The 143,337-nt window shown below is 48.9% G+C and overlaps 1 protein-coding gene and 2 long non-coding RNA genes across 5 annotated transcripts; 2 read left to right on the forward strand and 1 right to left on the reverse strand.

Annotated features, from left to right (window-relative positions):
- Nucleotides 1–18,643: 18,643 nt before the first annotated feature.
- FAM78B (family with sequence similarity 78 member B) lies at nucleotides 18,644–106,954 on the reverse strand. Of its 3 annotated transcripts, none has more exons than XM_072814768.1 (3): nucleotides 106,642–106,954; nucleotides 30,860–31,790; nucleotides 18,644–21,771 (listed from the first exon to the last, which is right to left on the reverse strand). In XM_072814768.1, the coding sequence occupies exons 1-2, from the start codon at nucleotides 106,902–106,904 to the stop codon at nucleotides 31,268–31,270; spliced, it is 786 nt and encodes a 261-aa protein (XP_072670869.1). In that variant the 5' UTR covers nucleotides 106,905–106,954; the 3' UTR covers nucleotides 18,644–21,771; nucleotides 30,860–31,267. The 3 variants fall into 3 exon arrangements, with proteins under 3 accessions (XP_072670869.1, XP_072670870.1, XP_072670871.1); XM_072814769.1 differs by having other exon boundaries at nucleotides 30,856–31,790; XM_072814770.1 differs by lacking the exon at nucleotides 106,642–106,954 and adding an exon at nucleotides 54,107–54,288.
- LOC140626904 (uncharacterized) lies at nucleotides 69,275–87,848 on the forward strand. The gene is made up of 3 exons (XR_012025882.1): nucleotides 69,275–69,765; nucleotides 77,430–77,638; nucleotides 80,367–87,848. It is a non-coding gene; the product is annotated as an uncharacterized lncRNA (long non-coding RNA).
- On the forward strand, nucleotides 96,150–104,792 carry LOC140626905 (uncharacterized). Its single transcript, XR_012025883.1, has 3 exons — nucleotides 96,150–100,534; nucleotides 101,190–101,399; nucleotides 101,519–104,792. It is a non-coding gene; the product is annotated as an uncharacterized lncRNA (long non-coding RNA).
- Nucleotides 106,955–143,337: the final 36,383 nt, after the last annotated feature.

The following is a 143,337-nucleotide window of genomic DNA, read 5'->3' on the forward strand; positions in this document are numbered from 1 at the left end:
AATGAATTACAAAGGCAGTGAAAACTGCTTCTAATTTATTTATCGTCCATATCTGAGGACAAGGCATCAATCTGTACTTGGGCAGGACTGCCAGACCGCTGGGCCTGCTTGTAAACTAAGACGTCTGCCTGCAGATCAGTGATTTTTAACCTTTCTGAGGACACATTCCCTTTCAAGAATCTGCTGAAAGCAATGAACCCTTTCCCCCAAGAAAATGTAGACCCAGCATGCTTTGCGTTCTAGGGATGGGTCCCTGGGAGCCCAGAGTCAAGGTTGAGGCCTCTGGAGTCGAGCCACATATCTGATTCCAAAAGTGGTTCCCCGAAGCTTGCTTTAGAGCAAGGAGATGGAGATGGAACCTGTATGCATACGAGGGACTTCGGAAAGGGATGAATGCTTGGGGTGTGTTTGGGCATCTGTCTGCTGTGGTTCTGGGGCACGTTAGGAGTCCCTCAGGATGGGTGGCAGCCCTGGACCCAGGCAGTATGCAGGAAAACTTTCTCACTGTGTTTACTATGTTGCAGCTGGACGTTCTCTGCGGGAGCACAGAGATCCAGAACTAAAGCCCACAGAGGCCTCTTCATGTGCTTTGAGGTGGATGCTGGTTGGTTAAGGCTGGGGATGAGCATCACCTGGGTTGGGGTTGGGCTGCGGAGGCCAACAGCCATGGCCCTGGCTTCTGTCCTCTGGGTGGTCTCTCCTGTAACTCTCTTGCTCCTCACTCCAAGGGGAGGGAGGAGGACAGCATCTTCCTGTCGTTGTCAACAGAAATCTTTCTGTCTCTGTGAATCATGACCCATCCCTCCCGAGGAGCCAAGCAGTTTCCTTGGTGGGCTGAGCTAGAAGCTCAGGTGAGGGGCTCTCCATTCACCTGACTCCACGTCACCACAGGCTCCTTCTCAGTGGCATTAGGGAGTGTGGGGACCCATTTCCCCGAGATCCCCGTGGAGGAGGAGTGCCTCAGGAGGATGTGGGTGTCGGTTGCTGTCTCAGGCAAACCACCCAAGGCCTGGCTGGCCCACCCCTCTTCCAGGACAGACACGGCAGGCATGCCAGGCATGGGTCGGAGGTGCACAGGCCTGTCAGTGTTTATTAAAAATCCTGATTGCTCAGTGCCTGTTTGGGTCTGAGCCCTCCTGATGTCCTTCTGCTTCCGAAATCCCTAGGAGTTTTCAAGGATGACATGAAATGCATGGAAGCTTCGGTGACATGCTGCTCCTGGCAGACACTCTGACACTTCACTCCAGGTGGGGGGACCTCAGGCCAGGGCTGGCGAAGAGCTGTTAACAGCTGGAGGTGCTGAGGTCACGGCCTGTGAGCATGCCCAGCTGGACTATGACGCTCTAGGCTTCTACCTCACAGTTCACTAATTTTGCTTCCCAGGGTTTGACAAAACCCAGCTTTGCCACCACCGGTGTTGCATGAAGCTGGCTGTTTAAAATATATTAGCAGCTGCTGTTATATCCAGCTGGCAGGGTGCCAGGGAAGGAAATTAAACTTTGCATCTCCCCAGCCCTCCCTCCCCACTTCCTACTAACCCATCGATTCTGTTCAGAGTGTGCCCAGGAGTGCCAGCTCTTGCCATGTGCCAAGACCATGGCACTTGGATTTCTCAGTGAATTCAGATATACATTTAGCCTCTGCCAACCAATTGACGGGCTCTGAAGATTCTAATGTTATTCTAGAGAAGGGTCCTCGCCTGCCCAGTGTCTGACCCTGAAGTGGGTATAGCCTGTGGGGAGACAGGTGGATGGTTGCCAACATCTCAATTTGGCTTTTCTTTTCTTTTTTTTAAAAAATATTATTTATTTATTCATTCATGAGAGACACAGAGAAAGAGAGGCACAGACACAAGCAGAGGGAGAAGCAGGCTCCATGCAGGGACCCTGACGTGGGACTCGATCCCAGGTCTCTAGGATCACACCCAGCAGCGCTAAACCGCTGAGCCACCCGGGCTGCCCATCAATTTGGCTTTTCAATAACGGAGAGGAAATATAATTTACGAAAGTCAGAAAAGCCATATATGTCAACAGTTTAAGAAATCAGCATGTGAATAATAAATATGGTTCTATTTGTTCTATGGCAATAAACAGTAATCTTTCACTGAGAGAGAACACAACAAATGGACAGAGTGTCTTCTTATGGAGACACTTACCACCACGGTGCCCAAGGAAGCTCTGTCTCTCTTCCCGAGCCATTTTATCCAGACTGCCTCTTGGCTCATGTCTAGGGCCAAGGTGGAGCCACAGAAATGTGGAAGGTCTCTCCTCCTGGCCCCTGGGGAACTCACAACCCACTAGGGGAGATAGGAGGCCTGCTCCTCATCCCTGTAACACAGGCTGTGACGAACACTCGTGTTAAGAGAAAAAGCCTCTACAGTGAACACGGTGCACAGCTCACACCTAGTCCTTCATTCAGCAAACACTGAGCTCCTCCCATGCTCCATCCAGAATGCTTCTTGTGGTTGAGATTAAAGGACTAAAAAGTATTTCTATCTCTGAGGAATTCGCAATGAGTAGACAGGGAAAGATATGACTTTTGTAGAGAGAAGACAGGTTCAAGTGTTGGTTCCACTCTGAGCCTCTGTTTCTTCTTCAAGAAAATAAAGGAGGTTGAGAACAGCCTCAAAGGGATGGTGAGGCTATTGGAAATGAGATAAGGCATGAGGAGGTTTTTTTTCCAGGAGGCGGTAAAGCTCTAAATGGGAGTTTTTCTGAGACACCCTGGTGGGTTGAGAGGGGGTACATTGATTGGGGCCCCCTGGTGAACCTCTCTCCACAAGGCCTGACTGTTCCCCCTGCTGGTGGTCCTCCAGATCTTGCCACCTCAGGACTCCCCATCTCGGTTTCTCTGCTTATAGGACTGGCCTATGAGCAGTGGGGTACTGGACTGGGGGTGAGTCCTTCTATCTGTAGAGCTTCCCCACCTCTCCTCCCAACTGGGCATCTGGAACCCTGAGGCGGGAGGGGTGGGGGTGCTACCAAGGTGTGGTGAAAGCTTTGCCCGTTAGTTGTTAAATAATATCTCAGACATATACAAACACAAAGAAAATAGTATAATGAACCCTGTGTACTCAGTCCTCAAGGTCAACAATTATCAGTACAGGGATGCCTGAGTGGTTCAGTGGTTGAGCATCTGCCTTGGGCTTAGGGCATGTTGTCAGGATCCAGGATCAAGTCCCACATCAGGCTCCCTATGGGGAGCTTGCTTCCCCCTCTGCCTGTGTCTCTGCCTCTCTTTCTGTGTCTCTCATGAATAAATGAATAAATCTTAAAAAAAACACAATTATCAATACATATCCAATCTTGTTTCATTCATAACTCTATCTATGCCTCCAGTCCCCTGGATTATTTTAAAGGAAAGCACTTCACACACACACATACACACAATCACAAGATCACTATCACACCTAAAAATGTAAAGATTGTTCCTTACTATTATCAAACATCTAGTTGGAATTCACCTTTCCCCCAATTGTCCCACAAATGTTTTTGTGGAATAGATTTCTTCAAATCAGGATCTGAACCAGATCCATACCATGTATCATGTCCTGGTATTTTGGCACGTGTTGTGTGCTCCCTTAAGTAGGGAGGGCAAAATTGGTTTTGCAGGAAAGGGAGAGAATGATTTCAGGACCAAGGTGCTCCAGTGCACACAAAGTCCAGAGCACAAGTAGAGAAGTTGACTTTGGAGAGGTGTGGAGATGCTTTCTCTCTTGGGATGGCTGGCTGGACTCTGGTAGGCTACCAGGAAGGTGTGTCCCTGGGGATTGTTACTGATATTTCCACAGTGGCTTTGACGGGTGAGTCTGGATATTGCGTTGCATGATTGAAACCCAAGAGTTTGGTCAAGGAGGAGACTCATAATTACAGAATTTCAGACTTAAAGAGGTGCCCCTAAGATCCATGCTCATTGCAAAATATTCCCCAGAGCACCTTATAATCCTTTAGTAAGAGGTTGTTGAGCCAGTGCAACCTGGGACAGAGGCAGAGGGAGAGAGAGAATCTTAAGCAGGCTCCATGCCCAGTGTAGAGCCGGACATGAGGCTCAATTTTATGGCCCTGAGATCATGACCTGAGCCAAAACCAAGAGTCACACTCTTAACTGATTGAGCAACCCAGGTGCCTCTCAGCTCCTCAGCCACTTTTGGATCACACGCAGTGACTGGGTGCTCACCACCTCTCAAGCAGTGTACACTACTGTGGGACATGTCTAATGGCAAGAAAACATCAGGCTAATGTGGGGTTGAAATCTGCCTCTGTACAATTTCTACCCACTGAGTCTAATTCTGCCTCTGGAGCTGTACAGTTAGACTCATCTCCCTCCTTCGTGACAGCCTTTCAATTACTTGGAGCTTCCTCCCAGGTCCCCCTGCTGAGAAGTGACACTGCTTCTGAACCTCAAGTAGTAGAGTTCTCCTCAGAACAGCAGCCTCACCCCAAAGCTTGGAGGACCAGATTCTCTTGATAGCTCAATTTCTGTTGCTTTTTCTGGCAGATGTCAGGAAGTTAACTCTGCTGCTGACCCCATTTTCTATTTCTTAAAAATGCTTTCTCTTTTCATTTCAGTGACCTGGGACTCCAATATAAGCTCTCTAGTACACCCCACTTGTCTTGCCCATACCTTGCACATACCACAGACACATACCTGCTTGCTCTTCCTTCCTCTGTTAGAGGGCAAGGTCCAGGGCACCAAGCCTCAATCAGGGGGGGCTCCTCTGCTGATTCACTGACAGGTTACCAATAGGAAGTCTTTGTCAGGGAAGGTGGGGATACTTCTCAGTGTGGCAGACACACAAGTGGAATCTTGTCTGGATTCCCTACACTGACCCCTCACTCTTCAAGTTCTTCTCACACATCAGGGTTCACCCTTGGACCTGTCTCCTCTGTGAAATCTTCCCAAACAACTCTAACCCGTGCTAACTTCCTCTTGCTCAGGGATCTTCATCTTCACAGCAGTGGCATATGGGTAGGAGCCATTTTTACCTCTGGGGAGGAATAATTTATGACAGCTATTGTTTAGAGTTACAGCAATGATGATAGCAACAAGCAGATCTTCTTTTCGTCCATCTACTGTTTGTAAATCCTCTGTGCACAATATATCGCCTCATCACTTGCCCAGGCATGGGTGCCCCAACGCACCCATGGCTTATTGGTTCCTCGTGGCTTGCCATATGTTTCTCTGATTGTTGCGTGAGCCTTTGTTTTCTCCCCCAACCCAAGCATGAGCCGTTGATGGCTGAGAGGAGTCTTAACTAATCTTTAGCTAGCCCTGCTGAGCCTGGGCACATAGTCATGGCTTAAGAAGTAACTGCCTGATTTCGCAAGCGAATTATTGGAGTGGTTCCCCATTCTCAGCATCCAAAGCAGTGCACTGCGGTTCTAATCTCCCTTGAAGTCATCCCTTCTGACTGGCCTCAAGGAGGAGAGAGACCAGAGTGAGTGGGCATTTGTGTGTGTGAAGGAAGAAGGAAGCACCAGGGGAGAACCCTGCATGCCCCCCACCCCCCGGCTGTGGAAGAAGGCAGAACTGGAATGCTCTCTGGATGGCTGGTCCACACCTACCCAGAATCCCCCCAATCTAATCAGGGGCAGGAATCCTACTTCTGCTCCTCTTCTCTCATCCTTTCTCTTCCTCACTCCCACCTTCCTTTTGTAATTACTCTGATGGGATTTCAAAGACTAGAGCATCTTTTCCTGACCTCAGCAGTCCATATGATTTCATTTTGATTATGCTTTGGCTGAGCCCTTGACCTGTTGTAATTATTTTCCCAAAGTGCCTGCAGTCCCCAGTGCACACGGCTAATTATCTGCAGAGCATGCACAAAGTGATCTCTCGGCTTCTGATGGATCCGGGGCTCTGCAGCCCTAGCCTGTTGGTTAAGGACCAGGAGCTCTGGCTGGACAGCTTTGAACTTTTCATTCAGGGCTTTGGCATGTGGGAGGTTCAGCAAGGGCCCCATTCCTTCCGGAGGCTGGCTGTCAATGAGCAACACCCAGTAATCAACAGTACGCTTTTCCTGGATATTCATTCCAACCACATGGTGGCTAGCCTGCTTTCTGGGAATGAGGCCACCATGGGAAATAATTTCATTCAATTACTCATTCAATTCATTCCTTCATCTATTCAACATCTTTTGAGACCCTACTACATGGTAGACATTATGCCAGGTGCTATGTATCTGATGAATGAATAAGACATGGCCTTTGCTTTCAAGAATCTTGGTCTAGTCAAGGAAATGACAAGCACATAAGAGAGTCTTATGTGCTATGAGGGAGGCACAGATCAAATGCTGTAGGAGTTCATATGACAGGAGGGGGAAAACACTTAAATGAGGGGACAGGGAGGTCTTCTGGGTTAAGGACATGGTTAAGCTGGACTTAGAAGATAGCTTTAATTTGGATGTTGGGAGGCAGAAAGTGGAAGAAGCCCATTGTGTGGGTGAATCTGTAGGACTTTCTCCTAAGGGCCAATCAGGGATCCCAGCTTCTTTGAGGCCAGCGGCAAAGTCTCTACAGAAGCCTTGCTAGCCCCAGTCCTCACTCCCTCCCAACCTGAGCAGTGATCCTCTGGAGACTGATGCTCAAGGTCATGTTCTTGAAGTGTCATAGGCTTACAGCTCCACCATCTTCTTTTTGGCCCATCTCACAGATGCTGAGGAACTTCTCCACTTCCAACTCCTGCCACCTCCTTGCTTCCCATCATACCCTCTCCAGGGTCTGGATAAATCACTCTAAGTGCCAAAGATGATAGCACCATAGACTAAAGACCCAAGAAGCATACCTGCCATGCTCCTGGACCTGCCACGCTCCGATACTTTCTCACCTTTGTTCCTTTGCTTAAGCTGATCTTCCCTCCTTTTCACTCCTCCCAGGGCTGACTCCTTATGTCCATCTAGACTCAGCTCCAGTGCTGCCTCTCCCTTGGGACCCCTTCCCCCCAGCCCAGGCTGTGTTATGTGTCTCTTTTGGAGTTCCCATAAATGCCACCATTGCCCAGAACTGTTTGTTTTTGAACCTATGTACTCTTGCTTCTTTGAGGTCAGGAACTCTGTGTTTTTTCATCCCCAGCGCATACATATTAAGTGCTTAATTGGTGTTTGTTGGATCAAGAAATGCAGGCAGGGTGCTCTATCAAGCAGATGCCTCTGCAATAAATGTGGATTGAAGAAAAGGACTTTGCACATTTTTCTTAAAACTGTCATGATATTTAAATTATGTCACTACTGTGGCCACGTTCTGACAAGTCTTCCTGGCTTCCTGGTGGTCTACATGGCCTATAGACCTGGCTGCTGGGAGACCTTCTGGGTCTTACCCAGATGCATGTTTTAAATAATCTTCAGGAGATCACTTTTCTCAAAGTGGAGTTCTCAGACTCCATTAGTGTCACCTGGGGACTGGTTGAAATATAGATTCTCAGACCTCCCTTGAGTGTAACTGGATCAGAAACTCTGAGGGTGGGGCTCAGCCACCTGTGTTTTAACAAATTGTATGCTGAAGTCTGACAACCTCTGGCCTAGCTTAGCGCTCCTTAAACTGCACTCTGTGTAAAAATCACTTGGGGGAACTTAGAATGAAGGTCCCTAGACCCCATTCCAGAAGCTGTGATTCTGAAAGTCAGGGAAGCCCAGGAGTGTGTACCCTGGGAGATTTAGGATCCATCTCCAGATCATATTTCAGTTCATCCACATGGCAGGAGATGATCGCTGAGGTCCCCGCCACAGCGACTGGCCTCTGGTTCTGGTCGGCAGGGAACTGTTGATACAGTGAGTGGCAGAAGGTGGGCCTGGGAAGCAGTTGACGGGGAGAGGCCCTCAGGGGGAAACCGTGATGACTGTGACCGCCCTGTGGGACAGGACCCAGAAAGGAAAGTGGCTCTGTGCCTGAAGTGGGACAGTCTTTCCCCAAAATAGCCTAGAGTGGTACTAGGGGGAGGGCGTAGCTCTTCTGCCCCTTTAAACACCCTTGTAATTTGCATTTAAAAATAGAAAGAAGCTCATGAATAATTTGTGAGTCATGAGCAAGCCCCTTCAAAATACAGTCATGAATAAAATATCCTGCTTTCCCTCCTCTAATGGCATCGGCCTTTGATGTTTTATTGATGGCTTGCCTGCCCTGAGTGCTGCCAGGCTCTGGGATTAATTCATACACTTGGGCCCTCGACCCTCCCAGGTTGGTGGGTTTGCCCTTGCTTGCTTGCTGGCTTGCTTACACATAAATATACCACGCTGTTTTAGACAGTTGGAAAGGGCTGCCTCAGATCCCTTTGGAACAAGAAGCATAATTACAGGACTTGTGGGAACCCCTGCCCTGGCCCACTGAGAGGGTGAGACCTAAATCACCGGGAGCCATTGTTTATGGCAAGGTGAACATTTAGAGCAGGTGTAAGTGTGTCTCCCATTTTATTGCTTCCTAGGAAGCCAGGCATGGAAAGCAGACATTAAGGAATTGTAAATAATAATCCCCCAAAGCCTGAAGGAAGAGGTGCCCTGGAGGCATGTGCCCCATCTAAACAGATGTTCTGTTTTCCCTGGAGGGGTAGGGTGGGGTGTGTGTGTGAGAGAGAAACAAAGGGGGAAGCCCCAGTGAAGGAGTTGGAGGTGGGGCTTGGCTTTATATCCTACCTAGGGAGTCTAGACACCTGCCAAGGACCCTATCTCCAGGCAAGTCCAAAGGACTTCCTGGGTTATGTTGCTATCTACACAGACATAGGAAAAAGTAGGGGAGGGTCGAGGAGGGCCTTTTTAAAGTAAAACTAAACAAACCAACCTTATCAGGAGAAAAGCACTTCATGGGTGAAGAGGATGCTGGTAATGAATTTCCAGACACTGGATGTTCTGATGAAGAGGAGACCCCAGCTTTCCCAAGGATGACCTGGATGGTCTGGGAATTCACCCTGGGACAACAGAGAGTAGAGGTGCTTTGGATCTGTCCTGGGATGGATTGATTGGAGGTGGGACAGTTTTGGGGTGGGAATGTGGGGACCCTACCAATGTCTTTGATTTAGGTCTTGGGCCATGTCCCAAGTTTGCTGAGAGAGCCCATTGGAAGAGTAGAGAGAGTTGTAACAGGTGAGGGCAGAGCCCTTCAGAGCCTCAGCCCTGTCTGAGTGGACAACTGCGGTCATCCAACCATGGATCCAAGTCTGGTGGTGATGAGAAGAGCCAGGGACACTGGGGACATTGCAGAAGCAGCTGAAGGCATTCAGGCTGGGGAGTGGGAGCGCCTTGACAGCCAGAGACTATGGTGGTCAACGAGGAGACAGTGTGAGCTCCCTTGGATCTGACTGCTCTCCCCGACCCCTTCTCCCCTTCCTGTGACTGGGCTGGAGTCCCCGAGCTAGTCTCCTGTGAAGAGTAGGACACTGGTCCCATCAAGATGCAGAAAGAGGGACGCCTGGGTATCTCAGTCGGTTAAGCGTCTGACTTCTGATTTCAGCTCAGGTCATGATCTTAGGGTCATGGGATCGAGCTCTGCGTTGGGCTCCACTGGGCATGGAGCCTGCTTGAGATTCTCTGTCTCCCTCTGCCCCCCACCCCCGCCGTGTGCGCATGTGTGTGCTCACAACAACCATGAGGGAGCACAAGCCCTGGTGGAAAGAAGTAGACCAGGGCAGACAAGGTTCACGATACCTGCTCCCCTTCCAGTGAGTCAAGGCAGTGAGGTGGTCTGGATAAAGTGGGATCTGTCCTGGTGGTGGTGGTGGTGACACTAGTCCTAGACATTTGCCTGCTATCTGCCAGAAAACTGTCACAAAAATATAAAAAATCCCTGAGGATTCTAATATAAACGGCACCCTTAGAGTCGTGTAGTGTACAGCATACAGCAGCCCTAGGGGAGGTGGGGATGGGGCTCCTTCACCACTACCCCAGGCTGCCCTTCCAGGGGCCAGTGTATTGTAATAGGATCAAAGCCTCATGCAAAAGGAAGTCATGGCTTTGCCCACTGGGGGTAGGGAATAGGCATTTTTTTAGGGGGGTGTCTCAGTCTGCTTGGGTTGCTCTAACAAATTACCATAGGCTGGGTGGCTTATAAATGACAGTATTCTTTTCTCATAGGAGGCTGGAAAGTCCAAGATCAGGGTGCTGGTAGATTTGGAGTCTGATAAGGGCTGATTCCTGCCATCAGGAACAGCCATCTTGCCATGTCCCCCAGAGTGGAAGGGTCCAAGGAGCTCTGTGGGGCCTCTTTCATAAGAGGACACATTCCACTCATGAGGCTCCACCCTTGTGATCCTTGTGACCTAATTACCTCCCAAAGGCCTTACTTCTTCTTTTTTTAATGATTTATTTATTTGAGAGAGAGAGAGAGACCATGAGTGGGAGGGGCAGAAGGAGAAGGAGAGAGAATCTCAAGCAGACTTTGTGTTGAGCATAGGGCCGGACCCGGGGCTCGATCTCACCACCCTGAGACCATGATCTGAGTCAAAACCAAGCTATGAGGGGCCGCTCTGGCACCCTTCTGGTACCAGGGCTTGTGCCTGAGCCTCTCTTTGCAGCCACTAGGCAGCTGTTTAACTGCCTTGGAGCCCTCTCCAAATGGAAATGATAAAGTTTTTTTGCAGAAGAGAGAGAGAGAGAGAGAGAGAGAGAGAGACTTGAGCACCAAGGAGCTCATTGGAGGTGAGAATAGCTAGTTGCTGTCTTGTCCACACAGTCTGGGAGACAACCAGAACTATTTTCAGGTCAGAGGCGGGAGGAGATCGTCCATTTCCTCATCTTGCCTCTCAGCCAGCATTCAACGGAGCACCTATGCTCCATAGCCTTCTCGGCCATTCTTCGGGATGCATATAGCAGGCAAGCTGGTAGCCTAGCCCACCCCTGCTGTCAGGTGGCTGGGAGCGCAGCATCGAGCTCCCACTTACCATGTGCTCTGGGGTACCATGTCCTCAGTGCCAGTGAGCCCCAACTTCATCATGTAGAGCATCATGCCATGACTTGGCAGGGTTGTTGTGAAGGCGGAATAAGGGGTGTCTCGGCGCTCGGCACTTGATAAGTCTGATAAGTATATTTTTCAATGCTTCTTGAAAAGGAAATACATAGCAATGGGGTGACTATCAGTGCAAAATGTGGGAAGGTCTATATATATTAAATATGATGAGGAAAAAACTTTTTGAAGAGATTATGCACACAAACAAATCAAATATGGTTAAAGGATATTATGCAAAAATAGATTCCCTTCTTCACTTCTTCTTGGTTCCTTCTCTGCCTCTTCTTTGTTCCTTCTCCCATGAGATGATCATGGGTTTTTTTGGTTGTTTTTTTGTTTTTGCTTTTATTTATTATTTGAGAGACTAAACGAGCAAGCATGAGCAGGAGGAGGGGCAGAGGAAGAGGGAGAAGCAGGGGAGCCCAACTCGGGTCTCGATCCCAGGACCCTAGGATCATGACCTGAGCTGAAGGCCACATTGGCACCCTAGAGATGATCAAGTTTCGCTCTCTGTTGAGACGGCTGTGTTTTGGATTCCCCTTACTTCCCTCTTAGGCTTAACTCATCTCGACTTCCAAGATTTTCTATGCAGCTTTGCTTGTCTGGGAGCCAGTTTTGAAGAAAACATGATTTGAAATGTCTTAACACATGAATAAGTGTTCTCCACATTTGTTCTACAAAGGATTTGTTTCCTCAAACCCCGGTGCCCCAGACAGATACATCTGCCTCGCTGGCACCGTGACCGGCCGCTGGTGTGTTTGTGCACGGTGGCCGTGAGGCCGGAGCCGGGGCGTGAGGTGTGAACAGCAAGCGCCTCGTGGGAGTGGGCTGGCGGGAAGCTGTGGCTGCACCTGCACCCTGGCCACCGCCCCTTCTCTCTGCATCGTGACCTGCACTGGTAATCAATGGGCTCCTGTGAAGCAGCCTGTGGTGATGGGGGTAAACTCATGGTGATTCATGAGTAAACCCTGAGCTCTTGAAGCAGCAAATGCCATGGCTAAAGTCTCACTTTGGCAAAGATAGGCAAGCAAAGCCAGTGACAATTACCTCTTTCCCTCTGGGCCCCTAAAAATGGCATTGATGTAGAGTCCTGCTTGGGTTACGCACTTGGCACCAGTCATGGGACCCCCTGCAGCCCCCAAATGCTTGATCCTGTCCCCACCAGGGAAGGGCCAAGCCATGTGACTCCCTCTGGGGCCTCATGAAGACTGGGAGCTGGGCTGTGTTCAGGAACTCCAGCTCTGGGGAGACTCAGCCCTCACCCCAGGGATCTCCAGGCCCCCGCTGATGGGGAGTGGGACTGACTGGTTCCCCTCATGCAGGCCCGTATGCCAGCTCACAGATGCAATAGGAGAGTTTCTCTGCACAGGAACTGTTTTGCTCCAGTGTAGATGCTCCCTCCATGAGGCTGCAGTAACTGCCCTCAGAGCCCTTGGTTCTAAGGAAAGCAAAGATCCTAGAATCTCATATTCATCCACCCAGGGACCATCTCTTCTGAGGTCCTGGGATTATGGTATTGCTCCTGACCTCAAGAAACTCACAGTAGGGGATCCCTGGGTGGCGCAGGGGTTTGGCGCCTGCCTTTGGCCCAGGGCGCGATCCTGGAGACCCGGGATCGAGTCCCGCATCGGGCTCCCAGTGCATGGAGCCTGCTTCTCCCTCTGCCTGTGTCTCTGCCTCTCTCTCTCTCTGTAACTGTCATAAAAAAAAAAATTAAAAAAAAAAGAAACTCACAGTAGGCCAACTGCAGAGCACCCAATGTGAGCATAGGGGTGCATGCCAGTAGCTAGGATGACTGAGCAGGTGCAGGAGAGGGGGCAGGGGAGGATGGGCATTCGCACAGGGGCAGTTGGTACAGAGCTGCCAAGGAAATAGCATGACCTGTTCATAGCCCTGGTTAGACGTCCATGGTCTTTCCATGACCCCATGTGTCCTATACCTGCTTCTCCTTATTATTTCCTTCCTTCTTTTTCCCAGTACGAACTCACCTCCGTCAAAGACCTGCGAACTACTGAAGAATTTCCACGGGGAAATTGGCTACCCAGCCAGGACATGCTCACCTCTGATGAAGACCAGTGGACAGGGCCAGTTCAGACTCCGTAGGGCGCTCAAATGAGCTCCTGGCAAGCTGGATGTGAAAGACAAGGCTCATTCCACTCTAACCCCACTGGGCTTCTGTAGTTCCTCAATCATGTCCACACCCGGCTCCAGCCTCAGGGCCTTTTCACTGCTGGTTTCCTCTTCCTAATAAGCAACTTCTCTAGGTTTCCCCCTGACACCCATTTCTTTCAAGCCTATGTTTATTTTTTTTCAAGCCTATATTTAAATGCTACCTTCTCCGTGGACCTTCCCTGACCATCCTCTTTTAAACCCATCAATCTTTATTTTCCTTTCCTGCCATATTCTCCTCCAGAGCGTTTATCACGAACATAGCCTCTGTTTTGCCTGCTGATTTTATCATCTATCACTCCCCAGCCACCAACTAGAATGTAAGCTCCGGAAGGCAGAGTTTTGCCTGCCTGGTTCACTACTGGGTCTCCCACACCCTAAACGGTGCCTGGCACAGAGCAGGTGTGCCCGACATGTTTGTTGAATAAGTAGCGAAGAAATGGGTATTTCTGCGGACTGAGTAATTGGACCGAAGGGAGGTTCCTCTTGCACCTCCGCTGGGGGGTGTTGCATGGTGGTTGCAGACTGCTGGAGAAATCGCTGGGAAACTCCTCTGCTTGGTTTCCAAGCCCCTGATCCCTTGACTCCGGCCTCTGTCTTCTTTCAGAGAGGACCCAGTAGGGAGAGCCGTCCCTAGAGGGGAAGGAGGCAGTATGGACTTGGGGTCCCTGGTCAGCTTTGTTGCTGTTTCTCCCACAGCTTTGGTGGTAGCCTCCCTGCCCCTGGGACCCCAGGCTGTGTGGTTACTGAGCGACTCAGCATCCCAGAGCCCCCCCCCCCCATTCCCAAGCTCTATATCCTACTAAGGGGCACTGATCGTGGGTGTGGGATTTGGGGGATTTGTCTTTATAGATATCAGTTTAATACGTTGGAATTCAGAAGAAATAGCCCAAGTCAACTCAGAAATGCCTGGGGACAAACTTGCCAGCCTGCTGTGTTCGCTGCTGCCGTATGGTCCTCTCTATATGGCGTGGGAGAGGGGTGTTAGGAAGGGAAGAACTGGTTCCCCACCAAAGACCATTTTTCACTCTCTCAGAATCTTAGCAAAAGGTCCCTGCAGCTCCGGTTGGAGCCCATTTCTCTCTGTCTTTCCTCAGTGATAGGAACATAATTGGTTCCCATCATCCTCAATGTAGATAATCTCTCTAGAGTGAACAATTGCTCCGCCTCAGAAGATGCTGCTGGGTGGAGACACAGACAAATTCCAGAACTATGCGGATAGATTCTATTTAAACTATTTTGTGTCTTTGTCGGGCTATGGGCATCATGATTCTAGCATCTCCCACATGCTTCCTGCTTATTCTGGGATTGGTTCCACCTTCTGTTGTGTTCATTCACTACCCTTCCCAACAGAAATGAGACTTGCTCGTGTCCTTCATCATGACCCTGGGCTTATCAAGTGTCTTTGTGTTTTGGGTGGTTTTGTCCAGCTTCCCTTGGCAACTTGATGGCGAGGAGCCACAGAAGCAGGGAAAGGACACTTCTGTGCCTCCTCCAAGCTGGGAGGACAGGTGAAGAGGCTACTTACAGTCTTCCCTTGTTGTTCTAAAGTCTCTCACCCAGCCCGTGGGAAGGGAAGGGCAGGCAACATCTGGCGACTCCACGAACCATTTCAGAAGAGAATGTGCCTCTTGCCTTCCCCGTTTGGACGGCTGTAAGAACACCATACATTGGATTGCTTAACCAACAACGGTCTATTTCTCAGTCTGGAGGCTGGGAGTTCAAGATCAGTGTGGCAGCATGGTGAGGTTCTAGTGAGGGAGTCCTTCCTGGTTTCCTCCCATGGAGGAGAAAGAGGGAGAGAGAGAGAGAGAGAGAGAGAGAGAGCGAGCCCGTGCAAGAGAGCACATGCAAAGGAGTGAGGTGGGGTCTTTTCATCCCTTTATAAGGGCATCTTGCTGTCAAGGAGGCTCCTTTCCCATGACCTCATCCAAACCTGATCACCTCCCCAAGACTAAAATACCCCCAAACCTCATTACCTCCCAGTCTCCAAATACCATCAACTTTGGGGATTAACCCTTCAACCTACACATGTTGGAGGACCCACTCAGTGCATGGCAGCTTCCTGCCCTTAGTTTTTATCTTCTAAGCTTTCCCAGAAGCTGAATTCAGTCTTCCTTCCTATCTTAGACTGATGGGCTCAGTACCAGCTACCTTTCAGGCCAGTGTGACACTTTCTTTCTGCTCCATGGTGGGCATTCTCCAACGGCCGGCGCAACAGAGGGAGACCAGAGGCCTGAATGGGACAATAAATCCAACTGGTTGTTCATGGCCACACCCACAGCCCTGGTATCCGTCACACAAATGTCCTTTTCTCCACACACAGTGCTCAGAAGCTCCGGACACAGACCACGTCCCAGGGCTTCTTTAACTCATGTAGTGCGGTCATCTGTGTGCTTTCTAGAATACCTTCAAGTGGGCTTGCTTTGAATCCAATTGGAATCAGATAATTAGTTTACAGACAGAAAATATATACTGTTTTAATTTTTCCAACTTGAGTAAAGATTGCTTTGGGAGTTGTGTGCAGAATGCTATAAAAATAACTCCTTTTAATTATATTTATTTACTTAATGAATCACACAGATAGTAGCTAAATGGAGTGTTGAGGCAGCCTGCAGAGTTGCCCAAAAGCGTCATTGGTACCATGCCTCTTGATTTATAGTGTAATTTCACATCCAGTCACATCTTCTGTTTGCAGGGAACTTTTTGAGGTTTCATACACCTAGTAAGAGGCAATGCTGGGTCTCAGTTTTGGATCTTCTGGCTTCATGTCTTGTGCTCTTTACAAGTGCATCAGGAAAATTATACAATGGAGTCACAAGGGCGTCCTTAGAGTCCTCACTGTGACACTTAGCAGCCATGTGGCTCTTGGGGTCACTTCACCTTTCTAAGCAGCAGTAAACGAAGGCTTCATGCATTGCTTAAGATAGGAGACAATCAACCTGAGACTGCCTTGGAATGTGTGAAGTGTAGATCTCAAGCCTTCCATGGCCCAGGACGCCTCCTGATGCAGAGGTTAAATGGGAGAGGCCATAATTACTATTGTCATTATTAGTAAATGCAATCGACAGCTGCTTCTTCATATATGGCCCAGACCAAAAAGCACCTGGAAGCTGATCTTCCTGAACCCTTTCCCCTCCCATTGACCCTCTTGCCACATAACGTATCATTTCCTTATTCATTATGTCCATTGTCTATCTCTCCCTCCACTACAATGGCAGTTCCAGAAGGGATGGGTGTTTGTGTGGTCCTGAGAAATGCTCGGCATCTAGAATAGTGTCTGGTACATGAAATAATACATCTCCTGCTCTGCAGATCTCTCCAGTGGTCTCCTTAGTTATGCACATGGGCGCTTCAGGGAGGGAGCACAGCAGAGGAACCAGGGCCTTTCTGTAAGACAGGGAATGAGAGCAAATTCCTCTCCGCAGGGATGCCTGTGGGGCACTCCAGGGGACCCACACCTGGGCTTAGAGCAGGAAGCATGGTAAGGTCACTGACCTGGAGAGGACAGGGTTGTAGGTTGTTAAACTGAGTGTAACATAGAGGTTTAGAAATTTGTTGAAGGTGGTGTCAGCACAACATGGGATGGATTTTAGAAAGGCTTCCAGTCCCAGCACCGTTGGCATCGCTGTTCATTGAGAACAGTGACTGAGCAAAGTATGGTGTCCAAGGCTGTACCAAGGTAACAGCTTGTGTCCTGGGCGTCCTGGCAGCAGGGAATTGGCATCCTCTGCGGGAATGGATTAATATGACCCTGTTCTTTCTGTCTGGTGTTTCAGCTCTCTTTGGGATGGGTTCAGGACACAGGGTTCCTGACGAATTGGGGGTGGGTGGGCTGTGGGACCTCAAAAGGGACTATCATACTCTCTGCTAACAGGGACTTCTTAGGAAAATTCATGTAATTAATTTGAAAAATAAAAGAAATGTGACCATATTTTTCCCCTAAGTTGATAAGGCAGGTTGTTCCATTTTTTCATGTAGGTAACAATAAATATGTAGTTTCGATTTGAATATTCTGTATTTGTTCCCCCACATTTCTTCTTTAAGAGTGTGTGTGTGTGTATATATATATATATTTTTTTTAAATCACATACATCATTGTTTCCTTTTCCAAACCATCACAGAGTTTAACATAGAATTTTATGGTTCCTTTTAGTGAGAAAGAAATGCCACTTATTTTCAAGTTTGCTTTAACTGTCACTATGTTCCCAACCCTCATTCATCCACTTGAGCTTTTTACATGTACACACACATGTTCAGCCATCACCAGCACATTGTTAATTTCTTAAATTAATTAGGAAAAATGTGCCAATTGCCACAACAGTGTGTACCTCAGATGATGCTTTTTAATGGATAAGCTAGAGGAATCCCTTTTCTGAAATGTGCCTGTAAGGCTGCTGCCCATAGAATTACGAATGTGCTGCTCAGCTCACTTGGTAAGGGAGGGGGGTGTCCTTGTTATAAATCCGTCTGTTGACAAATGAACCCTCCTTGCCCCATGAGTTGCATGATAGACAAATATTTTTTTTCCAATAGTGGAAACCACTCTAAGTATCTGAGTCTCCTTCTTGATTTTCCTCTTTTGAACGGTCTGTGTGTGTGTGTGTGTGTGTGTCCGTGTCCGAGAAAGAAAGAGAGAATGAATATGCATTTTTAACTCCAGCCTTCTTAAAACTGCTGACCTCTCAGAAGAGTGGCAGGAGAGCTTGTGGCAAATAGCCATGATGGCTCTGAATAAAAGGTCCAGGAGAGAGAACAGCTGTGGCCGGCTGACACCCTGCGCTTGCCAGCCAGGTGCTCCTTCAGGCTGGAAAGTGGGGTGAGGAGGAGGCGAGAGAGGCAGGGGGGCTGGGGGAGGGCCAGGGCTGGACAGCTGTGTCCCTCACTTCCTTCCCACCCGCAGAGTGTTCAGAATCCACGTGCACGTCAAGATCTCCATCCCAACTACGCTGCCCACCGTTGCTAAGAACTGACCATTAAAATATGTGGGATGCCTGGGTGGCTCAGTGGTTGAACATCTGCCTTCTGCCCAGGGCGTGATCCCCACAGGGAGCCTGCTTCTCCCTCTGCCTGTGTGTCTGGCCCTCTCTCTGTGTCTGTCATGAATGAATGGATAAAACCTTAAAAAAGAAAATCCTTTTTGAAAAAAAAAATGCACCTTGAGGGAGAGCAGGCAATACCCCAGAAGCCTTAACTACCTTCGAGTATGCAGACTCTTCACATGATCTTGTTTTAGTAGAATCCTAAGTGGCAAGTGTTGAGCTACAGGGATATCATTTAGCGGAAGCAAAGCAGAAACTGGCCAAAGGGTGCTCTGGAGAGGAGGAGTGATGGGGAGTGGGTGAAGGGTAAGGTTTGCCCTCTGTGTTTCTAGAATGTTCTCCTTTCCCCAGTTTTGCAGCGCTAAGTTGGCCTTGTCCTTAGTGGGCAGGATCCTTGCATGTGCCCTCTGTACGTCCCCGAGATGCTTGCTCTGGAGCCTCCCCCAGGCTTTTTAGGAAACCAGCCACTGCATCTTTAATGACGGAATTAAAGAGAAAAGATACTTTGTTGTTGTTGAATACATACTGTATTTAACTTTTTTTAATCCCAGAGAAGTGAAATGCAACATCTGTTTGAGTTTATGTAACATCCAAAGACTGACGACTCAGAATTTCCTAATTAAAGTCATTTTTAAGGCACTCTGCAGAGCCAGCTTTCGTCTCTTCCTCCAGTGGCTTTTTTTTTTTCCAAACTGCAGCAGAATACCTGGTTTCTCTTTCTTCCAAGCGATACACACATGCTCATGCTTTTAACCTGTTCTTTGTCCAGACAACACCGAAAAACAGCGCAATTCCAAATGGGAAACAGTGAAGGAAGGAAATATATTTGTCAGAGGTGGGGGTGGGTACAGAGAGGATGCTTTTGAGTAAATTAACTGATGGGGTGGTAGCAGAAAAGAGAAGGAGCAGAAGGTAAATGGACCAGGGTGGGGTGGGCCAGATGGCTGGCGGCCAGTGAAAAATAGGCTACATTTCCCAGTGAGGTTTAAATTAATTTAGCTGTTCCTTCCTTTTCTTTTTCATCTTCTTCTCTCTCTCTCTCTCTCTTTTTTTTTCATTTGTAAAGTTTAGGCCAATATAAGGGAGGTGTCTCAAAATCCTGGAAAGTGTATGTAGGTAAGTGTGCTTGCTTGTGCTCATGTACTTAGGAAGGCTTGATCTTAGAGATAGGTATGGTTTGGGGAGGCCCTAAGAAGCTCCCCGATAAAAAATAATCTCCCTTACTGGCCCAAGGCTGTGCCTGAGATACCCACCATTAGAGCCACTCCTTCGGATTAAGGCATTATCTGTAGCCCCAATTAAAACATAAATGTCACCTGGGAGGGGTAACACTCAACTCTTTAGCACCCACTGACTGAACCGTCTGTCACCTATCAGAGAGTAGGACCCTGAGAGATGGGACATGGGGTAGGGACATTCTAACTAATGGGGAAAGAAGGCTTGGTGGCATGGGATGCGGGAGGGGACAGGCTGGCAGCAGAGGTGTGTGTGAACTAGCACTTGCCCCAGGAAATTACTCAGATGAGGGAAGTCAAATACTAAAAAAACCTCTTGTGTGTTTGACAGTTTGTGTATATTATAACCTTCTTGTGTGTATATCTAATATGGAATTCACCAGGCCCCATTATAAACATGGTACATCTCTATGGATCTCGGTGGTTTGTATGCAGCATATGGACACCACACACATACACACATTCACACACGTGTTTGCTCACACTCAGCTCTGGAGCTCTCATAAGTGTAAAGGGGGAGATGTCTCTTCTCAGCCATTTGGGATTTGGATGCTGTGCAATTGTTGGGAAAAGAACTGGCTTGGGGCAATGAGACTCCTTCTGTTCCCAGTCGACCCCCATTCAATTCAGGTGGCTCTGCAGAAATAGCCAAGGCTTGGGTTATCAAGACTCAGCCTGGGCCTTCCCATCAGGATTGGGATTTGGAGACATAAATGTCACCAAGTGCCCTTTAAACCTTTGGAGTTGGGGAGTCTAGGGCAGATGCAGAGAGCATCTGGCAAGGAGTAGGTTTCTGTTGCTAGAAAAGCTGGACACCATTTGAGAGCCCCTGGGCTGGGTGCAGACATCAGCCTCAGGGTGCAAATGGTGGGACCTGCCAACTCTCCAGGGATCTGCTCAGGTTGGTTGACCTGATGGGTAAGGTTCAGTGAGGAGGAGGAGCTGGAGAAATGGGAAGAGAGTTCTCATTCCCCAGTGGCTTCTCCCATTCTTGGCAGAAAGCTCAGGAAGTAGAGAGGATAAAGGATGTGGGTGGGTGGATGGGTGGGCAGGACGAAGGGAAAAACCACTAGAAGTGCTTCTCAACCCTAGTCTCACATTAGGATCATCCAGGGTACTTTTAAAAACACCAGTGCCCAGGCTCTATCCCCGGATTCTGCTGTAATGAGCTAAGGGGGGCAGGTACTGGGTCTGGATGGTTTTTAAGCTCCTCGGGTGTCTAATGTGCATGTAGCCTTCAGAAGGCGGTACCAGAGCAGAAGGAGAAGTCTGGTTCTGCGGTGGCCAGGCTGTAGCTGACTGCCCGCCGCGCCCCCCTCCCTGCCCCTGCCCCACCAGCACACAGAGCAGGAGGGGAGGTGGAGGGGGTGCTGCTGGGAGGGGGAAGGGAGGGCCGGATGCTGGAAGCTTCCATTTGGGCAGTTGAACCTCTGCTGATTTGTGTGGCTTTATCCCCTCACTGTAGCTGGTGGTTTCTAACCCCATTTCTGGCTGAAAATCTGATTGGGGTGGAAGTATTTGGGCACAGAGGGAATTTCCACCCTCTGTTTTCTGTGGCTTCAGAGAGGAGTAACTCACTGTGCTCTTTGGGGCCAAGAAGATAAATTCTGGGGCTGGGTGCCTCAAAGGTGGGAGTGGGTTTTCTGCTGTATAATAAATACATATTTCATAAATGAATCAACTGGTGAGCAAGCCAATCAATAAACCAAAATAAAACATTACACACCATTTTTGCCCTCTTAGGGTGGCTCTCCCCTCACCCCACTGATCCTGCTGACATACACTTTGCCCTTGGTCACCTGAAGACACCTAGTATGGTCATGCTGGAGAAGTGGGACTGCTCTGGCCCTGGCTCCAAGGATCAGAGAAATCGCGAGAAACTATCAACACTGGCTACCCACGTGGAGAAAGGAGGTAAAGGATAGATACGCATTCCCTCTGTTTCCCACCCACAAGTGTAGGGAAGGGAAGGCAGAGTTTGGGAACCAAGGCTGGGCAATTTTAGGTGTCTCAAGTCCAGGCTGACCAGCTCCTTCTCCCTGGGCGGCTTCACTTAGAGGGTTGGGGATGGACTTGAGATCTGGATGGATGGGCCCAATCTTTCCACACAAAAAGCTACAGCAGGCATAGCTCCCACTTCAGCGCAGCCCACCGAGAGCCAAACAGCCAGCCCAGCCAGTCCATGGGGGGTGCTGCGTGACACATGGTGGGGCAGGAGGGGGTGCACATCACAGGATGGGAGGATGTGAGGAGACAGGTATAATGGCACTCGTTTTAATGGGAAATCAGCTGTCCAGGTCTTCAGCTTCTAGAGCCACCAGCCATGGCTCGTTTCCTCCTCTTTAGTCTCTGCCATGTGGTTCTGCTTGCTGGACGTGCCTTGTCCTACTAGGTGACCTGTATGTGGACATGGAAACATGTAAACAAAATGGGCATTAAGACAGTGGCCAACGCATGTCATTCCTTAGAAGCAGATGTTTATAATCTGGGCTTCATAAAGACTTCAAGGGGACAACGACCCTGACATTTTATGCAGAGTTACTGGGACTTGTTTACATATGCATTTCTCTGCAAAGATGGTCTATAGCATGTATGCAGGTCTTTAAAAAAATTACCAAAACTAACAATATTAAGGGATCCCCGATCATCAATAGGTGTAACCCACCAGCAAGGCTTAAAGGGATCTTAAGAAACAGGTGGGAATTCCAGATGCCCACCCCCCACCCCACAGCCTTGTGTCCCAGCAGCTGAAGACACAAGGAGATGTGCAACAATCGCTGATGGACCAGAACCCTGTGGCTTACCCCACTTTCCTGTGCAAGTGTGCACACTCCAACTGCACTAGGATTCCTTGAGTGTGGGTCTACACTACTCAACGGGAAGTTGTCAGTCAGTTTTTCTTTTTAAAAACTTGCTGCCCCTATTTCATTGTGGGGGTGCTGGGGATAGATATCTGTATATATGGCTTTATGTAAAAGTTATGGTCCTAAATAAGGGGGCAAACTGAATCTTTCAAATGAAAAGAATATTTTTGAATGCATGGAAGGACGGAAGGAGTGCTCTGAGGTAAAGCCCAAGCACCAGGCATCCTCCTCCTTCTTCCCTGATCATTTTTTTTTTTTCATTTTGTGCCTTTGGGTTTTCAAGATACTGGCTTTGCTCATGGGGGTGCACTGCCATTATGGCAGAACAAGTTTCTATGCTAACAAACGAACACCGTTGCATTTTCAGATTTTTATGCGTGGTTTCAATTTCAGGAAGAAAACAAATCTCAAATTCTTACATAGATTATCAAATAAGCTTGTTCCAGTTGTTTGCAGTGTGCAAACAACCTCATTATACATACAAATGGGGACTTAATAGCCTAAAAGCCATTCCAGAAATGGTTCCTCCATCCACCCTATACTCTGGATTAGCTGCCATGCTCCAGGGTCAACGAATGTCTGTTCCCTGTCATGCAGTGAGTGGTCAGAGGCACTGAAGATGCCAGGCTCTGGGAGCCCTTGTTACCTTGCATGGCACAGAATGACAGACAAGGTGGTTGATGGGGGAGGATGGGGCACGGTGTGGGCACATGTCTGCAGAAGCCTTGGGACAAGCCCAGATCTGTCTGTTGCTCATGGACCATACTGGAGAGAAGCCTGTGTGCAAAAGTCACATCATCATGACGATTGCTTTATAGGACCCCTATATTCATTATTATAATAATCATATTCTGTTAATGGCATTAAACTTACTATACAGTTAGGGGTGCCTTTGGGTTAGCATAATTTTTGCACAGGAAATCTTTGAACTGCGTGCTTGAGTTCTGTCTCTCTGTTTCCCCAAGGCAGCTCTGTCGGTGCATTGTTACAAGCTTAGAAACGTTGAGGGGGTGATTATGGCACCGAGAACAGGCCTACCTCCCATTTCACAGATGGAGAAGTGAAGAGACCTCTTGCACAAGAGACCTGCATAATAATGCCAATTCTAAAGCAGGCTCGGGGAGGGGGGCCTCCGGTCTCCTGGTTCCTGCCACCACCCTGAGCATTTGAAAGAGGGAGCTGGCTTAGGACGTGCCTACTGCTTTCCTGAAGAGGAAAAGACAAGATCTGTCCTGCAAAAAGTCTGGAATCCAGCTGAGTTTAGAGCTGCTTATTCTCTCGCAACAAAGGCCCTACTTCCTTTCTGATGAATGTGCCCAGAGAAGGAAGGCATTTCCCTTTGATTTTGTGAGTGACTCTGAGGAGCAGGTGTTTTTTTTTTTTTTTGCTGTTTTCAGAAGACCCATGAAATTCTTCAGGTGAGACAGCAGATGAGCCTCAGTCCCTGAGGCGTGTGTGTGTGTGTGTGTGTGTGTGTGTGTGTCTGTGTGTGTGCGTGTGTGCACTGCCCACGAACAGCTAAGTGGTGTAGCTCCTCAGTCCCTGTTCATCTGATATGCATATGCAGGGCCCTTCTTTCTTTCCTAATTAATTAGAAGTAATAGCTTTCTATAGTTTCTGGTACGTGAGGGAGTGAAGTGGGAAATAATTTAATTGGCTGTCTTGCTTTCAAAGCCCAGTTTAATGAAATAGTTCTCAGCCTGAAGTGCATGTATTATCTTTCCTGTTATTTTTCCAATTAACATTTCATTGGATCATGTCTGTGTGGAATATTCTAATTGGCTTGAAGGGTGGGGGTGACGGGACAAGAGCAGATGGAGAGATAAGCAGCTGTTTCTCCGGTCTCCAGTGCCCGCGTCTGTAGGGATGAGGCTGTGAGTCCTCCCAAGTGCCTTTGCTCGGAAGAGATCAAACAACGTGACACAATGTTGCCTGTCACCTCACCCGTCCTCATCGAGTCCTCAGGCCAGAAAGGCAACTTCCCTTCACAGGCTGACTGGGGGAACACTTGCTAAACTTCTGGGGCTCCTTGTGATGTGTGGCACCGAAGGGAAACGTGAGTGGTGCCCAGAGCTTCCTGTGAGCCTCGTCTCCCTCTGGGCAGGGCCTCTGTTTAGTTCGGCTCACAGGAGATGCTGGAAGAATGGGCGTCCCAAGGGACTTCCTGGGACCCACCTCCACCCACCCTTGCTGTGAAGAAAGCAGCGCTGCGTAGACGGTGGCGCAGAGCAGGGCTGGGAGCAGGGTGAGGGAAGCAGGTGTCCCGGGCAGACACCGCAGGGCGTTCACTCTCAGCAGGTGTGGAGTCGGCCTTTGTACAAACCCGCATCAAGGGCCTTCTGAGATTCGGTACCCTGGGCACCTTGGCTGGTTCACCCTCACCCCGGCCCTGGCCTGAGGCAAAGTAGTCCGGCCTCCTGCCTATAATGCTAATGTCTATTCTCCATTCTCCTGGACACTTCTGACGCAGCACTCTGTGGCTGTAAGGGTTGAGCCACATCTTCTGGGTAGCTAAGGACTCCTGGGAGCCTGGCTGCCAGGACAGGCTCCTGTGTGTGGCCGGGACAGGCTCCTGTGTGTGGCCATGTGGCCTGCTGCCCAGAGGCCTGGCTTAATTTTTATCCTGGTGAGAAGAGTGGGTGGCTTCTCTTCTGGACCACTCCCCGGGGCGGCAGGGGAGCGGTGGTGCAAGATGACCTCTCTCTTCAGGGGGCCTGTACTGCTGGGCCCAGCTGGGAGAGAGGCGCAGTGGCATGTGGGGCCAGGGGCCTTGGGAAGCAGACCTGAGGCAAGCTGTGTGGCTGGTCCACGTGCGGCCACAGCAGGCAGGGTGGGCAGAGAGAGAAGGGCCATTACAAACATGCCTGCCACGTGGTGGGACAGCCTGGGGGGGCGGAACATTTGGAGAAGTATAACCTTTTTTTATGTGTACTGTCAGGGCCAAATCTGTAATGCAACCTCCAAACTGTGGAGTCCTAGCCAAGATCTGGGGCATCGGAGACCGTGTAGACAGGCCAGTGGCCAGTGTGTGTTGATCCCCCCCAGCTCCAACACACACACTATATACATAATTACTTTCTGCCTCTGTATCAGTGCAACTCACAAAAGAGGTGTGCGTGTGTGTGTAAAATTATTATTCTCATTTTCTGCCTTTGTCTCTTGCCTGAGCTCACAACAGGAAAAATGCCACTGCCCCTGGCTGGCTTCTCCAGGAGACTTAAACCAGGCAAAGTGTGCTGGGATTTCAAGTCTGGCCCAGATCTGATGTTCAGCATCCTTTCCTTGCCAAAAGGCTTCTTGGAGTTGTAGCTACAAATCCTGCCCGGAGCTCTTTTCTGCAGGGCTACCTAGTGGTCTCCTTTCTTTTTCTGACTGCCAGGGTCCAGGCCTCTCTAGCAAAGTGTTTGGGGGCAGGGGGAGCTCAAAGCCCATCACCCTCCAGTGAGGTCAGGCTTACTTGGCAGGAAGAGTGGGTTTCCTGAAAATGGTTTTGGGCTTCCCAGTAGATGAAACTTGAGATCGTGCAGCTAGCTCTGGGCTGTGTGATTCTGCCGATGTGACAATACCTTACAACAGGCATCAGGTTAGAAATTTTGGGAGTGTTTCCAGATATCATCCTACTGTGTCTTCCTGACTGTGATGTTGACTGGGTATTAGTAGCTCAGTTAACGGAAAAGGCAACAGAAGCCCAGGTGAATTAAATGATTTGCTTAAGGTCTAGTTCAGCAGCTGGATCGCGAGTCACGCTGAGGTCCTGGGCTCTGACCTCCAACATCAGAGCACCCAAATGGGCCTCCCTTCCGATGAGAAATAGGAGGGAAATCCCCTGAAGCCATAGAGCCTGCAATAGTTGAACCCAGACCCTTCAGGTGAGCTGATTCCGTCTTGTCAAACTGAGTTCAGAGATCAATCAAAAAGGATCAATCTTTGCACCCCTGCAAAGACTCCATCTCCTAGTTAGTCAACCCTGCCCAAGGAACGGCAGTAACTACACAAACAGAAAAATGCTTGCATTTAACAAGGGAAAGAATATTCCATAAGAATGGAGTAAAAATATGCAGCCAGAAGACTGAAGCTCAAGTCTTCCACGCACTAACATCAAGGTGACCTTGGACAGGTCACTTGACCTTTCTCCTCAAATCCCTCATCTGTAAAATGGGGACATAAGGCAGCTCTTACAGGGTAATTGAGAACAAAATGACAGAATGTTTGTGTTGGTGCTGTGCAAAGTGTAGCATGGGAGTCAATCAAATCAAATGGGAATCAATGTTGTTAATAATAATAAGGATAGAAAGATAAGGCTAAAACTAAGATTTCCTGTCTTCAACAGAGTTTTTTTTTTTTTTTTTTTTACTTTGTGTAAAGGGCAGTAAAAACCCTTTGTAAGCTGTTAAGCATGGTGCACCTGGAAGGGATTGTTAGCAGGATTGAAGTTAGGGTTGGATCCACCGTGGGAGGGAGCAGGGCTGCTCACCGAGGGCAATGGCGCTCATCGCCCCAGACGCACTCCCATAAAAGTGTTTGAGGATGACCAAACAACCTTGGCTGTCCTCCGGCCACTGAGCTGGCAATGCTCCTGCAGGCCCTCCATAGGCAGATGTCCTACCAGGGAAACTGGAACCAGATGTACTCCAGATCTCAAAAGAAATTAATGGCAGTAAGACTCTGGGGTAAAAATATCTGTGTGCACTGAGCTTGCTCACTCAGCTCCCTTTCTATCTGAGGATCATTTAGGCTTAATTATAGAGTTCAGGCGTTCATTGGGTTTTTTGATTAATTTTCTTTTCAGCTTGAGGAGTGTGTGAGTGTAGTGGGTCCGTGCGAGTGTGTGTGTTTACATCTTTCTTTGCAACTCAGTTGGGAGCTGGCTCTGGTAATGTTTAATTGTGCCCTCAGTTCTAACAAGAATGGCTCAGTGTGCCAACCAGAGCTCAGAAACCATTGTTTGCACTGCTTCCGCCCCACGGGCTGCTCCTGCTGCGTTGAGGAGTGGCGGGTGGCCGGGCCTTGCTCAGCTGGGACCCTTAGCTGCGGGATGCATAGTTTCCTCCTCCTTTTGTGCTTACAGGGTGTTTAAGGGGTTCTGAGACCAGGAGAGCACATTTCCTACTCTACTAATTACCATGCTGTGCTAGAAGCGACCAAGTGACAGCAGTGCCCCCACACTGCAGCCCCTAACAGGCATTTTTTGGGAGGCCAGTTTCCCTGGGGATTACCAAGTTCTCTGCATAAGAAAACAGTGTTCATCCTCTTATTTTTAATATATCCACTTAATAGTTGGTAGGGACAACAGGACCGTGTAGGTGCAAGTGACTTGCTTTCTCCCTTGCTTTGTTCTCTTTTGTGCCCTCCAGGCAGGGAACACCCAGGGAGGCTGAGCAGTACGGTGTCCTCACGTGGGATCTGGAGCCAAATATCCCAGTTTGAATCCTAGTTCCTAACTTCTCCTATTTGTGTACCCATGGATAAGTCACTTAACTCTTCTGGATCTCAATTCATTGTCTGTAAAATGGAGATAGTAATATCAACAACAATGTTACACTCGCCATAAGACTGGGGATGAGAAGATGCAAGTGGAAGGCTTTCATAAATATAAATCACAGTTCCTTTATTTTACTGCTCAGAATTGCTGCTTAGAACATGATTTTGACCTATGAGATATTATTCTTAGCACCAGGAGATAGGGGGTTGTAAAAAGGCCCACAGGATGGAGAGAGGACTAGCCTCCAGCCTTCCAATGGGCTGTGGACCAAGGCACTGACCTGGGAATATAAAACCCATGCTGCAAAGGGCCTGGATTAAGAGTTCAATCTCAAAGCAGCTGTCATGGAAAAAAGGGAGTCTGGAATATTCATTTTTTGACATAATGGTAACAAAGATCTTACCCTATTTTTTAAAGGATGAATTCAATCGTCTCTAGTGCTGGGAGGGTAAACGGTTCAGGGATGGAGACAGGAGAGGACCGTGGGTCTCTGGTAAGTGTGCCCAGGCTGTGCTAGGAGATTTGGGAGACCCAGGTTCTTCTCTTGGCTCTGTTGCTAATTAGGTCTGTGACCCTGAATAGATGAGCTAATTTAAGTGGACCTCAATTTCCTTGAGATTGCAGAAGAAAAGATCTCAAAGGTGACGCCATTTAAGATTTATTACCTGACAAAATGCTCTTTTCCACAGGGAATTAAAAGCTCTTGTGCCACCAGAGACCATTGCATATGTGTGTGTTCAGAATTCAAGTACAGTCCTAAGACCACCAACTAAAACCTGATCAAGGCACCGAATGAACCTCTCTAAACTGATGGCATCTGGCATCAGACCCAGGGACTCTCAGGGGAAGAAAAGCCTGTTGGGAGGGTGGGGTGACCCCAACAGAGATTTCAAGGTGAATTCTCTCTTGGAGGACAGCCTTTCATTTGGCAATATCCTGACTAAGCTGAAAGGTAACGATCTAAGGATCACAGAAATAAAAGGGATTGTTTCATTGTAAAACCACTTTAACTTTAAAATAATCAGCTGCGGGGCAATGGAGCATTCTTCCAGGATCATTCCAGAACCAAGAGACCCAACTGCACAGCTCTCAACAGTATCACCGACAATAATCATAATGTACATTTGCCCAAGGGCTGTTAACTTTTATAAGCACTTTCCTCGCTATTTTTCTCATTTTGTTATTACATAATTTTCCAGAAAACTGGCCAGGTCATTTCTTTTCAGCAGGGACAAGTCTAGCTGTGTATGCTATCCCTTGCTTTATACAGATACGCCCTTGAAAAAGTTATGCTATATATAAATATGATTGTGGAAGTCATATCTTGTTTTAATGGATGGGCAAGGGGAATTTAAAAACAGAAATATTGTGTCAGATTATGTAATTATAATGATCATTTCTCATTAATCAGTTGTTTGTTACAATTTTGGATTTTTAAATATCAGGTTTTCTCAGGATAGGGCCCCACGGGTGAGATTCCAGGATCAGTGTCCCAGCATCCCATAAGGGTGGCATCTAAATCAATCCGAGGGAGGGTTTGTTGTTTTGGACATCAGAGTGGAAAATAGGCAGCTTTATTTCAGCAATGGAGCTCTTTGGAGCTCCCATAAAAAGTGAGGAAGCATGGGAAGGACAGTGGAATCCAAATGTAACAGCTGAATTATTTTAAAATGGAATGTCTCCAGGTCTTCTGTGAGTCACTGATGTGTCATTAATGTGCTGCTATAAATAGCTCAGCTTGCCATCAATAACTAATCTATAAGAGAAGAGTTGGTGGTTGGGGTGTGAGGTTAACACTACATGATTTCAAGTGGATCTGTGAACCCTCTCTTGCAAATAAGCACCATCCCCTGGGACAGGAACCTGAGAGAAATTAGACTTAATTGCATTTTTGATAAAAATAATAAAAAAAGGTTCTTCTGCTTTTCCTTCTCCATTCTTAGACTCTGGAGACATCACTGGAGCCAACCATAGGGCTGTGATAATTCCTCTGAACTTCTACTCTTTGGCCTCTGAAATTAGGATGCCAGTATCCATCCATAAAACCCACAATGACATTGTGACAGTTTTATAATTATTTTGCTTGGGGGATTTTGAATGAAGAAACCATACGTGTGTGTGTGTGTGTGTGTGTGTGTGTGTGTGTGTGTGTATCACAATTTGCATGATTGGGAATAAAAGGAAAGGCTCTTTTTGGGGTGATGTAAGCTAGAAGAGCTGGAAAAAATCCTTACTATAAAGACTGGAAACTCTTTAAAACTTATGATATTGGCCTGACTAAAGGAAATATGGTCTCTCATCCTTGCTGGTTGGATCTCAGCCATACAGTCTTGCACAATGTGAGCAGCTCAGATTTTCATTAAAGAGCTCTGAAGTTAAGCATTATGAAGCACTTCCTCACAAATGCTCATGCAGTTAAAGTTGAGCTTCTGTGAAACCCGAGCTAAAATAAACATATAGGAAGTATGTGTACTGGGCCACAAGTACATATGTAGGTACTGCTGGCAAATGTGTTAGTCACGCTATCAGCAGCCTGGCACGTATGCTTGCATGTGTGCATGAATATACATATGTGCATTCTGTACCTTCACATCATTCAGAAGCTAAAAAGACCCCAAAAGAATGAAAATAGTAATCTTATTTGTTAAAATGTTCTTGAAATCCTACGTGGATTCCAAGGTTTATAAACAATTATCTTTTTTTGTAAACTTAGGGCTGGTAATGGGAACAGGATAAGCAGCTGTAAACAAAATCACAAATAAGGTTTCACTAAAAACATGGTGAAGGCCCCAAATACCATAGCTTCTGCAGAATACAGGAACTGTCTATCCAAATACTGTGATTAAGGATACTCGGAACAATCAGATTTTGGGAAGAGGTGGGTAGATGGAACCATCGAGGCACCACCTGTCTGTTCACATCAGAACCTTGGACAGTTCCCAGGAGGCTCTAGTTCTCCAAGTGTACCTTTCATTCCAGTGAGTATGTTGAAAGTCTGATTGTCTACTAATAAGTTCATAGGTATTAATTTGTAATAACAACATATTCCTTCCTCTCCCCATTCTCTTCACTACCTTTCATTCCACCCCCTTCCCCGAGCACCCTCCCGTCAGACAATGGGACTGTCTGTCTTACAAACACCTGGTGTAGATGTTTTCACTCCCACTTATAATTGGTTGGGAAGCAGCATTTGCCACAGGCACTGTTTAATTTTGTTTCCATCCCCTGCATCTCACAGGAAAGAAATGGTCAATAGTTCAGATAAAAGAATCATCCTGGTCAGCTCCAAAATATGGCTACTTGCATGGTAATCACAGCAAGTCTGTCATATCAGTGATTTCTTTATTCCTAAAAAGAAGGGACTTTTCCTAAGGATTATGGTTCTACCACCCAAGAAGCAGCCCTACTCTTCATAAGTGGCTGCAAAGGCTGGCAAACCAAGAGGTCTGCTTTGGCTCAGAAACTCAGTTTGGCTCCTGCCACCCCTGGCAACCTCACTGCGTGTCATAGCGTCATGTGCTCCACACACAGTCAGGCCAGTCTGCTTCTACTTAGGAGGGATCACAACCAGAGGTGGTCCTCGCTTGGGCCTCCACATGAGGACCTGGGCATCGTTGGCATTGGGTTTCACTAGTGCATTGGGGGGGATGGGTTCCATCCGGCTCAGGATCCGGGGCTGCTCCTGCTGAGTCCTGCCCACCAGCCGGGCCCGTTGCCCCAAGAGCTGAAGAGGGTCCACCTCAATGTCCACCCTCATCCTCCACTTGATGGTCTGTAGAATGATCTTCTCCTTCGTGGTGGTATTCATGGCCACCAGCCAGGTAGTGAAACTTTGGTCCCTCTTGATCCTTGTGAGCAGTGGCACATTGCTGTCACTCACTGGCACTGCCCACGTCACACTTGGGTAGAAGTTGTCATTCATGCTGACGGAGAACCTGGAGATCTTGTTGGTGGGACCAACCAGAGTCACAGTTTCTGTGGTGTTCCCGTACCAAGGGTAGCTCACCCCATCTGAGTCACTGATGGCTTTTACTCTCCCTTCCCTCAAGTCAGGTAGTTCCCAGCTTGACCTGGCAAAGCAGAAGAGATGCACAAGAAAAGAAGAGGCTAAATGAATTTCTCAAAAGCTGGAGAGGTGCCCACCACTTACTAACACAGTCAAATTGGGCAAAATGGGAAGCTCAGAGGGGAATTCAGGTCAGAAGGTTCTATGCTGTGCTGCTCCGAGATTACAGAGGGGCAAATCTAAACAATACAAAGATTAACAAGCAATACTGAAACAAGTTAAATAAAATCGGAGCTCGTCCAACTAGAAACAGGAAGCTCAAAGAGGCATTTGTGAGCCCCACAGAGGCATCAACTAGTTGGGATGGTGTTAACTGTAATCAGCTCTTTAGAGGCATTCCACTGCAAGAACCACTTTCTTGCGAATTATGAGTACATGTAAGGGTTGTTTGTTGGGAAGAGATGGTGACAATTTTAAGTACTTGGAAGGAAATATCAGGTGGAGAGGAGGGCAAAAGGAGGCAAAGTCAAGGGTTACAAGAGTTTCCCAGGAAATCAGAGTAGTAGAATTTCTACTCAACAAAGAAGGTTGCTTAAATTCTAGTCCTAGACACATCTAGCACTTGGAAAATAGACGTTGAAACTGATGATACAAGGAGATAACTTAGGTCACCTTGGAAACCACCTCAATGCGGATGTTGTGCCGTAGGCTGGCATACACACTTTAATGTGCTGTTCTCCCACTGACTTCAGGTCCAGCCTGGAAGTCCAATTGCTTAGATTAGCAAACTTGCCATTCTGGATATTTTGCAACTCCTGGCTGCCCCTGACATTAGCGCATGTATTAACCCATGTCTATCCACTCCTGCTCATCATTTATCACCATCACCACCACCACTAGCACCAGCACCATCATCATTGCTGATAACTTATTGAGCACTTGCTTTATTCTAACCACTGTGCTAAGTACTTTAATTATGTTATCTCAGTTAATATACAAAGTATTCCACAAGATGAATGAATTTCTATTTCCATTTTACACATGAGAGGATGGAGGTATAAAGATGTTAAGGTCCACATCAGGGGTTCTACAGATTGTGAGAGCTGGAGTTGGGAGTTATCCGATTCCAAAGTCTATGCTTTTGACCACTACACCTTACCACTCCTGAAATGCCCTTTCATGGTTCTGGAGAAAACCCGAGTGAAGGGGACTCAGGCTGTCCAGTGTGCTTACAGCTCCCAGAGCAGCCACAGAGAGCTGGACTGAACCCAGATAGAAGCAGAAGTTTAGTCAGCTGAGCCTGCCTATTTATTCTCCAAATATCCACTGCTGGGACTGGGAATGACTCTCAGTGACACTGCAGAAGAATTTAATAATTTAAAAAAATGAGATGCTCCATTCATCAGCTACGACGTGGTAGCCTTGTTTGATATAAAGTTTGTCCTCTTAGGAAGTGATAGAAGGTCCTACAGGGCTTTATAAGAATAGCTTAAGAGAGAGCTGCATTGTCAAGTTGATGCTGAAATGTCTCAGCATCCTTGATCATCACACCGGGACATGGAGATACTAACTGCTGCCCCTGGCTCATCCCCACAGCACTCCCTGTGCTAGTCAGCCCCAATCTGAAGAGAAAGGAAGGCAGGGCTGCCTGGAGAGGAGGTGATCCCAGAGCTGCAAGAACCTTTTCTCCTGTCTCCATGCCCTTGGTAACTGCTGGGAGTAACTGCAATGTATCATGATTGGCAGAAATGAAGAAGAAGAAAATGAACTCAAGCAGAAAGTCAGAGAGAGCCCATTTTGCTGCACATGCTCATTGTAGCCACACTGATGAGTAGCTCCCCCAGTAATGCCACAGCTGTGTCTTCCTGTACAAAAGGGTGTAAATGTTGTTTGAATAGGAGATAATGACATATGGGTCAGAGGTCGGGTGAGACCCAATCAGCTTATTGGGTTGAGGAAATGGCCAGACTGGAGTCAGCTTGTTGCCCCCAGCCAAAGTGTGAAGACAATTAGTAAGTCACTAGGCACTTACTTTCTGTGTTGCCTCAACTCTGTTTTCCCTTTAAGTTACAGTGACCGGGCCTGCTTTGGGTTCCTTTGGGGGGCAGGAGGGCAAGTATTCTCAGCAGTGTAAAATTGTACCTGTTCTCCTCTCTTAGACACTGCCAACTGTGGCATATTGCATTGGGGAATTTTCTCATTCTGGTTGATTCTGTTTTTGATTCCGTTATAACACTGTCCTTTTCAGGACTGGCTATCTTGCTGGTTGATGAAGATACTTTGTCTATAGAGTTTTCACAGTTCATATTTTTGTCCCCACCTTCCTGCCTAGAGCTATGTGAGCAGACTTAAGCCTAGGGTTCTAGAGGTCAGTCATGTGAGAAATTTACAAAGCTTAGCTTGGTCCCAGATTTTCTGCAAACAGAGATAATACAGTAAGTGGCACTCTTGTGCCTGTCTTGAGAGAGAAGGAAGATACCCTTTTCTTGGAGGATTCTGTGGAATAGAGAAATTAAACAAGCGTCTTAATCATCACATCGAAAACAAAGGCCCCTAGCTGAGTGTAGCTAATAGGCGTGGTGATCTTGGGAGCCTACGTACTCCGTCCATCTGCACTGCTGTGACTTCTGACACTGCTCTATTGGGAATCCTTTGGGTCTGAAGCATATTCTCTCCCACAGCCCCAGGGACCAAAGGACTCCATCATTAAGAGAAGGTTTGGTTTTGGAAGTAACAAAAATTGATTATGACTTAAGTCTAGTGAATAGGTTTCTTTTTCAAAAATGCATTTTTGATTTATGAAAAATGGTACTAATGTGCATTCAAGGTAGTGGTGTTTTTTTGGTCTCCCCCCAAAGAGTTATGCCTATACAGTGCATGACTGGTTTATGTAGCTGATAAACTGGCTTTGGTAATGGTTGTCAAAGAAGTCCCTGATAAGTTCCAAGAGTCATAGTACTCTGGAGTCACTCTGTGACCATTTAAGAGGACTACTTTTTTTTTTTAAGATTTTATTTCTTTATTCATGAGAGACACAGAGAGAGAGAGAGAGAGACAGAGAGAGAGAGAGAGAGAGAGAGAGAGAAAGAGACAGAGAGAGAGAGACAGAGAGGCAGAGACACAGGCAGAGGGAGAAGCAGGCTCCATGCAGGGAGCACATTGGGCTCAATGTGGGACTTGATCTCGAGTCTCCAGGATCAGGCCCTGGGCTGAAGGCAGCACTAAACTGCGGAGCGACCTGGGCTGCCTACTGCCCTCATTTAAATTCAAGCCCTTGCCATCTCCCACCTGGTCTACTGATAATGGTCCATCACTGCCTTCTCTGTATCCAACTTTGAGCCCTTTCAAATTTATCTTTTAGCTGCTCTAGTGTTCAAACATTCTGACCATGATTCTGTCCTTTCTACACCTAACACCCTTCAAGAGCTCCTCTATATCGGCATCCCTGGCATCACCCACATGATAAGATTCAATTTTCTTAAAATAAGGCCCTCCATGGTCTGGTCTCCCCACTCCACACACCATGCTGTATTCACCTCTTCCTTTTTTGCTCATGCCATGCCCACTACCTGAAACATTCTTTCCCCTGCTAAAGTCACACTGGCTCTACTTGTCCTTTGAGAATCATTACTTGCATCATCTCCTCCAGGAAGCCTTCTCTTCCATGCTCCCGTGGATATATCCAGCTTTTTACAGGTACCAGTTTATATTATAATTATTTGCTTATGTGTCTGTTTTCCCTGTTAGATTATGATTTCCTTGAGGCTTGGGATTGTGGCTTATTTTTTAATCATTAGCATCTAGCACATTGTTGGCATATAGTAAATCTTGATACATTTTTGTTGAAGGAATGAATATTTTCTTTTAATCACTTTCATGCCTATTTACCTGGAGCTTGTATACAACAAGGTGCTTTATCACAGTTTTACCCTTTATATATTCCTTCACCTTAAAAAAACCCTGACATCTACTATTCATGTATTTTATTATTAGAATAGCACCATGCTTAACACTGAAAGTTATTTATCCTTGAGGGGGATACAGACAAGCTACACACAGATAAAAATGAATGAACTGGTGAATATAAATATATTTAGTGATTGTTTATGCCATCATATACCTACATACAAAAATGGACAACACAGACTTGGAGTGATATGGGACATTGGAGACATGGACATCCACGCAGACTATAGGGGGAGAGCTTTGCTGAGAAAATGGCCTACGAGCTGTAGGGAGCAAAGAAAAGCACACCCTGGTTGGAGGTTCTACTATGGGCAAACGTGTTAGCTGTAAGCATGAACATGGAGTGTCCAGGAAACAGGGGCCACCTGGGAAGAGTAGAGACAAGGCTGGGTGGGCAGAGCAGCGTCAGTCTGTGAAGTAGCCTTAAGTAATGGGCTTAGGCTCTGGGCTTCATCCCAGGGGTGGTGGGACTTTTGAGCAGGAGACCATGTGCCAGGAAGAAGAGTGATGTAAGAAGGAAAATCAGAGGACTAGCAGGAGGGATCCAGGATGTTCAGGAGCCTTTGCAACATTCTGGGTGATCTGTAGTGAGGCTTCCATATAGGCTGGAAGGAACAGAGGAGAGGGGCCATATATAAGAGATACTGCAAAAGTAGATACTCTATGGCTTGGTAACTGACTGCCTATCACATAGGATAAAGTAAAACAGTCACGCAGAAGAGCCACGCACAGTCGACTGGTGTGTGTGTGTGTGTGTGTGTGTGTGTGTAATAATTCTCAGAAGTAAGAAGGTGTGGTCTCACTGCCTCCGTCATTCCACAGCCATCCCTGGACCTGCCCACAGTGGTATTTAAGAGTGTAAAATCCTGACTCCTCCATGAGGGTGTGAAGATGGAGTCATGTTTGTCTTTGCATCCTTGCCCATGGTGGCATGGGCATGGATGTGTAGCACACACATAACTCCTGCTGCCCTTGTGTCTCATGATCTCATCCTCACCATCCTTGGCTGATTCTGCTTCAGGTCCTAACCTTTTACCTTTGGAGGGCACCAGGTCTCAGTCTTTGGTCCTCTTCTTTCTATCTACTTACGTTCCCTTGGTGAACCTAGCCTCATGACTGTAAGTACCATCTACATTCTGATGATCTCCAAATTTATATCTCCAGTCCAGATTGCTCTCCTGAGCTCCAGATTCACATACCCTGCTGTCTACCTGCCAACAACTTTGAAATCACTCTTGGCCATACTCACATTCCACATCCTCTTGACAAATCCTGTTGATGCCATCAAAATCTATCCACAGTTCAACTCCTGCCCATCCATCACCTCCATTGCCACTACCCTGATCCACGCTACAGCTGTCCCTCCTGGATTGCTGCCCTAGCCTCCTAACTAGTCTCCTTGCTAAAACCTCCACTCTACTACTCTGGTCTATTTTCAACATGGCAATCACAGTGATCTTGTTAAACAAATGTGAAATTATGTCATTCCTCTGCCCAAAATGATTCCACAGCTCCTAAGCCACTCAGGAAAAGCCCACGTTCTACATGAACTGGCTCTCCATTTCCTCTTGGCCATCAACTTTTCTCACTTTGCCCATTCTGGCTTCTGTGCTGCCCACTGAGCATGCCAGGCCAACTCCCCCCTCATGGGAGTTTGCACTTTATTTTCATTTTATCTGAAGCATTCTTCTCTCAGGCTCTTCAGGGCTTGCTCTCCCTTGCCTGCCTGCATTATTCCTGGCTCAAGTATCATGTTCTCAGTGCAAACTTTCCTGTCAATCATATTTAAAATCACAACTTTCTGCCCCAGCACTCCCCATCCTCTGACTCTATTTTTCTCCACTGTCTAATACACTGTATTACTTACTTTGCTTATGGTCTCTCTCCTATCACCCTACTCCCCAGATGTAACTCCACAGAAGGCAGGAATTTCCTGTTTTATTCACTGACATATCTCCAGTGCCTGGAACCGTGCCCAGCACATAAAATTATGTTGAATTATCTGTTGAATAGGTAAGTACTGAAATGATCTTAAGTGAAAGACAGGAAAAGACTGAGTTTTAACGGGGAGGCGTTGCTTTTGTGGAATTGCATAGTTGGGTCTTAGAGCCTAGGAGAAAGTCAGAGTTAAAGGTGTCAATTTGGCAACTATCTGCATGGAGAGGATCAGCTGACCTGATGGTGCTGGTGAGATCACTGGGGATGAAAGAGACACCTTAGGAGGCCCATTCAGATGGACAGGAGACAAAGAGGAATCTAAGAAGCAGAAGAGCCAGCAAATGGGGACAACTCACTTCCAAAGTCAAGAGAATTTCAGGAAGTCATTGTTGTCAAAAGCTACATGAACTGAAGAGATTTGTTAGTTACCAAGACAGCAGGGAAGATCTGCTGGTAGAGACCATCCTGTAAGGGGTTACAGAGGGAATGGACAGGCACAAGAAAAAACTGGAAGTTCAGGTAATTCCTTCAAGAAGTTGGGCAACAAAGGTGAGAGGAGAGTGAGGTGGAGAACTGGTTGGGCAGAGTAGCCGAGAAAGGGATTTCTGGAGCCAGGCTGCCTTGGCTTGTAAACCGAGTGCTACCACCTACTGGCTGTGTCAGTTAGGCAAGTCATTTGCCCTCTCTGTACCAGTCCCCCTGTCTACAAAACAGGCACAGTAATAGGATTTACTTGATGTGAGCATTAAGTAAGGTAGTGAGTGCAAAGTATGGAGCATGGCGTGTGGCACAAGGAATTGAGATCTGACTTTAGGTATCAGTAAGGAAGAGAGATGGGGGCAGGGTTGGGAAAGAAGGAAACTAACAACCATTGACCTTTCCATTGGCAAGTACCTGACAGCAACCATGTGAGGCAGGGATGATGATTACGCTGGTCACACACAAGGAAAAAAAGCTCAGAGTAAAACGTACCAGGGCCTATCGATAGGAAGGGCAGCACCAGGATCTGGGGTCAGGTCTCTCTGACCTCAAAGCCTACTTTCTCTCCTTCACCAAACGTGTGGGAAAGCTCCTTAATCTTAACCTTAAATAAATTCTTGATCTCATTTTTTTTTTCTCTTGGAAGTCTTGGCCATGGTGAGTGGAGCATGCATGAACACTGCTCTCAGGGGCTCGGGTGTCAGTCCCAAGGTAACAGCTGGCTGGGCTCAGACAGGCTGCTCCGGTCAGCCTCAGGCTCCTCATGTGTAAAATGGGAAGGAAAGTAACTCCAGGCCTCTTCCTTCTCAGAGGTGTTACAAGGATCAAATGGAGTGACGGTATGCGGGCAGATACTTTGTAAACTCTAACACACTAGGTCCACATTAGGTCCTCCTCTCATTCCCCTCCTTCTACAACCCTCTCCTCACAGTGATAAACACGGTGTTTTCATTTTAGACAATCAGTCATTGACCCAAAGCTCACAGCTAATGGCCTCACCAATGGAGCTAATAATGAACACATCGATTTTTGCAACCTTCATGCTTTCTGCATCCCAATCTTTAGAAGAAAAAGGCAAATTTTATTCAAACAAGCTCATGGGAAGCATTTCATTCAAGTAAGTGGTCCCTGGGTTGAGGTCCAGATTCCACCCAGACCCAGCCAGTTCTCCCAGTGCCCATGAGGGGCAGAGCAGCCTCTCTGAAGGAGCCTTATTTTGCTCTCTCTGAAGCCTTGTGGTCACTGGGGGGAGGGGGGCACAACAGCAGCACTTCTGAGGGCAGGGAGAGGCAGGTGTTCAGAGGCACTGCTGACATGGATGTCTCCTGATTGATGGGTGGTTTCAAGCCTGTTTCAAGCTCCCAGGGAGGCCCTGGGATCCAAGATGACACCACCCCTCAGCCCAGGTGAGAGGAGCCCCTGCTTGGCCCTAAGCTTTGCTTTAAGGGACCCACTCTGGTGTCTTCTGGTAATGCCAGTCCACGTTGAGCAAGGGACCTGTGGGGCTAAGAAGACATGCCCACCTGGAGCCCGTGCCCCTCCTTCTGGACCAGTCTAGGTATCTGAGATCTCAGTATTCCCAGTCCAAATGGCCCCAAACATGCCTCCAGGGTTGATGCAGGCCTTTCCCCTGGTCTGTCTTCCTAAGAGCAGTCCACTCCACCGGTGCGAGCCAGAGCTCGCTGTTTGTTGGGGGTGCGCATGGAGTTCGGACATGTGTGTTAAGCATCCACATGCATATGTGTGATGGTCCATATCCCTCCAAAGGGTAACGAGCCAGGGCGGGAAGAGGAGTGGGGCCAGCTGGGGGTTGGCTATTCCTTTGCTGCTACACTCCAGTACAGAACTTTGAGGAGTCCAAGAATTTGAAATTTGAACCTTGCTTTCTAGGCGGTTCTAAAGGTGTATCTGTCAAGGTAGGAGGACAGACCTCATGTGATTTAGCACTGCTAGTCTGACTTACGCCCTTCGCTTTCATTAGTTTACTTAGAATTAAAGTTAATATTTAGAAATAAGGCATATGGGCCTATATTTGCATCCTTGCCTTGGACCTAACAAATGCTTGGGGACAGTGGAGGAGGGGAGAGCTGGCGACCCAGAGCTTCAGAACCCCGGACAGCTCCAAACCAGCATTTTCTTTTGGTTTGTATGCTTTGCTTTTTTACTCACATCTGTTCATTCTTAACATTTACAAAGTACTCTCAGAAATAGCTTTGCACCTACTTCTTACATCAATCTCATGAAGTGGGTATCATTCTACTTTCCACTACACAATAGCGAACTTGCTCAAGGTCACCCAGCTAGCGATGGGCAGAGCTGAGTTGCGAATCCAGGATCTGATTCAAAATCACATGCTTTCCTCACAATGACTCCCTGGTACTAAATCAGTGGCCCAAAGGCTCTGAAAAAAATGATAATAATAGTCATGGGTGATATTATCTGATAGACGCTCGCTATCACCACACCAGTTGTTAAAATATTGAAATGCCTTTTTAAATAACTGCTAAACAGACACCCTTCACCCTCCCCAAGTGCCTCCTCCCTAGCTACCCAGGTTCCTGCCTGGGGGCCTGGATATATATCTCTGAAGTCCACTGACCAAAGGGTTAATGCAGCAGGCAGGACAGAGGACCTCGGAGACCCTGCTCCTGCTCCAAGGCTGGACAGCAGCCCTGATCATAGCACACGCTCTGCTCTGGGAGTCTGTGGTCTCTCCACCTCGCTGAGCCTGCTCTTACAGGAAACTGGCTGCTGGGTGAACTTTACTGCACTTTGATGGTGGGAAGGTGCTCCTGATTCTCTCTTCATGGCTCAGACCTACGGCCTTACCACTCGAGAATGTGGAAAATTAAAGAGAATGTCATGTCTTTCTGAGGATTCAGGCTTTTCTCCATCTAGGGCTGGGGAGAGCAATGTGCCACGTCCCAGAGAGTCTGTGGCTCAGGGTCACTTCTGACTTGGCAGAGGCAGTGCCCAGCACCTTTGCTTCCCTGAAGCCCCTCCACACGAGAAGCTGAAGTAACAGTCCACGGCAGGTGGGTTAAGGGAGAGGAGAGAAGGAAGAGAAGCCTCTTCCAAGGAGCAGGTGGGGGCAGGGCTCAGGGCTGGGGAGAGGGCTGTGGTGGGAGGTGGGGAAAGAGGAGTTCAAAGTCAATGCTCCGTGTCACCTGGTGAGTCCAGACGCCCACGGCCTCTAGGCAGCCTCTCAGCCTGTTCAGACACCAGTCCCAGCCCTGGCCCTGGCATGGGTCCCGATTCTCAGATGGTTTGCACCATGATTACAGAGTAAGTTTTAAAATTAGGTTTTTCCTCATTCTGCACTGTTTATGTCAGACTCCAAGAAGCCTCCCACCTCCTCCTCCGCCCCTTCCTTTCTGACCACATCCTTTTTTCTTGGCACGCAGGGAGGTATTTTTTCCCACAGCAGAAAAGGCAATTTCCAGTGTTTTTAAAGAGGCCTCCGTGTTGGGAGAGGCTCCATGTTTAAGTGAAACGCTTCTCTTGCTGCCACACTCATGTTCTGCTCAGACTGGCTTTCACTAGCATTGGGGACACCTTCTTATTACCTATTTATCCTTCACTATTTGGAGGTCAGTTTCTCTGGTGGACCCCTAGCCCAGCTGGGTTCTCGGAGGCCTCTGCTGGCTCGTCCATATTTGACAAAGCCTGAAGTCTCAGGTCAGTGGCCAGGCTTCTGGGTCTTGTGTGAGGATGGGTCTCCTCCGACTACAATTCTGAGCTTCTCGGAGCAAAGCGCCCTTCCTCACAGACGGCTGCAGGCCAGGGCAGCCTGAAATGGCGAATGTCCTCACCTATGTCTGTGGGGCAGGTATGCAGGTGCAGGCTGTGTCCCGAGCCAGCAGGGTGTCCTCTGTGCAGGCACAGGCACTGTGCTAGGCATGGCGGGGGTCTGTGCCCAGCCTCCAGTGCTCACAGCTTCCTTGCACTCAGAGGTTCCTCACCTCCTCCTGCCCTTGGAATGACGGTTTTGCCTCCCACTCTCGAAGGCTGCCCCAGGGATGTAGCCTTGAGTTCATGCTGTGGCTCTAAGACCATCTGGCTGGTTTGCAGGTACAATGTCCAGAGTTGCCTACAGGTCAGTGTGAGCCCCCACCCTGCCCTGCCTCCTCAGGTCAATGGCAGCCCACCCCTCAGCCTGCTCAGCTCACGTCCAAAATACATCACACTCATGATTTGCAACCCTGTTAAATAACTCATCACTTCCTATTACAGAATAAACACAAACGATTATTATTTTTAAAGGTGGTCTCTATACCAGGCAGGGTTTGAACTTACAACCCGAGATCAAGATCAACCCGTTGCATGCTTCTCCAACTAAGCCAGCCAGGTCATCGGGCTCCCGGTGCATGGAACCTGCTTCTCCCTCTGCCTATGTCTCTGCCTCTCTCTCTCTCTGTGTGACTATCATAAATAAATAAAAATTTAAAAAAAAATTAAAAAAAAAAAAAAAAGGATCCCTGGGTGGTGCAGCAGTTTGGTGCCTGCCTTTGGCCCAGGGCGCGATCCTGGAGACCCGGGATCGAATCCCACGTCGGGCTCCCGGTGCATGGAGCCTGTTTCTCCCTCTGCCTATGTCTCTGCCTCTCTCTCTCCCTCTGTGACTATCATAAATAAATAAAAATTTAAAAAAAATTTAAGCCAGCCAGGTGCCCCAGAATTAATTTTTTTTAAACGAGAACAAAATAAAGATAAAAGGAAATACCCATAATCTTGTGATCACAGGTAACTACTCTTAACAGTTTGGTGTATCCATCCAATGTCTTTCTTAATTTTAACAAATAATCCATCTGTAGTAGCAAAATCCCAAAATGAGAGGAAGAAAACCTATGTCCACTTTCCCTCTCCTCTTGTCCATCATTTGTCTGGCTTCTAGGGATGAAAGCAGGGGATTCAGTTGACTGCCATGGCTGGAGTGTGTAGCACCCCCACCCCCTCCAGCCTCTTCCAGTGCCTTGGGGTGAAGCTCATGGATGGTGCTGTCACATTGAGGCACTCATGCTGATGGCTAGTGGGATTTTCAGGGGCTCAAAGGGAAGAAGTCTAATTTCAGAAGAGAGAAATGCAGTGGGTATTCCTGAGGGACGAGCTGCTCCTCCCAGAACACAGGACCCCACACAGTTTCCAGGGCTCCAAAGACACTGGGGACTCCAGGTGGCTGCCCTGGATCTAAGCTGGGCTTGGGTCCCCATTCACTCTCCCCTCTAGGGTTCCACCAGCCTCCTGATTGGGTCTCTGACACCACCTGCAGTGGGGGAGCCGCTGCGGCTCCTGACAAGTGGTTCTGATCTGCTGGTTGCCCTCCTCCAACCTGTGCATTTGGGGCAGAAGGAGACATGGTTCCTACCTCCACCCCGCCTGGTCCCAGCCCCAGGCCAGGCTTGCCGGGAACTCCTATGATCTAGAATCTCCTCCCGGGACAATGACAGGCCTCTGACCCTGTGAGCACCCAAACCCTTGCTTCTCATTTGCTTCTTCAATTGCTCCTCCTGTTCCATCACTGACTGGGAGGAAGTGTGGCTTGCTTATTTATTTTTGTGTTATTCAAGTAAGAGTCCTAGTTCAGAATCTTCTGGTGGGTCCCTGGGGGAGGGCACCTTGGGGTCCTCCCATTTCTGCAGTCTCAGGAACCAACAGCTTGGCCCTGCATGCTCTGCAGTCTCACTCACTTTTAGCACAGAACATCTGCAGCTTTTATTGTTGTTTATAAAGACACAACTGGTTTTCTGGAGGCTGAATCTAATGATGGCACGTGTGTCCGACAGAGACAAGGAACACTGAGGCTGGCTGGCGGGGGGCCCAGGCAGCTCCGAGGAGGAGACAGCCTCTCCGCCATCCACTCTGACATCTGGACCTAATGCTGATGGAGGCTGGGGCCAGAACTCTGAACTCTTCATATGTGTTGGCCTAGACAGTAGTTGTGATTCCTTCCCATCTGGTTTGGGAACAATCATGGAGGACAGTTCCTCAAGGTCAAGGAGATACTGGTAATGATGCACTTGCTAAATCTTCCCCAAGATGAATAGGAAGTCACTAGATATTTACAACTAAATGAATGAATGGGGACACCTGGGTGGCTCAGGTTGGGCATCTGCCTTTGGTTCAGGGTGTGATCCCGGGGTCCCTGGATTGGGTCCTGCGTTGGGCTTCCTGCAGGGAGCCTGCTTCTCCCTCCTGCCTGTGTCTCTGCCTCTCTCTGTGTGTCTCTCATGAATAAATAAAATCTTAAAAAAAAAAAAAAAGGAATGAATGAACGGATGAACCAGAGCAGGGCTCTCAGGCACAAGTGTCTGAGCAGGAGTTCAGGGGCACCACCAACTCCAGAGCTGTCTGAGCCTCACTGACTCCAGCCTGGGGAAGAGCTGGAAGAGCCACTTCCCAGTCCGCCCACCCCATCTGCTAGCCCAACAGACCAGTCCACAGGGCTCAGGCCACTTTGGGGGTTAGACCTGGAGAGGTAGCTAGAAAGGCCAACTGACCAAGGGGGAGGCTGACAGATGCTGGTCTGGGCCACCAAGCCAAGGGTGGGACTCAGGAGTGACCCAAGGGTATGGGTACTAGGAGTGGGGGGTGTCAATGCAGGGTCTGGGGTGCAACCTCCTTGGCCTCAGCGCTCTTGTGGGGCATAGAGGCTGGAAACTAGAAAATTAAGTCAAAGATATTGGAACCCGAACAAGACCAAAGGAGCCAGACTGAGCACAACAGCGATGGTGACAAGGTAGGAATCAAGGCAGACGGAGGGGACTCTCAAAAGTATTACTCGTACTGCTATTCCCCGCGAAAGTGGCAGCTACTTACCAGGGGCTTCCTGTGTGCCAAGCTCTCTACTAAATACTTGATTCAGCAACCTCAGAGCAGGCCCAGGTTACTCCCCTCAACTTTTTTTTTCTTCAACTAGGGGACTGAGGCTCAGCTCAAATCATTGGGCAAAGTCACAAAGCCAAGCAGGCAGCCGACCTCATCCGACCCCGACTCTCCAGCACCTGTGCCCACTTGCAGCTCAGAACCAAAGGCTGTTGTTGGCAGCTGGTACTGAGCTGAGTGCCCTAACCTGCTTCCCTCCACCCACCATCCCAAGGCACTGGTTCTCTGTACAGATGATGCCGCAGCTGAGGCAGGTCCCTGGGAGTGGGGCGGGGGGGTGGGTACGTGGTGGCAGGGGGACAAGACTCTGCAAGGTGCTGCTGGGAGCTGTCCTCTCTCGCTGGCACGAGGCCGACGAGGAACCTGCGCCCTTTCTCCCAGCTGCTGCTGCTGCTTCATGGAGGTCCCAGTTCTCCCGGGGTAACCCCCAAGCAGGGGTGGGGGGGCAGAGTGCGGCACTGGCCAGGCCCCCGGAGCTACTCAGGGGAGGGAGGCAGACGCTGGGGAAGGGACGAGGCTGAGGACGGAAGCAGCGTGCCTAGCGCCACAGACTCTTAAAACCAGTTTATTGTTTTCATTAACTTTCCGCGTTAGTGTTCCTCACGTGCCACATTTCACTGCACGCCGAGCAGGGCAACAGCTGTGGGGACCAGCCACGTGGGGGGCAGACGGCACGAGGCTGCGACAGCTCAGCGTGTGTCCCGGTGGCAGGGCCATGAAAATGCTTTATTAGGCAGGCCCCTGCTTAGCACACAGAAGGGGGCACGTCTGCCGGGCAGTGGACGTGGGCACATTTTGTGAGCGCCAAGGAACTCACGGAGGTGTTACCCACCTGCAGGGGCAGAGAGATGCCCAGACACCTGCCCAGGTGCGCGCGGCCGGGCGGGGTGCCCCTCAGCCAGCAGCCAGGTACGCGCTTCACACACCTGCTCTTGCTTGGCCTGTTACAACGCTGCCGGATGGCCACAATTAGCCACCCTGTTGTGCAAAGGAGGAAACTGAGCCACAGAGAGATGGAGTCACGCCGGGGAATCAGGCGGCCAGGAGACCATGGAGCCAGGATTCACACCCCAGTCGCCTCTGTGGCCCGAATTGAGGGACTGAGCTCTCCAGAGATGCAAGGAGATGACCATTTCTCACGCTCCTACGTATGCCTGCCGTGCTCGGTACTTTCTGAGTCAACAACTCACGTGGTCCTCTTAACCTCCTCGTCAAGGAGGCGTCGGTAGCCCTGACTTTCGAAGTGGGCAACCAGGCTGAGAAGTTAGGTAACTTGTCTGTATTGTCCCCATTGGGAAGTGGCAGGGCTGGGGTTTAAACCCAGGAGAGACCCCCACACTCTTTCCCTCTAAACTGGGTGTCTCCCACTTGACCCTTCTTTCAATTTTAAAAAGTCACGTTATTTATCTGCTCTCGACACCCCTCCATCCGCTCTCCTTGTTAATCGATTAAATCCTTTAACACATAATTTGTGAAGCCCTTCTGTGTCCAAGGCAATAAGGGGGCAAGGAGGGGACCCAGCGCTGGCTGTGGCCTGGCTCCGGGCCGGGTAAGCCGTACACGAATGACCTCGATGCAAAGAGGAAGGTGAGTAGTGCGCTCGGGCCAGAGAACTTTCTGGCGTGCTGGGGATGCCAGAGGACACCTGTTCCTCAGTATTTTAGTCTTTTTCATGCTATTGTAAAATGGACTGTTTTCTTAATTTCCTTTTCAGAGCGTTTGATACTCATGCACAGAAACACAGCAGATTTAGGGAGCGCGTGTGTCTGCTGTCGTTGTGTCCTGCGCTCTGGGGAGGGTGGCTCTGAAGTCAGCCTCCCTGCAACGTGGGGTCCAGGCTGCAGATGATTTGAGCCAGTGCTGCTCGAGCTGCTGGTCACCCCCATCAAACACCCAGAGGACTGGCTCTTGCCCCTGGATGGATCACCTCTGCTCTGAAGATTCTGGCGTCCGCCTGAGAGTCAGCAGGGGAGGTGACTCACAACAGAAACCTCTGGAACCTCACACGCTTTAGATGTTAAGTTGGAATCCAGAGCTTCATGACCCTTCCTATCTTTGGGAGGCCGACAGAGCTGTGTGAACCAGAAGGAGCCGCGGCGTCACACCCACACGCCGTGCTCCGCTTTGGCCTCATTCTCTTCCCAGGAGAATCTCCCTCTCTGCAGACCCTGCTGGTGGCGCACACCAAGCATTGGACTTGACGTCAGAAGATCCGGGCCTGCATCCCGGTCTGTCAACTCAGCGGTACAAACCCCATGAGATACGCCCTGGCTCCCCTCGGCCTGCGCTGCCTGAGCAGTGAAATGCAGACAGTAACGCCTGAGCCACTGTGTGGGTGACACAGGAAGTATGCAGAATGCTAGGTTTTATGCCCATTACAATTTCGGGGCTTCATCGAGTGACACCCAGCTGTGGCCAAGCCATTTCCACCCCACAGTCCTCTGGGACGTGCTTCTTGACCATCCAACCTCACTTGACTTCTGGAGGGCTCTGTCACCTTTTCCCACAGCACCGAGCCCAGATGGACGGGCAGAGGAGGCATCCAGAGTGCCCAGGGAGCTGGGAAATGGACCAGGAAGTAGGCCAGGGCTCCATGGAGGGGCTCATGTTGCCCACGTCCCCTGCCCTCCAGGTGTCTGAGGGATACTTGGAATTTCACAAGTATGCCTGGGACTCTGCAGGAGGGAGCTCGCTGGGAGGCACGGGGCTGATTGAACAGCAGCTTTTCCTTATGGGCTGGAGCCCTGTGGTCAACAGTGCTGCGTGGACTCAGCGAGACCCGGCTCACACCGCTCTTGAGCCGCAGTGAGGCTCTCCGTCCTCCTGGGGGCAAGTGTAAAGCCAAACAGCAGAGGCAGGGAAGGAGGGCCAAACAGGAAGCTGGTAATAGCCACTTGCAGAAGTAGCTCTTTCTAAATACAAAGGTTCGTACCAAGGTCAGTTATACAAGGCTCCTCCTGCCCCTCCCAGGCCCTGCCATTCCCAGTGCCCACTTTCTGACCTTGTGCACTCATGTGGGTTGAAGGATGTCAACACGAAAACTGAGGAACAGAAAATCCTACCCGAATGCGCCACTTCTCAGAGCTCCTGAGCTCACAACCCTGGAGATAACGCTCGCTCCACTTTCCAAGCCAGGGTCACACAACCATCTGCCCATTCACCGATACGTGAGTCAGCCCAGCCCCTGGACAGGCACAGCAATGCTCAGCCACGGAAACTGACCCCTTATTCAACAGGAAGACTGGCCTGAAAAAGTCAGTCCCAGGGGAAGTACATGCCATGAGCCAAAGGAGGAGGCCACGTGAATGATGACAACAGGACAACAGCTTCTGCCTCACAGGTTAAGTCCATCCTTCTACGGCTACACCTAGCCCCACCGAAGGACATGTCACCCCAATCAAAATCAATAGTAAAGAAAAACCACCTCAAAGATATGGCTCATTTTAAATCAGTGCCCTGATTTCTGCAGTACTGCCATGTGCCTGGCACGGTCCTCGGTGCAGGGGTCACCCAGACTTAAGGCAGGGATGCTGACCCCCAGGCCACGTTGACATTACTTGAGGAGGTCAGGCTTCGAGGCAGATCACTTCAATATGCTGTGGGATATTTGGGGACAAAGATATGTCATCCTAGGGGAGGTAGGAGAAGAGTGAAGGCCAGCTGGGGAGAGGAGCAGGTGGCGACTGCAATGACAGCCAGCGCTGATTGAGGGCTTGCTCTGTGCAGGCGTCCTTCCCAGCACTTCACACGCATTCACTTGTTCATCCTCACAACCACCCAGTGAGGTTGGAAGTAGCACTGTCCTGTTTTAAATGGACCTGAGGTTTGGGAGGTGAACGAACAAGACTGGGGTAATGCGGGATTTGAACACATCCGCGTGGAATCCTGGATGAAGAATGAGTGGCAGAGGAGGGAGCAGCATGAGTGGTGGCCTCAAGGTGTGGCCTGGGCACAGAGGGCACAGAAAGTGGCCTCTGAATGACTTGAACATAAAATTGGGCCAAGAGTGAAGGAAGATGGGTGGCTCAGTCGGCTAAGCATCAGAGTCTTGATTTTGGCTCAGGTGATGATCTCAGGGTGCTGGGATCGAGCCCCGCATCGGGCTGTGCCCTCAAGTCTGCCTGAGATTCTCTCTCTCCCTCTCCCTCTGCCCCTCCACCAGCTTGTGCTCTCTCGCTGTCTCTAAATCTTTTACAAAAAAAAAAAAAGTGTGAGGGAAGACGGAGTGGGAGGGGAGGGGGTGGCCTTGCCCACCCGCCTACAGCGGTATGGTCAGGTTGATGGAAGGACGTGGGCTCTCGAGCATAATTCTCAGTGGACCCCCACCTCCTGCTGCCACAGAGATGCTCCACAAATGTTTGGCGACTGACCCGATGGGAAAATCATCGTAGCCAAGTACTGGCTTAGCACTTCACCAAATACTCCTCAATGAGCTCACTTAATCCTCACACTAATCCAATGAAGTTGATATGGTATGTTCTCCATTTTACAGCCAAGGAAACCAAAACTCAGAGAAGTTAAATGATTTTTTTTTAAGGTCCCACAGCGAGTAAGTGGATGAGATGAGACTGGTCCCGAACCTCCATCTGCATTCTGCACGTTGCCTACCTCAGTTCTCACTGAGGCAGGATAGCTGGAGAACCCAGAAACTGGGGTTAACGTGGGTGAGCTACCATTTTTCTGAAACACAGAAAGGGTGGGAGGCTTACGTACCAAGATTCTATGTTTCTGATGAATTTTCCAGAACCCTGGCTCTCGGGGAGACTATCTGTCCAAACTGCCTGTAATACGCTTAGTAAACATGAGCCAGAAATAATTAGGTAATAAGCTGCCATCAGTGCTAATTATCTGTGCCAGGGGAGGCGAGCACTGGCATGGAGAATAAAGAGCAGTGAGAAAAACGTCCCCGTGATGGGGGCGCATGGCCCCGCGCCTCCTCCCAGTAGGGGATCCTGGGCAGGTCGCCCTGGGTGCAGCCTGTGCTCCCAAACCTGCCTGCGGTTCTCAACCATCCCCAGCAGGAACCCCTGTAAAGGGACCCCTCCGGGTGGTCAGTGCTCTCCCCGGCCCTCTCCCCTCTCCCACCCTCCCGTCCTGTAGACTCTCCATTGTGGACTCACTCCTGGTTCTCTGCCTATTGGCTGCCTGTTGGTCTTTGAGCTTCAGGCTTCCTTCAGCCTGTCATCCGGGACGCAGACCTAGGTGTTCCTCAACTGCGAGCCAGCCTTGCCCACCTGGAAACCCAGTCCTGGCCCTTGGAGCCCCCGGGGAAGGGCTCCCCAAAGGGTGTTCTGTGTAGGCAGCACAGCTTTGACTACACACCCAACTCCCCAAACATATTGCCTTCAATTTGGTGCCATGTATCTGATTATTTTTGCAGGATAAGGTGAGAGTGAAGAGGCCCTGAGGAATGTCACTAATCCGCATTTTTGACAAATGAAGAAATAAGTAACTTGAATCCTCCAACGATGCCCACTTTGCAGATGAGCACGTTGGATCTTAGAGACCTTCCACCTTGCCCCTAAGCAGCCATGCTAAGATTAAAGCCGGACCTCTCCGAGCCCCAAACCTATGCTCCTTCAAGTCCACTTGCAAACTTCCGCTGGAGCTAAGAATATGCCAGGAAATAAACATACGGGGGCAGCTATTCATTAAAGGAGCCTTGCAAAGAAGCACTTTTGGAACAGAAAACGGTTGATGTAACAGATAAACGAGTACCCATTTGTTTTTCCTATTTTACAAGTTTCTTTAAAAATAGATATCCAGTTTCTTAAAGTGGGGCATGTCAGTTTATAGGGAAAGACCCAGAAGAGGTATTGGGCATGAAGAGGTGGTAGGAACACACAGCTAAGTGGTGCCTCAAGTCCAGTTGCACCTGGCAGTTGTGAACGGCAGCACAAACATGCAGATGGTCATAAATCCTAATTTTTATGCAGCTATCCCAAGTACCTGCCCTTCCCATTACTTTTACCAAGAAAAAAGGGGTCTGATCGTTCTCTTCTTACCTGGGCCAAAAGCAGAAGAAGAATCAAAATATCATGACATGCCAGGCCCTGTATGATCCCCACTTTAAAGCAAAGGGCTTTCTTTTACATTAATGGTCTTTCTGTCCCTTCTCACGTGTAAAGGCTCTAAGACATCAAGCCTGCACTGAATTAACGGAGGACAAACACGAAAGGAAAGTGTGTCAGAGCAATTCCTTGAGAAAAAAAGGCAATCTTGTTCAGCAGAGACTTCTCAGGGGCCGGGAATTGGCAGGCAAGGGGGGTCACAGGGAAAGTGTTCTTTATTTTTTTTTAAAGAAAGGAACAAAATTAGCAGAGTAGATGAGGCAGTGGAGGTAAAGCAGGCATTGATTTTTAGGGAAGAATTGATGCTCTTGATTGGCTGGGATGATACAGGGACAGGGCTGCTGGGAGGGGAGACTGCTGGTCCTGGGAACAGTGGTAACTCCCTGGGGAGGGCAGGGAGCATGGGGCAGGGGGGATGCACAGGGAACAGAGGTGGGCGGCTTGGGGGGTGGGGGGAACCACAGGGAACAGGAGGGAGTATGGGGGATGGAGGTGCACAGGGAACAGAGGTAGGGAAAGGGGGAGCAAGGAGGGCCACAGGAAAGGGGGGCCTTGGAGGTGAGGGGAGAGGTGTTCAGGGAATGTGAACGTGTGTGTGTGTGTGTGTGTGTGTGTGTGTGTGTGTTGAGGCCACACTTCACAGAGCTAGAGGTTGGGAGGAAGCAGAGGTTGGGATCAGGGCTGACCTCACACAGGAAGCTCTGAATGCAGCCCCAGAGAAGCAGCTTTCCGGGGCGGGAGGTGGGGTGGGTTGAACAGTGCTGAGGCAAGGGCCTGCGGTCACAGCCAAAAGACGGTGGCCCCCGAAGAGCAGGAACAGGAGTGCCGGGGATCCAATGGAGGGGGAAGCTGCAGCCAGGAGCTGGGGGACCCAGAAGCAGAAGACCCCCACCCTGCTCTGGAGGGAAGATGTGACCTGTGCTCCTTGAAGGAGGCCGCCCCCAGGCTGCGGCGGGTCTTCTTCCCGGGCAAAGCATGTGCCATGTGGGCACCTGCACTCCAAAAGCGGCAAGGTGGCCATGCAGCCCCGGGGCTCAGGTGCATCCGGCCCCACGCTCTCTCGTTCTGTTGGGACAGACTCCCTTCTGCTCCAGTCTGTACCCTCCTTAGAAGGCGGACCGTGCTGGCGTGTCCCGCAGTTGTGGGGACAGGATGCACCCTACTACTTCTGCAGGTGAACATGTTGGCCCCGTACGGATGCTGCCATGAATCAGAGTGGCTACGTATTCTGGAGGGAACCCTAGAGCTGCAGAGGCTGACGTGTGCAGGAGGGGGCCCAGACAAGACTTCTGTTGTAGTGACAGCCAGAAGCACAGCAGGACTACTTGCTGTGGTTTCCATACTATTCCATGGCACAGAGTATAGTGCTTTTGATGCACTTAATCCCCATGGCTACCCTTCTGCACAGTGGATATTATTAGATCCATTTAATATAGAAGGACATGAGCACTAATACCACTTGTCCAAGGTGACACATCAGAGGTGGCCAAACTGGCAGGTGCTCTGACCCTCCAGAGCCTCCTGCCCATCCTCATCAGGCATGGTGAGCTCCAGCCCTCTGCACGTGCCCTGGCGCGGCCCCGCAGGAGCTAGCCGGCTGGCACTTTTCCCCTTCCCCAGAGGGCTTGCCCAGGCCCCATGTGCAGGCGGCTTCCCTGGGGGGTAGCTTCCTTTCCTTTGAGCATGAATGACTCGATGACAGGCCCTCTTACTGACCCAGTCCCACAAGAGGTGGCGAAGCCAGGCCAGAAGGACCTGGGTAGAGGCACGTCCAGGCATCACAAGCACTGGTGCCAGCCTGTGGTGTGGGTGCAGCTGGGGGTGTGGGTGCACCTCCTAGCTTCCTGCTGCTGTTGCAGGGCTGTCAGAGCCACCAGGGTAGGGGAGGTTAGGGACTGCACCGATAGGAAGGCAACCATCACCGTTTTCCAGTGGAGCTACACAGCCTGGACCTCCAGGCACTGTCAGGGTTTTCCCTGCCCCTGGCCCAGAGCTCCTGAGCCGCCCTAGGGCCCTTCAGGCTCCCCAGTCATGCCCCTCCCCACCCCTACCCAAAAGGAGGAAATGAGCAGGGAACTGCCCAAGTGGTAGATACGGTGAGCGATGCACAGACCCCCCCGAGGGGACAGTCTCTGGGGCTGGAGTAGGGGAGCATATTCGGACCCATTTAGGGGGGGCAACACTCCCCCAGCAGAGAGGAGTGGGATGCTAACTCCTGAGGACCAGTGACAGAATAAACACAGAGATGATCAGACCCTAAATGCAGCAAGCTGCAGACAGAAATGTAATTCCCCAGCTGGGAATGGTAACACCTAAAAATACGGAGCTGTGGTTCTCGCAGGAATGCTCAGCGGCCCACGTTCAATCGAGAATGGCTTCTGGATTATGGGTTAGAGTAAATAAAGAAGATCATCTAAGTAACATAACCATAGGTTTTTAGCTTAAAATGACATCTGGTACCAACATATTGTCTATCTCCAAGAAACTCAAATTGCCAGCCGTCCTGGGAGCCTCTGCTGCTCTCAGCAAGTTTTCATCCTGAGTCGATCTGGCGGGTAGGAAGGGCTCAAGTTTGGACCTTCCAGTCCCTCTTTGGGCCCTCGAGTCTCTGCGGTGACTTGGAAGCCACTGCTGGGGACAGGCGACTGTTGTGGGCACCGGGCTGGTGGCTCCGGTGGGGACGGAGAGCTGGGCCCGCTCCCCCAGACACCCCCACCTGCTCTCCCAGAGAACAGCTTTAAGGGCACCACTTCCCCATGGTCGGCCAGTGGCAGCGGTTTCTGGAAGGAAGGAAAACCTGCCCCACGAGAGATCTAATTCCTGGTTTTACAGAGTCCAAGCCGCGTGACCGGGGAGAGTCACTTGGCCACCTTATGCCTGTTTCCTCATCGCAGATGCAGACTAAGGAGTAGACTATTTCTCACTGGCCCGAAGCAGCCCAAGAAGGCTGCTTTCATGTTCTCCTGCTCCTGTCCCCGCCCGGGGGCCTTGGTCCCCGAACACCACTGGGGTAGGTCCGCCCGCACCCCCACCGCACGCTGACCTTTGCCACAGGACGTCAGCCTCGTTACCGGGGAAACCAGGCTGGAGTTCTAGGATCCAGAGAAGATGAAGAGCTGTCTTCAAAAGAAAACGAGCAGGGATTTATCACTGGCCCAGGCCTTGGGTGTCATGAAATCCTGACTTCACATCCTCCTTGGGCACAGCTGGGCGTCTTTGAAGAGTTGGGCGGTGAGAGACTGTAACTGCTGTCTTCCTTCGGCTGTTCTGGACACCGTTCATTATCTTTTCTTCCTGTGGCCAAGGCCTGAGCAAGCGAGGAGCAATCAGAGGCTTTTTTTTCCTCCCCTGAGCCACTGCCCAAGCCTAGCTGATCATTAATGCCCTCACTCCTTTCTTGCTTGGCCAGTCACTGACATAGGGAGCACATGTCACATGCACGTCGGCTGGTAGTGAGGTGGGCATCAGTCACTTCAGATTCCATGACACGTGGAACCCAGTCACACAGAAAACCCAAGGGGGGAGTTTGGGAGAGCAGAACTGCAGCCCCCAAGTGTGAGAGACATAGCTTCTGACACCTCACGTAGCAGGGCTCCGGGATACTGCGAGGCAGTCGCCCAAAGAGCCCCTGGGATGACACCGTCCTAGGACAGGTGCAGGGTCCAAGGGCCTCTGCACATAATACTGGGAATTAGTTGTCAGAGGAGCCTGTTATGCTTGGGGAGGCCCTGTGCCCCATAAATTTTAGGAAATACAAAGAAACCTGAAGGGTCCCTGCTGAGCAAATAAGAAGGACCCAGCAGTGGAAAGAAACAAAGTGACTGGTATCAACTCTTCGATGACCAAACCTAGAGGGCGGAAAGTAAAAGGCCGCTGTGTGAAGACCAGTTACAGGCCACTGTCGACAGGGTTCTCCAGACCATCTCAGGAATGCTGGCCTGGACCTGAGCCTTCTCTTTCCTATGTCCCCTAGATCAAGCAACTGCAAGGCCCAGGTGGCTGGGATATGTCCCAGGAGGGCCCTGCCCAGTGCACCTGCTGTTCTCTGCATCAAGGAGATCCCACATTTATTTTTTATTTTTATTTTTTAAAACTTTTAAAAAAAGATGTTATTTATTTATTCACGAGAGACACAGAGAGAGAGGCAGAAACACAGGCAGAGAGAGAAGCAGGCTCCCCGCAAGGAGCCTGATGTGGGACTCGATCCCAGGACCTGGGATCACGCCCTGAACCAAAGGCAGATGCTCAACCACTGAGCCACCCAGGTGTCCCAGATCCCACATTTATTAAGTTTGTTAGAAGTAGGCCTCTCTCCAAGACTGATGGGCAGGGATGGGAAGGATAGGGTTATAATGGGTTCACATTTGCTCTCTGCACCCCAATAAATGGGCCTCTGCATTCAGAGGTTGGCCATCAAGTCAAGACACTTGATATGAATGATCTCAAGCACACAGAGAGAAAGCCAGAAATGTCAGATGTGTCCAGGGCTTCCTGTTACAGAGGCCAGAAGAGCTGGGAGCCACCAAGGACACACTGACTGTGAGGTTCATGTACACTGTCCCTGCTATACCTGTAGTCTGTTCTGGAAATGTAGTAAGTCTCTTGCTTTCATTACAGGCAACTGGAATTATCACTGCTTTTTGGCCACCTGAAGTGGGAGAAAAGTCAAACTCACAAAGTCCAAGAAAATGTCTTTACGCGTCAGAAAATTATCAAGTGGATACTGGTCTGGGACACCTTCTGCATGGAGCTTTTGCAGGGACCCAATGCATGCAGGACATTAAGGTTTGCAGCCCAGCTCCTGGTACCTAATAAGCACTCGGTCAATGTTCAATACTATCTAATTTCCTGGAATATTGAAAATATAACCAGACACAGAGCAGGGCTCCTGGCTTCCCAGGGCTAGTTCATTACCTGTGGCTTACTGTTCTTTATTGCTCTCTGGCTACATTTCCATCCAGGTCATAGTAATTTTGCCTACGAGGATATAAATTGAGTTCAGTAAGTTGCATGATCATCCAGGTTCTCACGGACTTGAATACCATCAGGAGACGGGTCTCAGCGGCCTGGCCTTTCCCGGCCAGTTTCGTGTCTGGAGACGGTCAGGCCTCCCTGGCACTGCTGCTTCTGTCTCACTTCTTGGGGTGTCTCTCTCCACTGCCTCTGCAATTCCCTTTCAGCTGAGTCATTCCCATCTTCAGAACGTATTTACGAGGGATTAGTTTTCTTAGTCACTGATCACATTTCTATTATAATTGTATTCACAACTCTGGTCCCCAGACAGACACAAAACAGAGGCAGGTCAAGGGAAAACACAGGTGGGAGCCCAAAGAGGGTTCTGTGAAGCCCAGCCTGTTGCTTGGCTTCTCATCCTCAGCTCACTTCACCCAATTTCTATAAAAGCATGAATCCTGGTTTTTTGGGTCCAGAGTGTGAATTAGGTGAGGAGAGGAGCCACGGAGCCAGAAAGGTCACTTTTCCCTTAGAGCCCTCCACCTGCGGCCAAGACGCTGCTCCAGGCCCTCATGGCATCGCCTCCTCTGAGGAGCTGAGGAAGGACTGCGAGGGGGACCCTGAGTCCTGGAGCTTGCAGATGAAGAGCAGAGCGCATCCTAACCCCCCGAGTCTGCTCTGCCTGTTGCAGACGCCCCCTCCTCAAGGGGCGGAGAGAACACGCTGGCTGCTCCGTCACCCAAGAGGCAGGCGTTTCCCAGCTCCTGCCCTCAAAACAGGCAGGACGGGGGTGCAGCAGGGCCCTGGACAGCCCACGGTTCCATGAGTGCTCTGCACACGCCAGGCCCCACGTTCGGCACTCTGGACAGGCACCCCCCTTCTCTTAGCAACGATCCTGTGAAGTACACATGAGGGTTATTCTCATCTCACAATGTGGAAGCTGAAGCCCAGGGGGGCTAGGTCATTAACCTGCGGCCGTATCACTAACAGGTGCCAGAGCTGGGACATGAACCCAAGTCACTAGACTCCGAAGTCTGTATTCTTGGAAAAATCTATCATCTATCTATCTATCTATCTATCTATCTATCTATCTATCTATCTATCATCTATCATCTTAAGATTTATTTGTTATTTTTCAAAGATTTTATTTATTTATTCATTAGAGAGAGAGAGAGAGAGAGAGAGAGAGAGAGAGGCAAAGACATAGGCAGAGGGAGAAGCAGGCTCCATGCAGGGAGCCTGATGCAGGACTTGATCCCGGGTCTCCAGGACCATGCCCTGAGCCAAAGGCAGATGTTCAACCACTGAACCACTCAGGTGTCCCAAGATTTATTTATTTTAGAAAGAGAGCAAGAACATGTTTGCATGCAAGTGGGGGTAGGGGCAGAGGGAGAGAGACCATCCCAAGCAGACTCTCCACTGAGCATGGAGCCCACTGCAGGCGCCATCCCAGAACCCTGAGATCATGACTTGGAGCTGAAATCAAGGGTCAGACGCTTAACCTACTGAGCCACCCAGGCACCCCTGGGAAATCCATCTAAAGTTGCATTGTTCAACTGTCTAAGTTACAGAGATGAGAGATTAAAAAGCAGTAAAAAATTAGAAAAACTTTTTTTTTTAAGAAAAACATTTTCTAATGAAATAAAAAACACTACAGAAATGAACTGTACTGAACCAGGCTCTGAACCAGGCTCAGCTGTGCCCGGTCTGAAGTCTTTTCAGGCCTCAGATGGTCAGTGGCCCCAGACCTGCATGCTCTGTTCTGGCCTCAGGCAGGAGGACAGTGTGGGCACAGGGGCCACAGTGAGCCGGCTGGCTGTCACTGTCATCCTCTGCCTGTTTCACTGTCTGCGGCCAGGATGCCTCTGCAGTGGGTCCTGAGTTCCCAGGCCCCCAGAGTCCTGCCCCCACAGCCTTTCAAGGAGACCCTGTGGGGCAGCCAAGGGAGCCTGTATGTCGCTGTGTCCAGATGACTCCACGGCTCCAGCCTCGGCCTCCTCAGCTATGAAACAGGGCTAGAAGCTACATCGTAGAGTTATGAAGATGAAATTAAATGTGTGATGACAAAAGACATGTCAAAGCTTATAAAACACAAAACTTGTAACATGCTGGCAATTATATAACTAAATTTATTTTCATCGGGGTGTGAAGGACCATTAGGATTTGCCCTCCTGCATTGTTTTTAAAGATTTATTTATTTATTTGAGAGACAGAGTGTGTGTGAGAGAGTGTGAGCGGGGCAGGGCAGAGGGAGAGGGAGACGGAGAGAGAGGGAATCTCAAGTGGACTCCCTGCTGAGCATAGAGCAAGATGCGGGGCTTGATCCCAAGACCCTGAGATCATGACCTGAGCCGAAGTCAAGAGTCAGACGTTACCGACTGAGCCACGCAGGCGCCCCTACCCTCCTGCATTTCAAAAGAGGAATTGGATTAAACTAGATGACACCCACGTGAGTGGGGTGTTGATGTGGCATCAGAAAATCCTACCAGCAGGCGGGAGGACTGGAGGCTCTGGCCCTTTGCTGTTGTTCTAGGTGCCCCTGCCCCCCTGCAAGCTCCCTCAGCTGTGCTCCATCCAGAGGGCTGCTGGAGGGGGACAAGGAGATGGGCCTGTGTGCAGGGGGCCCCGGCCCTCGTCAGTGCCGCATGCGAGGGGAAACTGAAGGAACACGCTCCTCCAGCAGGTGCACCGTCAGGATCCAAACCGGGGCGAAACCACGAAGGCCGAAGAGTGGCCAAAAGTAGGCAGCCCAGTGGCACTGGGGACACCACGGCATCCACTACCCCACGGGTACCTTCTGGCATATGACTTCTTTTTTTTTTTTTTTTTTTTTGGCATATGACTTCTTTATAGAACAAGATGTGGGATGGTAACGACATCATGGACCCCATTTATCCCTTCAACACTGGCTACAGGCCTCCTCTGTGCACACTCTACACTGACACCTGTTGAGGGGGTGGTGGTTTACCACGTGTGCCAGTAAAAGGACACTTCTGCTGCATGTTAGAATTCCGGAGGTGCTCACATCAGCATGACCGAACCAAATTCTTGAAGCCAGCCTCTACAAAACACAGTCTAATGCCCATTCCGTGGTGGGGAAAGTCAAGTCCAGGGAGGAAAGGTTTTCTAGCTCAGAGTCAATGGCACAGCTAGGTTTGGGGGCCACCTGTCAGTCAGTCACAATTTTTCGGAATTAATTTTAGTACAGATCTGCCACTTTTTAGAAAAGTCTGGCCGTTGAGCCCAGAGGGTCCAGGGCCCCGAGAGAGGAGAGAACGCCAGCTTTGTTGGGGCGGCCTCCCCAGGACAATGGCTACTCTGGCAGGAGGAGGTGCAGATGGTAGAAAAGGGAAATTTTACCTCCTTGTACCCCCTTCTGCTCAGCAACTAGTAGTTTGAGGCCTGATCTCACTGGGTCCTGGGGAAACTGAGGCAGCCTAGCAGCCTATAATCACACTGGTGGCGAGCTGCCACTTTACACTCTCATTTCATCCCTACGATACCCCGTGAGTGGGGCTAAAACCTCCCACTTCACCATAGGTATAAAGCCGGAGAGGAATAGGAGGCTGGGTCCTGCTGCATAGGCTACGGGGTCTGCCCACCATCCAGCCTCTCCCTCCCATTTGCGTTCCTGCTGTCAGCGCTCCAGCCCACCCAGACCCCGAGTTCCTCTCCCGTGCAACACCTCAATCGTCCCTTTGACATCTGTTAAAAACACATACGTATACGTATACACTTCGTGAGCACCGGCAGTGTTCTAGGCTCTGTGCTGGATGCTGGGAAATGATGCTGAGCATGACCCAGGGCCTGGCATTCTAGGGAGGAAGAGGACTGGAGACCAGGCAAGCCTAGCACGCGGGATGAGCGCTTCATGCAGGGAAAAGTCCAGCTGTAGCGTGAGCACACGGAGATGCAACTGGCCCAGCTGGGGAAGGTGGGGAAGTGGTGTTCGGGGGGCTTGGGACCTCGGGGATGAGTCCAAGCCAACCAACGTCCTCATGACCCGCTTTCAAAAATGAGAATCCAACCACACCACTCCTCTTCTCAAAACCTATCAGTGGCTCCCCATCCCTGACAGAAGGAGGGATGGGCTACTTAGTAGGCTTGCAAAGTTCTCCATGTTCTGACCCCATCTCCTGCCCTGTGTGTGTATGAAGACATTCCTGAGGTCTGAGTCATTGTACCTACAGAGGGAGAGCCAATTCTGCACGCCCTTGGGTCTCACGGGAGGAAGGGCCCAAGCCCCCTGTTATTTTGCTGAGTGAGAGGAGAAAGCGGTGGTAATAAGGAATGAGATGCAGCCCCGGTCCCTCTGTGTCCCGTGGAGAGCCCTATGAGGCCTGTGGACGGTTCTTCCTATGTCTTGACACGGAGGAGTCAGTTTATATGTCCTCTGAGTGCACAGTCCACAGAAACTTCTCTGTCTGAATTGCCCCTTCCCTGGGGCCTTCTCATCCCCTCCGCCCTCCAGGAGCCCCAGGCCCTGCACTTGCTTTGCACACACTGAGCATTCAGAAAGTTTGTGCATAAAGGGTAAACCTCTGCACTTTGCACCAGGATGGGGTTTGTAACAGAGACAAATTCTCCTCCGCTAATTTTCAAGGAGAAAAGAAATGCACTTCAAGCAAGAAAATTGGGTATCTGGGAAGGTTTCCAGCCAGGAGATTTCCAGCAGGACTTGGGAAAAAAAAAATCTCTAGTCCATCCTGCATTAGAACAGAGTGGGGGTGGGAAGGCGACCTTTACTCATCCTTTCCCCAGCTCTGTGCCAGTCACCTCCAAGGACACAGAAGAGGCGACATGGGGCCTGCCCAGGAGACTATAACAATGTGGATTCCTAAATGTAGGAAAACTACACTATAGTGTAGGTTCTTTGCTGTTTCCTCCCCAATTCTGAGTCGGCCTTCTTCACAGTTAGGATGGTGTCTGACCCACGTCTATACCAGGGGCTCCTGACTCCCAGGGAGATAGTCTGGTTCTGTATCAATGGTTCCTCTCAGCCTTCCTCATTCGATAGCCTAGAGATGGTAGTTTTTAAATTTTGGGAGGAAGGATGAGGCGTGAGAGATTTAGGAGGGGCATACGTACTACTGTCCTCTCAACACGTGGCCGAAAGCAGCTTTCGGTGCCTTAACACGAAACACATGGCTTGTTCATTCATTCCACAATGTCTGCTGAGTGGCAGAGACTGTTCTAAGCCCTGGGGTCCCTGCACGGAACCAAACAAAGCTCCTGCCCTCAGGAAGCTTGGACGGTTGGGGGAATAAACAACAAACAAACAGGACCCAGGTAATGAGGGTAAGACAAGTGCAGGGCAGGTCTCTTTGAGACTGTTGTCCCATTGTCATCTGGAGCAAATACCTGGAAGAAGGGAGGGAAAGAAATGCATGGATGTGTGGAAGCTGAGGAGCCAGCAAGGGCAAAGGCACTGGAGTAGGAAAGCACTTCATGCATTTGAGGTCGGTTGGTGGCAGGTGGGTGGACGTGATGCCAAAGAGGGTGTAGACGCAGCAGTGGGACAGAGCTGGTGGGCCCTGGGAGCCATGTTCAATGAACTCTGGGTATCTCCTGGGCATTTTCTATGTGCCTAGGCGTGTCCTAGGCCCTGGGGATACTAAGATTTCACACAGCTTAGGATCTAGCGAGTGATGGCAAACAGAGAGAGAGGAGTCCGGGACCCTGTGGTCAGTGCTGGGGGGCGGGGGGCATGCGGACGGCCTCCCTGGGGAGAGGACATCAGAGCCAGTGGGGGTGGCTGCGAAGCAAGCCGGAGGTCAGCTGTGTTCCGCCCACCTGCCACCTCGGTAAGGTCCCCTAATCTCTCTGAGCCTCCCCTTCCTTGTGCAAAAAAAACTCAAAAAACAAAAAAAACAAAAACCCAGGAATCACAATACCCGTTCTCTAAAGAGAAAACAAGGCCCTGGGTGTGAAAGTGTTTTGAAAACTGTGAAGCCCCAGATGGATGTAAGACGCCGCTACCATCCCACCACGCTGCTTCCTGTCCCCCTGCACGTTGTGACTCTGTGTGAGGGCGCAGGCTCCTGCCGCTCTCCATCCTCCTGGAGCCCAGCTGCTCAAACACGTGTTCAGACTCCTGTTCTCTTCTGGGCTCTCTGTCCTCTTCCATCAGAACCAGAGCACCCTGCCCCTGCTCCCTGGGCTCCAGCCGAGACAGGCCACCCTGCACTGGTCGGATCCATCTGCATCCATGGGGGGAACGCTGTCCCCACACAGGCCATGCGTGGCTCTGACCAGAGCTGCATGTCTCTGCAGCAAGAGGTGCTCAACCGGGGAAAGAAAAGAGCCTGCGCTCTCTATGAAGAATGGACATTCAGGAGTAAATTTCCACCAGCAGACTGGCACGGTCCAGGTTGAACACCAAACCAACCCCAAATGGAGTTAGAACAAAGTGCGTTGCACGTGCCCCGTTCCAAAGTCAAAGAGCTCTTCATCTCCAGGTCCCTCTGGAAAGACAGGTATCTGTTCACTGAGCCCCGAGCTTTACATATTTCTTCTCTGGTGTGTGTTTTCTGCAGAACTGCCCTCCTGTAAGCTCCCCTCCTCAGCTGTGACACCCACCCCTGCCTCATGGGGGGGTAGACGCTGGCTGGGTTCAAGTACTGCTTCTGTTCTATCACCCCGAGCACCACCCCCTTGGGCCTTCAAGACTATCTGGAAAAAAAGGTGGGCGTGACAATCATCCACCCCAAGGTGGATGAGCTTCAGTTTCTAATGGTAGCACCCGGCCATCTCTCCCGGCTCAGGATCTACAAGGTCCCCGCATTTTATCTTGACTTCTGTGTTTCCATGCTCTCCTGCTTCCCTCCCCAGTTGAGGGAAATACACATGGTCCTGGGTTGGATTCTTGCCTAACTTGGCATTTTGTGAAGCACGCAGCTTGCTCCTGGTGCCCCCGATACCACAGCAGAATAACAGACCCCTGAATCGCAAGTTGGCCTTCGGGCCTTTAGAGGATGAGCCCTTGCGGTCTTGGCACTCCGGATACCACATTTCCTGGTCAGTGCAAGCAGCTGCTTCTCCAATGTGCTAATAACATACATATCCATTTGCTCCCACCTGAGAAGTGCAGTTCTGAGGGCTTGTTTTATCCCAGTCTTAATGGCACTGATTTTTCTCCAGATATTTGCTTTCATGAGCATAGATTTCTGTCGAGAAGGCAGTTGGCTGTTTTATTCATGGCAGGAATGGCTCAATTGTAGGTATAGAAGTAGGTCGAAGGCACTGGGGGTTTGATTGGTCTGGGGAATGAGATTTAAAATACCCAAGGGGTTCTCATATATTGTAAACCTTCTTCTTCGATGAATGGGAGCCCAGGGGAGGGACATGGGCAGAGCTTTCTGGATTGTCTGGGAAGGGCATGGGGGTTGAACTAGGTGGGGTCTCACAGGAAGGCTGGCTGGCTGGGCTGAGCAGACCCAAGGAGCTGGCGAGGGGTGTGGGGCCCAGCGGTGCCAGGCCAGGAATGCACTGAGGGATGCAGAGCCCAACGGGTCCTCTGAGGCTCTGTGGGCAGGAGGGGGAAAGAAAATTCAGAAAAAGGCAGAACAAAGGAGCGCACAGCAGTAGGGCCAATGGGTAAAGCTACAAGGACTCAGAGTCCGCCTTCACCGCTGGAGAGGCTTGAGGAGAGGGGGCTGCTGCCCGAGATGACCAGCCCTCTGCAGGCTAGGGATAAGCAGGGCTCAGGGAGGGGGAGAGGGGCTCCTAGCAGGTGGGGCAGGGGCACTCTGTGACCCTGGAGATCTCCTGGAGCACTAAGAGTCTGACATTCTATGAAATTTTCATCAAGTATCTCCCAAGATAGTCATCTAATATACAATTTCAGTTCATTACATCGCGAATAAAAGAACCAACAATTTCATATTCTAATGGGTTTTATGCCTTCATTAGATAAAACATATAACTTTATTAAGTTAGAGGAAGCTTATTGGATATGTTTACTACCTCGACTGTGGCGATGGTGTGTTTCATGAGTGTGCAGATGTCCAAGCTCATCAAATGATAAGTAAATAAGTGCCGTTTTTTATATATCAGTTATAGCTCAGTAAAGCTGTTAATTAAAAAAAATACTGTGAATTAAAAAAAGAAACTTATTGGTTCTCTAATCCAGGACCTAGGGCCTGTGGCCTGTTTTTATAAAGTTTTATTGGAACAGCCGCACGCATTCATTTACATGTAACCTTTGGCCGTTTTCATGCCACAACGGCAGAGCTGAGTAGTTACGGTGGTGACCATATGGCCCAGGAAGCCCAATATATTTATGACCGGGCTCTTGAGAGAAAAAGTTTGCCATCTGTCTATCTAATTCTAATCACCCAATTCATAGGTAAGAAAACTGCGGTTGACATAATCTGGAGACTTCCTTTAGGTTGAGCAAATCGGTGGCTGAGAGGGGATAAGAACCATATAGCAGAGGCCCAGGCCCGTGTTTCTTCTCAGCTTCGGCTCACAGCATCCTGCTGCCGGCGGCTCTCTTTAGGAGTTCCTCTTCAAGTCATACCTTGTGCTCCTTTTACAGACACAAGGCCCAAGGCCAGAGGTGAACTGATGGGCCCCGGGTCACCTGGCCGCAGGATAGGGCTCCCTCCCTGAGTTCCCATCCCATAGGGCTGGCTCCCAACTGCCTTCCCAGGAAGGCTGAGGCCTGGAGAGCAGAAAGAGCTTCTAAGAGCTTCTAGGACTAGAACTCATCTGGTTCCCCAATCCCCTCTCAGCATTAGCATTCACCTTCTGTTAGCCAACAAAAGGACACATTTACAACTGTCTGGAGTTCGACTTGAAAACCCTTTTCACAGGTTTCCAGGGAAATTACTCCAAGTGGCCTTGATGGGTTAAAATGATTTTAACACACCCAGTCGCCTTCAGCTCCTTCCGTGGCATCTGCTACAAGCAGCAGAGTACATGAGTACCTGATGTTTAGCTTCTTTGGAAATAAAAGACTCCAAACAAGATGGTGCAGAGGGGCAAAGCCCCCTATCTACCCGCAATCATATTTAAGAGAACAAACCGCCAATCTGAGGCCCACGATGAGCCTCTGTTCTCTGTGTGGGAGATTTCTCAGAGCTATGAGATCAACTGACCCCTCGAATGATCTAACGTTTATCCCAGAAGAGTATCAAGTGGAAGCTGACCCTCCTTTTCTCCCTCCTCCCAACTGTGTCCCCTCAGAGGGCTGTTTCCCTCCTCCTGACCATTTACAAGCCTTTACATTCTCTGCATTTCCACTTCTAGCACACATTCCTCTTGGACAGAGACCAATGAATAGTCTCAGGAGAAGTTAAAGACCATCGGCATTCCCAATATAAGTGGTCAAGAGAATAAAGGATGTGTGTGCTATCAACATGAGGGACACCCCCACCCTCCCTACCCCAAAGCCTTGCCAAGGCCATACGTCTCACAGGTGCATGGTTCCCCGGGCCCAGAGAGCTCCTGAGCAGCTCAGACACAAGTCTGAATTTCAAGAGTGACATTTCCTAGCCAAGGGAGGAAAGTTAAGGATGGGAGAGAAGACCGGTCACCAGAGCCAGCTTCGTGTGGAGTTCAGCCATTGGGTCCCCTATTCCTTGTCCCTCTGAACTCGGCCCGCCCTTCTCAGTGGAGTCAGCTCCTCATGGCTTAAAGAAGACAACCGACATGTATGGTGTCAGGCACTGGGTGGGGTTCTGGCCATCGAAGCTGGAGATAGTCCTTGCCTTCACATTCTTTGAGAACCTGGACCAGGTTCTATCTGTATGGCCTATTTAAATCCTCACATAACTAGAAGATCAGATTATCCGTGTTTTATACACGCAGCATCGCCAACTCCGAGAAGCTAAGCAACTGGTCCAAAGACATGCAGGAAGTAAGTGAGGCAGCTGGGCTTTGAACTTGTGTGTGTCTGTGTGCTTTCCATCACACCATGCTGCCTCCAAAGCCTGGGGACTGTTTTTCACTGCGGTTGCTGGCCAGCTGTGCATCACCCCACCAGTGGGTGCCCAGCGGCTGCAGGAACATGGGCGGAGACACAGACTCACTGGATGTGCTGCCCAGGGTGTTGGAAAGCTGAAGGTCGTTTGGAGAGGAGAGGGCAGAGGGTGGAAATGAGGGAAGAACAAACCCGATTTGTGTGGAAATACAATTGTGTATGTTAGTGTGAATTATTGGGATTGATCTTGGCTGGTGAGAGTCCAAGATGTACAGACAACTGTGCTCACTTGGGCCCCAGGGGCTCCTGAACAGAGGAGGGATATCCCCAAGGGCCATTGCAAGGGCTGCCGAAGACAGCAAAAGCACAAGATTCCAGTGGCACCTGGAGTGAGGTAGGCGGGTGAGGACAGGACCTGAGAGCTGTTTCCGAGAGAAAAGGTGGGCGGTGAGCTGAAGACCTCCACCGTGAGCTGACAGGTAACCCGGATGAGTGGCTGCACCCTGGGGCAGAGGGGTCAGCCTGACTCTTGGATCCCCCGGCCACGTATGCAAATGCCATTTCTCTTGTCCTTTGCAGCTAAGTCTCCAACACCTCTCTATCTCCATCTATTCGCCCACACTTGGTGGAGGGAGGAAGTGAGGATGGAAGTGACCACAGTAAGGCAGACACACCCCAGAGCTTCGGTTCAGAGTACCTGCTCCTGATCTCACTCCTCACTACGAGTATCACCACCAGGCCCACCGCGAAAATCTTCAGGGTCTGGGGCAAGAACAGAAAAAGCCCACAGGCCATATCAGTAAATATTGAAGAGTTACAAATCAGGCCTACAAATGGCTAGGTAAAAAATGTACTGTTCTCCTGCCTGGGATATTATACATCCTCCTATCTGGAAGAGCAGATTCCAATTCAGAATTTTCAGAGTCCACATATTTACAGGTTGAGCCATGGTGGCAAGGGATGGCGCACCCATGGATGTGGACCTCATGGTCAGGGAGGGGCCACACCCACGTGGTGGGACATCGAAGTCCACCTGGGGCCTCTGATTCCCAAGGCAGTGGAGGCCACCCACAGGAGGCTGACCTGGGGGGAAAGCTCCCCATGGGTCCTGGAAGCAGGTTTGAAGCAGTTTCAGTGGGGAATTCTGGGGTCCTGGATCCCTGAAGCATGGCTTAGAAGGGGGAGTATGGAAACGTATGTCTCCTTGGCCATTCAGAGCTCCATGCCCTGTGGCACAGGCCCTCTAAGGCATGGAGCCCAGGACAAGGGTGCAAGAGTGGTAACGCCCTTCGCTGACCCCCATGGGGTGCCACATACTAACAGGCAAGCCAAGCATTGTACATGGGCTAATTTATTTAATTCTCACAACTCCAGGACATAGGTACTATTCTTATCACCATTCCACAGATGGGGACCCTGTGACACACAGCAGGGAAGCCACTGCATGCCCAAGGTAACAAGTGATGGACGGAGCCAGGTTGTCTGGCTGCCCTATCAACTACCCCTCTCCCCCTCCTCACATGGAAGAGCTCACCTGCGGGACATGTGAGGCTCACGCAGCAGCCGCTGCAGAGAGACACAGAGCCACGAGACAGCTCCCAATGAGGCACGATAGAGTGCTTGCTGTATACTCGAGGCCAGAATGCTTGTGACAACTCTCCCACACCCCCATCTCTCTGCTTTGCTGAATCATAGATTAATTCCCAGACCTGGGAGGGAGATTTGCTGAGGCATCGTTGTGAAGCACGGGTAGTGAGTTAGCGGATGGGGTGTGTGTGCCTCCGCCAGGAATAAGGAATGGAATCATCCCTACGGGAGAGGATAGGCCCAGTTGGAGGGCACTTGTGGGCTGATGCCACAGCTGATAACCGGGAGGAGGCTACACTGCCCAGGTCCACCTGAAGCATGAGACATAGAAGGTGGATGATCGAGGGTTCCAGCAGCTGGTGATGGTAGCCACTCTTGAACTGGGGGAAAATCCAAGCCAAAGAAAAGGAAGCTACTACACCTCATCTTAGAAGTCCGACCCACCTCTACCTGAATCAGATAATGAAGGGGAAGAAAAACCCCATGAGTGTGATATTTACGTATGTTTGTAAAGTGTGTCATCCAACTGTGTGTCAACAGGCTGGTATCTTAGGTCATAACGGACATCAGGACAGAGACAGCTGGGACCCACTCGCAAATGGTTAAAAAAAAAAATCAGTCTGGAGGTGAGAAGCATCACAGATCTGGATTCAAATGCTCCCACTCTCCCTTAGTAGCTGTGTGCCACTCTACCTTCTGAACCCTGGCATTCTAGCCCGTAATGTAGCAACGGAAAAGTATCTCCCAGGGTCACCGTGAGAATTCAGTGAAGTCACATTTGTAAAGTCTCTGGGACATAGAACATGCTTGGACAACATGCCATTTCCCCACCTTGAGGCCCTCCTGGGAGCCTTTGTGCTCTTGCGAAGTGCAGGGTCCTGGGTGCAGGGTCCCGGGTGTAGGATCTCGGGTGCTGGGTCCAGGGTCCCGTGTGTAGGGTCTCGGGTGCAGGGTTCACGGTCTCAGGTGTAGGGTCTAGGGTGCAGGGTCTTGGGTGCAGGGTCTGGGGTCCAGGGTCTCAGGTGCAGGGTCCTTTGTGTAGGGTCTCGGGTGCAGGGTCCAGGGTCTCAGGTGCAGGGTCCAGGGTGCAGGGTCTTGGGTGCAGGGCTCAGGGTCTCGGGTGCAGGGTCCAGGGTCTCAGATGCAGGGTCCAGGGTGCAGGGTCCAGGGTCTCAGGTGCAGGGTCCGGGGTGCAGGGTCTAAGGTTCATGTTGGTTCCAGCTGCGGGAGGCCCTCTTCTGCAGGGATGCCGCGAGGTGGGGAACCGAACCGAGGTCCAGCTGAGAGGCCCAGGAGGAAGGCACAAAAGCAGCACAGGGCAGGGTCTGCTTTTGATCAGGAGCCGCTGTAAAGGAAGGTGGGAAACCAGACAGAAGCATCTCAAGGAAGTCCCGGGGGAAGTCCCAGGGCCCTGGGTGGCCCAGCGGGTGAGCGTCTGCCTTCGGCCCAGGGCGTGACCCCGGGGTCCCGGGACGAGTTCTGCATGGGGCTCCCCGCGAGGAGCCTGCTTCTCCCTCTGCCTGTCTCTGCCTCTCTCTCTGTGTCTTTCATGAATAAATAAACATAATCTTAAAAAATATATATATATAAATAAATAAAAGAAGTCCCCCGTGGCGGGCGGGGACAGCAGAGCAGTACCGCCGGCACCAGGGCGGCTGCAGGGGGGCGGGGCGGGGGCGGGGCGGGGCGGGGCCCAGCGGGGGCTCCCTCCGCGCCTGCGCACTCCCCGCCAGCTCGGCCCCTCCCACCGGGCGGGTCTAGGAGCGCGGGCCGGACGCTCCGCAGCCCGAGTCGGTGTGGCGGGGGCTCCTGGCGCCGCAGCGTTTCTAGAATCCGCTGCCTTGTCTCTTGCTACTTGGAGGCCTGTCTGCACCCACCGACGTGGGGCTCGAGCTCGGACCCCGAGGGGAGGAGCCGCGTGCTCTCCCGAGGAGCCGGCCAGGCCCCCGCGCCGCCGCTGCCGCCGGGGCGGACCCCACGCGTCCCCCTGGACCCCTCGCGCTGCCCGGGGCCCCCAACGCACGGCCGACCCCAACTGAACGCCTTCAGCAGCAACTCGCGGCTCAGACGAGGAAACTCCGGCCCCCCCGAGGGCGGCCCAGCAGTCAGGCCTGCTTCCTCTGCAAATGTCACAGACCAACCAGAGATCTTGTTTTTTTTGTTTTTGTTTTTTTAAGGGTTTATTGGCAGGAGGGGGGGAATTTCACAGCCCAGAAGGAAGAACTACGGGAACCAGGGTAGGTGACTCCTCCACGGGGCGGGGCCTCCACTCCCCCGGAAGCACATGCTTCCATGCGGCAGGGCCTCTCCCCCCCCCCCCCGCCCCCGCCCCGGAAGAACACGCCTCCATGGGGGCAGGGCCTCCACTCCCCCGGAAGCACACACGTCCACGGGGCGGGGCCTCTACTCCTCCCCCGCCCTCCCCCCCCGGAAGCACATGCCTCCATGGGGCGTGGCCTCCGCTCCCCCGGAAGCACATGCCTCCAGCCACGCACCGGGGGGTCAAGCGCCCCGCTCCCAGCTGGTTCCAGTTCCGGTTCCGGTGAAAGGCCGGGAGAACTGGCCAGCTCGGGTCACCTGTCTCCATCCCTCTTGCACTCTGGCCGCAGTGGTGTTTGAGCCCCACTCTTGGGCCTACCAAAGCGGGGAGAAGAGTGGGATCTGGGGGAAAAACAAGTCAGAAGGGTAAAGACCAAAGCCCCCCAGGATCTGAGCTCACGGTCAGCTTAGCGCCTCGCTACTCAGGGTCCCTCCTGGAACCGTACGCTCTGGCGACACCAGCCTCCTGCACTCCCTCGTGCTCGCCTGTCTCCTGCTCAGGGTTTTCAACACCCCCTTCCTGGACCGTCTATACCTTCTTTGCATGGATAATGCCTATTCATCCTTGTATTATTTTTTTTAAAGATTTTATTTATTTATTCATGAGAGACACAGAGAGAGAGAGAGAGAGGCAGAGACACAGGCAGAAGAAGGCGGCTCCATGCAGGGAGCCCGATGTGGGACTCGATCCTGGGACCCCAGGATCACGCCCTGGGCCGAAGGCAGACGCTCAACCTGCGGAGCCACCTGGGGATCCCCCCTACTCATCCTCCTAGATTCAGTGCTTTGTCACCTCTTCCAGGAATCCTTCCTAGAGCCTTGGGGTAGATCAGATATCCCTCCTGAGCTCCTGGCACACCTGCGCACCTTTACGGCTTACCGCAGAATGTCCCTGGACAACAATAACGATAGCAGCAAAGACACACCTATATAATGTTCATTTGCCACGTGCCAGGCACTGTTCTAGGCAGTGACACACTTGAATCCATTTGCTCCTCACAGCAACCCTGCGAGGCAGGCATACTGCTCATCCTCCTTTTATGAAGCAAAGACACCGAGGCGCAGAAGCTAGATCGCAAAGCTAGCACTCAGCGGAGCCGGGTTCAAACCCGGGGCCCATGACTCTGAGCCTGTGCTCCTAGCTATTGTGCCCAGAAAAGGCTTCACGGGCTGCAGTCTGCCCTCCAGGGCGGGGATGGCGACAGTCACCCTCACTCCTGGCTATGACAGAGTCCGCACTAACAAAATACTGTCTGATGGATCTGATGGAACTGAATAGAACTTTCTCCGTTGGGCGGCTGGCGGACGAGGAGGGAAGGAGAAAAGACTCCATGGAGCTGGATTTTGCAGACCCATGGAAGGAATGGAGTCAGAGGCCAAACTACCCGTGTCCCGGCAAACCACACAAGCTGGCCAGAGCCCCGCTGCCCACCGCCTATTTCTGCCAAACGCCTCTGGATGGCTCGGCCACACTTTCTCTGCACCTTGTGTCTATATTCTTTAAGTGAATTTGGTTTTCTCTGTGGTTAATGGAGGCTTACCTCATGGCACGAACGAAGGCTTCTACAACTGAGCTCCCACAGTTGTGTTTTTTCCTTAACATAACATGATAAGGCCAGCGTTGGGGTGTGCAGTGATTTTTCGCCTGGAGATTTTCACCTGGAGCCAGGGCATTCTTCCTTGTTTTAGTTTTGCTTTCCATCAGGTGCTGGCCCAGTGGTAACTCATTGCTGCTCCTAAATAAGTGATCAAATGTGCCCTGACTTGATTTCTCCAGTTGTGATGAAGCTGACCCTATTAACCCACCTCAGTGGGCCTCGGGGCCCAGTAAAAGGGTACACTTGTTTCTACTAGCAAGGCATGTGGCCAAGGAGGGGCTGCCACCACAATGGACGGGTCACTACATGTGGCAAGTGTTTCCCTCTGGTAGGGCCTGAATTCAAACTACAACATGGCAGCAAATTAATTAATATGAAAGTCAGATACAATGAGCGCGGCTTTTTCTTGAGTCCTTGCCATGGGTCAGGCTTTGAGCTAAGCTATTAACAAGTACCATCTAATTTAATCCTTGTAAATCTGTGTCAATCCTTTCAACGGTACAACAAGCACCCACTTATGCCAGACTCTGCATTGGGTCCTTGGGACTGAGTAGAGAACAAAACAAAGATCTTTGACTTGAATAGAGAGAGCAAGCAGTAGACATAATACGAGTAAACTACAAGGTAAACCACATCGTAGGTTAGGGATAGAACAGTAGAGGTGAGTGGCCGGAAGTGCCGGGGGGGATGGTCTAGCTAGGGTTTATTGAGAAGATGCTATTTGAACAAACATTTATTGGAAGTGAGGGGGTTGGCCACGTGGAGAATGGGAGAAGATGATTCTGGGCAAAGCAAAAGGCCAGTGGGAAGGCCTCAAGGTGGGACTGTGCCAGGGGGTGCTCAGGGCGCAGCAAGGAGGCTCGGGAGGTGGGGGAGGTGTGAGCACTGGGAAGATAAGCAGCAGAGGTAGTGAGGGGCCACATCACACAGGCTCTTGCAGGTCACAGTTACAAGCCACTTCATAGAAGAGGAAACTGAGGCAGAGCAAGATGATGCCAAATGTGATGTGACCTAAAAGTAGCAAGTTTCAGAGCTGAGATTGACCCCAGGGGCAGGGAGGACTCTACATCAGAGCCCAGGTGTCCATCCTGATGCTAGAGACACCCCCCCTCCCTCCACATGGCAACCAAAACTGCTGCTGCTGGTTTCTATTTTTATTTTTTTAATGATTGATTTATATAAGAGAGAGCACACACAAGCACATGGAGGGGAGGCGCAGAGGGAGAGAATCTCCAACAGACTCCCTGCTGAGTGTGGAGCCCGATGTGGGGCTCGAACTCACGACCTACGAGATCATGACCTGAGCTGAAACCAAGAGTCAGACAACTGACCGAGCCCCCCAGGCGCCCCACACCAAAGCTTCCTGATGTCCTCCTATGTCAACCAAGTTAGGCCTGAGGGGACCCAAGACTCAGAAAAGTCTGAGCTGGAAGGAATCCCAGAGATGATCTCATCCAGTTCTGGTGCCGCGGGGAGAATAACAGAGGCCTCAAGGAGGCCTCCTACCCTGCTGGGCAACGGGATATCCAAATAGGACAGGTATCCTCATCTGCAAAATGCAGACATCCACCCCTCCTTGGAGGGAGTGTGTATTAAATGAAATGATGTGTGCACAAGGGCTGTGACAGTACCGACAGCTCCCCTTTCCTGGCCTGTCTCCTCCCCCTGCTTCTTGGAGCTGCAGTCACTGACGACCATGTCTGAGCTCCACCCTGCCCCGGATGGGGACAGGATCTGTATCAGCAGGTTCCACACAATCGCCACCAATCAAGGGCGGAGCTTGGGATTTTGCTGGGAATGTGGAGAATTGTCCCCCCACCTGTCCCCACACACGGCAAGCGCACTGTCCTCCCTGAGGGCCGGGATCTGGTGCCCCGGAGGCCCCCAGTCTTGAGTCTCTACTATTCCTCTTCCATCAGCTGGAGCCCTGCTGGATGCACGCAGAGTTCTGCTCAAAGCATTGGATACGCAATAGGTGCTCGATAAGTGGTTGTTACTGTTGTTACTAATAGTGCAATGGAATTTGCTGCCACCAAAAGTGTATCAGGCAAGTCATGTACCTCTGTGCACCCCAGTCTTCCCTGAAATATGGGCTTAATACCCACGCTAGTTTCCGTCACAGCAACAGCCTGGGCTCATACTGATGAAAAAGTTCATTCAATTGTGGAAAGCTACACACACGGAAGCCACTGTTTCAGGTATCAGCTGGAGAACAGCAGAGGTGGTTTCCAGCAGGATCCCACCGCCCACATCCACGAGCCAGAGCCTGGGGGACCTGGTCCTTGGGCCTCTCCTGTTTTCCCACTGGGAGCAAACCTGGGCCAGGGCTGTCAGCCAAGACCGCCTTCTCCCCTGTGGTGGCCCCAGAGAAGCACACAGCATCCCTGTGGCTGGTTAGCAGATAAATATTAATGACTAAAAATGTATGTAGGATGGATGATGGATGGGTGTCCTGGGAGCCATCGCTTTGATTGCCCCTCCTTGGACACATTTAAGGATCAACGTGATAATTACAGAGAGCTGGAACAAAATGATAAAAAGCCTAGGGAGGGGTAAAGCAAAGTCCAAGGGAGGAAAAATACACCAATCGGGTCACCTGCGGAGAGGACACGATGCAAATGTGGCTGAGGTGGCCCTGGAGGGCAGAAGCCTTTGGTAGGGATACCCTGCTCGTGCTCCAAGAGTCCCAGCTCCTTTTTCCTGCCTGGTGGTGTGAGCAGTGGCAGGAAGCCCAGCGGTACCAATTCGGGCTCAGAGTGCTTGCTGTGGGCACACGACAGTGTATATAGACTCAGGGCGTCCTGGTGTATTGTTAGAATATTCGGAAAAAACAGCATATGGCACATGCTCGGCATGCGATTCTGTTCCTGCTGTTAACTTAGTTAATTCCAAACTCTGATTCTTTCTGCTTACAAAAAGGTGCTTTGCACAGGGACGAAGGCCCCAGACTGAACCTCTTCTCTTTTTCTCTCACCGAATGTTATTTTTTGAGGGTCACGTAAATAGTCCCTAAAAACATTATAAATAGATTTGAGAAGCCCATCCCCACTGAAGAAAACAAAGCCCTGAGCAAACAAGCACGTGCTTTTTCCCACAGGAAGCGTGTGAGCCCGGCCCAGGCACGGGAGTGGAAGCCTCTGGCAAACTCACATGATTAATGCTCTTCCCCGGCGCCTCGCCAGGGCCCACGGTTCCTGATTCCTGGTCCTTCCTCTGTCCCTCCTGTTCTATTAACGGCCTCATCTTTGTCAGGGATCCAGAGTCCACATTTTTGTCCCTCTGCCTCCTCCCCACCCTCCCTCACCAGTCACCAGTCCTGCTGCTTCCCTGTCCCTCTTCCTTCGTTCGCCCTCTGCTCCCCACTCCCACGGCCATCACTCTCATTCAGGCCACGAGGCATCTGGTTCTCGGCTTCCCCTCACTCCGGTCTACTCCAGACACTGCCACCAAATGCTTGAAACACGGCTCTGACTGCACCACTCCACTGCTCAGACACCTCCCATAGCTCCCCACTCTCAACATTAAGGGCAGCTGGCACAGCTGATGTGCAGAGCCTTCAGAAGCTGGCCACCAGGTCTCATCTCTGGCTGCCTCGTCCTCTCATCCTCTGTGGTTCTCTGCCCTGAGGAGCATCACACTGCTCCCTGTGCTCAGAACACCTGCCGGCTGCGCTGTCCCGTGTCTGCTGTCCCACACCTGCCTGCTGAAATCCTACTCAACCCCCAGGGCCCATCCCCAACATCAGCTCTCCCATGAAGTGTTTCCTCTCTGCCATCTGAGCACCTCTTCCTGGTCTCAGGTAAGGGAGCTCTGCATTCCAGTCACTTCTCTGCTGAAAAATTCCTCCCACTAGAATTTATCACCCATGAAAACAGGCACTGCTCCTCATCTTTTCGGCTCTTCACTTCACACACAGTAGATATTACACACATGAAAAGAAAGACACTTGAACTGCACGAAGGTAAAGCACAGACAGACATACCACATTTCCTGCTGGATCACATAGGGGCCTGGCTTAGAATACGCGGTTTCTTCTTTCTGCTTCTGCATAATTATGGTCAGAGCAGAGAAGACCAAAATGCTAACGGATGCTGATGGTGGCACCAGGATGGTCTGCATTTACACCGGTGGTTATTCTGTGTATCCCAGTAATCCTAGGAGCTAATGCAGTGGCTCCCAGCTGGGGGGCGATGTTGCCCCCCAGGGGACACATGGCAATGTCTGTAGATGCTTCAGGTTGTCACAATGGGGAGGTGCTACTAGCATCTAGTGGGTAGAGGCCCAGGAGGGGGCTAACCACCCTACAATTCACAGCCCCCACAACAAAGAATCATTCAAGCCAAAGTGTCCATAAGGCTCCTGTTTAGAAACCCTGAACTATTGTAAAATAGGCACTATTAACCCCATGATGGGGCTAAAGAAACTGAGGCACAAACATGGCAGGCGACTCTCCCAAGATAACACAGCTATTTAAGTAGCAGAAATAGATCTACCCCCTGGCTCCTTGATTCCCAGCTGTGTCCCTTCTCCTGACTTATCTGTATAGACAGACACCACGGCACAAACTCAAAAGCACTGGACCCAACTGAGACTGCTGCTACTAAGCCTGGTAGATGTTAAAGTGATCGCAGGGATGTGGGCAAGGTCAAACAATTTGGCCCATCAACCCCTCTCCGGAGCTAGGATGCTTTTTTAGAGTCCCTCTAAATTACACAAGACAGTGGAAAGCCAAACAAGAGGTCCAGTGGGCAGCGAATCCTCATCCTAGTAGGCAGAGCCAGACTGCTCTGGCACTGAAGCGACTCCACGGGGCCATGCTGGGAAGCGAGTCAGGGAAAGGAAGCTACCTCCCTTTCCTGTCCCTGGAGAGCTAAGCCCTCGACGACGCAGTGGCTTTGCTGAGACCCAAGAGCATCCAGATTGGCTTTCCTCACTCTAAGCATGGTGATGAAGCCTGAGAAGCAGCCCATGGTGAGTCGGCATCCAGTGGTGGGAATGCCATGCTGGGAAACCCCACATGACGCCGTGGTTACTAGATTCCTTGACTCAAGAGAGCAGAAGGGCAGCATGCTGGCACGGAGGAGGAGGGGCCCAACAGACACAGATGCCACTTTTTCTGAGTATTTGGGCCCATGTCCCAGAACCTGCCATCTGTGGGGAAGCAATGGGATGGAAAGGGGTTGAAGAAGACTGATGGGCAGTGGGCATCTGGGGGCACAAGCACTTCAGAAAGTGCCTGCAGGGCCGCCTGGCAAGATTATCTTGGGGGCTCCAGTGGACACAGCTGAATTCCTGGAGAAGACAACATTGGGCAGATTTGGGCACAATGTGAGGACAACAGTATAAAATCACATGAAGTTCCATGTCACTGGGATCAGGGGTAAGCTGTGTGATTGCTAAAGCATGTTCAAGAAGTTCCTAACCGGATACCTCCAAGATCCTCTATGTCTGATGAAGGAAAATGCAAAGGTGGTGGCTGTGTGCTGATTACAGGGCCTGAGCCTCAGCAGCATGGCTGCCTAGGATGGGAGGCAGGACTTGGAAAAACTCAGCCCCACATCACAGGAGACATTCAGCTGGATGCAGAAGACCTCAGCCTCCCAGCGACAGTGACAGGCATCGCTTGTGCTCCGATCAGAGCCGTCGACTTCGGTTGAGAAAGACTCCTTCAATCCGAGGCTGAAAGTCAGGAAGGCCATAATCAGTCACCTATGGACGGTCTTCTCCAGGTTCTAAAATTTGTTAGCAGATGTCTCTACAGTGAGAGCAACAGGCTGTGAAGCCCGGGCACGTAGTAGCTGTCGCTATTAAATAAAACTTCTCATAAAACGAATATGGGATGTTCAGTGTTATCATGACCGTTGTGTTACGTGGGGGTGAAGCAGTTCACGTGTATAACTGGAAGGTGCTTGGGTTTTCTGTTCTCACTTGGCTACTTAGAGGGCATAATTCAGGATCTCTGCTCTACCCCCGACACTCAACAGGGTGAGGACTGCAACACTGGCTGTTGACCGACATCCAAAATCTGGCACCGCAACTGAACAGCGTGACCTTGGACAAGTCATTGAAATTTCACGTGGCCGTTCCCTCACCTGTCACGGGGGCATACTCCTACTCCTACTTCCCTTGGCGGGGTAGTAGTTGAGGATGAAGCGAGATGACTGTAACTTGCCTGCCACAGGGTCTGCGCACGGTAAGTGGCTGGTGAACGTCAGCCCTCGTGACAAAGGGCTTTCCCATATGTCACCTCTTTTCCCGGGTACCACCATAAGGTACAGCAGCAGGAGATCCCCCCCCACCGCTCCAGTGTAGTAGGATTCTTGACCTCACGGTTGTTCCCTCCTGCCAAATTGTTCTACTTAATTAGACAAGGACTCTCATGTTAGGATGAAGTCGACCAAGTTCTTGCTTCTAGTTGCCTTCCATAAAGGAACCACTCTAATATATTTATATATATATATTACATACATTTATATAAATATATAAAATATATTTCATATATATATATATTGCATCAACCATGCGAACCAGGTGGTTCACTTGGTTGCTAACTGCCCGGAAGTATTACTAGATAAGCAGTGGCTCAAGTTACCATGCCAGCTTATTAGTGTGATCAAATAATGCGTTGTGGTATGCGTTGTGGTATCCGCCGGCTTTCCTGCGTGAACCATGGCGAAAGCAGTAAGAGAAGTTTGTAGGGGTGTCCACAGTGCTACTTATACCTTCTGGGATATGGAAACAATCTCTGGGGCCGATCTCAGGTCACCAGCAGTGCTGGGAATTTGTTGGAGAACTTGCACTGCCAACGATGAGCGGAGGTACGAATTGTGTGTGTGTGAACCTGGCAGGATCTTGGCAGGGCAGGAGGCATTGCTGACTCTGGGAATGGCCAAGTGGCCCTCCTCTTCTCTTTGAGGATAGGATACCTCCTGGAGTCTGCACCTGTGTTCTTCTCTTGGCCTCCTGCATGGGGAACAAGGGCAGGGCTTCGCAGAGCTGACTGCCTTGATCCAGCAGCTGCATGCAGTGCCTGAAACTCCTACTATCAAGGGCCCCCATCGGTCTTCTGCAAGGGTAGGTTATGCAAATTCTAGGGAGAGAATGCATGTTATTTCAGAATTCTAGGTTTAGAGTTACACCTTCCCAAAGATGCACGCTAGAGGTGTGCACAAGATCTTTAGTGAAACAAAAAACCTGCAATTTACAAATTCTGCTGGCAGGTGACAGCCACATGACCCAGACTGGAAGACCCGCTACCTCCTATGGGATCTGTCCCCAAACCCCACAGGTGTGATTCTGCTATCTCTATGGACTTAGGAGAATGTATACAACTTTAAAGCAACATAAATCCACCAAGCTGAGAAATCTTAAAGAATATAGAACCCCGTGGATATGATGTGGAACACCAAATCTGATTTGTATTGGTTAGAAATGGTTTCTGATGCAAACCCCAGGCCTGTCTAATTGGAGTGGGTTCTGTACAGCTGCAGGCTGCTGTTTCTTGGCTGGCCACTGGCGTGGAGGAGCTTGCCACCCTAATCATCCTGTTCGGAACCTCTGCCACCTTCTGTGAGCATTATGATGTACTGAGCACTCCCTTTATACTAGGAACTGGACGAGACTTCATGCCGCGAACTGGACGAGACTTCATGCCGCTCACTGCCACCTCGCCACAATCCCACAAGCTCTACATTATCATCTCTGTCTTACCAGTGAGAGATGGACTCAGCTGGTGACAGAGCCACATCCAAACTTGGACTTGCCCAACAACCCCCACATACCAGGCTCACCCCTGCATGTCGCCCACTTCCTTTACCAGGTTCAAAGAAGAGGAATATACCAGGGTTTCCCTGATGCTGACAGGTCTTTCCTGGTGCTGTCCCCATGGTGCTCCTTTCCCCCCAGAAGGGGGAAGTCCTCTACTTGATCCCTCTTGAAAAATAAGGCAAAGCAGTCCCCCCACCCTCTCCTATTCTTTCATTCCAGGCACTCCCGGAATGAGTGTGCATATTGAATTTATTTCTAAATCTTCCCACCAGTGGGACCTCAGGGGAGCTTGCATCCAACTCCCTCTCTTCGTGATATGATAAACCAGGCAGGAGAGGTACAGTGACACCCGAGGGTCAGGCAATGAGTTGGCAGAGGCAGGACCAGAGCTCAGGGGTTTCCCATCTCATAGCTGGCCTCTAGGACGCCCTATATTTTCCAAATCATGTCAAAGCATTCTGAAGAAGTGGCCAATTGAAAGGGACCAGAATGTGAAAATAAAATAATTAATAATAATAATAATAATAATAATAATAATAATTAGATTAAACTGGTTAAACTGGCTTAACAAGAGTGGAGGATGAAAATTTAAAACACCTCAGTAGATCAGACCAGCATTCACCCCACCTTACAGGGAACCCTTGACAGTGGTATCACAGAGGATCATGGGAAAATATGGGAGACACATCTAGAATGTTAACTTTAAGCACTTAGGAAATGTCCCCTAACTTCCATTTAATAACCCCATTTATATCTGTCATCCATGACTCTCTGAAAGTTCATTCCTGGAATCTATTTATAATTTCAGCCCATACTGTTTCTTGGAGTAAGGATTCTTGCACATTTACTACCTACAGCGTAAAGTACTACTTCCTTTTATTTGGCCTAAAACTATCAAGTTCTCTGGCTCTGCTCAGCAGGGCAGGATGAGAAGTCATTAACATCTTTCACCTGAAGAATTATTTTTAAAGAAGCTAATTAAGTCTACAATGAAAACAGGTATATTACTATGCAAAAACATTAATTAGGTCAATTTTGAGGTTCCTACAAGTGCCCTAAAAGAGTTCAGGCCACCTACCGGGCCTTACCTTCTCCAAATGACTTCCAGGTAGAACCTACTTTGGTAAGAATTGTCTTTTCTTTTTTTTTTAAAGGAATTTTCTTTAGTCACCTACGTGGACATGATTTATGGCTGCCCCAGAGGAAAAATGAAAAAAAGTCAGCCAAAGGGCAGGGATATATAATCTCCAACTACAGTGTAACAGCAATGAAATCTTCAAAAACACATTCTTTTGTTCTCAAAGTCCAAAATTTTCACTTCTGAACAAAGAGTGTATTGGGAATGACTCCAAGAGCTGAGGCTGGGAGATGGGATGGCAAAGGAAACACCATCCCGATGGAGCTTCAGGTTGCATTACCTGAATCCTTCTGGATCACCACTTATAATGAAAGCATGCATCACCCCATGTCTGTTTCACTATCAATAAGGGATAAGCTTTCATTGCTTTTCTATTCAGTCCAATGGTATAAGACATGCTGGGTAAAGACATTCTCCTTGAAGATTCAAAGAAAGGGCAGATGGATGGCACTGTCTGAATCTCCTTCTGTGGCCAGCCGAGGAGAGAGATGGAGAGGCACCCGAGCCAGGGGGAATCCCAAAGAGAACAATTTCCATCATGGGCCCAGGGTTCTCCAGCACAGGCCCAGACACAGCACTTAACACCAAGGCACCTGTCAACTGGGGAGGGGAGAGGTGGTCGGTGCCTAAATGAGTTTCTCTTTCCCCTGAAGAGTCACATTCTGAGTGTGCTCTGCAAAGACAGCGCAAAGGTTAATCATCCAAGGTATTTCAGAGTCAGTACAGACCAAACCCTTTTTCTGAAAGTTGGTTTTGCTATTAGGGAGAGATCTAGTCTCCCAAGACCACAGAAATCCCTAGGGGTTCCTGCACTCACAAGGTGGAGAGGGGGAAAAATGAAGAAACATGGCAAAGCCTCAGCAGTAAATCTTTTCAAACAGCCCCTTTGAGGGAGACTTGCCATTCACCCGGATTTTTAGGTGGGCTAAGTGCAGTCTTCACCAAACTTTGCTAGCGATGTGCTTGTCCAGGGGACCAGCTGGGAACTAGCGGAGGACCCAGAGGATGTAACAGAGCGAGGCCGTAAGAATCCTGATGCACAGAGCAAGGCAGAGATTTGATAAGAGTTCAGTCTTCTACCAATGTCGGAACTCACAGCATGTTTTTTTCCGAGAAGCGCTGAGTGTTTTCCAGATGACACATTCATCTTCCCAGAGCCCGGGGAATGGAAAGCCGGAGGCTGCAGGGGCAGGGGTGTGGGGCTGAGGAGGCAGACCTCTCAGGGTGTGCTCACCCCGCCCCCCACCCCAGAGAGCCGATGGGTGGTGCGGGTACCAGGACAGCCCTATCCTCATGCCTCGTCCTTCCGCTCCGTTGCTGCCCTTGCTGCCAACCCTCCTGCCGGGGTCACTACAAACCGTGACCCTCACCTTTCTCTCTTTACAGCAGCCTGACTTTGCTGATAAGCAATAAGCCAAAATAAGAGACTTCAAAGAGTGGATAAGGGGGGAAAGGGGCCACGGGAAGATCTGCCAAAAGAAAAAAAGCAATGAGCTCAAAAGCATGAGTCTTGCCTTCTGTCCCTGGCCCCGGGGCTCCCCTGCCCGAAAACGGGGCGGTGTGTCTGTTCCAGATCAACGGGCCTGGCTCCCTTCTCAGCCTCCGTATGGGAAGACAATGGAGATATCTAGTGGTGAGCTCAGGGTGCTGGCCTGAGCAAACTGAACAGTGCCCACCCCTGCGCCTTAGGACAGCGCCTGGCTCAGGGCGCACCCCGGAGTGTCTGCTATGGGGTCGTACTTGCATCGCATTCTCCGGCTTGGAAAGTGTTTGCTGACTTTCTCCCCTTCACTCCCCATAACTACCACACAGTAGGGGCCAGTAGGGGCCCTGACACTGTAGTGAAACATGAGACAAAGAGCAAGAGGAGGGACGTGCACCTACATCTTCCCATTCTGTTACTCTCATTAATCTCCAGAAAAGAGAGGGTCTGACCTGGTGAAAAGAGCATGGGGTGCAGGTGGGAAGAACAGGTTCTGATGCCCAGGATGGCCAGAAAGGAACCTGGAGATCTAGCGGAGAGATGGCACGGGAGTTCCTTTTATATGCCAACTCCGATTTTCAGCAGTGGCCTTACGACAAGAGCCAGGAGGACCCTGGGGCTGCTCAGTGGGGCAGTGTGCTGTGATAGATTAGCCATGTCAGCCCCAGACATGGTAAGAGCTGATGGGACCAGGATGTCACTATGTCACCACGATGTCATCCATTGGCTGTATTTTCTTTTTCCAGTGTTCCTATTTCTTTTGTAGCCAATTAAATAAATTTCATCAGAAAATTAATCTATTCTACGTTATACAGCTGGATTGTAGCTGTGCCGAGATTTGAATCCAGGCCTCTGAACTACAAGTCCAGTACCGTCTTCACTATGTCATGCTGTCCAGGTCCTAATACCAGTTATGTTCCCATAAATGTGGATGCATGGGTTCTCCCCTGCCTCTGTTTCTTCACTTGCAGATTAGAGGAGATCATCCCTGTTTTCTCCATCTCACAGAATTACTGGCAATCAAACAAAAGGCCAGAATCCCAGCACTCTGAGCTCCCAGGCCCGTGTTCTTGCTGCTGCACCCTGTTGCTATCAATAGACATGAAAACACTGAAAGGCAGAAGCGGCCCTAAAAATGCAGAGTAGTAGTATGGGAAGCGAGGAGTCTGAAGCCCTAGGTTCTGCTTCAGTTGCATCTGCTCCACACCTGGTGGCTTTCTCTCCACAGCCCCACATGCAGAAGCTCAGGAAGGAGGAGAACGGAAGAGAACCAAGGCTAACAATGGAGGCAGCACCCCCGCCCCCTGACGACTCCCCAGGGGCAGCTGCTTCTGGGGATGTCCAGAAGCTGCATCCTCTCATATCCCTCTCAGCCCTCTGTCCTGCCCTCCAGATTGGCTGTCCCAGACCTAGTCACCACACTGAGCGGTGTTCCTGGAACCCGGGACGCTGCAGTTCAAAAGAGGATGATGACAGTAGGGCCTGGGGATAGTGGGGCTGGAGGTCCTGGGTCTCCACTTGCGGGCTCCCCTTTGTCTCCTTCTTCTGCTCCCTCCTCATCAAAGTCTCCATCTAAGGAGTAAGTAAGCTTCCACTGCTCTCAATCCTGTCTTTCCCTCCTCCTGACACCCTAATTGGTCCAACCACGTTGCCCATCTTCTGTGGTTCTCTTCAGGCTCAACAACATGTCAACTTCAAGGAAAGGCAACCACCTCCCCTTCCCCACATGCATATTCCAGTAGTGGTTTTTGGTGTTGCGCATAAAAATAGTCCCTGCACCCGCCTCATCTCTCCTCATAGGATGGGAGTTGCTGGAGAGTGGAGGTCACGATTCGGCCTAGAGTTGTCTGAAAAAAAGGGAGATCACCCATCTTAACTAGCCTCAGACTCATAGGATTGTAGGGCTGAAAGGAACTAGGATGTTCATCTTGTCTAGTCAACCACATAAGTCCTAAAAGTATCCTTGAACACAGAGACCTGCCTAGCTCCCACGCAGCCCATTTTGGGGTTCCAAGAAGCTCCCACCCATCATGTTTATGTTTCGATTGTCTCCACTAGCTAGAACGTAAACTCCACAAGGATGAGGAATTTTGTCTATTTTATTCATTACTGCATCTCCAATGCCTAGAATAGTGCTTGGCATGTGGCAAGTACTTAATAAATACTTGTTGAATTAATTAATAATTGGTTTTGTTTCTAGCCTTTGGGGTCTTTCAAAAGAGCTTAAACATTTTTGCCTGCTATATGATGGTGTCTCAAATAATTCAAGACACCTGCCATGTCTTCTCCCTCCCTAAGCTCTTACAGTCCCTTGAACGTTACCTGAAGAATATCCTGATCCTTTGCCACCTCGGGATGTTCTCTGAATGTGCTCCAGAATCACAAAGCAAGGAGGACACCTGGAATTTCCCCAGCTAGCCCATGCTGTCATTCTACAGGCTATGATCTGGTCTTTGGACACCAAAGCCCAGGCTGCCTCGCCACCTTGTAACCAAAAGCAGCTACGTTAGAGGGGCATGAAGCACTCCCAAAGTGGATGCCGTCTTCACGTGTGGGCCGTGCTCCCCTGACATAGAGGGCCGGGCCAGTAAACAGATGGAGAACTCCCAAAGGGCTCACCTGTGGTAGTCCCAACAGAACACATAAGATGCATGGAGATGGTCTCTGCCCTCAGAGTCTGCAGTGGGACAAATGGATAAGTCAACGTGCAATTACATCCTAGCGAGATAAATCGTCGATGCCCTATCATGAACACACCAGAGGCTTGCTCTGTGCGCTTTACTCTGGTGACTGAGCAAGACATTCCTCTCTCTGAACATCCTTGGAGCCTTAAACAACTGAAGGAAGACAGTGGAGTGTTTCTACCTGTACATTTTTCACATCATTTTGAAACTCCCAAAGACAGATTTTCTGAAAGCTGTTGTGACTGTTTACTCTGTGTTGGGAGCTGGGCCCATAATAGGTCTTCAACAACTGTTTGTTAGATAAGTAGCTGCAGGATCTTCACAAAAACTCTACAAGGTAAGCATGTTTAGCCCCATTTTACAGAAGAGGGAAGTGTGTTGCCACTTGGAGGTGAGGACAGGTACATATCTACATAGGGCCTGGCAAAGGATAACCACAGATAGCTGGCAGCAACTGGATGCACAGCCCATGACAGCATTGTCTTTTGCAAGCACTGACGGATGCAAAGCTGGACATGCCAAACATGGTCTGCAAGTGTCCTGGACTCTGGAGGAGGGAGACTGCTCTGGGCTGGATTGTGTGGAGACTGGGGGGAACAGGCAGGCTTCCAGTGCTGGGCTGGTCCTACAAAGCTGTGGTGCTCTCTGCATCCCAGTTTCCTTGCTCTGGACACAGTTCTCCTCTGATCAGACTGGTGGTGAGGGTCAGTGGCACTGTGGCAGCCAGTCCTGCTCTGACCCGAGGCATGCTGGCATGGAAGGGGACCATGGCCTAGAGATCTCTACAAAGGTAGCTCAGTAGGACACATTGCACGATGGAAAGTAATTGTCGGGGAGGTGGTGTCAGACTATGCTTAAAGGAGGTTCTAGTCTCCTGAACTCAGGTCTATAGCATTTTGGGGCTCTGCCCCCAGAAATCCACTTCCAACCTGGGATCTCCCAGATGACTGATTCCTTTGAGTCACCTCTACCATCCAGCTCTGGGAAGAGTATGTAACTGAAGCTAAGACACAGGGTGGCAAGAAGCCTTGAGCCCACGGAGAGGTACTTACTTGGTCCCTCTCTTCAAGAGGTCTGGAGTCCAGCTGGGACAATGGGGAGGCCCTGTGTCAGGACTGACCATCAATCAAAGAAACTGGCTTTGTTTGTTATTTAAGGAATTATCCTACTCTAGGTTTGTGTATAATCTTGTTTACTTCCTCAACCAAGACACAAGTGCCCCAAGGGTGGAGGTTTTGTCTTCTAAGTCTCTGACCCCATGGTTCTAACTAATAGAAGGCATTCTAGGCCTGTTGTAGAGTGATGGGTGGGCAACTGGCTGAATCAAGTGGATTAGTCTTAAATCAGAGTCCCATAGGCCTAGAAGGATGGACCGGCTGAAGGGTTAACTGCAAAGAGATGTGGTCCTGCCTGGAGCTGGGCCACATGGCCAGTTCCAGGATTCAAGTGTGAGTAGCACACAGCTTCTCAGGTCAAGGAGCTCAATCCAGAAAGGGCTATGGTTCAATCAACAGTACAGGAGGCCACAGAGCCTGTATGAAAGACACAGAATGGTTATGAAAATGCAGACTCTGAAGCCAGATCAGGAGTTCAAATCCCAACTCTAAAGAGATATGTGATCTTGAGCAAATACTTCAATTTCTCTCTGTCTCAAGTTCCTCATCTAGAGGTGGCCATAATAATAACAGCTCCCAGGATCGTTGGATCGAGAATTACATGAGTTGAGATATATGAAATATCTGGAAACACATGCGTGCTGGCTATCAATGTGTGGTAGAGGCTGGGGGCAGGGGGCGGGGAGGGAGACCTCATCCAGACTTGGGGTTGGGGGAGGATGCCAGACAAGCTCTCTGGGGAGACGAACAGGTGGAGAGAAGAAGGTGGGCAGGTGTGAGAAAGATTAGGTTAAGGGACAGGATTGGCAGATGCTCAAACACCACCAGCGATAATTCGGGTGGAGCCCTGAACCAAGTCCAGGCCTGTGCTGAGCGCTGGGCTCCGATTCCTCCCCAAACCCTCCAAGCCTCCTGTGGGTAGGGTGGGCGGGAGCCCTCAGGGGCTGCAAGACAGAAGAGACACAACCTGCTACCTTACCTTGGACCAGAATAAAGGAGAAAGGGGACTTCCCGAAGGAATGAGTGACATGAGGCAAAATAGCTGACAAAAGGCAGAGCAGAGATCCTGAAACCAAATCAGCAGGTCCAGCATCCAGGGCTCCCACGGGATAAAGGGACTGTTGAGTATCTGCTTCTCATTACTCAGGAAATGGACACCAGAACTCAAAACTGCTTGATAGTCTGTCAAACGTGTGTGTGCGTGTGTGCGTGTGTGTGTGTGTGTGTGTGTCTGTATAGAGGATGACGGAGGAGAACGGGAGGGGGAGAGGGAGCAGGGAGGGAGAGTATGTTTTCACAGACCCAGGCACGCTCACTCAGCTGGGGTGAAAGTGCTGAGTAAGGGAAGGGTCTGGGAGTGGTTCTGCTCCTCTTTATGAATGATCTTGATGTGGGTGTCACAGGAATGAAATCAACAGATGGCAATAAATTTGTAGGAAATGAAAGAGACGGGTTTAAATCCAGGATCACAAGAACCCTTAAACTGCTTCTATGCAAGAGAGGCCTATGAACACTAAATATTTCCTAAAGGATTAGCTCAATTCCCGGAGGTGGGAGGCAGGGATGGGGAGGAGGAGCTGGCTGTCCTCAGCACCAAGCATCAGAGCCTCAAGGGGCGGCGGAGGGGGGAGCAGAGAGAGGTCTCCCATTCATCTGAAGCTGTGCCGGCTCTTGACAGACAGGCAGTGGGCGGCTGTTTATCTCTCAAACTTCAGCTATTTTCTTCAGTAACAAGGTGTAAACTAACTTTCCTCGGGGCAGAATTTCCAGCTTCAAGGGAGAAAGAGGACATCAAAGTGGAGAGCCCGCACTTGAAGGAGGGACCTGCCATTTCTTTGTGGAAAAAAAAAACCCTCTCTCTTTTCCCCTCCCTGACCTCACCCAGAGGCTGCTCTGGGACTTCATCTTCCTACCAAAAAAAAAATAAAAATAAAAAAAAGCAATCGTCTATTTCAACTCCTGCCTATGTAAAGGAGAAGTTTTGAGTTTCTTTGAAAAAGCCAGACATGGGATGGGCAGGAGGAGGGCTCAACACCATCTGCTAGGCTTGACTATCATTTCAAAGGCCCAAGGCACACGTTAGTTCCTTGATTCTCACAGTATGCCAAAAAAGACAGGTGCTAGGGGGCCCCCAGTGGTTGAATCCATCTAAGTCCACATAAAGGATGTGCCCCCTAGAGGGCCCTGGAATGAAGAAGGTGACCCCTGTCTGATATCCACAGACTCAGGCGGCCCAAGGACTGCAGGAATCACCATTCCTACTTCAGACTCTCATCTTTTCCACCAAGACTGTTTCCAGCACATTCGCTTTTCCAAATCACAGTTGTGTTCTAACCATGGAACCAAGGTGAGGCTTGACATATTGGATGTTTCTACCTGTCTCACTAACCTGTCTGAATGGCAAAGAGTTGTCCCAGAGTGCGTCTGGTGTCTTGCCTACCAGGGCATTCAGCAGGTTGGGTCCAGATGCCACCATGGCATCAGCACTTTGCTCAGGCTTCCAAAGGGAAAGGAGGTTTTTCAACGGGCAAGGGAGGGGTGTGGAAGGGCCTGTGTGGTACAGGACACCCACCTGCTTCTGAGTTTCCTGGGGGAGAGGGAACGATGAGTCAGATGTTTTCTCAAATCCCCTTTCAGCTGCTTTGTGACTTTAAGAGAGGCCACAAAGCATTATCTTGGCAAAAGTCAGCAAAATGCTCGTTTTGGATCTGTATATTGTCAAAAGACAAGCTCAAGTGAGACACATTTTTGGCACCAAATGGAGCCCATCTATGCAAGTTTTCCAAATGAAAGGTGACTGGCTCTTCTTGGGTGGCTGCCCATCAAGCTGATGCTCAAATGCAGAACCCAAGGGCTAGAAGGATGGCAAAGTGGACAAAGTGTGCACCATGGGTTAGAAGAAGCTTGGTTAGACATATCTCTTGCCTTCTGGCCTTGGACATGTCACATAACTCTCCTAGGTCTTGGTTTCTTCATTTGCAAAAATAAAAAATAAAATAAAATAAAGGGGAGAGCCTACCTCCCTATCTTTGTCTTACAGCTATGTTGAGGGCAGAGGGAATGTTATGAGCAAAAGCACTTTGTGAGTTTCTGTTACCAACATGAAGGATGGTTATTATTAACATGGCCTGCAAGGTCTAGAATCTTCCCTGAGGGCAATTCATGGGAATGCTCTGGGCCTTTAGTACAATGGACTGATGTTTCAGAGTTACTGCCATGGACACTGTGTTGAAAAGGCTTTTGACCTCAAGGGCCAATTTCTAGCTTCTCCGCTCAGGGTTTTATGACATCTGGGACCACAGAGCATTATGTTTATTTAGGATCCTGTCTGAATCACTTTTTGTACCTGTGAATTAAAGTTATTGATTATTGGGTCAGGGTGGCACATTAAGTTGATGTTCAAATTCAGAACCCAGACAGCCCGTAGGATAGTAAAGTGGACAAATCGCGGGGAATGAGGCTCAGGGGACATCTCCGCCTATCTCAGCACAGGTAAACGGCCTCCTGAGCATTAGCATGCATTTCATTTTGGCTCATAGGGCCTGCAGTTATCCTGAGTTTCCTCTTTGAAGCTTTGGGTCCCTTGCCTTCGTCAGTATTCAGCGCTCGAGCTCAGCTGATGACATTGTGATAATGACCCCTCTACTCAGTCGCTGTAGGTCTCATCCCTGGTCAAGCATGCACATAAAGCCATCAGGGTTCCTAAAATTTCTGAGCTCTTAATCTAATCCAAGGGCTTTGAGCTCTGGGTCTGGGGTTTAGGAGACACCAGATCCAGGGGTTGATGAGCAGAGAGAAAGCCATTCTGGGAGATGTGGTCAGGAAAGAGCAAAGTGCAGCCTAGTAAGTGCAGCAATGGACAGGAGGAAGGGAAATTTGCTGACAACCAGCACAGGGAAGGCAGGCTCTGCATGAGGTAAAGATGAACAGTCCTAGGGCCTCTATTGAGGGTAACAACTGGCATCTTTTACTGGAACCCTGTGGTTCTGGGGGTTCAAACAAAGCAGGCATGATGCGAGGATAACAATGCCTAGATGGGAAGTCCTCCTGTGGCTGTTGCCCACTCATGTAGACTTTCTCTGGGAACAAGAGTCCCGAGGATGAGCAAGTTTGAACCCGTAAGGACACTTTAGGGACCTGGTATAATTTTGCGTGCAGAACAACTTATGGTGGTCTTTCAGTGGTCTCTATCAGTCTTTTGAGTTCCACCTCCTCTGGGCAGGCCTCCCTGACTACAAAGCCCACAGTGGACCCCGCTGAGTGCCAAGCACCCAGGTGCATAATAACATCAGCTGGCTGATTTAGCTGTATGAAGGGTTTATACACAACCACAAGATCTTCTGCACAGTATGAAAGATTTCCTAGCATAGCTCCTGGCATCTACCATGTATTCAACAAATATTTTGTCCAAATGTATTCAACAAATATTTTGTCCATTTAGTTATTTGTTCACCCATTTGTATTTATGTTTTTTATTTTTTATTTTATTTTTTTTAATTTTTTAAAATTTTTATTTATGTTTTTTAAAGATCTGTTTATTTTTAGAGAGAGAGAGAGAGAACATCAATGGAAGGGAGGAGGGAAGGGCAGAGGGAGAGAGAATGAGAATCTCAAGCAGACTCCCTGCTGAGCACAAAGCCTGCTCCATCCATGACCCTAAGATCATGACCTGAACTGAAGTCAAGAGTTAGACACTTAACAAACTGAGCCAGCCAGGCGCCCTTCTTCCATTTTTAAAAACATTAAACAAAAACATGGCATGCCTGTAATGCATCAGGCACTGTTATAAGCATGTTATAAATGTTAACTCATGTACGCTTCCTAACAACTTTATGGAGTAGGTGCCCCCATTATGGATGGGGGGAGTAGAGGTTTAGAGAGGCACCTGAACTGCCTGAATTGCCGTACATAGCTAGTAAGAGCTACATATGGAGCTACATACAGAGCCTCCATATGGAGGCTCAGAGTCCGTGCTTTCATGTTTTGTGGCCTCCAGTCAAAGAGGAGTTAAGGGCAGTGAGTTTCAGGAGACAGGTGGCTCTGAACCCCATGCCCTCTCCACCGTGGCACCCTCTGCCTGGAAATTTAATGCTTCATCCACAACAATGACAACAAATCTCTAGCTTCACCCAACTCCACCACATGGAAACCCCAGCTGAATGCAAAGTAGGGTGTGAGGGGTCTAAAGAGCTAGTAACATAAAAAGCACAACTCCTTGATATATTTTTTTTTAAAGAGTGTTTTGTTGGCTTACAGAAAAATCCTGGACTACCTGTCACGTACTTGCAGTTTGGTAAGAATGTTTGCAATAAATAGTTTTGTGATCAGGTGTTCAAATTATTTGCTGTTCCCAGCCTCCTCTGCTTGGAATCTTAAGGTTAATTTCCTCTTAGGTGAAGCAATAGTCCTAGTAATGCTGTACTGATACTAGTGGTCAGAAGCATGGCTTTGGAGTCCTTTGAACCTGGTGTTCAATTGTGGTTCTAGCACTGGTTTGGGCAAATCACATGATTTGAAGAGCCTCCGTCTCTTTATGTGTCTAACAGAGATGACAGGAATTGAAGCGAGTTGTAATGAGATACATTTGTGTGAAGGCTCTAGGATGTCACGTTCATCCTATGCCTATCAGGTAGCGAATCAATGAAGGAATGGATGACTGCATAACAGTCACATGGGCAAGGTATGGCTCAGCTCTCTGATGGCTACCACATGCACACAATGTAGGAAACAACTAATTCTGCCCCTCGGAGCCAGGAGGCCCAGCTGAGAGAGGAGGCTCAGACCCTATGTTCCCAAAATAGCACCTGTCCAGGCTAGGTGATTCCTGCCGACCATCACTGCATTGCACAGTGTGTTTCTCGGGGGAATGATAACGTTTGCATAAAAAATTAAACTCACTGAATTGTGATAAAAACAGACATGTGTTACAATAAACTCAATCCTTGAAGGATCTCAGCTGGTCTGCCTCTTAGCTATTTGTGTGACTGTAGACAATTCCCTTTACCTCGTTGCACATCTGTGCAGTTGTTTTAACCTGAGAAATAGAGTAGTCAGATTGGGGAGCTCCAAGGTCTTTCTGGCTTCTAAAGTTCAATAGCCATTTCTTTTTTAGCAATTGCTTAAGGGAGCAATCGTTTTGGAATCAGGTGGCAAGTGTGGCCACTTCCTAACTGTGTAAACTTGCCAAATCACTTGTTTCCGGAGCCTTGGTTTTCTCCCTTGTTCCACAGACAATGAGAGCACGAGCTCAAAGACTAAGCCTGAGCCTCAGCAGAAGTAACTATGGAAAAGCAGTTTGGTAAATGCTACAGTTCCAGCCTCGCCTTTTGTTACTGGATTGTAGTTTTATGTGACCCCAACTGCCTTGAGATCCCCACACCCCAGAGTAGCTCGATGCAGGGGATCCTCATCCCCATCCCCACATCTGAGAGAGCCAGCCCAAGGGGCATGCAGGCAATGCCAGGCGTTGTGTGCCCTCTCAAGGGTCCCTGGTTCCACCTTCCAAACAGCAGACAGCTTTGCTTCCCCGCCCCCTCCCTCCTCCTGTTGGTCCTTCTCAGAGCCATCTGGAAGAGAAGGAGGCAAACAAGCTCACCACCTGCCAGAAGCCAAATGCCAGTACAAAATGAGCCTCAGGGGTCAGGCCCAGGGAAAGAGAAGAGCGGAGAAACCTGCTGTAACTCCTTCTGAGTTCCTGATGCTACCGAGGGATGCTGAGGATGGCTGTGCTCAGGGAGGGCCTCGAGGCTTCTTAAGAATGCAGCTTCCTCTCCAGCAGAACATTCTGGCTTGTCAAAGCAGACCTTGGGGCCCTGAAGTGTGTACCGATGGGGACCAACGCCGTAGTCATTGAACAGAATCACAGAATCTCTATGATGCCACAGAGACACTGAGTCACTGAGACAGCAGTAAGCCTGTGTCCAGTGCATGGCAGGGGTCTTGCCAGACTCCCTCAACCCAAGATCCTCGCTGTGCCTTGGTTCCTCTCTCCACTCCCCAATGGTGAGGTGCTAAGAAGCCTCAGCTCTTTTTACCAAAGGGTAAAATATCTTGCTTTGAAAGATATTCCTTCAGACCAGAAAAAGTAGCCTCTGAAAGCTTATTTTTTTCTTGCCTTACTTTTGCCTGTAGTTATGGAACAAAAGAACCTAGGACGGAAGTCATAATGTAATTAAATAAATATCTTGAAAAACCCTCCATTACAAATCTCTCATGGAATCCATGGTTGAGCTTGCAAAACAGATTCCCCAGAGGTCCAAAATGAAGATGAAGCAAAACCAAAGAAGTGAGCTGGCTCAGCCTTGAAATATCTAAAGCAAATTTGAGCGCCCTGCAGGAAGAGAGTCATGAACGCACCAGCACGGAGAGAAATTTCAACACATCTTCTCAGTAACTAATAGATCGAGCAGATACAACTTGGCAAGAACGCGGAACATTTGCACAACACAACTAACAAGTTTGATCTTAGGGAAATAAATAGTGACTATTCAGAAGCTGGATGGAGTGACCCCAGAACTAAGATTCTGAGCTTGTATGGAAGTTGGTTCTTGCCAAGGAGCCAAGTGTCAGGGTGATCCATCTCAGTTCCATCCCGGGTCATGCGTGTATCAAAATGTTGACAAACAGGGAGGGCAGGACAGAAGCTGAACCCTCCAGAATGGAAACGATTGCAGGTAGAGCTGTAACAGCTCAAGAGTTTGATGCTACCCTGTAAACAGGTCTGTGCTCTTGAACTCTAGATATACTTAGCCCTTGACCTGTCCCAGCGAAGACCGCCTCGCCACCTACCCACTTCCTTCTCTCTGGTCGCTCTGCTTCCATTTAAGCGGAGATGTTTCTAACAGAATATTTTTTTTTCAATGTCTTTGCTCTTTTGGAATAGCATGAAAGCATTCCAAAATGCTTTTCCTTTTCTGTGGCAAGTTGTAAATACTAAGGTGAAATTCTAGACTCTAACTCTGATGCCCAGACGTTTCAAGAAGCACCAGATGCTGAGAGCACCTCTTAGAAAAAACCCTCTCAGCCTCCAAGTAAGGATGGGTTTCTCTCTCGGAGTGAAGACCTAAACACACCTGTCTCCTGATCCAGAAGCATACTTCCTCTTCTGGGCTCCGTGGTTGCTTGTCTGGTTGTGGGGGTACCTGGCCTATGACTTCTCCATCCTGAGTCACTGCCACAAACCACAGAAACTGTGGCGCTATGTGAGTAGAGAGGAAACCAGCTGAAGATCCAGGTGTTCACAATCCATCCCCAGAGGGTGCTGTGCCCAAGTGTCTCAGCTTCAAGTTCTGGGCCCGCCATCCCTCAACCATTTGGCTACAGAGAACTGGCTGCTTAATGGAAAAATCTGCACAGATCCGCAGATTCAAGGTTGACAGATACGGTTTCCATGAAAACCTTACCAGGTGGACCGATGCTGCATTACCCCTTCCATTCTAGGCTGAGGACCCAGTGGCATCTGCAGGAGAAAGGGGCCCTTAGCTCCAAATCTGCACAATGGCCCCTTCTAGACAACCCTCAGGTCTGACCCTTTGTCTCGTTATGCAACAGTTCCATCTCTGAAAGTCTTGGGCAGCCCCATGGATGCACCAGATGGTGAGATTCTCTGTGGGCTCCAGGCTCTGGAAAGATGACCTCTGAGAGGTTGTCTGGCCTCACTGGGCAGGAACCTGATTGGCTGTGGCTTCCCTGGGCCCTGTCCACACCCATCAGTTGTCCTCCTTCCCACATCTTAGGGTCTGCTCTTGATACCCAGGCCTTCCTGATGGTCGCCAAGAGGACAGGGCAGTGAACCATCTTCTTAAACTTTTCTCATTCCCCATCCTTCTGCTACAGACTTCTGTGAGTGGCCTGGCCCTGGAGGCTTGACAATCAATCTGTCCCCTCCCTGTCCCACCCACCATGCGATGTCCCCAGTCCTCCGATCTTGCCTGAGTTTCAGTTGCCTTGCCAGACTTCCAAAACTCTACTTTAGTTGCCTCTGTAAGTCACAAACAATTTTCTTTATAAAGATCTTTCCGTGGCTTTTGAAATCCCCACCCCATCCTCCATGAGAGGAAGGCAGCCCAGTGCACGCTCCAAGGGTACGAAGAAGAGGAGGGTGGCTCAGGGCTCCCAGGGCAAAGGACAGCATGGCTCTTTTGGCCAGGACTCCCTCTGCATTTTTCTGCCCTACCTCAGAGAGAGAGAGGGAGACTGACAGGGAGGACCCAGGAAAACAGTGGGGGTAGGGGCAGGCATCTGGGTAAATTCCAGCAGCTTGACAGGGTGGGTGGCCCGAGATAAGCAGAGGACCAGAAACCAGGCAGGGAAATGCGGACATGGACGCAGAGATGGCACAACACGTGGTAGACTTGACAAGGCCACACAGGCCAACAGGACGACGGTGAGGAGCCCAACTAGGCCAGGAGATTTGAAGGCGTCTCTCCCTCAGGTTGGGCCAGAGCTGGGCCCCAGTGCAAGTGCTGAGAGGGAGGACCAGGCTGGAACAGGACCGTATAAGAGGGGGCAGACCACTTGACATTGCTCTGAACTTCCAGAGTCCTCACGACAGGCAGCCTGCAGTGGTGTGGAGAAAGAGCTTTGGAGCCACCAGACCAGCCCAGGTGACAGGCTGCTCGGAGGCACACGCTGCCCCCTCTGCAGTCCTTCCTGCGGACCCCCTCAAATCCCACCAAGGGCAAACTGTATGGGCCTTGCCCGGCTTGCTTCTGTTCCCCCTATCCTTCCCTTCTTCAGAGTAAGCAGACAGCACACGTAGGTCATGATGCCTCAAGTTAACAACGACAACAAAATAATAAAGGGAAAAAAAAGTGGAGAAACCCAACCAAAAGCCACAACAGAAACAGAGTCTCCAGGCTGCTAGGATCTCCCTCTCAGACTTCCCCCATCTGTTCTGCTCCATAGGGGCCTCCCAGCTGAGCCCTGCTGTCAGGGGAGGGCCCCCAGCCCCTCACAATCTGTCACCTTTGACACCACTTGGATCTTGTTTCTTCTGGAGCCGCCAGGGGCCATGTAGCTACCTTGCCTGTGTGTGGGCAGCGGGCCAGGGAGCCCGTGTACGGCATCAGTCCCCGGGTGCGAGGGGGCTGGGAGGTGGGGGGAAGGGATTCTGAGTTGCTGGCATCCAGGCAGAGTCTCAGGTTCCCCACACATCCCTCCTCCCTCAGGCTGCCAAGCCCTCCCATTTCCTGCCATCTGTGATGGGCATCTCTGGGGAGACCCTCTCCTTTCTTGCTTGCTCATCACTGTCTATGGACACCGGGAGGAGGCTGGTCTCTCTGCTCCTGGCAACTGTGTAGACGTCCCCTGGGCTGATGTGAGCTCCTCCCCCAGGCTGCAGAGGGCCGGGCTCTACCTGTACTCTCTGCTGCTTCCTCTCTTGGGCAGGTGGCCATCCCTGCCCAGAAATGGGGGACCCTCTGCGAGGTGGGAATAGGGCGGTGGAGGGAGGGATGAAAAGATGGGCGGTGGTGACCCAATGCCTCCTTCCCAGGCTAGAGGTGCCCGGAGTCAGAAGGACTTGGGTCTGTGGCCTGGTTGTACCACTCACTGGCTGTGTCACGGCCCTTCTTGGGGCTTTGGTGTTGCCGTCTGTAAGATGAGCAGCAAGGAGGGGGGCCCACATTGTACTAACACCCTGAGACTTATGGATGATTCAGCTGCACTTTTCTGGGTGTTTCTCTTTAGTCTAGACTCTGCTATGACTGGTAGCTGGTAGTGGTCACTTGCCAGGTAGCTCCAAGGGTAACAAATGCTAACTCAGGTGCTAGGAGGGTCCCTTGGGTCTGACCCCAAGACCCTGGTCTCATTAACGTCATGTCCTGACCAGCTGAGCAAACCAGCTGAAAGGCGAGGAGGCTGGCTATTTCCAATCTGATTAAACCCTTTGTTCTCCAGGTTTGCTCAGTGAGGACAAAAGCAAGCACTCAGGCAATATCCCGAACACTCCCCTATCCATTCATTGGTGCATTCATTCGCTCACCCCTTCATGAGGTAGCATCATGTCAGAGTCTCTGGAAATCTGGTTTCTAATCCTGAGTATCACTGATTAGCTGGGTAATGACAGGGAAGTTACTCCACCTCTCCAGGGCCTCAGTTTCTTCTCAAATGTGGGGAAAGTAACGGTCCTACTTCACAGATGTGCACATGGTGCAGTTAGCACAAGATGTGTGCTTGACAAACGGCGGCCTCATGGGGAGACAGACGGCAGGCAAATACCTGCTCCTTCCCTAAAGCGCACGTGGGGCCCAGCACCAGACAGGCTCCCAGGCTCCAAAGGCCACGAAGACAGTTTTCTGACACAAATTTCTTTAAAAATGTGAAGGTGATTCATGAAAGTTGGAAACAGAATCTCAATTATTTGCGGGCCTTTAAAAAAAAAAATCTGGTCTTGAATGGAGTCCCCCAGCCTCAGGTGTGGAGGATGCCATTGGGATCGGAGGCTCAGCCGGTGGCTCTTAGGGAGGAGAGGAGGGCGGCATCCTGCTCTCTCAGAGCCAGCCTGTCTGCATCCTCTTCCAGCCTCTCGGTCCCCACAGACCCCAGTGCCTGACCCCGGTCCCCTTCCCCGACGTCCAGAGCAAAGCAACATCTCATGGGCCTGGTTTGGCCATTCCCACCTTGCCGAGTCCTGTCGCCCAGAAGCCCTGACCTCCCCAGCCCGCCTGCCCCCCAAGATGCTGCAGGGCCCGCTGACCGAGGATGCGGGTTTATTGCTTCCCATTAGCTGGACCTCTGACAGCCTCTGAGCGCCGCAGCCTGACACAGGCCCAGAGCCAGCTTGGAAAGGTCAGGCCCCAGGAGAGGGCACCGGCCAGAGGCTGTCTGAGGCGGGCCTGTCACAGAACCCCCACTGAGGTGGCATCAGACACCACGGACTTATTTATTCCACTTTAATCTGACAGCCTGCACATTTCTCGTTGCTTCTGTTGAATACATTGAGAGGTTCCTATCTGCTCTCTCTTTAGAGGCTGCAAATGCTGGCTGCCCCAGAGGTGCTCAACGGGCACGGCTCTCGTCCGCAGCCCTGTCCAGGGTTGGCTGACTGTGCACTTGGCACGGGGAGGCCAGAGGGCAGGAGCCGCAGGGCCCAGGCGCCGGGCCTGACCCACCCCACGCCTGCTGGGGTCACCTGGTCACCTGGACCACACTCCTTAGCCTCTTCGGGCCTCGGCTTAGCTACCTTAAATGAGAATAACCATTGCCCTAATGATGTTTCATGACTGTCGTCAGGCTAATTATGTGAGGTCTCCTTATAAAGAGACAAAATCACTTTCCACGGAGAGAATAAAGCATATTCATGACAGCAGACATATTAATAATAATTTGGATGCAAATCATTTCAGGTGTTGGTCTGTCTTCCCCGGGCTGCAGAGTCTACGGCTACAGCTCCTTCCTGAGCCAGGACAGCATGGCTTACACACTCTAGCATCGCCCCCAAGTCCTAGGCAACTCACCCGATTGACCCTGTCACCTCAGGAGGGCTCTGGGACAGGGTGGGGGTCTCCATGAGTACGTGGCTGAGTCGCAGGTGTCCTGTCCAGGAACTGGAAGCACTCGGGGTCCTGGATGCTGCCCACAGAGCCCACAGCTCAGAGGAGGCCTGGGAGGGCGGCTTCTGGGTGGGATGAGGGGTAGCCACTCCCCTCACCCCCTCGAGTATGTGTGCAAAGTAGCCCTGGATCCCTATGTGCAAAAGCCAGACTTTCTCCGCCTCCCCTCCGGGTCCGAGTGGGGCCAGAGAGCAGCAGCAGATTCCTCTGGGACCTATCTTTAGAGTCAGAATGCTTTTCTGCCCAGAAGCCACAGGGCCACAGTCAAGACCTCTCTGTTCCTTGAGGCTCATCGAGAGTCATCCTCTAGTGACAAGAGTCATGCCCCATAGTGATAACCATAGTGATAACAGTAACGTGTGGACAGCACATTTCAATTTGGAGAACTCCATCACAGTCTCTACCCCCCAGTGATGGAGATAGGATAGAATAGATCTCATCGCCCAATGACATGTGTGCAAAGCAGACACTGAACTGTTAAGATACCTGCCAAAGGTCATGTGACTGGTGCTCGAACCCAGGAAGACCTGGGTTCTTCCGACCTGAGCCCCTGCGCTGGGGAGCCAGCGGTGGTATCCTCAGCTGGCACAGTGAGCAGCTGTTTCCATCTGGCTAGCATCCCAGGACCCAGTGAAGGAAAAGGGTCCGCAGGGCTAACACAGTAGCCCGAGGGGGCCTTGGGAAAGGAATAATAGTACTAGAATTCCCAGGAGCCAGAGGGATGTCCGTCCAGTGAGCCAAAGGTCCTCCTGCCACCAGAACTGGGTCTTCCTTCTCTTCCTGGTCATCTGTCCAAACAGCGATTGTCTGAAGAGTCTGAAGGACAAACAGACTCTGAAGTGCAGGAACTGAGGGGCCTGGGTGACTGTCTGCTGGTGACTGTCCTGCTGCCCATCAGGGCTGACATGGGACCCTCGAGGCAGCTCCTGGAGGAGGCAGCAAAGGGCTAAACTTGCAGCCCAGACTGGCTGGCTTGGGGTCCCCGAGAGCTGGGGGCTGCCTTCTCTGCTCCCCCCTCCAAAGACTCGGCTCTCACTGCTCACATCCTCCGCCACCGTCAGCCAGAGCTCTGAAAGATCCACATCCCTAACCTCAGAATGACTGTCTCCATTTCCAAAGGAGTGAGGAAATTCGCAAATCAGAGAAATCACTATAGCTTGGGCCATTTTGGAAAAGACTAGCAAACCACAGAGGGACAACAATATTTTGCGGAGTGATTTTGGAGCACCTTCTTCCTAGGAGTTGGGGCAGTGGGTTAGAAGGAGCAGTGCGTCCATGGTACCCAGAGGCCTGGACTCCTGGTCGGGCTGCTTGCCACCTGAGGCCCCGGACTAGCTACTGAACCCGCTGCCATGGGAGTCCCCCCCTCGCTGCTGAGATTTCCTGGGGGGCCACCGTGGAAAAGCTCTCAGCACACAGACCCTTCATGTCACCATTCCCCCTCTCCTCGCGGCCTTTCAGTAGTACATCTACCAGACTATCTCCTTATCATCCTTCCTGGATGCCAGCAATTCTCCTGCCACTTGGACACACCACCCCCCTCGTTCTAAAACCCATGGCAACAACCCCAGGGTATGTCACTGATGGGGGAGGACCGGTGAGCACAGCAGGCAGCTTGCCCAATACTCTGTGGGGGTTTCTCTGCGGCTGGTGTGTGCACCCCAACCCCTCCCAGGGACCCCAGCACCACGTGGGCCTTGCCCAGCTGTGAGTGTTCACCAGGATGCTCTCCTGCTACTGACTTCATGGTATTTCTCTTCTCATGAGAGTCATTTATAAATAGTGGGCACTTCCTGGGGCCTATTTAGTGTTAACACATCAGAAACGGCAGCGCCTCTGTTATCTGTGGCTCAAGTGGCTGGACCAGAAGGGAGCTATGGAATCACCTACCCAGGTGATCCCAACCCCAAGCCTCTCCTCACTGAAGAAGCAGTGATGCCCCAGGCCCTGGCAGCTGTAACCACTAGGTTTCCTAGTGCTGATATGAATGGGGTGCTAGCCGGTCCCCTCTGCAGCTGGCCCAAGCTGCGGAAACCTACAGACAGGCGAGGTACAGGGTCAGAAGACAGTCCCTATGCCGCCACTTGCTATGCAAGTGCCCTCCAGTCCTCTGACCTCCCCGAGCCTCAGTCTCCTCCTCAGGAAGATGGGCACATCAACAGGGACGGAGGAGGGTCAGCCAATATCCAAGTGCTATAGAAATCAAAGGGTAAGGGATATTTGGGATCTTGTGCCCCACACCAGTCTTCAGGTCCCTACCCAATCGCCAGCCCTTCTCCCTTAGCCTGGAACATGAAGCATCTGCAGACCTGACCCCAAAGACATTCGCCTCTGCTGCGCAGTGGAAGGTAACTGACACCCTGCTGTCCCTGTCCACCCTGTGCATCCAGGTTACACCAGCCATATTTCATTTTTAACCCCCCTCGTAACCCTTTCCCTGATGCCCCTCTGGTTCCCACCCCCTCCAGCACCAGAGTTGTGCTTTATCTCCAGTGAGCTTAATGCTTCCTGATAAGACCTGCTAATCCTCCCTGTTCCACTTCTCTAAGATGGAGAAGATTAGAGGCAAAAGGTTAGGCCAGCTCCCCTTCAAGGGCACTCAGGACTCTCATGAGGGAAGTGGATTCCGTTTCCCATCTGATGCTCTAGATTGGGAGTCCCAGACACTTCTGGTGAAGAGCAGCTCTAGCTCTTTCCAGATCATGAGTCCCCCATGTCAGGGATGTAATGGGAATGGGGGATGGGCATTGATGCAAGTGGCTTGGGGGCTCATCAGATGTCTAAAAGAGGCATCTCTATGACCGATGAGGGCCACACTCAAAGCTCTAGTGAACATGCAGGCAGCATGCAGTGATGAACACGAAGGGAAGTGCTAGCTTTGGGGGAAATGACCCTAAGGGGTGAGGTACTAAAGCACCCACGGTCCTGAGATTCAGGCCAGCAGTCACTGATGCAGGTGAACAACGCTATGACACAGTCTCTATGTTACCTCTCCTTGGGCAGGCCCTGAGTGCCACCTGGTCACAGGTGACGGGAAAGTGAGGCTTCGGTGTTTGCTGGACACTGCTCCTGATGCAGTCACCGCATGGGGGCAGAGCAAGTGATAAGACGGAAGCCCGGTGCTGAGGAGCAGTGGAGCTGCTGGGACAACACAGAACGGAACGACACAAAAGCACAGCAGCGTTAAACTGCATGTATGCTGAGCAACAGCAGGTTTGTCTAGAGTTCAAGGGCTTGGTCTGGTTAGCCCAAGGTGTAATAATGAAAAGTTGACTTTGAGGGGCACCTGGGTGATGCAGTTGGTTAAGCATCTGTCTGACTCTTGGTTTTAGGTCATGATCTCAGGGTTATGAGGTCGAAATTGAGCCCCAAACTGGGCTCCACGCTCAGCGCCAAGTCTGCTCTGGAATCTCTCTTTCCCTCCCTCCCTGTGTACTCTCTCTAATAAAAAAACTAAATCTTAAAAAAAGAAAAAAAGCTGATTTTGAAGCGAGACATGATTTGTTGCAGATGACCTCTGATTTGAGGTCTGAAAAAATGGCTCATTAATTTCTTTCGGAATGTTTATGGAGTATCTGCTAGGATAATATCTGTTGGGAGCTAAGCATTATTCATAGAGAATAAAATAGATATAATATCTGCTTTCATGGGGCTTATAGTCTAGTAGAAGGGTCAGGTGTTAAATAAATGTGCCATTATGTTCTTATGAACTGTAACAAGTAAAAGAATAGTGTCTCGCTCAAGAGAACAAAAGGACCCTAATTTAAACTGTGAAATTCAGGTGGCCTCTGAGGAGCTAATGGTTTAGACCTGAATAAGAAGCAGGAATGTGCTAGAAAAGACTGGGCAAGAAGAGCATTTCAGATTAAGCGGCACAAGGAAAAGTTCTGAATTGGGATGAAGCTGTTTTGTTTGTTTGTTTTTATGAAATAGAAACTCGCTAACATGGCTTAAGGATAGAAATTCAGAGATTGGGAAGAGGCCTTTCCATTGCCCCTTGATTACAATGGAAGACTCAGTAAAAGAGTTCAACCAAGAAAGTGATGACATTTATGTTTTTAAAATATCACTTGGCCGCCGTGTGGGGAAGAGACTGGAGGGAGGGCAAAAATGAAGGTGGGAGGTTTGGCTAGAGATCCTCTGTTGGAGCAGGTGGCAGTTGATGGTGACCTGTCCTGGGAGGGTACGAGTGGATGCAGACTGGTGGACGGATTACAGAGCTGTCTTGGAGATGGGACCAGCAGGGTCTGAGGATGAACTGGACTCATGGGAAAATACCTAGCATGACACACAGATGTTTCAGCCTGAGCTGCTAGGGGGGCTGGAGGTGTTCTTTTTACCAAGACGGGGAAAGAAGGGCGGAGATGCAGATTTGGGGAGGGAGCTGTCATGGCAATCAAGAGTTCCGGTTTGGATATGGTAAGCTTGAGATGTCTTTGCGACAGCCAAGTGGAAACTGTGCACAGATGCACACACCCCTCTACCGCAGGTGACCGCACATCACACAGAGCCTCTACTGCCACTGGGATGGATAAAATTACCCAGGGAGAGGATCAGATGAGTAACGTCCTGATGAACTGTACTCCGAGGTAAGGCAGAGAAACAGCTAGAAGAATAGCACGAGGCTAAAAGATGGGAGTGATTCAAGATGGAAGAAGCTGTCGGTTCTGTGGAAGACTGCTGAAAGAGTAAGTGTCTCTCAAAAGCATCTGCTGGATTGGTAACATGGAAATCACAAACTGAGCCAGAACAATTCTGGAATGGATAGAAACCAGCGTGGACTGGACTGAACAGGCAACAAAGGTGGGTAAGTAGAGTCAAATCCTCATTACCATTCGCTCTGAAGGAGGAGTAGAGACAGGCAGGAGTGAGCTCTGACTTCCTCAAGTTTCACTCAGGCCAAGGTTGTCCCAGCCCTGGGTTGACCACAATCTCCTTATAGTTCCAGAAGATGATGTACATGGGCTGGCGTGGAGAGGAGATTTAGCCATTGCCATTCTACCCCTGACCCCAGCTTCACCTCATTCATCTTGACACATGAACCCCATTCTTTGTTCAAACCTCTCGGGTGGCATGCTGTAGCACTCCGAAGTGTCCCATCACAGAGGTTTACGTCTCTGTTGAAACACCCCCGCATGCCCCAGAGGTATGAATAAAGTATCAAGAGCCTCTCGACACTGTCTGGTTCAGGAGACCTGATCTCAGCCTTCCCTTCTCTTTGTCCTAGTCCTTTCCCAACAGACCCTGGCCCGCTTTCGGACCTCATCTCCCACTGCTCTCCTACTTGAAAGCTCCACAAGGCCTACCTACGCTCTCTTATAACACCTTATATTTTCCTGCCTCCTTATATTTGCTGTTCTTTCCCCTCTGGAACTAGTCCCCCTCGCTGTCTTGCTGAACCTTATCCAATCCTCACATCCAGCTCCAGGCCTTCTGCCTCTAGAAAACCCCACCTTCCTGCCCCTGTTCCTCCTCCTCGCCCCCCTCCCCCCTCCTTCAGTCTCTCCAGCAATCTCTCCTACACCACTTTGGGAGCAATGGCTTGTTCTGCACGTGTCCTTCCTCCCTACACTGAGGAACACTGAAGCTGCCTGCTGGGTCCTTTGCTTTCTTTGCTGGCGCCTGTATCAGAGAGAGGCGCTTGATAAATATTTGTTTATTGATGGGATGACTGAAAGAAACCAGAGGCCCTTCATTCCTGAAAGATGAAGACTTGCATCACGGCTGCATCAGCGGGGTACACCAGGGCCAAAGGAGAAATAAGTAGATGACGTAAGTATTCGCCAGCCTGGGTTCTATGCAATCATATGAAGATGTTCCAGGTCACTTGAGTTCAAGTTCAAATTAAGCTCTGGCCATCATGGTCACCAACTATTTCAAATGCTCCTTCAGAAACCTACTCCTTCTTGGAAATGTTGAAACTTTAAACCACAAAAGCTCATGTTTTCTTTTAAGCTTGTCACTAGAAGTTTATTGCCATTTTAAATTGTGGGTTTCCCCTGGCAGTCCCTTTTAAAATGTTAAAAAGGCAGCTTTCTAACCTATACTAGGGATCATTTCATGCTTCATGTAACAAGAGCATTGCAGCAGGATGAAAATTCAACTTGCAGTGGGTTCCCCCCCCCCTCAACTCACGATACTGGCTAAAGTGGATAATAACTAACAGACTGTGATGACTTTTATGCACTATCACATCCCATTAAAAAGTCCGCTCTGGCTAAGTTTTCAGGGCATAAACATTTTTGTGGAAATTGGTTCAATCAAATTTGGGTTCCAAGGTATCCTTAAACATAGAAATTGTTGCAACCATGAAGACAGGTGGACTCTGGACACAGATCTACAATAAAAGCTTCATGATTTCTTGGGCACTATTTTGCTTCTCTGCATCAGTATGAACACCAAGAATCTTAAAATACAGATAGTGGCAGTTTAAAAGCAAACCTCTTTTCCAAGCCCCAAAGGCAAGAATTCAGTCAGAGAGCAAGTGCCCCTCAGATCCAACACCAGTTCATGCCCATTAAAGTTGGTTCCGCTGTGGACACACTCACCCACAGATTTAAGGAAGTTCAACTACTGTGTCTGTTTGATTCTCAGCTTGGCTTTTAACTGAGGTAGAATAAATTTTCTTTTATGGAAAGAAATGATCTATGTATTTGTTTTTGACTTACTGATTCACAAGGGACACGAAGCAACATTGAGGCCTGGCTGTTTCTGCTAGGTCCCTCCCCGCATCCTCTGCAGGGTCCCCACCCTGGCCCACCCAGGCGAGGTGCAAGCGGCCACCAGGGCCAGGGCAGGGAGACAAAAGGGAAGGCTTTTGCCTGGTCTGGGGCTTTCTCCGGACTTCATGGGAAATAATGGGTTTGTAAAAGACAGTTTTGAGAGTCCCATGTGTGCAGATGTAATCATCCTTTGGAGGGTGTGTCTGTTTTTTAAACGGCATGATTCACCCAAAATAACATGTCCCCCATTTCTTACAATCAGCTGTCTTCCAGAAAGATAACACAGCAAACAGTCACATAGGAAGCAACTAGGCTCTCACACATCTTCACTGGGAAAGAGCTTTCTCCTGCACTGAGCTTTTTTTATGCTTGAAGAGGAAAGTTCCAACTCCTTTAGGGGGAAGTGGGAGGGGGGGGGACAAGGACAAAACAACCTGTCAAGATTTCGTTTAGCACCTATGACTAGTGTTAACTTACATGCTCACAGAGTGCAATAAAAAGCGTGCAAAACTGCCATTAAAAAGATACTTTGGCCTTTCGAAAGAGAAACTCCCTTGCCCCATATATTCAACGGATGAACCTTGGGAGCTCTAGAGTCTTCCGTTAATAAATGAAATGAGGCCGGATTTCCAGAAATGGGTTTCCTCTATAGGCTGTGGGCTAATTAGGGTGCTCTAGATCAACGCTAACCCAGGGAGAACGCAGCGCCCCCCCCCCCCAAACCTTTTAGCCACTGTAGTCGCCGACTGCTGAGAGTGGGCTTCTGCAAGGAGGGTGGCAGGGAGTTTAAAAAAGAAAAAAAAAAGTGAGTAACTAAAAAGTCCTGGAAGGGACAGGCTGCGGGCTCCGGGTCGCCGAGATGCCGGGTCTCCCCGCAGCCGCCCAGCCCCGCGCGCACCGAGCGGCGCTGCTGAAAGAAGTTGGAGAGCTCCCAGCTCGCCGCCTGGACTCGCCGGGGGGGCGCGCCGGGGAATCCCTCCCAGCGCCGCAGCTCGTAAAGTTCTGGAGCGAGTGAGGACCCCGGACAGCCAGGAGACCCGTACTTCCCCGGAGCACAAGGAAAACCCCGCGCGGCGCCAGCCCCCAGGCCGCGCGCGCACAAGGTGCCTTCGCGCTCCCCACCGCCGCGCGCTCGGCCAGAGGGCGCCGGGCCAGGGAGCGGCTCCGCCGGGTGCGCGGCTCCGAAAGGAAGCGCCTGCAGGCTCCCCGGCCTGGGGACCCGGACAGAACCAGCAAGTCCCGCCCGGATGCCCGGGACCGTCTCCCGAGAGCCCTCCCGGGCTTCTCCAAAGGACGCACGGCACCAGCCCGTGCGCCCCCGGCACTCCGCTGCGCTCCTCCCTCCGCAGTCACCCCGCACTCGCCCCCGGCAGCCCCATCAAGCCCAGACGGCGCCCCGAAACCTCGCAGGGCGCTCGCCAGCCGCCCCCACGCCCGTGTCTCGAGCCCTCCCCGCCGCGCTCTCGCCGCCGCGCACCGTCCTCCTCGCGTTCACGGGGAGTCGGGAGCAAACCACGAGAAGATGCCTTCGCGAGGAGCCTCCCTACACCCGCCCTGTCACTGAAACAAAAGCGCAGGGAGGAGGGAAGTGGAAGAGGAGGCGGGAGGAAGGTTTAGAAAGAGGATGGGGCGAGCGCTAGGAAGGAGCCGGGGAGGAGGAGGGTCGCGGTGGGGAGGAGACGCGGGGCCAGGGCCGGGGACCCCGCTCCGGCTCCGCGCCGCCGGTCGCTTACATGCCCAGGTCGCTGTAGGTGTTGAAGAACTCCATCTGGTTGCACGCCTGGATCCAGCCCACCACCCAGGTCTCGTGGCGGGGGATGGGGGGCATGACCACGCGGGCCGAGGCTTTGAAGTAGGGGGTCTTGTAGCGCAGGACGATGGGCGAGGTCTCCTCGATGCGCGTGGGGCACTGGTCGATGGTGGCGCACACATCGTACACCACGATGTTCTCGCGCCGGATCCGCGCCTTGCAGGTGATGCTTTGGATACAGCCCATCCTGCCGCCCGGCGCCGGCGCGGCGCGGCGTGGGGCAGCGCGGGGGCCCGCGCGGGCGGCCGGGGGCGCCCGTCACGCCGCTCCCGGGCCGGCTCAGCTCGCGCCTGGGAGCCGGGCGCCGCCGCCGCCGCCGCCGCCGCCGCCGGGCATCCTCCGGGGAAGCCCCCTCCTCCGGCCGCCGCGCGGGGTCCCCGCCGCCCGCCGCCCGCCCACGCCCGCCCCCTCTCTCGGGCAGGGCGCGCCGAGCGTGCGCTCCTAGGAGGCGGCGGGCGCCCCCGCCGAGGGCAGAGCGGGCAGCGGCGCTGCGCGGAGCGGAGCCCACCCGGGGCCGGAGCCCCCCGCCCCTCGCCGGGGAGGAGGCGGCGGCGGCATGGAGCCGGGGGAGGGCGGCGGCGGCGGCGGCGGCGACGGCGCCCGGTCGGTCTGCCTCCGCGGCGGCAGCAGCAGCAGCAGCAGCCGCCGCCGCCGCCGCCGCTGCATGAACCTCTGCACCGCGGCTGCCCCCCGCGTGCAGCGCACCCAGCGGCGGGCGAGCGGGCGGCCCGAGCGGCAGGCGGAGGCGGCGGCGGAGACCCGCGCGGCCGCCGGCCCCGCCCCGCACTCCCGGGCCCGGCCGCCGCGGGCCGGTGGGGGCGCCAGGGGGCCGCGGCCGCGGGAGGAGGGCCCCGCGGGCCGGGCGGCCCGGAACGCGGTCCGCGGAGGGCGCTGGCCGAACGCCAGGAGTTTTGTCCCTCTCCGGCTGCCGTCCGGGCGGCGGGGGGGGGGGGGGGCGGTGCAAGGGTGGGGGTGTTTAAAGGGCCGCGGGCGCCGGGTGCGGCCCTGCACGTGGGGAGGCGCGGCGCGGGGCGGGGCTGCGCGGGGTCGGGGAGGGCGGCCGCGTCTCGGGCAGGCCGGGCGCTAGTCACGTGGCTTGTGGGGTTAGAGTTAGGCTCCCCTGCTACCCTGTCTTGAGGAAGCCTCCAGCGGTGGCTCGGAATGCGCCGGATCTGCTGTGGGAGCTTTTCCTGCAAGCGCCCTACCCCTACGTAGGGAGGGTGCCCAGAGAACACCCCCACCCCACCCCGCCCCACGTCACCGAAATGCCAGGAGTTTTGGTTGTGGCCCCCCCAGCTCAGCTTTTACTCCTCGCCTACCTTCATCCAGATCCTCTCCTTCTTAGAAAATGCTCTTTCAGCAGAATCCCACACACCGGGGAGTCAGAGCCGAGGTGGGCTTACCCCCCCCCCCCCCCAACATGGAGCTGCGTCCTGCAGGAGGGCTGTGCATGACCGGCTAGCTGCATTAGAATGCTAGCCCCCCCCCCATGTCACCCAAGGTAACCTGTGACCTGCTAAGTATCAGGGGAACTGGAGAAAATTCAGTGGAACCAGGCTGGACTGAGGTGGGCCCTTGACGGGATGAGCACTGGGTGTTATTCTCTATGTTGGCAAATTGAACACCAATAAAGAATAAATTTATAAAAAAAAAAAATAAAAAGTAACCGCTTAACTGAACTCCAATAAAAATTTTTTTAAAAAAGACTAGATTACTAGAATGACAATACTGCAAAAAACAAAAACAAAAAAACAAAACAAAACAGCAAAACGGTAACCGCTTAATGATGCAAGCCCGGGACACCGGTTTGTAGTAAGCCACCTTCCTCTTAGGAAGCCTGGGATCTCCGGGGCCCAGTCTGGTCTTTGCTTCTCCAGAGCACAGGGTGTCAGGGCTGACCAGCCTGTTGTCTGTGAATGAATGAAGGAGTAAAGAAAGAACAGCCTCACTGTCACTCCTGCAGAAACTGCCACCATAGATACTGGATGTTGTGTACAGTATGACCCAAGTCATGTGTCTGATATTGCCGTCTAATGTACCAAACAGAAAGGTTTTTTAACAAAGGCCCTTTACGGGGCATCATTTTACATTTAAAAGCCAATAGGTTTTCTTTAAGTATTTCTTCTGTGATCATTGAACATTTGCAGGATCCGGTGCCCAAGTGAGAAACACTCCAACTAACAGGCTGCAGGAGGCTGACTACAGCTAGTCTTCAGCCAGGACAGATGTGATGAGTAATTTAAAAATCGGTTGAGATAAAAGCATTCTTCATCCTTGTTTTAACTTCTCTGGCACCTTGATTCACTTTATAGTTAACCAAAAAGCAGTTTTTGCCCTTTGATGATATGCTTCTGTCATTTTACCACAGAGCTACAGATCTCCGTCACTGGTCCTTTTATTCAGGAAACACTCACTCACGGACTTCCTGGCAGGAGCCAAGCATTGTGCTACGACGTACTAGGATTCAGAGATGAGCAGGAGTCACGGATCACTGAAGACAAACCTGTTCACAAGTTGTTAGTGTAAACTGTGACACATACTTCGATAGCGGTGTGTATCCAGGACTGGGGGAGGCCAGATAGGCAGCCACTGAGAGACACACACGTACGTGGCTCTCTCGGAGTACTGACGTTTGAATTGGATGCTGAAGGTACTGAAAGAGGCTCTCCAGGGAAAGGAGAGTGTTCGGGCAGTGTAAGACAAGAGTCTGGCAAATGCAAAATGCGTGGAGGTATGAAAGACCGTGGCGTGTTCAGGTTGATAAACAGCTCACGGTCAAGGTGTTTCTCAGTGGTCTGTACAGACCGTGGGCATCTGAATCACTGGCCAGGAACCAGTTATTGACAGAACCTGTCTTGATCTTCAGGGGAAGCCGGAGAGTGCAAGATTTGCATTTTGAGAAAAATTACCTGGTATCGTTTTGGAGGACAGAGCAAGGACAGTTTAGAGGCAGGGGGTCAGGATATTGTGATGACCGTCACAATGCGCCTCGAGCTGGGGTGGTGCCATGGGGCTGGAGAGGCCTGGCTGCATTTGAGAGTCATTTAAGAGGTAAAAATCTATTTACTTGGTAACTGATTAGATGTTGGGGAAAGAGTCTGGCCAACTCTGAATTTCCTGGCTTCAAATAAATACATTTGATTCTAATAGTCAAAACGAGACTGAATTGGAAGCAGATTGAGGTGGTGTGTTGGTATGCTAAGTTGGAGGTGCATGGAGGGTATTTTGGGGAGGGGGCCAGAGTTTGAGTTTCAGTGGTTTGAGGCCCCAGGAAATAGACTAAGAGAAAAGCACTCAATTGGGGGAATTAAGTTAATCATTGTTGGTTTGAATGACTCGTCAGGCTGTAGTGTTGTGGACAGGTAGCATCCTTCATCTTCTGGTAGCACATGCTGAGCCTCCATAAACAGGGCAGAGCAACAGCAGCCTTCTCCAAGTTATAGGAAAGCATATAGAGGAGAATATACCTTCTTTCCAAACTTAAAACAAGGCCTTGTTATAGCCAGTCAAGTGCTAGTAAAATATAACTCATTATTCATAGACCTGGACCCTTGACATTCTCAAAGGGTTCATCCATGACCTTCATGAGTCTCCAAAATCATGAATGTCACCATGACATATCATTTCCACTATCAAAAGCAGTAAAGTGTGAAAAATGTAAGGGATCCTCTTAGACTCTTAATGGTTCTATAAATATGGGACCAAGGTGATTTCTAAAGCGACTTAAATAAATTTTGCCATTAAAATAAACTCTTACTTCATTACATCTGGACCTTATTAACTCCACATTTCCCTGGCTCTGCAAAGAAAAAAGAAATGTTAGCCACAGTAGGAGAATTACTACACAGATGTCAAGAAGAGAAGAGCTAAGCCGTGCGGTGACATGAATGCGAAGCGTTGGGTGTGGTCCATTCACTAGCTAAGTGGCTGCAAGTGCACTCCACCACCCTGGCAGGCCATTCAAATTGTGTCTCAACAATTACCTCATGATGGGGACCTTTCAGACCACTCAGTGGAGACTGTTCATCCACGAGTATTCAGTCTGCAAAGGCCAATGGACTACTCCACGGAGCATGAATGCAAGTCCTCAAAGTGCTGCGAGGTCTCTACGCTGTTCCTCTTTCTTTCCCAAATTCCTCTCCCAAGGAAGAATTCCTCTTTCTTTCTCCCAAGTTCCTCTTTCTTTCCTGGTATAGTGAGAGTCCCTGCCCCATGAGCATCATTTACCTGCCTCTCTTAGCCCCTTTTGTGCCATTTCACAGTCGAATGCTCAGGCGGATCTCCTTCAGTGAAGCTGGTCACACCTCCAGAGTGACCAGCTTCACTGAAGGAGATCCGCCATGTCCTTGCCCAGCCTAGGGCCTGCCACCTAGGAGCTGCTCAACAAATGTTAGAATGATTAAAATTATTTTTTAATACGATAAAATATTATCTACCATAACTTAACTCTGAGCTCTGTCATCTTCCCTCCAGTGAGCATATATTTCTGTCCTAATTCTTCCTGCGTGGTACTTCTTCGTCTTTCCACTTTCCTCACCATCCACCTTCTCAGTGGAAAGCGATACCCTTTGTCTCTGAGCACTATACACCAGTTCATGGGTTATCCATTCTAGGCACCAAGAAAGGGAAAGACTTCACTGACAAGACGTTGATGACAATCATTCCTTGTGAATAAGCTCATTCGAGTTTACTCTCGGGGCACAGCACAAATGCTTCTTTGTATGTCATGCTTTTGATGGTCTTGTACATGACAGAGACCCTCAGTTCCCCCAAGTTAGAGCCCCAGAGCACACTCTCCGGGATGCTGGCCTCTGCACCTCCTCTACAGTCCACTCCCTCAGCCTCCGATGACCCCATGCTCAGAATTTCCAGAAGTGGGGCGATCTCTGACTTTATTTTTCCTACTGGTTGACTCATTACTTAATTTGTCAAGCGTGCTTTTTAGAAACTCTGGGTTACCAGGGCCTATTTTCGAGTTGACCTTGGCCAGAGTTTTCAGAAACTGTAGAACAGACAACCACAAGTTGTTGCCTCTGGAGCTGTAAAAAATGGGGATTAATTTCCACCTAGCTTAGATGTCCTGAAGACAGGCAAGAGGGTAAATGAATCCTCCAGGTCCAAGAGTTCAGAGTTAAAGAAACAACTCTGCTTTTTGGGTGTGAGCTCCAGCTTCCACCATTTCAAGTCAGAGTAACCAATTTCTCTTCCAGAGCAGGCTAAGCTTGACACGAGGTGGACCGTAGCCATGGACTCTTTGCAGAAGGCACTCAGCCCGAGATGCGACAGCTGCTTCACGTAGCCAATATCTATCAAGCCTTTCCCAACAGTATCACATTACCTTAGGCTACAAAGACTGTGAAGAAGGATGCCCTAGTTCCTCAGCCATCATGTTGGAGGTCACTGAAGCCTGTGTCTGCCATATTCAAAGTCTTTTTCTCGGTCCTTATCTGTAGGGTTTACTTCCCTTCTCTTTTTTTGATCTCACAACTCTCCTCCTAGCCTCTCAGACACCTCTTGCGTCCCTGTCTCCCCAAAGGTTTCTCCTCCTCTACATGAACTCACTCAGGGCATTTACCCATGCTGCTGGTTTTAACTATTATTTTCCATGGACGTCTTCCATGTTGGTCCCTCCAGCCCAAACATTTCCTCAATTCAAGGAGAGCGCATTCATCCATCTAGTAGTTTCCATTCAGAAGTACTGCCATCTTCTTTATCTCAGTGAATTGGCACCTCTCTCCCTGCAAGCCAGTGTCTCCTCCTGACTACCCCACTTCTGGCTGAAGGCTCTTCCCTCTCCAGCTTTGCTACTAGCATCCAACACATCAAGGGAAAAGCAAATTTTAATCATGATTCTCCCTATTGTAGAAACTTCCAGTGTCTTCTTGTTGCAGATTCACCAGGGGTCTCATGGGTTGGTGTTGAAGTGCTCCATGATGTCACCCCAAGCAGCATTTTGAGACTTCTTAGTCTCTGCTTCCAAAATACCCTAGGCCTCAGCCTGAGCAGATGACTTGCCATTCTCTCAACAGGGCTTCATCCTTTCCAAATCCCTATCTTTCTTTAAGCTCAGTCCTTGACTGCGTGTTCAAAGCCCACCCTGCTCCATGACGATGATAATGATGGCGGCAACCGTGTATGTCTCACTGAGTCCTTAGATGAGTCTGAGTTGGTGCGATCCTCCTCTATGGCTGGTGGTGCAAAGAGAGTAAGGGACTGCCCCCAGGTCAAACTAGTAAGTGGCTGGGCCGAGATTCAGATCTCTGCCTGCCCACACACTGTGACCCTCTGACTCATAGAAACTGTGAGCACTTCAGCCAGAAATGATCTTTTTCACCCCTGAACTCCTACGCAGAGCACACACTGGATACTGAGTAACTCACACATGAATGAACAGAATAACAAGATTTTAGAATGGCTTTATCAAAAGAGCAAAGGAGAAGGAAGAGTCAAGGAGAAATCTAAGATTATTAGACTAACTACTTAGAATGAAAACACCAAAAAAAAAAAAAAAAGAATGAAAACACCATTTTCCAAGTGGGTAACATGAGAAGAGGAAAAGGGGATAGTCTGGTGGGTTGGGGGCTATGGCAACCTTGACATCAGGGTATCCAAGTGTTCGAGTGGGGAAGTCACCGATGGAAGCGTCTTGTTTGAGTTGTCGTTTTAGAAACTATAGCTTAGTGTAATTCCTTCCTTCTCTCATTTCTCCCTCCCTCCCTTTCTCTGCATTACCTTCCCTCCTTTACTTTCTTCCAGAAATATCATTAAGCCTTTTCTTGGTGCCTGGTATTATGATGCTGCTTGGAGACAGTGAGGCATATGAGATCCTCCATCCTGTTCCTACTTTGTTCATAGCACTCACACTTTTAAAAATACTATTTACTTACATGCCTCTCCCATGACTACATTATCATCATCTTGAGTTTGTGTCTCCTATTTAATTCGACTTTGTCTCCTTGGTTGTAGGCACAGTGCCTGGTACATGGTAAATGCTCAAGTGATGTTGAGTAAAAGGTAGCCTGGTGAGGAGTAAGAGAAAGGGCATTTCAGGTTGAGACCAGTGCTTCTCAAATTATACATAGGCACCCCCTGAGGATCTTGATCAAATGCAGATTTGATTCAGTAGGTCTGGGTGGGCTTGAGACTCTGCATCTGTAGTGAGTTTCTAAGTCCTTGTTACTCAAAATGGGATCTGAGGACCCTCAGCATTGGCATCCAAGTTCATGAAGCATGATGGAAAGGATGGTGTTTAGGAGGCAGTGGGACATAGTACATCGGGATATGGGCATGGGGTTTGAGGAAGCCAGAGAGGGAAGCTGGGACCAGGGCCTGCAGCTCCCATGGTCTATATGAGGCTGAGGGAGGTACAGTGAAGCACTAACGCAGCTGGAGTCAGACATGCCTGGGTTCTAATCTCTGTTTAGACCAGAACTAGCTGCAAAATTTCAGTGTCCCTTAGCTTCATTTTCTGTGTCTATCAAATGGGATTAGAGAGAACACAATGTCTACTTCGTGGGGCTGCTGTGAACATTAATTAAATGTAAATCTCATGCAATGCTCAGTGCATGGTAGGTGTTCAGTAAATGGCAGTGAGCATTGGCACCATTCTAGAGGATGCCAGGGTCAACCTGCGCAGATGGATTAAACATAATCCCTGCCTGTAGGAACTTCAGGAGGGGACAGATCATCACTGTGGTTGGGCTCCTGGCTTTTTAGCCTCTCCATTTTCTGTTTTGGTTTCAAGACTGGAGGGGATAGGCCGTACATTGGTTGCACGCATGAGGGTACCCACTTGCAGGTAGACCCAGGCCAGTGAACACCCTCAGCAAAAGGCGTCACCTTCTCTGGATTTTTTCTGGATTCAGTCACATTTCTTCTAGACACCTTCCCCTCTCCTTCCTTCTTACCTCACCATTGGGTTATCTGCCAGGCACAGACTGATGTTGGATGAGGCATGTTTCATTCCTCCACATGGGTCCGAGTGTGGAGTTTTGATGTAGGGTGTTGGGGCAGCATCTCAGGGTCAGTGTGTATGGGCGGGTACTCTTCCCCAGGGCTGGCTGCCCCGCTCTCGCACTGCCGTGTGGAGGGCAGAACCACCGCTGGTTCCTCGTGGGCGCTAATGTTCTTCATCTCCACCACCTCCACCATCCACCCACAGTGTCTAGTGCGCAGGTCTCCAAAATGATCTCCACTGGAGCAGAGGAAGAAAATAATGGAATTTCTGTTTTCTGCTTTTCCTGTTAAAATTTCTATTTTTAAGAAGAGTTTATGTATGTATGTGTTTATTTATTTATTTATGTATTTGAGAGAGAGAAAGTGAGAGAGAGAGAGACAGAGAGAGAGAGAGAGAGAGAAAGCACAGGAGGAGGAGCAAGGGGAAGGAACAACAGACTCTGCTCTGAGCACAGAGGCAGATGTGGAGCTCGATCTCATGACCTGATCTGAAATCAAAAGAAATCAAAAGTCAGACACTCTACCGACTGAGCCACCCAGGTGCCCCAAAATTTCTATTTTTGTGTGTGGTGTATTAATGGACCTATCAATCAGTGCCATGGTGCTCACATATACAAATGTATAAGTAAGTAAATAAGCAAACCTGCATGGCCATCATTGAACTAGACAATTGCAACTTCTAGCTGGTTTCCTGTCTCACTCAATCCCTTCTTTGACATTATACTGAGAATTCTCTTTCCAAAACACCCTTGTCCTTGTTCCCTGGCCTGTCCGAAGCCATTCGTCCATTTGTGTATTGTTTCATTCATTCATCCGTGGGCTGAGCAACAGCCATCAGGCAGGTATTGTACGCGGGAGACACAAAATACCGGGATGTGAGGCTCCTCCCTGGGGATGAAGAAGGCTTTGTAATTTGGCCCCTTCCTACCCTGTAGCATGATCTGCAGTTCTCCCCATCACATGGAGCCACATTGAGGCCTACATAGTTTCTACCCCACATCCCATAAAAGTGCCAGCTCCATGAGGACAAGGATCTTTACCTTTTTGTTCATTAATGTATCCCAAATGCTTACTGTGGTTCCCAGAATATAAACATCAAATGCATGAAGGCTCAGCATTTACCTTTTCTCTCACTTGGGTGCCATTCACGTAGCAAATGCATGAGTCCTTGGGACTCAACCTAAATGTCCAACCCCCTCAGCAGTGCTTGTGACCACCCAGGTCCAGCGAGGACTCACTGTTGTGCATTTGGACAGCCCCTCTACCGCTTCCTCACAGCCCTTCTCACAATAGGAGTTACTTAACCACTTCTGTGTTTATTTTATTATGATCTCTCCTCCTTGTTAGATTATAAACTCCATGAATGTGGGAACCATGTTTAATTTTATCGCTGTTTTCCCAGGCGTCAGAGCAGTATCTGACACATATGTGGCAGATTCACAAATCTTCATGGGATGAGTTGGGAGCCTCGTTTTGGTAACCTGCCCAGTATCCCAGTCCTTCTAGAGTTGCTGCCCTATGTCAGCAGTAGTCCCTCAGCCCCAGGGGTAGGAGAGGATCCCTGAACTCTGCCTTGATGACTGAACCTGGTACTTGCTCACAGACTTCCATCCTGCTCTCTGCTTTGTTACAGCTTTGCCTCCTCCCAGGATGCATGTGTCACTTCAGGAGCTTCTATCGTCCTGAGGTCAGGCCTTCCTGACACTGTGCTGTACCTGGAGGACCAGACATGTTTCTCTCAGCAATGTGGGATTTTTTTCTTTCTTTTTTTTTTAAGACTTTATTCATTCATTCATGAGAGACACACAGAGAGAGGCAGAGACATAGGCAGAAGCAGGCTCCCTGTAGGGAACCCGATGTGGGACCCAGGACCCCAGGATCACACCCTGAGCCAAAGGCAGACACTCAGCTACTGAGCCATCTAGGCGCTCCTTCTTTGGGATTTTCATGTTAAGCTCCAAGTCCTACCCCTCCTGGATTGCCCTATCCAATGTGAGGTGCAGACATGTGTCTAGAGATACAGCAGGAGGTGGTGAGGAGCTGGCATGAGGATCCCCAGGGAGTGACTGTGTAAGGAACTCTAGCGTGTGGTTGTGTTTACTCAGAAAATTCAACCTGGGCCTCAGTCCAGGCTAAATAAACACACACGAGGGCACACATTTCTGTGAGCATTTACCAGTGGAATGAGTACTTGTATTTATTACTGCTGGAAACTATTGATTTATGAATGGAAAGCAAGTCCAAATCACATTATAATAAAGGGAATGAGCAGTATAGGAAGAAAACAGTACAAAAAGGAAGGAGAAAGCCTGAGAATCTCTTTAAATTGGGTATTGTGTTTACTGGAATAGAAACTAATTCTATCTGTATCTCTCAGTAAGAACCACACACAGTGGAAGCAAAATAACATTAGTGTTTACACTTCCTGAGGCAGTTGGCAACACCCACAATCCTGTAGCAACATGAGACAAGCATCGAGCAGGCCACACATCATAATTTCATTTCACAGCACCCCCTCCATGGAGCTGGGTGAAGAGGACCATACTGTTTCCCTAAAATGTTCGAAGTACAATTGATTGTATCTTAAAATAAGCTCACAGCCTGGCACAGTGAGCTTTATTGGAAAGTTATGTCTCTGAGGCTTTGTGTGTTTCAGTTAATGGAAGATTGGAAGTGATATCAACTCACTGACCTTGGGCAGGTTACATAAAGCCTTTGAACTTCAGTTTCCTTGCTTGTATTGGTAATTCCAAAAAGCCAATCTTCAGGACTGACTCCAGATTTCCTCCTGTTTTTGTTCTGGGAAATACCTTCATAAACTGCTTGGGGAAGAAGATGAGAATTCGACAAGGAGCTTGAGACCTGGTAAAAAGATGTTGGTTGGTTTCTGCACAAAAATGAATGTAAATTTGGGGGATAGGAAGAGAAGACAGAGAAGGAAAGAGTGGAGGGCCTACCAAGATGGCTAGGGAGATCCACCCATTAGAACAGGGAAATCTAATATCCAATTTTAAAAGGTTCATTCATGTTAATTTTTTTCATGTAAAAGACCCATTCTTCTGTGTCCCCAAACCCTTAACGGAGCCTCCCTTATTTATGAAGACTGTGTGTGTGTATGTGTGTGTGTATGTGAATTAAAAAAATAATGCTGAGCTCCATATGTGGGTGGATTACAAGGCAGACAACTGTATGAGTTATTGTGGAGAGCAGCAGTTGAGGAGTAACATGAAGTCAGAGTCGGAGGAGGCTTTGAAATCTTGCAAGAGTGAATGAACTTTCTGAGGGCATGGGTTAAACATTTGAGCTAATCCAGTCTTTCTCAAGAAGAAGGAAGACCTGAGAATGCCAGGTCACATGCAAAAGGGTAAAAATAAACACAACGCCAGGGCAGAAATATTTGTGAGCATTTACCATTGGAGTAAGCACTTGTTTTAATATTGTTGGAGACTGCCCTGCTTACTTACATGGTTGTTAAGAGTTGAGGAGTGCCAGCAGTCAGAGAGTATGAAAGGCTTTGTCCTCATCAGATATTGTTACCACCACCACTGCAACTACTATAGGGACTTAAAGCCCTCTCTGCTTGTGCCTCTAAATTTTGTGACTCAATTTCCAATCTGGAAAGCATCACACAAGGGCTATTGTTTATTCTTTGGTTGTTGAAGATAAAGAGCCACTCCCTAGGGAGAGCATCTTTCTGAGCATGCTATGGTAGTAACTAAAATGAATGCAAAATAGGGGTGCCTAGATGACTCAATTGGTTGAGAATCTGCCTTTGGGCTCAGATCATGATCCTGGGGTCCTGGGGTTGAGCCCTGCCTCGGGCTTCCTGCTCCAGGAGGAGTCTGCTTCTGCTTCTCCTTCTCCATCTCGCTCATGCTTGTGCTTGTGCTCTTTCTCTCTTTCAAATAAATAAACAATCAACAAAATAAAATGAATGCACAACAGAATAATTCTGCAGAGGTATAAGGAGACTAAGCCATTTTCTCCTCAGAGAGGAAGAGATTAGAATACTACATTAGACATACAAAAAAATGAATGAACAGTGGGAAGGAATTCAGCTCCTTTTCTACATAGAGTGATGGGACCTGAAAAGAGGGGATGGAAAGGAGATTCCCAAGGTGAGAAGTAGAGATAAAAGCAAAAGAGGTTTTACCTACATTACCTGAGTTTCATGGGGACGAGGACGTAGCTGAGCAGAATATGTAAAGTTGAAGATATATGAGCACACATGGTAAAAACCAAAAGACCAACTAGGGAAGTTAGTGTGAGAAAATACATGTCAAGTGAGAATAAAGGGACCACTCTCAGGTATATTAGAATGGTGGGTGACCCCCAACACCCCAAGGTGGAAGATGCCATGGCTGTGGAGCAGGCTGACTGTATCTGGGTGATTCCCTGGTTTCTAAGATGTAAAATGGAGAAGCTCACTGGGCTGTTCCTACTTATGTTCAATTCAAACATACTCTCTTTTCCATTTTTTTTTAGTGTTCTAAGTGCTTTGCTAGAGATAAGAGCAATATCTAGAAGGTCTAAAGGTCATGGGGTAACCAGGGCTGCTGACAGGCTGGGGAGACCTCCAGCATCTTAACCTACAGTGGAAATCATCCAGAGCACAGCAGCTCAGACCTGCAGGTGGAATGCCTACACTCCAGCAACAGGACCCTACTAATTTTCTCTTCCTTCAGGTCAGGGTGGGCAACTGTGGCATATGCTCAGAGGAGCAGACAACATGGGGTACTGCGAGCCACCTGGGACTGGATCTCACTGCCCTGCCGCTATCTCACTCCATAATCTTGGGTGAATAATTTATCCTTCCTCAGATTCAGTTTCCTGCTGGAAAAATGGGCTTAATCACATCTTCCTTATGGCCCTCAAGAAGAATATCATATGTATAAATGCTTCAACGTGGTAGGGCTCTGAACACATGTCCATTAGATGATGTAATGTTGAGTGGAAAGACAATGTGTTTCTTTTTGGAACCCTTCCAATCTCTGAGGCTCATTTCTTCCTTGTGCACTAGTTCCCTCTGTGCCACAGAACACTAGGCTGTGTCTCAAGTGACTGTCAACTATTCTCTATTAAAGTGTCTATTGATCAGTAATTTATGAAGGGCCTCACACGTGGCAGGCACTGTGCTAAGTATTGAGGATTCAAAGATGAATTGGACACCATTCTTGCCCTGATGGAACTCACAGTCTGGGAGGAAAGAAAGAATTATAACAGAAGGTGAGGTTCTATAAGACAGGCCCCCTAGAGTGCTGTGGGGAGATGGTGAAGATGGGGTGGAAGAGCCTGAGGTTCAAAGAGGAAGGTTCCTCGGAGCACAGGAAGAGATCTGTTCTAGGATGTGAAGGGTGAATAAGTGTCCCCTGCGAGAAGACTAGAGAGGACAGTGTTTTCAGGGCAATAGCATGAGCAAAGGCCTGAGCATACAGAGATACTTTATATATTTAGGAAATGCCAAGAAGGCTGATGCAGATAAATCCAGAGTGAAGAGTGGAATGGGGAAAGGTGGAGGATGAGATAGGATGGGTTGCTGGAGGCCAGATCTATTAAAGGGATTTGGAGCAGGTTGGAAAAACAATGGAATATTGAGCCATAATAGCTTTCCTGGGTAAAACTATTGGGTCAGGAGGAATTATCTTCTTTATATATGGTTAGAGTAGATTTGCTTAAATTTGATAATGACCTAAAGTGTCAATATTCTGTGGCTTATTGTAATGTCATCATCTGGTTTTGGGATCAAGATAATATAGGCTTCACAGGATGAGTTGGAAGTGTTCCCCGTATTATTTTTCTCTTGCTGCTGAACTAATGAACACGGATTTAATGGTTTGAAACAATGAAAATTTATTATCTCACATTTCTAGAGGTCAGAAGTCCACAGTGGATCTTACTGGGCTAACATCAGGGTATTGGCAGGGCTGACTTCCTGCTGGGGGCTCTGGGAGAGTTGGTTTCCCTGCCTTTTCTGGCTTCCAGAGACTGCCACATTCCTTGGCTCACAGCGTCGTCTTCCTTCTTCAAAGCCAAGAGATCTTACAGCATTTTCCAATCTCTTATTTTAATCCTCCTGCCTCTCTCTTTTACTTGCAAGCACTCTTGTGATTATACTAGGCCCACCAGGATAATGCAGGGTAATCTCTCCATCTCAAGACCCATAGTCTGGTCACATCTGCAAAATCCCTTTTGCCATGTGAGGTAGCACATCCATTGGTTCCAGGGATTAGGACACGGGCATCTGTGGAAACCATTATTCTGCCTACCGTGCTCTTCTTCAATTTGGGGGGAGAGTTTGTGTCAAATTGGTATTACTTCTTCCTTAAATGTTTGGTGGAATTTGCCAGAGCAGTGTTCTGGGCCTGGAATTTTCTTCATTGAAAGATCTTTTTTAACAAAATCAATGCCTTTAATAGCTTTCAGACAGTTCAGGTTATCTACTTCTTTGCAGTAGAGCTTTGGTAGATTATACCTTTTAAGGAATTTGTACCATTTCATCTAAGTTGTATTTTTTTCCATCTTAAGTGCTTTTTTCACCCATAAAAGTTCAATTTGGATCTTTTAAAAATATCTTTCATGTCTCTCTTTATCAGGCTCATGATTTGTGCTATCTTCTTGAGTATATAGAGTATATTTATAATAGTTGTTTAACTGCCTTTACTTAATGATTCTTTCATCTACACCATTTCTGGGTCTGTTTCTATTGATTGATTTTTCTCCTCGTGAGAGATTATACATATTTTCTCATCTGTATGCCTGATAAATTTACATTTTATGTTTTTGGGTGCTGAATTATTGATACTCCATTACATGCCTTTGTGCTCTGTCCTGGGAATGCAGTTAAGAAAAAACAGCATGGTCCTTTTGAGGCTTGCTTTTGAACTTTGTTGAGTGATACCAGATAGTTTTTTGTGTAGAGATAGTCTGGCAATCGTCTTTCAAATTTGCTTTCCGATATTCCACATATTTCAAGTTTCTTCACTCTAATTGTTGCAAACTATTCCCTGCTCTATGTGAGTTTTGAGAATTATTTCTCCTTCTCTCTTCTGGTGGATCTTTCTTCTGCTTTAGCTAGATTCCTCACGTGTAAGCACTAATCGGTATTCAGCCAAAGATTCTAAGGGAACACTCTGAAGATATCTGCAGTTTTCTCTCTGTGCAGGTCTGTTTCCACTGACACTTGATTCTGTGAACTCTAGCTGTCTTGGGTTCCTTAATCTCCCAATTGCATCTCTCAATTCAGGGAGACTCTTTGCCTGGGTCTCTTCTCTTTGTTCTATATCCCGGAAACTCTTTCCAGACATCAATCAGGGACACCATCGGGCTTCTTCATTTGTTCCTCCTGTCTCAGGGAACCCTGTCCCTTACAGCCTGTTGTCCAATGTCTGAAACCTCTTGTTTCATACACTTTGTCCAGTTTTTTAGCTGTTTCAAGGAGGGAGAGTAACTTCAGTCATTTTAACTCTGTCTTATTTGGAAGCTGAAGTAGACATGAAATAACTTAAAATGAGATTGTTTAAAGACTTGACTTTTAAGAAGCTCAGATCCAAAGAAATAGTGCCATGGTCATGAAAACCTAGAGCATGAACACCTGGCGTATGGTAAGGAGCAAGAGACTAATCTCAAAATGCCTAAAATCTGTATAACTGGTTCTACACTGCCTCAAATCAGAAATCCACACTCTACCCTTCTGAAAGCTTAACTCAAGCAAGATATAGAAGTCCCCACTATCACTGGGAGCTGGGGCATTGACCTTACCCTTGATTCCAGTGAACGCACTCGCTCAAATCTACTGGAAGTTATTGAAGTCTGCGAGGAGTGTCGGGCCTGGGCCCCTGGTCACAGTGGATTTGCTTGGCTTCCTTGAAGACTATTTCTGCCTGTGTTTCCAGGGAAACAGGCCATAACCCCACGGGGCCTCCTAACCCCTCAACACAAAAACTCAAGACTGAGAAGTGAAGCCATCTGCCCAGGGCCTCACTTTTGCCCTTTGAGATTATGATGAACTCTGTGGCAGAGTTGTGATAAATGACTTTCTTTCCCTATAGTAATTCAGATCTCTTGGGTGGAGCGGCTCTGCTGGGGTGAGGAATAAGAGCCGGGCAGCTCCCTGGGCCGCAGGAGAACCGGTGGCATGGATGGTTGAGCATCCTTCAGCATTCCTCTCAGAAAGACAGATTGAAACAGAGTTATCAGATGGCTAAGCTTCTCCCCCAGGCCTAGAATCCTCACTTCAAAGACTAGGTGACCTACAAGGTGCTTTTCTTATATGTCCTTGGAACCCAGTACTTCTTCCTTCTGGTTTCTTTCTCTTGAGGCAGTGTCTGTAGAAACCAATGCCAAGAAGGTGCAGCCAGGGTGGCCCTGCCAAAGGAGGCTCTCTCCTCCCTGGATGATGAAGGAAGGCCTCTTTCCCAGGGAAAACTGTGATTGTTCCTATAAGGATGATAGGTGACCACAGTGATGACAAACGTCAGGTGTCATCCCTGCGCACTTTGTATAGAAGTCCCAGGGACTACAAGGTGTGGGTACCCATGTGCCTAGCACATCTGCTGACTCAGCTGCAGTGACTAACACGGATCAGGACACACGGTAAGTACTTTCTGAACAAGTACTCTCTGAACAAGTAAGCACAGAGAGTTCTAGAGTTGTCATTGGAGACAGACACATTGATGAGCTCCTCCTGGGTGTGTGGCATCAACAATGTGGCACCCCAAACCGACAATGACATCTCACTTGCCACAGGGGGTTTTCCAATCTGAGGAAAAGAACTATAGCACAAAGTAAAAAGTGGTAATGTCTGCAAAATCCTTGACTCACAAAGCCCAGGAGGAAGAGAGCACTTAATTCCAGCTTCTTCTTCACATGGTAGCCCTCTAGTGCTAATATTTGTCTGTTTCCTAATCACATGCCCTAAACCCCTTTTATGCTTGGGGTATTTTCTGCAACACAAGCCTTCCCTCCCCAGAGGGAAAGTCTTTCCAGCCTTCCTTGTAGCTGGGATTTATTCACAGATCCAAGTTCTGGCAGCAGGTGCTGGAAACTGCTTTCTGTTGAGGGAAACCTAGGGGCACTTGGCTGCTGGGGGCAGCAGAGTTTGGGGCCTCCAGGGTCGGGAGTGTGAACTGTGTGCTGTCAGGTCCCCCAGCAGCATCTCCTCAGAAGCCATCCACAGTATGGCTCTAGTCTGACCTGGGCGGGTCATGTGGCCCCTAGACCTAGCCCTCTCACCCTCCCAGACATTTTCTGAGTTACCCAGTATTCTTTAATCTATTCTTTTCCTGCTTATGGCAGCTGAAGGGGGTTCTGTTATGTGTACCTGAAAACCTGATTGAAAAACCTAGGGCTAACACTTCTGGCTTATGTGAACGAAAGTGGGACTCTCTTGTTCTGTCCTCAGGTGTGATTTCCCCACAGGAGCTGGGTCAGAATGAGCGAGCAGGTCCTAAACCACCCTGGGAGGAGTGAGCACAAATCTCGCTTCTGGAAGCTTCCTTGCAACGTGTGCACTCCAAACATACTGTTAAAAACAAAATTCAGCTGAGTACATTTGAAGATCTAATTGGCTTTATTAAGCAATTTATGAACTGGGCAGCATCCCACCCAGCAAGTAGAGAGATACTCTGAGGAGTTGCCTGAAATGGAAGGTGTTTACAGGAAGGAGGGTGGGGTGAGGAAATTATTTGGAAAAAAAATGAGAGAGAGGGAGAGAGAAAGGATTGTTTCAGGCCATGACATCTCTTTTCAGGGAAGGAAACAGCAGTTTTTTCTTTTCTTTTCTTTTCTTTTCTTTTCTTTTCTTTTCTTTTCTTTTCTTTCTTTTTTCTTTTCTTTTCTTTTCTTCTTTTCTCCCCCCCCCCCTTTTTTGCTATGGCTAAAAACACAATTTTCAAAAAAATGCATATTTTTATTGAAGTATAGTTGATACACAACAGCAGCGTTTTTTACTTTAATTTTTCATGCAGGTTACCTCACTAGTGCTGACCAGGAAATTTCTGACTAACTTTTAAAAGGTCACATCCCTGGGGTAGGTTAAAACTGTAATTAAGTCTTGGTTTGCTATTATTGGGACAAAGGACTCCATTCTGGGCTTATTTCTTTTTCTTTCTTTCTATATTTCTTTCTTTTTACATGTCTTCGTTCTTTCGTTCGTTCTTTCTTTCTCTCTTTCTTTCTTTCTCTCTAAATTTCTTCCTCTCTTTCTCAGTCCTGGGAACGAATGCTCTTCTGCCTACATCACCCACTTTAGGTTAGAGTAGCTGGAATCACAAGCCAGAGACATGTCGTCATCCCAGACTCTTCCTGTCTCTATCTCCCAGTGACAAACTTTTAGAATTTGACCTTGTTACTATTGCTTAAATCATTGCACTTCTCTCCATCTGTACTGCTGCTCCCTCAGCTTGGATCTTCATCCACTATATTTGTCCGTCCAGTTCCCTGCCTCTAGCCCCTTCACTCTTCAGACCACCTTCCGTGCCACCAAATTTAAGGTGTCACCCTTCCTTCTAGGATAAAACCTTCAGCGGCTCCTTATTACTTGCAGACTAATGTCCCAGCTCCCTTGTGATCTTACCCCCTGAAAACTGGTTTAAACTCACTCCCTGTTCCCCCCTCATCACCTCCTGTGTCTAGCCACCCACCCGTCTTCAAACACCAGGTGCTCGTAGCTGCCTCTGACATGTACTACTCTTCTCTTCTTGAAATGTCCTTTGTCACATTATGCATTTGGCACACTCCTACTCATCCTTCAAGATTTAGCGAGAATGCCACCAACCTTGGGAAATGGTTTTTGCCATTTCCAGCACTGTGGCACTTCTTTTCTGTGCTCCTAAAGTGCCTTCTCCAGCCTTCTGAGAGAGCACTTACCACATTGCTGTGGTTACTGACTTACACATGTAGCTTCCCATTTGATGGTGAGGAGTGAGCGGTAGGGCTGAGTTCCTCTGTTCATCTCTGCATCTTCAGGGCCAAGGACAGTGCCTGGCCCTTAGCAGATACTCAGTTGATGCTTGCGAATTAACCAACTAATAAGAGCTATTGCAGGAAAGAAGCTTGAAAGTTATCTAAAACATTGGCACCGTGCATTCCCAATAGAGCTTGTCAAGAAAGTGGAAAGATTCTAACCCCCCTGGCCACAGCCATCCCCTCTCCGGTGGGGCATATGCATCTCCCGAGGGGAATCTTTCTGCCCTGGCGGCCTAAAGACAGACTGAGGAAAGGGAATGAAGCATCTGCTAATTTACAAGCACCTAGGAATTTGGAATAGTAATTAACACAAAGCTCACTAATAGTTAGGGAGTAATTAATAGCTAAATGTTGGCATTTAGCAAAATGATGTTTTTCCCCTTTTCTACCCAAGCAATGATTTTTAAGTTGAGGATGCTGAAAACGGCTTGAAATGGGAGGAAATCATTCCAGACACCACGTGTATTTAAAAGGCAGTGCTACTGGTGGGCGTCCTTCATTGCTATCAACCACAATGGCAAGTGCAAGCATTTACTGAGCCCCTGCCAGCCAAGGCAGAGGTGCAGAACTGAAGGCAGGCCCGCTTACTCAAACACCTCTCAGATGAGAACCAATTAGGCTTGCAAAGCAAAGGAATTTAGAGGGAGGCAAGGTTACCATTCACAGCCCAGAAGGACCCTTTGCTATACAAAAGGGTCTCCCACAGGGCTCCTTTAAATACGGAACTCCTGGAAACACTTAAAATATCATTGATTCTATAAGGAATCAATTAAGAACTAATTCTTTCAGCAACTGTTCTATGGCACAGTGGGGGTGCAGCTACCTTTTAGAATTGCGGCTCCAGCCTTTGCCTTGCCATCAACATTTGCCAGTAACCAACACGCAGTAACATTGTGTAAATGAAAATGCATAGACACGGTCAGGACACCTGGGCTTGAGCCTGGCTTTTGACCATGTTGGCTCAGCCTCAGTGTTCCCATCTGGAACAGTCTTGGGGGCAGAGAATGGAAAAGAAAACGAGTGGAAATGGCCTACGACATGACATGGGTAGTTAGTTGTTCACTCATGTATTATTTTGCTAGGGCTACTGTAACAAAAAATAGCAAAGACTGAGTGGCTTAAACAACAGAAATGTACAGTCTTAGTTCTAGAAGCCAGAATCTGAGATCGAAGTGTTGGCAGCGTTCGCTCCTTTGGAAGGCTGTTCCATGCCTCTCTCCTAGCTTCTGGTGGCTGGCTGGCAGTCTTTGGGGTTCCTTAGCTTCTGCTGCATCGCCATGATCTCTGCTTTATCATCACAAGTCTGCTCTTTTTGTGTGCATGACCCCATCTTGACTAATTGCATCTGCAATGACCCTATTTGCAAATTGGTCACGTGCTGAGATCCTGGGAGTTAGAACTTTATCACATGAATTTTGAGGGGACACAATTCAACCCATAATAACTCAATAACAAAGGATTGTTCTGGCCCTAAGTCCCTGAGATGACAGACAAGCTGTGTTTCTCCTTGTTAGATATTTTCCTTTTCTTGGCTAGGATGTTGCCAAGTAAAAGACATTTTTATAGAAACAACAGTAAGCCACAAGGAGAAGATTTTGAGCATAGAAATCAAGACAAAGGGAAATGTTAACAGAGAGCAGATTGGGGCAGCTGCCCCAGCAGCACTTTTTCTTTCTCCTGCCAGGTTCCTTTATCCCTTCCTTGTCAGGAAGGAGAGTGCACTCATCAGGGATTTGGTCACATTCTCCTTGCCACACTGACGAGTATGAGGGAGGTCTGGCACTCTATTCTTATCATGACTCACTTTTTACAGGAAGAAGATTTCTCACACCCAGTGGAACCATCCTTCTGTCAGATGGAGACGACTCTCTGCCTTCAGAGTTCTGCCAAACAAGCCACAGGAACAATGAATCGGTCATTTCCTCCCAAGTTTGGTTTCCAGTAAACTCCAAAAAAAATAAAATAAAATAAAATAAAATCAACTGATGCCATTGCCCCACAGACTCTATTACTATTGGATTGCTGGGGGTTCGGAGGTCAGAGCTCAAAAGTCAGTGACACAACTGTTTTGTGCTCTGGTCTTCAAACAGTGATTCTTGGCTATTGGGGTAGATTGTGATGATGACCACCTTTGCTCCCATGTCCTGTATCCAAGCATTGATAATGCCCCTCCCATACCACCATTGGCATAGCCATGCATCTTGATTTGACTAAGCTTGAAAGTACCCATGCATTGAGGTTTTTCTTCTTGCTGCTCTTGTGACCTCTGCTGCTGCCACCAACCCATTGAGCTCAAGTTAGCCTGCTGGAGGAAGAGACATTACCTGGAGCAGAGGCAAGCCATTTCAGCCAAGCCATGATGGGCTAGCTGGCTGCCAGGCAGCTCTGCAGCTGAGCACAGATACATGAGTGCCCAGCCGATATTAACAAAGTCTGGCCCAGGCTGGAAGAACCATTCAGCTGTGGGAGGCCCAAATTGCACACTCTCCAAACTGTGAGCTAAAATAACGTTTTCTTTGCTTTCCTCTTTTCATTGTTGTGGTAAGCCACTTGGTTTTGAAGTGCTTTGTTATGTAGCAAAAGCTCCACAGATATTTTCCTTAGGGTTCTCCTGGAGTCTAGTACTAGTGACGAAACCGTATGTGGTGGGATTTTAGGGACAGTTTTCCATGCAACCAGGGGTAATTTGGGCAGTCTGGGCTAGGAGGTAAGATCTGTTATCAATCATGCTCTGTGCCCTTTGGGACCACAGGCTTGGAGTCAAACTGGCCTTGACTCAAATTATGGCACTGTGTCTTTGCCGTGTAACAGCTGTAATAACATGAAAATCTCAGTGGCTTCCCATCATAAAGATGCATTTCTCCCCCATGTCACAGCCCATTTATATAATTATATATCGGGTGTCTCATACATCTATGGGAATCTGCAGAGTTGGCTGGGTCTAGCTAGTTGAAGATGGCTCAGGGGGGATGGCTCGTCCCTGCTCTGTGTGGTATCTCATCCCCTGACACGCCAGCTTGTGTTTCATCATACCGGAATATAACCATGTAGAGATTCAGGGACCCAGATTCCTTCCATCTAGGGCCTCCTCTGAGCTTTCCACTGGATCCTTGACATCCAGCCAGGAGACAAGAAAAGAGAAAGAGCATGGAGCATCTGGTAGGACTTGTTTTAAGGGCCAGGGTTGAAAGTGGCGTAAAACACTTCTGCCCTTATTCCATTTAGTGCTAGTCACATGACCCTACCTGAATGCAAGGGGACTGGGAACATAATCCTGCAGTGTGCCATGGAAAGACAAAAGACAGATATTGGTGAGTTCCAGAAGCCTGTCTCATGTAGCTACTCATTTACTAGGTATTTGAACAAGTTCTTTGATTTCTCGGACAAACAGTCCCATGTAGGTTGTGCAATCTATGCAGAAGGTGCTTGCTCCAATCTATGTCTCTTCATTCTGGTCCATGGTCATTCATACTGGGGGAGCTGAGGTAGGTTAGTGCTACATCCTATGCTGTTGTTTTCCAGAATCAAGCTCTGTTTGGAATACCAGTGACAAGGCAGTGGGAATGATCTACTCTCAGTGTAGGTAATAAATCAGTGTATTTTCTTTTTTTTTCCTTTTCTTTTCAAGATTGTGTTTACCCATCTTGAGAGAGAGAGAGAGAGAAAGAGAGAGAGCAGGGGTAGGGCAGAGGGAGAGGGAGAGATTGAATCTTTTTTTTTAAATTTTTTTATTTATTTATGATAGTCACACAGAGAGAGAGAGGCAGAGACACAGGCAGAGGGAGAAGCAGGCTCCATGCACCGGGAGCCCGACGTGGGATTCGATCCCGGGTCTCCAGGATTGCGCCCTGGGCCAAAGGCAGGCGCCAAACCGCTGCGCCACCCAGGGATCCCGAGAGATTGAATCTTGAGCAGACTCCGTGCTGAGCACGGAGAGCAATGCGGGGCTCTACCTCAGGACTTGAGGGTCACGACCTGAGCCCAAACCAAGAGTCTGATGCTCAACCAACTGAGCCACCCAGGCGCCCCTTAGTGCATTTTCTGTGGAGACTTTTTTTAAAATTATAAAATGAACTGGAAGTTGATCTTTTGAAAATTGTTATCATGTGCCACTAATAATAATAATAAAATACTCCTTCCTAAATAAAAATTGTTATCTAAGTGCTAAACAATGATGGCATTACTATGGAGATTTTTTAAAAAATTCATTATTTAAATTCTGTTTAGCTAACATATACTGTATTATTAGTTTCAAGAGTAGAATTTAGTGACTCATCAGTTGCTTATAACACCCAGGGCTTGTCACATCACGTTCCCTCCTTAATGCCCGTTACCCAGTTACCCCATCCCTTCCCACCTCCCCTTCAGCAACCGTCAGTTTGTTTCCCAGAATACAGCATCTCTTATGACTTGCCTCTGTTTTCATCTTATTTTGTTTTTCCTTTCCTTCCCTTCCCCTATGTTCATCTGTTTTGGTTTTTTAAGTTCCACATATGAGTGAAATCATATAGTATCTATCTTTCTCTGAATGGCTTATTTCACTTAGCATTATACCCTCTAGTTCAATCGATCCCATTTACAATGACACCAAAAACCACAAGACACCTAGGAATAAACCTAACCAAAGAAGTAAAGGATCTGTACTCTGAAAACTATAGAACACTGTGAAAGAAATTGAGGAAGACACAAAGAAATGGGAAAACATTCTATGCTCATGGATTGGAAGAACAAATATTGTTACTACTGAGTAACAATATTAATGGTATGCATAGCCACAATTGAGTCCTAACACACAAACTCTTGCCATACACTTTGGTTTTAAGAATGTATTTTTAGAGGCATCTAGATTTCATAAGCAGATTTTGTTTTTTTTTAAAAAATTTTTTTGGAGTTCAATTTGCCAACATATAGCATATCACCCAGTGCTCATCCCATCATGTGCCCCCCTCAGTGCTCGTCACCCAATCACCCCAACCCCCCGCTCACCTCCCCTTCCACCACCCCTTGTACGTTTCCCAGAGTTAGGTGTCTCTCATGTTCTGTCACCTTCTCTGATATTTCCCATTCATTTTCTCTCCTTTCCCCTTTATTCCCTTTCACTATTTTTTATATTCCTCAAATGAATGAGACCATATAATGTTTGTCCTTCTCCGATTAACTTACTACACTCAGCATTATACCCTCCAGGTCCATCCACATGGAAGCAAATGGTGGGTATTTGTTGTTTCTAATGGCTGAGGAATATTCCATTGTATACATAGACCGCAGCTTCTTTATCCATTCATCTTTTGATGGACACTGAGGCTCCTTCCACAGTTTGGCTATTGTGGACATTGCTGCTATAAACATTGAGGTGCAGGTGTCCCAGCTTTTCACTGCATCTGTATCTTTGGGGTAAATCCCCAGCAGTGCAATTGCTGGGTCGTAGGGCAGATCTGTTTTTAACTCTTTGAGGAACCTCCACACAGTTTTCCAGAGTGGCTGCACCAGTTCACATTCCCACCAACAGTGTAAGAAGGATCCCTTTTCTCCACATCCTCTCCAACATTTGTGGTTTCCTGCCTTGTTAATTTTCCCCATTCTCACTGGTGTGAGGTGGGATCTCACTGTGGTTTTGATTTGTATTTCCCTGATGGCAAGTGATGCGGAGCATTTTCTCATGTGCTTGTTGGCCATGTCTATGTCTTCCTCTGAGATTTCTGTTCATGTCTTTTGCCCATTTCATTATTGGATTGTTTGTTTCTTTGCTGTTGAGTTGAATAAGTTCTTTATAGATCTTGGAAACTAGCCCTTTATCTGATACGTCATTTGCAAATATCTTCTCCCATTCTGTAGGTTGTCTTTTAGTTTTGTTGACTGTTTCTTTTGCTGTGCAGAAGCTTCTTATCTTGATGAAGTCCCAATAATTCATTTTTGCTTTTGTTTCCCTTGCCTTCATAGATGTATCTTGCAAGAAGTTGCTGTGACCAAGTTCAAAGAGGGTGTTGCCTGTGTTCTCCTGTAGGATTTTGATGGATTCTTGTCTCACATTTAGATCTTTCATCCATTTTGAGTTTATCTTTGGTATGGTGTAAGAGAATTGTCTAGTTTCATTCTTCTGCATGTGGATGTCCAATTTTCCCAGCACCATTTATTGAAGAGACTGTCTTTTTTCCAGTGGATAGTCTTTCCTCCTTTTCGAATATTAGTTGACTATAGAGTGGAGGGCCCATAAGCAGATTTTCAAATTATCACTCTAAGCCCCTGTGTTTTACTGTTTAAAAACTTTTCAACGTGAGCTCATGCCTCATTACCCCACTTGCACACCCTAAAACCTGTCTCACACTGGAATAAAAAGCTCCAAGTGGTCACAGAATGGAAGTAACTCCAGTTCTGTTCTGTCATCTTCATAAGCATTGTTTATTTTTACTTTATGGCTTTAATGCAGGAATATCTAGTATTGGATACTGGAGACACAGGCTGCTCACCAGAGGGCTTGAACTATTCTGAAACACAATGAGCTTCCTGGGAGTTCACCAAGTCCACTTTCATGTAGAACACACTATCCATTTAAAAGTTAAGTATCTTAGTCAGCTTGGGATGCTGTAATAAAATACCATAGACTAGGCAGCTTAAACAATAGATATTTATTTATGACAGTTCTGGAGGCTGCAAATCCTAGGTGAAAGTAATGACCATTTGGTTCATGGTAAGGGCTCTTTGCCTGACTTGCAGATGACGGTCTTCCTGCTATGTCATCACATGGCAGAGAAAGAAAGTTCTAACGCCTCTTCCTTTTCTTATAAGAGCACTGCTCCCATTACGGAGGCTCCGTCTTGGTGACATCGCTGCAACCTAATCATGTCTCGAAGGCCCCACATCCTAATACCATCACTCTGAGGTTAGGGCTCCAACAAATGAATTTGAGGTAAGACACAGACATTCGGTCTGTAACAAGAAGTAATGACATTGTGCTACTTTGAAGATAATTTGGGGGAAGTCAGGAAATTATCTGCTTTGGGTTCAAATTCACTAGCTTAGTCATTGTCCCCACCAGAGGATTGGTCTTTAATAACCTTTCCTTGCCAGGACTCCACTCTCCATTGGGGTTCCTACCTCCACTGTGTTATATTGGGATCTTCTTAGGAAGGAGGATGACTAGAAAGGACACCAGAACTCCAGGACTCAGATCCAGACATTAATTGTGGCCTGGACCACACTGTTTACTGGCTGGTGAGGCAAAGCCATATTTGTCCCAAGTGGGGCAAGCATAGAAGCCCTGAATCCCTACCTTCCTCTCTTTTACCCATAGTCTCCTGCTCCAGTCTTGTTTGTTTGTTTTACTGTCAACTGCCTCTCAAATAGCTGTGTTCAGTTGTCCTCTTGTCCAAATGATTAAATCCAAATCTGGATGGATCTGTTCTTCCCATATATAAATGACTCTTATTTCACTTGTCCCACATTCATCCTTTTTTTCTTTTTCTCTATTATTATTATTATTATTATTATTATTAGCATCATTATTCTCCCAGTCTCAGTAATCTTTGGGATGGTTTCCTTCATTTTCTATAGTTCACTAAGTTCTCTCCTTTCGTATCTACCTTGGTTTGGACTCAGGTCAGCTTCTACGTGAGCTCATGCCTCATTACCCCACTTGCACACCCTAAAACCTGTCTCACACTGCTGCCACATGAACTTTCCCAAACATCACTTCATCATGACACTGTTCCCCCTAGAATCTGTGATGGTTTCCTGTGGCTAATGCATCATAATTACTTCCCCTTGGGCCTGAGGACACTCAAGCCTGTGACAAACAGATGAAATATTTTTAAGTAAGCATTTCAACTTTCAACTGAAGATGCTTTCCTCAGTCTAAATCTAAGCTTGGTTTTTGAGGGACAGAACACATAACTGGGGCAAAGGAGACTCTATTTTCCTCCATGCACGAGAAGGATATGTTGACTGATGTTGGGGCTCAACAAATATTTCTAAATAGAGAAAAGAAACTTATGGATAACATATGAAGATGTAACTTCCTTAGATAGTTGCCCATATTCACCCATGGATGCTGTTTTAGTTATCTATAGATGCACAAATAAACTACTTTAAAACTTAATGGCTAAAAACCATGTTATTACCTTCCAAATTTCTGTAGGCTGACGGGGCTCCGCAGGCCAGTTCTTTTACTGGTCTCTCTTGGGGTGTCTCCTACAGGTGTACTTAGATGGAGGCTTGGCTGGGTTGCTGGCATAGCTGGGCCTCTTCTCTTTTTAAGTGGTCTTACCTCTCTCTTTCCATGTGGCCTCTCCATGTCATCTCACCATGTGGTCTTTCCAGAAGGAGAGCCAGAGAAACTCAAGGTTTCCAAAAATGAAATAGTGGAAGCTTCCAAGCCTATGAAACTAAGGCCCCAAATGGCATAGCATCAGCTCTGCCATATTCTGTTAGTTAAATCAAGTCTGAGGGAAGCCCAGCTTCAGTGAAGGAGGGGTCTACACAATGGTGTGATGCAGGGAGGTGTGGTTCATTGGGAGCCATCTTTGGAGACAAGCTACCATCCTCTGGCTTTTAATGATTCACATCTTTTTTTTTTTAAGTTTTTATTTATTTATTTGAGAGAGATCATGAGCTGAGGGGATGGGCAGAGGGAGAAGGACAAGCAGACTCTCCACTGAGGAAGGATCCCAATGCAGGACTTGATTCTGGGGACTCCAGGATTATAACCCAAGCTGAAGGCAGATGCTTAACCAACTAAGGCACCCACAGGCCCTGATTCATGTCCTTTCTACATGAAGAATACACTCACCCCTACAAATCTCAGCCCAATATGGCATTAGTTTAAAGCCCAGGATGTTGTCCACTGAACCAGGTACTTGTATGGATGGGACTCCCTGGGGGAATTCCCTTAAATGTCCTTCTTCTGATGGCAAAAAACAGCAAAGGACAGGTTGTCTGCACCTCATCCACCCATCATATAATAATAAAAGAGACAGAAAAACCACAGTTGATGCCTTGTTCAAAAAGAAAGAGAAAGGGAGATATGAGCAGTCACTGATTTATAGCAATTCTGAAAAATCCAGCCTGGCACATGTCCCAATTTCTCTGACTCCAGGCAGGGAATGTTCCTTGATTAAGGCACAATTTTGCTTTTTAGGAATGGTTCTCCTCAGCTCCTGGTTTCATCCTCTGGGCTCTTGTTCTGAGTCATTCTTCCTTTTTTTTATAAGAATGGCCCGTGTTTGCAGCTATGTGGCTCTAAGCCTGCTTCCTGCTTTGTTGGAAGTCACAGGCCAGAAAGAGGGCAAGCTGGTGTGGCTGGTCTACAAACACTGCCCCAGTAGCCACACCTCCTTATCCTTTTGTTGTTTCCTCACTCACTGATGATGGGCTGGCCCCGGCCCTACTTTAACCAATGGACTATGGCGGAAGGGACACTGTGCTAGCCCTAGACTCAAGTTTTAAGAAGCTCTGGAGGCTTCTGATTTTGTACTTTGGGGATCCCTGAGCCACAACCCTCTAAAAAGTCTGGCTGCCCTACTGCAAAGACCACAGGTAGAGTCCATATAGAGAGAGAGAGGCTTGAGACTACACCAGGAAGGAGAGAAGCCTCCGGAGAACTCAATGTCAAATTGGTGTCTGACCGCAAGTACACGAGAGAACCCAAATGAGACAATAAGAAGAATTTCTCACTGATCTTAGTCAACCTAGGGAACTGTGAAAGATAAGGAGGTTGTTATTGTTGTTGTTTAAAGATTTTATTTGTTTATTCATGAGAGGCACTGAGAGAGAGAGAGGCAGAGACAAAGGCAGAGGGAGAAGCAGGCTCCATGCAGGGAGGTTGTTGTGGGACTTGATCCTGGGTCTCCAGGATCACGCCCTGGGCCAAAGGCGTGTGCTAAACTGCTGGGCCACTGGGGCTGCCCAGGAGGTTGTTGTTTTAAGCCAATCCTTTGGGAGGTTTGATATGCAGCTGTAGGTAAACAAAACGCATGTGGTTATTTACTTAAAGCAATTTAACTATCCTTCTGTGCCTGGTACTGTGTTAGGAAAAGTGGATGCAAAATTAAATAAAGCTTTGGTTCTGAACTCTTATCTTTGTAAGTAGAAATAGTTTAATTTTACATTTCAAAGGTGAAAGATTTGTTTTATTTAAGCATACATGCAGTGAGTCCTTTTTTAAATTAAATATTTAATTTATTTATTTAAGAAAGAGAGAGAGAGAGAGCTTGTGTGCATGAGTAAGGGGAGGGACAGGGGAAAGGAGAGGGTGAGAGAGAATCCCAAGCAGACTGAGCATGGAGCCCAATTAGGGGCATGAGGCTTGATGCCATGACCCTGAGATCAAGACCCAAGCCAAAACTAAGAGCTGAAAGCTCAACCCACTGAGCCACCCAGGTGCCCTGGCAGTGAATCCTTTTGTAAAAAGGAATAATTACTGGGAGGCTTTTCATATTTTTTATTTTCTTCATTTCAGAGTTTTTACATAGTGAAGCACAGTTGGGCTTCTGATAACATAATGTAACTCAGCAAATATTTTCTGAGCACTTACTATGTGCTTCCTCTGGATAGTTTTAAACATTGTGTTGAAATTCAAGTGTTGTTTTCTACCTGACGTCTCTCAGCTTGCCTGGGGCTTATTGTCCTGAGTTACTTGGGGATCCTGTTTTTGTCTGTTAGCATGTATTCCTGTTCCTATTATGCATCCCCTGGCTGTTTTCTTATTGCTTCAGCAAGAATTACATTCAGTTGTTGAGTTTCTAAATGACCTAATTAGCAGTACTTTTCCATTCTTCCTTTAGAATTCTCAGTCTCCAGTTGGACTCCCTCCCCCTTACTCTTTTCCTCTCTGAGTTTTACTCAACATCCTGCTAATGAGTTCACGTTCCACTCTTGTCCCTCCACGGATTGCTGCCCAGGCATTTGGAGGCCTCCTTGCCTTAATTATCGGGGAAGAAAAAAAAATCTCGTCTTGGTCTTTCCTTGATAGACTCTGTTTCCTCTGACTTTCCAGCTTCTTACCTCGTGTGTGTCTGTTTTTCACATACACCAAGACCTTAAAGCAGAGAGGCACCCTGGAGATCATATAATTATACGAATGAGCAAACTTTGGCCAGAGAGCCAAGTGACTTGTTCAAAGAACCACAGCCAGTCAGTGGCAGAGCCAGGGCCAGGACTTGTATCTCCAAATTGAGAAGCTCTGGCTTCACTAATGTAATGAAGGCACCATCAAACCACATCACACGAATGCAAGCAGACTGGGGATTGATCAATCAGCTCTATTTATAATTAATTAATGGGTTTTACTTCTATTCCTAGTTCTGGACTAAAACTGGGGGAAAATAAGAAAAAAAGGTAGCACAGTGGATTCAGAAGCTTTAAGATGTACAACAGTAGATCATAATATTTTTTAGGGTTTAGGATTTTTAAAAAAGATTATTTATTTATTTAGAGGAGAGACAGCAAGCATGAGTGGGGGTGGTGGGGAGACACAGAGGAAGAGGGAGAAGCAGATTCCTCACTGAACAGGGATCCTGACGTGGGGCTCCATCCCAGGACCCTGGGATCATGGACCTGAGCCCAAGGCAGACACTTAACTGACTGAGCCACCCAGGTGCTTCTAGGGTTTAGGATTTTGATGAACACTCTTGAGTGTCTCATTAATTTATTCAGTAAATATTTATTGAGTGTCTCCCAATTGTACCCCTGTATGGAAGCATGTACACATATACATGTTTCATCTGATCTTATTTTAGGGGGCATTGTGCAAAATAGTTTACAACATCCTCATAAATATCTGTATAGTGCATTCAGTTGCAAGATCCATGCCCATGGCAATGTATCACAGATTTGTTGCTTGCTTGCTTGCTTGCTTTTTTTTTTTTTGAAAATCGGACACATTGATTCCTTATAGATATCCTTTATCTTCCTAATCACTCTCATGTCCCCAATACCTAGAACTGTCTGATACTTGTATTTCAAATGCATTCAAGGGCCACATAGTTAAGGTAAATAAGTGGAGCAGGCTCAGTGTTGCACGGGGAGAATGCTGGCGACTCTGGTAGCACTGAAACTACAAATCCCATTTAAAGAGGGCAGCTGTGACTCTGTGTCAGGTGATTTTTGTCATGTAGGAATTCAAAGGCTAGTATTTCTAGAACTTCTGCTTTTTTAAGATATACTAGAAATCTTTATTTTATGCGAACTCTTCTGATTTTTAAAATGCTGGTGAGAGGTGCCTGGTTAGCTCAGTTGGCTAAGCTTCCAACTCTTGATCTCAGCTCAGGTCTTGATCTCACATCTGTGAGTTCAGGCCCCACATTGGGCTCCATGCTGGGTGTGGAATCTGCCTTAAAAATAAAAATAAAATGAAAATGAAATGCTGATGGTTAATTTAAAAAACTTAAAGGTGCCATGTGGGCCAAATAAAACCTGCTTACCAAATTCAAATCCTGGGCAGACATATCCACCACCCTGGTATTGCCTTCTTCATTGGAAGAGATGGCAGGATCCAAGCTCCCTGGCCAAAAGACTCTCATTTCCTAAGACTTCTCTAAATAAGGGCTCAGGGGCAACAGTTCCTATTCATTGACCTCCATGGAGCAGTTAAACAACGCATTCAGTGATTTACCTGGTCAGTCTCCACTTCATGTCAGTGAGAAAATTAAAATATCTTATTAGAGGAAGTAAATGGGGAAATGTTTCTCATTCCCTTCTGCTCTTGCAGAGATCCAAACATGGAATTGTCTTGCTTTTATTACTTCACAATGTATTAGTTATTTTAGAAATGAAAATGTAGTGTTGGCAGTGTCACCCAATGAGTCTGTCAGATGCCCATTTCTACGTGGGCCATGCTAACACAAACCTACACATGGCATCTCGGGTCCTATTTCTCCAAGCCCAATAATAAGTGTCTGGAATTAGCTTCAACCGTTCAGTTCAAAGTCCTCAATAGTCTCCCCAACTTCAAATCTAATTGCTCTCATTGCTTGTCTTATTTCATTTGCTCATCTGTCATATATTTACAGAGTGCCTTCTAGGTGTGGATATGTTTTAAACACTACAGATATGACATAGACATGGTCCATTCTTTCATGGGGCTTAGGGAGGTGAGGCGAGGGAGACAACAGTCAAGTAAACAAATGAATACATAGGATAACTTCAAATAGTGATAACTGTTAGGAGGAAATGGGGTAAGAGTGAGTGAAGAAAGGCTTTACTGCAGAATCATCTGAGGTGAGATGCAGACCTGAAAGGTGAGGAGAAGACCGCAATGCAAATATAGGGGGACAAAGGGTTCCAGTCAGGGTAAACATCTAGCACAAAAGCTCTGAAACAGGAATGGACGTGACGTTTCAAGAACCAGAAAGAAAATCTGTGACTGGAATATCTAACTTGAGTTCTTTCCAGCATTTGGCATTGTTCACAGCACTGGTTCTGACAGTCCTTGCCTACATGTATTTATCTGCTGCCTTCGCTGGTTCTCTCCAAGGTCCTGAAGAATGAGTGTGCCCTTTTAGGAGAGTTTAATCCCTTCTACAGTCTCATCTATTACCTCAATGTTATACTCACCTGAGTACACTTACAAATCTATGAACTCAGCTAATTTTACATGCATAGAAATGGCAAGAAGACTTACAGCACTTATGGGTTTCTTCTCTCTGGAACACAGAAACATTTTGCAGTAGTTCAGAAAGATAATGTCCTGAACTGAAGTAGTAGCTAAAGTGGAATCACTGGTGTCTGGTAGCCTGTTAAGATGTGTGGCTGTGGATGTGTGTCATGGCGATGAGGGGCATGTTGAGTAAGGATGATTCCAAAGTGTCAGACTTGAGTTCCTGGGTAGACGATGGTGCCATTCATGGAGATTCAGGAAATAAAAAGAGAAGAGGCTTCCATTTGGATGCAGAGCAGAGCGATGAGGTGGGTAAAGGTAATGGAAGGTAAAATAGAGTTAAAGGGGGGTTAAAAAGGAGTTCCCAAATCTGAAATTGGGACTCCAGCAGAAGAATGTGTCTTTCTGCCATCTCAGATTGGAGCTCCAAATAAATCTTACCAAATAAACACAACTACAATAGGAATATAGTTCTATGCTGCTTTTAAGTACTATTATTCTTCTACATTGGGATACAAGAATTTTATTTATTTATTTATTTATTTTAATTTTTATTTTTTTATTGGAGTTCAATTTGCCAACATATAGCATAACACCCAGTGCTCATCTCATCAAGTGGCCCCCCTCAGTGCCTGTCACCGAGTCACCCCCATCCCCTGCCCACCTCCCCTTCTACCACCCTTTGTTCGTTTCCCAGAGTTAGGAGTCTCTCATGTTCTGTCTCCCTCTCTGATATTTCCCACTCATTTTCTCTCCTTTCCCCTTTATTCCCTTTCACTATTTTTTACATTCCCCAAATGAATGAGACCATATAATGTTTGTCCTTCTCTGACTGACTTACTTTACTCAGCATAATACCCTCCAGTTCTATCCATGTCGAAGCAAATGGTGGCTATTTGTCGTTTCTAATGGCTGAGTAATATTCCATTGTATACGTAGACCACATCTTCTTTATCCATTCATCTTTTTATGGACACTGAGGCTCTTTCCACAGTTTGGCTGTTATGGACATTGCTACTATAAACATTGGGGTGCAGGTGTCCCGGCGTTTCACTGCATCTGGGATACAAGAATTTTATAGTTGGTCTAGAAACTTACCCACCGATGATAGAATTGCTTTCATTAAAGTCAGAATGCTACAAGTCAAGCAAGTTAAAAGTTGAGGCAATTCCCTAGGAATTTTAGGTCTGAGTTGGTTTTTTAAAAGATTTTATTTATTTATTTATTTATTTATTTATTTATTTATTTATTTGAGACACACAGAGAGAGAGAAAGGGGCAGAGACACAGGCAGAGCGAGAATCAGGCTCCATGCAGGGAGCCTGATGCGGGACTCGATCCCGGGACTCCAGGATCATGCCCTGGGACAAAGGCAGGCACTAAACCACTGAGCTACCCAGGATCCCCTGATCTGAGTTGTTTGATGTCATTTTGATTTTTCTTCTACCCAACTAAGTAGATTTTACAAGCATAATCATTGGGTTTTGAGAATCAGAGCATGGTGGCGGACATGGCCATCGTCATATGCTGGCTAATGTTCATCAATCATTAAACGAAATTTATTGGGCACTGACTGTGCACCAAACATTGTGCTGGGTGCCCATGGTGCAAATATGAGTAAGACATAGCGCTTCCTCCACATTATCAACAAATCACACCTGGGCTGACTTTTCTTCTTCACACTAGTGATTACTTTCCATAACTGATGATACTGCCTTTCTAAATGGTCTGTTATATGTGAAGAGCATGTGGGGCCAACTTGTGTTTACTCTTTTATTCATAAAGCTAATCACAAATCACCCTCTCATGAAAGAGCTCTATAATGCCAAGAGATTCACTGTAGGTCACTTGGAAGGAGGAAGACGTCTAGAAGGGGTCAATACACTCTTCATTTATTTTTTTTAAGAGTTTGTACTACTAATAACAGTTTCTTTGGTTATTACTTATGAACCCTCTCACCTTAGTTCTCTGATAAAGTAGCTTGAGGCCTATGTTTTGGCATTTTTATGGAATGGGTTTATTTTCTCTACCTTGGACACCAGGTGTTACTTGCTAAAAACAGCAGAGGACTGAATCTCTTCTCTTAAGGGTCCTGGCAACTCTGCAGCGAATTTGGGCACTAAGCCAGCCTAGGCCCCATTACTTCGGTGTGTGTGTGTGTGTGTGTGTGTGTGTGTGTGTCTGGGGTTGGAGTGAGAGAGTGAGAGAGTGAGAGAGAATTATTTCAGTGATGCTATTCTCAAATGCAGATGGTATTCTCTGCCTTAGTTGTCTCACAACTGGTTGCTCTGAAAGTAAAATAAGGTAAAATAGGACAATAAATATGACTCTGCCTAGAAAAAATTAGTTGTGACATTTTAAAATATTATTTGCTAGTCTGTGGCATAAATCAGTATTACTTTGCATTCCCATGAGAGATAGTATAGTCTAGTGGTTAAGGACATGGACTCTTTGATTTGCCCTTTACTAGCTGGGTGATCTTGGGCAAGTTCATCTCTTTGAGCCTCAATGTCTTTATCTGCAAAATAAGGATAGTAACTTTATCTGCTTTGTACAGTTGCTATGAGGATTGAATAACTTGTTATATGTAAAGTGCTTACCCTAGTATCTGACAAATAGGATGCCTTTATTTAGTCAAGTATTTGCTTTCTTTGTCCCTGCCATGCCCAAGAAGACCTAAAAATAGCTCTTTCCAAATATATTTGTATGGAAATAACCACTCCAATAAAAAAAATATACATATAAAAAACAACAAAAAAGAAATAACCATCTACATCCTCCCATGACCCACTGAAAACAACATTTGTAAAATGGAGAGACATCGTGTACCTAAGAGAACAAGCTGTTAAAGGATTAGGATTTTAATCTTGATACTTTGGCCAATTGGCCAGGTGACCTTGGGTAGACTTATTTATGGTGGTACTAACATTTCTCCAATATATAGCTGAAGAGGTTGAGGCCCTACCTCATTTCCCCAAGATAACAGGAACACTTAAGTCTCTCCCACCTTTAAAATCAACCAACCAATTAACAAATAATATCAAACAAATATTTCAATAAAATATTTTCTCTTTGTAGCCATGTCAAGCTTCTCTAAATGTTGTCTACATTAATTTCCTCCACATTTTTGCCTACATTCACTTCTTAACAAGGCTTGCAACCTGTCATTGGCCTCTCACTCTATTACTCTTGCTCTTTATTGGCAAAAACCAGTGGCCATCTTTCAATCTTCATCTTTCTTAACTTTTGGCCATAAGGAGAAGAAGGCAAATGACCTTCACATGTGGGAAATACAATTTAAAGTTTGAGTCCAGACACAGCAATTCTTGTCACTGAAAGCAAAATTGCCACTTAAAGGGACTTTGTTCTGCTGAAAACATCCTATATTCAGATACAAAATGTGAATTATTCAAGTAATCAAGGAAACTAGGTCTACTAAAATATCTTACTGTGACATCAGACACCAAAAGTGAAATCTGATGACAGGAAAATGATTAGAGCACAAAGCAATCTGTTGCTTTGTTCTGATATGAAATGATGATGGTGAAGTAGGCACCTGCTTCCATTTGTACCTGATGGGTCCTAATACATTTCAGGCCATTGCCTAATCATTCTACCTCTGTCCAATCAAGACATATTTGTCCGTGTCACATTCCATCAAGACCTTCATCTTTGTTAGAAGCAAAATGTTAAATGTAGTCATTTGCATTACAACAGATATTTTCAAAGTTTAATTTCAGACACACAGGCAGGTGGATGCAGGCAATATTTTTGGTCAGAGGAACCTTTTGCAAGCCCCCTGAGATCTATCACCCCCTTGGACTTGACTGCATTTTAATGGGGCATTTGGTGAAGCTGCTACTCTGAGCTGAGTCAGATCATTGCGGAGAAAGTTTATCATTCTCGGAGGCTGTCAAGATGATTAAATAGGGTTGTTGTGCAATAGGTCCCAAACGGCAGCATCAATGGAGTGGAATAAACACTGGACTGGGAATCAGGAGAACTGGTCTGGTCTGGTTCTGTGACTCTTGGCAAGCCCCTTCTGCTCCCTCATCCTGGGTATTGTCACTGGTAAGAGGAGGGGCTGGCCCAGTTGATTTATAAGGTC

This window comes from Canis lupus, chromosome 38, assembly GCF_048164855.1.
Source record: "Canis lupus baileyi chromosome 38, mCanLup2.hap1, whole genome shotgun sequence".
Taxonomy (NCBI): domain Eukaryota; kingdom Metazoa; phylum Chordata; class Mammalia; order Carnivora; family Canidae; genus Canis; species Canis lupus.

Excerpts from the sequence above, each read along its gene's own strand:
- FAM78B (XM_072814768.1), bottom strand. The coding sequence starts at position 106,904 with ATGGGCTGTATCCAAAGCATCACCTGCAAGGCGCGGATCCGGCGCGAG. Across the intron at positions 31,791-106,641 it reads ACCTACAGCGACCTGGGCAT|GTCAAGCTGGGAACTACCTG; the intron begins GTAAGCGACCGG and ends CTGCTTTGCCAG.